Here is a 124,264-nt window from a genome sequence, read left to right on the forward strand (position 1 = left end):
TTTCTTTGCATTGTTATTTTCTAATGGCTATTCATTATATTGATAATCCAGTCGGAGAGTGCACAAGGAGATGCTACTACTAGAGCGATGGGTTGAGGGCGTGGCGGGGCAGGTTTCTGTGGCCGTGGAAGGGGAATGCGAAGGCGTTGAGCTTTTTGGGTTTGAAGATGCCAAGGACTTCCTAGAGTGAAAGGAAGATTTTGAAAGCAAGGGTGGTTTGTTTGGTAGAAAGTTTGTTTTTTGTCCTTAATTTTGTTTGCTTCAGTTTGGAGTGAGTTTGTAGCTATATATATATATTTGTCTAAACCATTCTTGTATTCATTGGATTCTTGTATTCATTGATTATTGTAGGTTTAGCTGGTCTCACTACAAAATATTAGATTTTTTTTTTATTAGCAACCCATTAGCAACGGTTTATAACCGTTACAAATGAATTTTAAATTATTTTTTTTTTAAATTAACTAACAACTTTGCAACGGTTACAAACCATTGGTAAAAATTTTAACAAATTACCAACGCTTAATTTCTGTTTGCAACGCTTTGAATTTCTGTTTGCAACGCTTTGAATTTCTGTTTGCAACGCTTTTTAAGCGTTGGAAATTTCTATTTGCAACGCTTTTTAAGCGTTACAAATATTTCCAACACTTTACCGATGTCATATTTGCAACGCTTAAAAAGCGTTGCAAAAATTATTAACAACGTTTTTTTGCCGTTGCAAATAGCCTGTTATGGTGTAGTGTAAACTCTAAACACTAAATACTAAACCCTAAGCATGAACCATTGAACCCTAAATCTTAAAACAATAAACCATAAACCTATATTAACTTGACCCTAAGCATAAACCCTAAATCTCTAAACGCTGAAACATAAATCAGCTCGTTGCATTTCATAGTAGTTTAATTTGGCGCATAATAAAATGCATTTTGTACCTACATTTTAAAATGCATTGCGCTCCTATATTTTAAAATATATTGTGCATCTTCATTTTAAAATGCATATGCAACATATAAATATATACGTTTATTATGGGGGTGATTTTTATTTTGTGATACACAATATGCATTTAAAATGCAAAGTAGGTGGTTATTAGTACTCGGTGGTTATAAGTGAATTATATTATTTTTAGTGAAAATATTTGGTAGTTATTTATGAGTAAAAAAATAATAATTATTACAAAACCCAATAACTAAATTGTGCATTTCCACAAAAAAACATGGGTAGTTATAGTCAAAGCCTTTTAATCTAATTTTTCTCCTTGTACTAGTAATTTTCACTATTTATAAAAAGTATGTAAATAGTAGTAAATCTATAAAATAATATTTCTCAATCTTTTTAAGTGTGAACTGTTCTAAAAGAGGCTCTCTTACCCAATTTATATTGATTTTATTGGTGCCTAGTCATCTTGTCATCCAGTGTGGGCTCATCCATAAAGCGACTTAGGTGGCTGCCTAAGGCCTCAGATTTAGAAGGCCTCAAAATTTCTTTATTTCTCCTTACATAAATTTGATATTACCATATTTTATAAAGAAAAAAAGCACAAAAATAAATATTATGAGTCGATTTGTTTTCTCCCCACACACTAACTTTGAGAAGTGAATTGGTTTGAAGAAAATTTAATGCAATAGACCACTACAAGATTTGCATCTCGGAGTTATATGATGAATTTAATGATTGTCAGTGTATAGTTATCTTAATTTTTGTGGGAGTGTCCTCATTTAGTTAGATATCTTAATTAGAAATAATCAAATAAACTATAAAATCCCACAATATATGTTATAATCTCCACATTTTATGGGGCGCATTTTCCAATGCTTCTTCTCAACTTAACTAATTAAAGACATATATATTAAATGCATATTGACCCACATCTCTCCTTCTCATCGTCTCTAGTCTCTGTCACACACATTGCTTTAAATTTTTCAATAAATTTTTAAAAGAAAAAAAAAATGCCTCACTTATCGGTCGTCTAAGGCTACATCTAAGGATGTCAACGGGCCAGACTTAAACATGACTCACCTATGTCCAAGTCCCGTCCAAATTATATTTACATTTAGAAGGTCCAAGTCCCGGCCTAGGTCCGTTGGACATGATGGATTCGGGCAGGACCTAGGTCTACTAAAGTTACATGGAAATAGTGTATTTTTTTATTATTTATCTAAAAAAAATTGAAATAGAGTGTCGTAAAACCCGAACCCAAGCCTTATATGTGTCACTACAACACTAATTCATCAAGCCTCTTAACATTTTGTGTATACTAGTAGTTACAAATTTAATAGTACTTATTTGAAAAACTAAAAAAATAACTTTAGTTTTTGGATTGGAGGTATGTCCACAATTAGCCCGATAGTCTTATCGGACAACATTTAAATTCTAACTCCCTATCTTATTGGTTCGGATTCAATCGGATTTTGGGTTTGGCCCGGCCCATTGACAACCCTAACCACATCTAAGCTTGGGCGGCCCTGTTGTCAACATATCTACACAAGACAAGTGGACACCACCACCAAAAAACTCACGTGCGAAGTTTAGAGAGTCAATTATTTTCTTATACGTACCACGAAAGTAACATTTCCATCACACTGATGTTTACGTGTGTTAGGACCAGTGAACTGTTCTTAGCCATTCAAGCAGTATAACACGACAAACATGTCAACTCTGGGGGTCCTCTGAAATACTGATTTCTCTTTCCAGAATCATTTCACGACCAAGTCTGTGCCGCTCTACATCTCCCGTAACCTAAGACATTGCTCAACAGTACATGTGGACGTTTCTTATTCAAAGATGACTGTTTCCACTTCTTCCGTGGTACAATATGTTATCATGGAACGTGAGCTTTTATGTTTAAAGTTTGAGGCCGGTTACTCTATAACGGGGTACAGAAATCTCTATACCACACATACATTTTGTATCTCGGTGCACACATACATTTTGGATTCGGATCAACAACAAGATAACACGGTTACAGAAATAATCTCTGTACCCCCGGTTGTAGAGATCTCAAGTCCTTAAAGTTTAGTCCATTTTATTTCAAGAATCATTCTTAGTCAACTTGAGACCTGTTCTTTTTGTTTGAGTCACATATAACTTGTTTTACTAACTTGTCCGCATTCATAAGTAGACTCAACTTATTTGAACTCAGAGCCAAATTCATAGATCTTAATTATTGATACTGTACTTTTAAGAATTATATTATACTGGAGTACAGGACTAATGAATATTCTAATTTGTTTATATTAGCCTCGTTTATTTTAATTTTAATTTTTTAATGCCCTCTTTGGCTCTTTCTAATGTTAAGTTTGTGAGTTGTGACGAAGAACATTTTTTTGAGTGACGACTCGCACCTATTTAAATTAGCCTCTGAAGTCTGTATCAAGAGCTGACAAAAGTCTTATGGTTTCATTCAAGATTATATTTGTTTGACAGAGGGAGTCCAAAACATAAATGGCCGGACACTTGATGTAGTAATTTGCTATTACACCGTGAATTTGTTAATTTTTTGTCTAAAATTTAAAAAATTAGCTCAATTACATTTTCTAATGTAGTAATTAGCTATTACACCCTGAATAAAAACTATAGAGTTGATTTTAATCATCACTGTAGGCACGTCTCTGTTGCTAATAAGGATGGTAGTTGTATAAAATTGTTGATATATCTGACAAGGACAATATAACCAGACGACATTCCACCACGTCCTTGATAAAATTTCCGTACGTACACAAAACAACAAAAATACATATAGACATACAAGTGGAGCAAAATGGATAAGGGTGGAATTTGAGTTGAGGGCTCAGAGCTTGGCTCGTTTAGCTCGGTTCGAACTCGCTCGTTTAACTATATGAGCCGAGTTCAAGTTCAAATTAAAGTTTGTGTAACAAATGGGCTTGATGAAGCTCGGCTCGTTTAGCTCGAATCTCTACATTATATGATAGCCGGGTTTTGAGAAACCCACTTTTCACTATCCAGTAGGCAAATTGAAATTTCTCTATTTGCTCAATTTATAAACACCTCTCTCACAAAAATTAGAAACCCCCTTTTATTAATAATTTAGAATAACCCCTTAATGTAACTTAAATTATATAATTATTCTCTATTTTTCTCCCTGAATTTAGAACAAGCTTTCTTTTATTAATAATTTAGAAAAAAAAAATTCCCGAATGTCAATTAAATAATATAATTATCCCTTATATTAAATTAGATGTGCCTCCTCTATGTAATTACAATTAGAATCCAAAAAAACCATACTAATTATCGATCTCGAATAACACGTTTCAAGACTTCAATAAAAAAAAAACATCGATGCGTAGCACAGTTTGCATATTTGTAGCATATTTATAGTGTATAATAACCGAGCAGCTCGGGCTCGACTTGGGCTTAGCTCGTTTAACTATATGAACTGAGCTCGAGCTCAATTTAAAACTCGTATAATTAGCAAGCTAAGAGCATCTCTAGGTGGACGTATCCGTAGTCGCATTCTTCAAATTTGAAGAAATGCGTCGGAATTTTCCGGAATTTCAACTCTAGGTGGTCGATTAGGTCGTGATCACTTGCTTGTTAAAGATTCTTGTTCGCAAAATTTGGCAATTTAGATTTAGATCTTGGGCGACATTAGTAATGTCGCGCCATTTCAAAATGTCAGCCCCCCAGCTTTTTTTTGACTTTGACTAGCACCCGAGCCCGATGCTTGGCGCCACCACTACTAATGTCGTATGCTAAAGTTATTTTTTTTAATTTTTTCAATTTGGTCGCGACATTAGTCTTGTGGCGTGAGTTTTTGAATTTGGGGGCGACGGTGGTAATGTCAATGCAGTGGGTCCCCAATGAATTTTGCGACCGATTTAATTTAATGCACCACCTGTAGAGTTGGTCGAAATTTCTTTATCGGATTCTCAGAAGTAAGATTCTTCAATTTGAAGAGTATCTACCACCACCTGTAGATGCTTCTAAGCGGCTTGTTTAGCTTGAATTCCACCCTTAAAAATGGATCCACAAATAACCCAATACCCACTCCCACTAACCCAAGCCGTGTCCGTGTCCGTGTCCGTATCCGTGTGCGAACCGTGTTCGGGTATACAAAAGTTTAAGGTCCATGTTTTTTCTCCCAAAACGATAGTAATTAATTAATTAATTAATTAAAGGTGAATTAAATTAGAAATTAATGATGACTTTTTCCATATTTAGATTTTACATATTTTTTTGGGTTATTTTTCTGGTCTCTCCTTTAACTCAGGACGCGGTGCACATTCCTTCTCTTAAAGAGCCCCGGGTTTTCAAGATCCATCCTCACTTTCTCATCTTGAAATCTTGAAACTTTATTTAATCTTGTTTTTAAATATATAATTTATGTTACATTTGATTGAGAATTGAGGATTGTTTGTGGGTTTTTTTAGTGATTTTGAGGACGGGGCTGATGTGACGATGCCTGCTACGGAATACCAAGGTTCAATTGCATCATTGGGGCGTTCAATTTTGAGTATAAGGCGTGATCAGGTACATAACATGGATGGAAATAATGAGGCTTCAGCTCAAGAAGCGGAATTGGAACAATTTCAGAAACAGGTAGCTGATAGGTTCAATGATCTATCTGCGGTTTCGAATGAAGATCTGCTTTCGTTGGGGTGGATAAGACGTCTTCTTGATGAATTCATTTGTTGTCAAGAGGAGTTTAGGGGTATTTTGTTTAATAACAAGGGGCATTTGTGTAGACAGCCTATGGATCGATTTATTGCAGAGTATTTTGAAAGGAGTGTGAAGGCTTTGGATGTTTGTAATGCAATTAGAGATGGGGTGGAATTGATTAGACAGTGGCAGAGATATTTGGAAATTGTTCTTACTGCTTTGGATTCGAGTTCGAGTCAGAGGACACTTGGGGAAGGCCAGTTTCGCAGGGCGAAGAAGGCTTTGACTGATTTAACAATTGCGATGCTGGATGAGAAAGATTCTGGAGGGGTTCTTGCACATAGGAATCGATCTTTTGGGCGTAATACTACTCATAAGGACCCTCGTCCTCATGGGCATTTCCGCTCGCTGTCATGGAGCGTTTCACGCTCTTGGTCAGCTGCAAAGCAGCTTCAAGCAATATCAAACAACTTGGTTCCGCCAAGAGGGAATGAGATTATGGCTACCAATGGACTTGTTGTGGCTGTTTTCACTATGAGTTCAATTCTCTTGTTTGTAATGTGGGCTCTTGTTGCTGCAATTCCATGCCAGGATAGGGGGCTTCAGGTGCATTTTGCAGTACCTCGTCATTTCTCTTGGGGACCTTCGATAATGTCCCTTCATGATAAAATTCTGGAGGAATCAAAAAAACGAGAGCGGAAAAATGCTAGCGGGTTAATGAAGGAGATTTATCAGATTGAGAAGTGTGCCCGCCACATGAATGAATTGGCTGATTCTGTTCAATTCCCATTGACAGAAGATCGAGAGGCGGAGGTGATGCAAGGTGTGCAGGAGTTGGCAGGGATATGTGAAGCAATGAAGGAAGGATTGGATCCACTTGAACGCCGAGTAAGAGAACTGTTCCATAGGATCCTGCGTAATCGAACTGAAGGTCTTGATTGCTTGAGCAAGCCAAACCATCCCGAGTGATATGACTTGGTCCATAGCTCATGGGCAATGTACAATTTTGGTACGATGCTATGATTTTGGTTTCCTGGGATGCAACTCGTGGCGCAGAAGAGGAAAAATGAAGTCTCCACCATCAATAATAGTTAAGCAGGTAGCGTTCATGTATCTACCGTCATATATTTTGTAAAGAAAATGATTTGGATTGGATGTTTCTGTTCCATTAAGGTGTTAAATGCTTGTGTCTTTATTGTATAATTTTCAGCATTTCCTTGATTAAGTTGCAACTGAATGTGTTTTTCTTTGTTCTCAATGGTATATAGAATTCCCCTTTTGATACGCAGTTGTCTTGATATCAAAAATGATTTCCTTTGTTTCGCATCTCTTTTTTAGTGCTAACCATTAGTCATTACATTGGTGTCACAACTCTTTGTCAGAGTTTTTGAAATGCTTGGTTGAATTCCAATGTTAGTGAAATTGCCATGAATTTTTTGAGTTTGTATAAGAATTTTAAGCTTGTGGTTCTGTTTAGAGATCTACGCAACCGGATCAATGCGTTTTGATCCAAGTTGTGGCCTATGGTGGTAACTAGTATGGTGTACGTTACTAACTTACATATATATATAGCTACAATATGGTCTTGTTTTAAGGCCTTTGCTCAAATACTCAGTAATAATTGTAGTCGAGAGGAACATTTTAAGTAAATCGACCATGGTTAGGTAGGGTCTGTGTTCGAAATCTAATGTTATGAAGAAAGCTTGCTTAGGTATCATTAAGTAAAATTACAGATATGGAAGAGAGTAGAAGAAATGGTGGAAGGGAACTCAATGTGATAATTGGTAACATGTGTGGCAATCCAAAAAACAGAAAAAAGGGCAAGTAATCTGTGTCTTCTGGACTGAGTTATTTGAACTTTAAACATTTGAAGTGTCACATACTCACGTATTCTAGACTTTGCTTAATTCCTGGATCAGAACATATTCCACTGCAGATAGAAAAATGTAACTGAACGCTTACCAAGAAAAGCTGAATATTTCAATCTAGAAGGTGCATTTACAAAACCATTCAGATGGGCTGTGTGTGGGTTGGCACTTGGCAATCAGTTTGGCACTTGTCGGTTAAACCGTTTTATTATATTATTGAGGTTAAATATCTCAAGTGGTAGAAGTTCCAATAGAATATTTCATTTCCAATGAAACCCTCTTAATTAGTGCTGCTTTAGTGTTTTATTATACTATTAGAGGTTTGTTAAGGTCCAGTTAAGTATTGTTTTCCTTTATACGTGCTGCTGTGTCTCATGGATATTTGTTTTTCATGTCAACATGTTGTTCTCCAAAACGTTCAAGTCCTGAAAATCCTTAATTCCTGTCAGCATACTGTCAGTCATACGCCACGAAAAATGCTCCTTGACTATGTCCAAGTGTCTAACACTCTCAACAGAAATAGCTTTTTTACTTCACAGCCATTGTGGTCCAAAACGTATATAGATGCTTAAACTAGCAGTCGTTGGTCATATGAATTGAAATAATGAATAGCTGACCTCGCGTTCTTTTAAATTCGTCAAGTGATTTGGTCAATTGGTCAAGTTCAGTCACAACCAGAATATATCATTTGAACAGGTAAATGTTAATATCATTATATGTGAAATTCCATCACCCAAAAGAAATTTAGTGCTTGTAAATAGTTTGGAATAGTTTTTGGTGATTATATATGGTCTCTTAAAGCATAATTCAGTCGGAGTTTACCAAGGGCCTGATCAACTTAAGGTGGCAATTGGCATATACAACCTGGAGACTGGACCACAACTGGCTAACTGGGTTTGTCCGTGTGAACGAGAGAAACAATGTTAACTGAATGAAACTTTGTCAAAAGCCTTGCAGAGCCAGAACGATGCTGAGTTGGACTCTTTCCACAGCTGCCAAGGCAAAAGGCCATATTGGGTTCACTTCCTTGTCACCAACAACTTGCTAGCTGTTTCGAGAGCTTGCTATAAAGATCGACTCAAAAAGGTTTTGCATGGTTTTTCTTTGTTGGATGCATTACATCAACTTTTATTATTTATGGAGACTGATAAAGACATGCCTCACTGGCGAATTTTCGCTAGTTTTGGACATGGTGAGATCAATGCGTGATGAATTTCTAGTGCAAAATTGCTTAGCACTCAAGATTCCAAACGACTGCAGGGTGGGGCACGGTCGGTCCATAAGCTGCATACACAATGATGTTGCACATGCATACTATCTAGCAACTCAATAAGCCTGCTTTTCATTACCTACACTGGGTCCAAAGGCCAGGGTCCAATTTAATGGCCTATAACAATTTCCTGCTGACATGATAGATGTGTCAATTTTCGCCTTCTAGACGAGAATAACTACTTCTGCCATGCTTAGTGGTTTTTCTTGAGTATAGAATAGACAGATTAAAAAAGCACTTAAAGCTTTTGGTGTAACAGGGAAGATCACATCAAATCAAAGAGTGAAAGAATGGAAAAATGGTTAAGAAGGTTGGCAGCAGGGAAAAGGATATAAGCTGAACAAGGGAACTTGGACTCAAGAAGAAGATACGAAAAACCACTAAAAATGGTATCGAACTTTACAAGTTTTGACAATATGGAGACTAAACTTTTTTTTTTGGTTAATTTGGGGACCAAATTTTTTAATTTTTGCAATGTAGGAACTAGTTACACATGTAGTATAAATTTCTCACACGGTGTTTCATAATTCACAAGTTACATACATTGTTATACACTGTGCTAACATTCTACAACCTTACGACCATGCTATAACCTCATGACCATAGAAATTAATTCGAATTGTGAAACGCCGTGTGAGAAATTTAGATGTCATGTTACATATGTCACCACATTGCAAAAATTAAAAAGTTTGGTCCTCAAATTGACCGAAAAAAAAAATTTAGTCCCCATATTGTAAAAACTTGTAAAGTTCAATACCTTTTTTAATCGTTTTTCGAAGAAGATAAGAGGCTCAAGGACTACATTACAGTCCATCGTGATGAGAAATGGAAATGGGGATATATCCCTACGTTAGCTGTACTTTATTCCAGCTATAACATATGAAATGAAATTGTTTGAGAAGCTCACATAGAGTGATTAGAAACATTAGACTAAATCGACGCCAATGGGAACTTTCTTTCCTGTGTGGCTATGTGTATGTAATTTGCTACGTAGCCGCATACAGTTACCATGTTTCATGATGAATGTGGTATTCGTATTTGTTGATACTTGTAAGTAGCTATTTGTTTTCACTCTCTTCTTTATTGTTCATTTTGTGGTGGAATGCCATGGCAGGACTGAATAGGTATCCAAATAGCTACAGTCCAAGGTGGATGAACTATCTAAGGCCTGACATCAAAGTAGTAAATATAACTGAAGAAGAAGAGGACCTCATTATGAGACTTCATTACTTACTTTGCAATAGGTACTGTAATCAACTATTTTGTGGTGTTCAACACTTCAATTACACTTTCAAATAGTGACACATTATGCATGACCAATTTGTTTCCTGGTGGACTAAATTAACATATGTCAGTAGCCTGAAAGTAAATGGCCATTTTCTGGTGCTAGTAGCCTAAAAGTTTTGATATGAAATTGAAGTCTTTGACACTATAATGTATACTAATTAGTGTAACAGTGTAAAGTTGAGAGTTACCAGCTTATATATTTAGTCTTATTCTCAGATTTATTTCATGCTTTGTGTAGGTGGGTATTGATTATATTGCGAGGAGCGACGTTACCTGGTAGAACAAATAATGTACTAAGAGTCATTGGAGTTCATCACAGTTATGTAAAAGGGCGCTAACCATAATCGAACTTAATGAGAAACAAAACCAATGTACTCTTCAAAATATGATTCATGAATTGGGTAAGTACTTGGAAATTGAGTAAGTTTCAAGTTATTTTGAAGAACAAAGATGAACTCGATCTTTTGCATTACATGAAAAATAAGGTTCTAGTTACCTCTAATTGAACTCATCTGTGATTATTTTATTTTATTTTATTTTTTTCTTCTATTCTAAGTTCTTGGAATATTATTATCCTGCTGTATATAGCACACACAAGTAGCAAATTTTTTTTTGCAATTGTTGCGTATTCACGCATTCAATCTCATAATGTGATGTAATACGTATAAATGGTACGGTGAGGATATCACCAACGAATACAATTGCTTATATCTTCGATCTAGTTTGTGTTACTAAGTAGATAAATGTACTTTCTAGTTTCTACAAACAACTTGATGGATGAACTACGCCATAAGTAGATCCATCTGCACTTGTACACGAGGATTGCGCAGCTTTGTTTTGATAAGTTAGATCCACGTTTTCCAATATGATTCCACGGCATGGCTGCTGGACACTGCAATGAAATTCTACCGCAACTTGTGTAGCTGATGTTCCATGGATCCCTTTGTATGTAACATCACTAATTTTCACACCGGAAACCTACATTAAGAAGAACAGAACATATATACAGAAGTAAAACTACAATATCAGAATCAATTGAAAAAATGTTGTTTCATTGAAAACCAAAATTCGTACATGTTCTAGTATTATACCAATATACCTTATTGGGGCAATCGTCATTGTGAGGGCAATAGTTTTGGTTGATGATGATAGGGTTCTCAACGTTGTTCATTATGGCATCTTGGAAAAGTACATCTTTTACAAATCCGTTGCTTGGTTTTGGCCATGTCTTTATCCTCAGTCCATTTTGAGAACCTGTGAAAACAACAGTTTTGACGGTCACGTTTTGCACTCCTTGTTCATTAAACTCCTTGCCTAGACTTCCAATGCTGCAATATAAGAATCAATAATTCGCACATTAGTACCGGCCACTGCATTAATTTCAAAAAGAAAGTAAATGAACTCGAACTGGAATTTGACAAGGATAGATATTTTCTCATATTAGAGCAGTCTGAATATTGTCATTTAAACGAACTTTCTTTCAGGATTGCAGCTGTTGCACAAACACACACCTGATACCGTGTCCAGGGCCACATGCAACATTTTCGATCCATAAGTTCGTAGTCCCAGGGCCAATGGAGATGCAATCATCTCCTGTCTTAATGCTAGTCCTCGTGATTGTTACACCACTTGATGATTCCACATGTATGCCGTCTGTGTTAGGGCTATGGCCTGAGGCTGTGACGACCACTTCTTGCACCTTGACATTTTCGCAATCACTTATGACAATATGAAACATCTGGCTGTTTGTCGATGCTAATCCCTGGATCACAATGTCTCTGGAACCAATAAACTTGAGTGACTGCAACACAATAACAAGCTAGTCAGTTTACACATCTTATGATCGAGCAGATTCAGAAACAATAGTTTAGCTTAGCATCTACTCATGAAGTACGCGTGTTCAGCCCATTGTTCAAGTCCTTCAGGATTCAGGACTCGACTCATTCAAGTCAATGAAGTCAACTAAGTAATGCTCTTTTGTAAAACCAATGGAAATAGAAGACAAGCTACGCATGTTTAGATTGTTAGTTCATCAAAAATCAAAAGTTGTAATAGTAGTATAGTGATGAAGAAGTTTTGGCAGGAAGGAGATGGCTTTTATTTTTTTTTCGTCAAGGAAGAAGATTTGTTTAGATTATATACTTACTAAAATAAAATATTTTGACAGTAAAACCGGTGTCAAATCGTTCTAGAATAAAGAGTTGTATAATGCATCGAAAATTGATTCGAATTTTCACAAGAAGATCATTCATAAACTTAATTAATGCAAGAAAAATCATAGTGATAGAAATAGAAGTACCCTAGAAGTAATTGTTTATAGTGAGCACAAAGTTTGTTTAAGGATTTCTGTTCAGATTTTGTCCTAGAAGTGGGTTAATTAAGTTGCATTTACATACGTACCGTTGCTCCATCAGGACACTTCCCATCACCGGACTTACAAGCCCACAAAGCAGTCCCTTGTGCATCGAGAGTTCCACCATATATGGAAACACCATTGACCTTCTCAAACTTAATCCAAGCCTCACTTTTGCCAAGGACATTGTAATCTGATGGTGCTACTAACGTCGCTTCATTATTAATATATATGGTGGTATCTGAATTCTTACACTCTCCACCAAAGACGATTTCTTTTAGCAAATATCGTCCGGGTGGAACAGTGATTGTTGCCGAGCCAACCGTGTTACAAGCCAGTGTCCATGCTTTGAGGTAGGCATTGGTGCAGTCTGTTTTACCATCAGATATAGCACCTAGTTGAACCACATCATACACCGTATTTGCTGTTGATAATGAGAACAACATGACGAAAAGAAGTGAGAGAAAGGAGAACATGTCATAGGGTTTCATACTTGATCGAAAACTGATGAGAATGCTATATTACTATGAGCGAATGAAACAATTTGAATCGAACCGCCTAGCACTTTTATAGATATTGAAGTTGGAAGTTTCTTTTTCGGTTAACTGTTGAAGTTATTGTAAGTTGATATAAAACCATAGAGCTCGTAGTTAGACTCTTATATAGGGTTTGGTTGCCATTTAAAAATTTAGGCATGTAGCAAATTGCGGCGAGATTTAGAGCCATGCACTTACGTGACATGTTGGAACTTCAGAACCTGTTTATTACAAAATGCCTTAACGCGCGGAACAAAGACAAATTGAAAATGGTAATTTTTGTTTCACAAGCTAGCCTAGAAAATGTACTAGATGATTTTGGACTACAATTTTCTTGGCACCTTATAAACACACACACCATTGAAATTAAACGTACTGCAATACAAATATATATACCACATCCTTGATTTCTAGAACTTTCAGTGTTAATACGACGTTTCATTTTGTAGTTATTGTATGTGATCATTTCCCATTGTTCTTACAAATCGCATGATCTTACTTTGATGTACTCTAATAATGACATATAAAATATCTCATGGTAGAGGTCGAATTGAAGCAAAAGGAACTATGGAGTACTGACATCAGAGTATGAGATTTCGTACAAACAAAACCAATGTTGGAAAAAACATATAACTAATTCAACAGAAAGCTATATTTTTTGTTGAAATGAGTGTTGGCCAAAAGATAGAAAATCTTATTTTCACAGGCGTTACGGCTTGTTTTCGTCAAAGGATCATTCAATCCAATTTATTTCATTGTTTAAATATAACAAAATATACATAAGTCGTCCAATAGAATTACATCTATTTTATTCCACATACCTCTTCTTTTTCTAGATAAGAACATTCTCTGTGATTTAGTTAACTCCCCTGATACAGGGACTTCGATTTTCTTTGTTCCAATTCACCTAAGCATGCTTTCTTGACACGCTTGCTTGGCCGGGTGTATATTGCTTCTAGTCCTAGTGTCCCACCTCCTCATTGGAGTGGTCGTGTCGTGCATATAACTCCCTTTCATCTAGTTCACCTGACTTTCAGCAGTAAATTCTTGCGCTTCTTTAGTTCTATCCCATATATTTTTGTGTTTCTAACAAGTATCATTTTGATTGATAACTTAATTAGGATTTTGGAGGTGTTCCAAATTTCCCATATGCAAAATACAAGTTACATTGATGAGAAAAATTGTTAAGAGCAGTCGGGATAAATATGTGGCCCAAAGCCCGAATCAAACTGAGGCCAAATGCCCTTTGGTCAGTTTGGGTTTAGGAGAAACCCAGTTGGGGCAAGCCCAATGAATCCTGAACCAGACGCCCAGACAAAGGTATGACTGAATAAAGTAAAAACCTTATGAGTTCCAGCCTCCAGGAGTAGGCGTGTAAAACGGGCCGGGCCGGCCCTCAAAGCATAAAACATGTATGACTTGAAGGCCCGGCCCTCTCATGTAGTGAGGGGCAATGTTAAAATTGTGAAGTCCTAGCCTTCGCTTCAGCCCTCTCTTTAGAGAATTGAGGGCCAGGCTAAAGGGCCGGGTTTGATTACTCTCTTAAACTTTTTATTTACAGTATAATCTTGCTAAATTAATTATCACGCTTAAATAATAGGTTTTTTTAATCTTGACTTTGGTTAATGTACTTAATTAATAAATTAGCTAAAATTTGTAAGATAATAAAATTCAAAAGTTTCGTTCTTAGGTTTTATTATCACATATCACTTTGATTTATATTTTATTCTTGTTTATATATGGAGAAATGACTTGGGTTCATATACCGACTATGGAACAATTTGTTATTTTGAACTAGAATTTTTTCTGTAACGTTGGAGGAGCCTACACAAAACACTAACTTATGTAAAACATACTTTTCATTTTGCTATTTATACAATTATATATTTTTTAACAAAATATAAATAAAATTACATATAAAAGTTGTGAAGGCCTTAATGCGGGCCTTTGAGGGTCACTCTCACACTTTCACATCTAGACCCTTATCTTCCCCTCAAAATGTGAGGATTGGCCCAACCCTCAAATTGTAGGACTAAAATTTAAAGGCTTTTTCGGCCCATGAGTCGGGCCTGGTCGAGCTGGCCGACAGCTTGAAGGCCTCTTTTACACCCCTATCGACCAGGACAGCTCCATCACTGAATTGTAACTTGGCTCAAGCTGAATAAATAAGATACACCTCCAACTCTCCTACCATGTAAATCAAAATCCATCCATTCCAACATGGTATGACGATTTTGTGTTCAACGATTGATTATATCAGAAAAGTAACATATTGCAAGAATGATCTCACATCATGAAAATCATTAAACCAATGAACATTTTGACTTCAAAATTTTAACAACACTAATAAGTAATAATGGTTGGACATATTATGAAGATCATTAATGCACCTGGTGAGATGCATACATAAACCTACAAAAATACACATTATAACTATGCTTTAGATGCCAAAACAAACTGTGAACTGCGTGGCTTTCAAACTTGCAATAAGGTTACCCAACACGTTTAACCACCTAACATAAGTACTAATTTTTTTTGAAAAAAAATCGTCTAAAACCTGAGAAACTAGAGAGGAGTTTTATATCTATTAAAACTAAAACCCGTTTTAAACGTTTTAAATGCGTTTAATACAATATTTTCAAAATATCCTATTTTAATTTTTTATATTTCTATTTTTAAAATTAACTTATTTTATTTCCAAAACTTCCATATTCCTATTGTTCACATTCTTATGAAATTTCAACATTTAAAATTATTCTCATTGTCGCCCGAAATTGAAAAAGTAACAAAAATAAAATAAATAAATAAATAATGTGACACTTTTATTGTCGTGCGGTTGTATTCACAAACGAACTAGCAAATTTGCAAACACGAATGCAAATAGACAGTTGTTGTGACCACATTTGAGTTCATATAGAGATGGTTTCCACCGAAATTCCGAATTGGTAGTAGCATCCGACAATTTATGCTACCACCTAGAGATGCTCTAATATCTTACTAGTGTAAACATTTTTGTTTTATGAAAATTAGCGCACAGCCGTCATATTTAGTCTAATTCAAAGCAAACATTGTAAAAAACATTGATTTTTACAGGTTTGGGTCGACATTGATTCTAATGTCATTGAAAAAAAATATATATATCCTCTCTAGGTAGGGCTGGAAATGGTACGGGTTTGGGTCAACATTGATTTGGTAAAACTAGGATTGGAAAGTGGAGATTGAGAAAGGAAGGTAAGTGGAGATTTTTCAAATTGAGAGAGTAAATTTGTTTTGGTACATCTCTTAGTTCTTTTGTCCATAATTCTAATTAACCATCTCTAATCAATTAAAACAAATTTTGGTTTAAGCAAAAATGTTATTTATCTCTAACCAACAAGTTTCTAAATTTGATATATACAGTAACTATAAATACTGATCTCATTTAAAACAGGTTTGCCAATAAATAAAAATATATATATATATATATATATATATATATATATATATATATATATATATATAGTTTTAGTAAATTTTGTAGGGTTTAAGAAAGGTTGTGGAACCCTCTCTCCTTTTCATTCCTAAAATAAAGCCTTTCTCCAACCTTATTTAATTCTCTATCCTTAAAACCCCTTAAACCCTAAACCCTCACTCTCTCTCTCACTCACTTCACACACCAAATGAATTCCATAACCTCAAAAACCATTTCTTTCCGTTCTTCTTCATCAACAACTTCACTCTACTCTCATTTCTTCCTCTTCTATTCAACTTCTACCAAAAGCACCACAAATTCACATTCTTTCTCTTCTTCTTCTTCTTCTTCTTCTTCAGATGAATATAATAGAAATGTTTGTAATGATGAACAGAATAGGAATGTTAAAGTTTCAGTGTGGTGGGATTTTGAGAATTGTAATGTGCCTTGTGGTGTGAATGCTATGAAAGTTGCACAGAGGATTACTTCTGCACTTAGAGTTAATGGGATTAAAGGGCCTGTTAGTATTACGGCGTTTGGCGATTTTATTCAGCTTTCGAGGAATACTCAGGAAATTCTTTCTTTGACTGGTGTTTCGCTTAATCATGTTCCTCGCGGTTAGTTTCTGTGATTTTGTTTAAATTGTTTTGGTGTTTAGGCTTTGTGGAATTTGGAAATGGTCCTAAAAAATGCTTGTAATTGATTGGATTAGAATTTGCTGTTGAAAGTTTATACATGAGTAGTTTATCCTTTTGTTTTGTGAATTTAAAATTTTTCCGCGCATGATTCAGCCAGAATCTTCGTGGTAAGGTTTTAAAGACAAGAAACAAGATTATTTGTGTGTATTTTGGGGGTATGAGTTTTGGTTTGGCCGTTTGATATCCAAAATTGTTGACGGATTCAATCATGACTGGGAGTAGCGATGGCTCGTGCTTGAAGTTTGTCTTATAGATCTTGGGTCCACAAGGTGGGTTTTGTGTTGCAGGGTTTGTTTCTTTGAGCTTCTCATTTATTGATTTGAAGTTCTTTAAGAAATTACAGTTTCCTATTTGTGATTGTAAAGAGCTTTGAGTCTTGGTATGTGCTGAATGTAAATTCATATTGTATTTTCCTCATAAGGTTATGTCTTCCTATGTAACATTTGGTTTCACTTTCATTGGTTTTTTGCACCTGGGCGGCATTGGAAATGCTTTGTAACCTTGGATATGCCAAATGATGAAATGAACGGGATAGGCAATGGGATCTGTCCCTTTGAATTCAGAAGGCATTTTCATATAGTTGACCTTGATGCGCTACATACCACGGGATTTTTTTCCCACAAAGCCCTCAAAGTAGCTCCTTAATGATTTACCTGTGCTATTTGTTTCAAGTTTAAACTATGTTGTCCTCCAATATATTTGGAGTTTGTTTAGTTGGATAACCTTGTATGTATTGGAAAATCAAATTAAAGTATAAACATTCATCTGAGGTTTTTAAGTGTTTCTTTCTTTGCAGCCACAATTGTTTAAATTTTTTTGTACCCGGACCTTTTATTTATTTGGACTGTTCCTTGTGTGCACTGGTTACATGAATTTAGCTATTGTGTTTCCTTACGTGTTACATTAGAATATAATAATAACCGTTATGGATTCGTGCATTCGGGTTGTTTGCCAATCTGAACATGAAGTTTATAAATCACCATTTGGTGCCAAACATACTTACACTATTCTGGAATCAGTATGTTCCCAGTTCCTTTTTCGTTGTTAACTTGCCAGCGATAATCACACTTATTTTGATGCAGGTGGAAAGAACAGTGCTGACAGGGCTCTTCTTGCTGATCTTGTGTTTTGGGTATCTCAAAATCCTCCACCAGCACATCTTTTCATAATTTCTGGGGACACAGACTTTGCAAACATTTTACATCGTTTGAGGATGAATAACTACAATATATTACTTGCCAGTGGTGAATCTGCTCCTGGTGTACTTTGCAGTGCTGCAAGTATCATGTGGCATTGGAACCATCTGGTTAGAGGGGAAAATTATAATGGAAAGCATTTTAACCAGCCCCCAGATGGCCCATGGGAGTCTTGGTATGGCCAGTATAAAGGGCCTCTAGAAGACCCCTTCCCAGAAACGGGGCAGCCAGCTTGTGTGCAAGCTGAACATTCTTCAGATGCTACCACAGATGCTAAAATTCGGCCAATTCCAACCGCTACTGTGAATCGGATTCGTCAAGTAGTGAGTTTATATCCCAAAGGAATTTTGATTACAGAGCTCCGCAGTGAATTAATGAAAAACAAGGTGCAGATGGATAAAGACTTCTTTGGACATAAAAAATTCTCTCACTTGCTTAGGTCAATACCCAATGTGTTGAAGCTTGATATGGCTGAGGAGGGTCAGATACTTGTCCATGGTATTCAGCCGAAGTTAGCCGAAAATGTTAATCTGCCAAAAGATCTCAAGCCTGTTAATCAGCTAAAAGTTGATGAGCCAGTTGATCGACAAACGGTTGTTGAGCCAGTTGATCAGCTTAAAGTTGCTGAGCCAATTGATCGGCAAAAGGTTGTTAGGCCAGTTGATCGACAAACGGTTGTTGCGCCAATTGATCAGCTTAAAGTTGCTGAGCCAATTGATCGACAAAAGGTCGTTAGGCCAGTTGATCAGCCAAAAGTTGCTGAGCCAGTTGATGGACAAAAGGTCGTTGGGCCAGTTGATCAGCCAAAAGTTGCCAAACCAGTTAATTCTAAATTGAGACAGTCCACAGGTTTGGAAGCTAATGATAGTGGCAGGAGCAAAATGGTAACTGCTGAACTAAAAGGCAAAAAATGTGTTTCAAGGACAGATGTGAAAGAAAAATCATCATCACCAGCACATGCCCCAACCACAGAAGCTCCTCCTCCAGTTGACCACAAAGAAAACGATGTAGATCTTAAGGAGGTTGATTCCAATCCTACGGAGCAAAGTGACTCCATTCCTAAGGTGGGACTTTTTCGAAGAATGTGGAGAACTTTTTTTGGCCGTAATGTTGACGCTTCTGTTAAGGATACTACTTCTCTTGAACTTTGTTCTGCTAGTGCTGATAATGTTGAGAAGGGAGAGTCTGAGGAGAAATCAGTTTCTACAGAAAAAGATATAACGGATTCTGAAGGGAGAAATAAATCAAGCCGGAGAGTAGGTATGTTTGGTAGGACTGTGAACTGGTGGAGATCTGGGAAATCCAAGGCAAATCGTGATAATACAAGTGAACAAGGTGGGGAAGAATTGAATCAAACAAACAATAAAACTGACAATAGTGAGTTATTCTCAAAGGTTTCTTTTTGGGAGAATACGCAGTTATTCTTACACACTCCAAAAGGTGCAGCCTTGATCTCCCAATCGAAAACCAGGTTTCCCTCCAACTCTGTATAAATCCTTCTCATTATTTGTGTTCCTGTTTTGTTGGTGATTAATTCTTGGCCATCCAGCCCCTCACATTGAATGGTGATTAATTCTTTTGGTTTGTTTCTTTTAACTTTTGTCTTGGGCATTTTCCCTTTCTTGAGAGTCATTAGCTTCCCAATTATAGTGTGACTCCAAAGTTCACAATTGGCCATTTATGTTTTTTGGCAATATTTTTTTTTTCCTGTAGCTTGAAGTAATTTTAAAAATTACTCTTCAGATTTGGCACGATGTTTACCCAACTCTAAGTATAGAACTTCTTAACATACATTGTTTCTTCTTCTTTTTTCCCTCTTTTTTTATAGTGAAATTTCAGTTTACCAATCTAAAAAGATGGTATGTAAGTCTCTCAGGATCCGATAAACTGGAACAATGTGAGTGTCATATTGAGGCAGCTTATTGCTGTGTAAGGAAAACAACACTTTACTCCACCGGATCTGTCAAATAATATGTTGGTGACACTCCTGCATATTAGATTTCCAGTGTTGTGATCTACGTCAGCCTTATAGAAAATGTTTACTTTAATTTCTGAATTTAATATATTTTCGTTTAAAATGTGAATTTGTATGTGAAGAATCGATTCCTTTTGCCGTGCCATGTCCCTACATCTCTTATAGACGCCGGCACGCCGCCACCTTCTCCCATATATTTATTTGATAGTATCTACATTTTTGCAAAACTTTGAGAACACCATTCCCTGACAGTATAGTTTTAATCAGAGTTCTTATTGATCTGGATTTCTGCAGGGAACAGCTTGCACAGCAGTTGCAGAAGGTCTATGCTCCACATCTTAACACTCTTTCCATTGATGATCTCAATCACTTAATAGATGTAATAATTTCTGAGAAGAAATGGGTAGAAGAAAACATCTCCAGAACTTTCCCTTTTGCACTAATTCATCCTTTGTCTACATCAACCTCTGCATCTAAGCCTCACATTTCAAATGGATTGAGTTCTTTGTTTTCATCAGATTTGTCAAACTCTAACTTGCAGAGATCAGTTAATCATGGGAGTGGAAATGGAAACAAAAGCGACAGTTGGACTGTAGCAGGTTCTAATGAAAGGAACAAAGTTGCTTGTGGGAAGTCCAAAAGTGAGATATTAGCAGATTGTCAGAAACTTGTGCTGGAAACTTTAAAGAACCAACCAGCAGGGTTCGGTATGAGCTGCTTCAAAACTATGTTTCTTGAAAAATATGGGTACGCTTTGGATTATCAGAAGCTTGGTTACCCGAAACTGTCAGGCCTATTGGAAACAATCCCCGGGATAGCCGTAGAGTTCAATTTTGTTTTATCTTCAGCAAAATCATCAAAAGCTGTTATCCCCAAGAGTGTATGGGAGAATGATGGTGCCAAAAAGGCAAGTGACTCGGATTCTGATAGTGCGTGGAAGGACAATGATCCTGATAGTGCGTGGAAGGAACTTGGGCCTATCTCTAAGCCCAAGAACTGCATGAGGTCAGAGAATAATGCAGAAACAAAGGAAGGAAAGGAAAATTTAGATTTTGATGACAATTCTTATTTGTCAGATGAGTTTTCAGATTCCGATGGAGAGTCTCCCGTCAGAGATGGATTGGATGGAAAAAGGGTGACCAGGAAGAGTGAGGAAGACAGCTCGCTCCTACAGCTTCTTGATTCATGGCACAAGGATGACAATGGAAAAAAGAGTAGGTTAGATGACAGTGACAATCTTGTGGATTCTTGTAGGAACAAGTCTAAGCTTTCGTCTGAGGTTTGGGTGGATAAAACCCGAGAGATTCTCATTGGAGGACGACGGAAGAAACCTTCTAAGACCTTCTCCTTCATTCCGGATGAAGTCGGACCAGTTGTGGATGATAAGGGGAAGCTTCTAAATAACATACTGGGAAGTTTGAACAATTCATCTGACTTGAAAATCCAGACTTGAAGACTGTTGAAAGCCCTCTTAGGTTGAGTTTAATATGAACATCATGAAGAAAGATTCAGACACATCATGATTAGGATTATTTGCTTTATGTACTTCATAGGGCCCTTTTGATACTTTGAGTTGAAGATTAGCACTGGAAGGTGAGTCTCGATTTGCTTCCATCGTCTCATTAACTGGATTGGATTGTATTTTTAACTTTAAGGTTCCTTCCTCCTCTTCTTCTTTTGAAATTGTTGGCATTGATATTCCTGCAAGCTATGAACTTTTGGATAACTTCTGGATAATTAAAACCCTAATGGTGCAGACCTATTATATTAACAATAAGATATTGTAATTTTTTGCTCTATTCAAATGATTGTTTTGCTGCTTCTAGTAGACACAGATTATTGTGAAGCAAGATAATACTGTTAGTGATTTGAGACAGAAGCCTAACATTTTTTTGATTATTTATAATAACAAGCCCAAACAAATTGTCAAATGATCAGTAATCATTTTTTGGACTTATTACTGCTTCTTATCAATTGAATTACAAGTACTATAAGAAACCCAATAAAAGCAGATCCCGCGAAAATGCAAGGCCCACAAAACCGCCTCTCCTCTTTCTTATTTTCTTCCCTCCCATTTTCCTCATCTTTAAAACTTTCTTCTTGTCGATCTTCAGCCCGTTCTTCTTTCAACTGATCTTCGGGTTCTGGAATATGAGTTGGCAAGTTTTCTGATTCTTCTTTCACTTGTTCTTTGATTGCTTCTTCTTCTTTTTGAATATCTTCATTTCGAATCTCTTTAACTTGATCCTCAAGTAAAGGTTTCGGATGCTGAAGTTCTTGATCTTCTTCAACTTTCACTGGTTCTTCAATGTTCTCTTCATTCTTCATTTGTTCTGGTAATGAAGAATCTTCTTCTTCTTGGGCTTCAAGGACCTGTTCTGGTTCCGGCTCTGTAACTTGTTCAACTTGATCTTTTGCTATTGTTTCAGGAACTTCTATCACGTCGGTTGGAGAAACTGTTTCTTTTGCTTCTTCGTATTCGGTTTCAGGTAACTTTTTCAACGTCGTTTCTTCAACTACATCTCTAATTTCTGGTTGAATTGTTTCTTGTACTTCATTTGCTTGAACTGGATTTGTTTGAGAACTCTCACCTTCTATTACTTCTTCTATTTTAATTCCTTGGATTCCTTTGCTTGCTTTCGGCATGAAAATGGATAAGATTGTGTCTTCTTTGTTGAACTTGGCTTGGATTTTATCAACATTCACGTTATTAGGAATCCGAAAAACCTTTTTGAAGCCTTTCAACTCTACTTCTTTCTTGTGCATTATCCATCTCTTCATCACCATCTCTTGAACTGGTTTCTCTCCACTTATTGAAATTTGTGACTTATCTTTGCTTATATTAATTTTGATTTTCTTCCTTTTGAAACCTGCAGTAATGCGAGACATTCACAATCTCACAAACATAGCACAATAACCAAAAAGAAAAATGATAACATGGAGAACAAAAAGAAGTAGGTTACCTTTAAGATGAGCAGTGAGAACAAACATGTTTTCATCTTCTCTGGAGAGGAAGAGAATGCCAGAGTGATCTTTAGCTATGCGGAGATCAGTAGTCGTAAGATCATCTTTGGTTTTCGTGATTTTGAGTCCTAATTCTAACTCCATTATCGCTTGCAATTCACCTTCTTGATTTTCTGGGATTGTAAGTAGAAGAATAATATATGAAATGTTGCAATCTAAATAGGATTAGGAGGTAGGTACTGTAGGAGTCTAAACTCTAGAGCACGTATCCATTGATTCTTAATTTGAGATTGGTATCACAGATGGAATAAGGGAGGCAATGGGTGCTTTATTATTATTTTGCTTTGGAGGGAAGAATGGTAGCTACACTTTAGTTTACAGCTTTGTGAGTTTGACAAATTTCAGAAGTACTTGTGTTGCACTTATCCCATGGCATGTTCTACAAGGCATTTGAGTCAGCCGAAAGTTGCCAAAAACGAAGGTTTGTTCTTAACTACTCATACGTCGAGGTTGGTTTCACACTAGACCTGATCATGAATCACCCAGATCTTGGTACTGTATTATTGAAGCCACCTTTAGTTAGCTAATTAGGTTGCAATATTGCTGAAACCTCTAGTTTGTTTTTTCCCTTCAATTTCTGAGCTAGAACCAAACTTTAGACTATCTCCAATATTGAATTAGACAATCTTTAGGGGTGCAAGATACAGATGTTAAGAAAGAACTTATAAAGGTGGTTGCGAGGAGATGATCAACCTTAAGGAGTTAAGGTTATTGACACTTGACAGACATCAAAGACAATAAGATGATCACCTACTAATTGCCAGTACCTAATAAAAATCCAGCATTCAGCATATAACTCGCGTGCATGTGATTTCAAATTTTCAATATTTTCATAATACCTCATTCTACTCTAGGTACTGAGCTCGTGCTCTTGTATACTTCACTTCATTTGTCTTTGACAGTTCGCATGCTTTACCTCATTCTATAAATGTGAAAGTTAGTTGTCCAGCCCACTGTGAGACACAGACACTATGATCCCGTGGCCTTAGCACAATAACACTAAACATTATTAAAAACTACGAGAGCATTAGACATTCCTATCATGTTAAAACTTTAGCCAGAGGTTCCTTTTTGACAACCTAATCACTTCAAATAGGCTCACTCCCAATTACTTCGAAGCCAGAATAACCAGTACATACATACAAATATGGAATGATTCCCACTGCCAAGAGAAATGATGGACGCAACTAACTTGTGAGGTGTGTACCCCCTCATTGACTTGCATTAGCATTACTATACTCTTAGCATTATAGCAATGAATCAACCATAATCATTCTATCTACGTAAGGTTTTGACGATGAGAATCATACAACTTGATACGAAATGAAGAACTCAAATAATGACCCTATTAAGAAATGGCTACATTATTACATCATTACAAATATAGCTATAAAATTATACTGTGTACAAATAAAGGAAGAAATGGCTATGAAATGACTCCAGACAAATGTAATATATAAATATAGTTCATAAAAATGCCTATAACAACTATTCTTTGGAGGGTCTACCGTCTACCAACAAAAAAGACATTCTCTACAAATAGTTACCAGTAAAGCTAGATTAGTCCTAGAGGTTTTTCAAGCCAACAGATTGATGGGAAAGAGGGAAAGAAAAAAATGGCCAAGGATAATTGATGGGATGTGAAAAGCATACTAAAGATGCTCATGAAATGATTACAAAGTAAAAACAAGACTAATTTTAGTTATGATCTAAGCACATACTACACTATACTAGATACAAGGCAAAGTTGAAGGAATTCATGAGTTCTCACTCTAAAAGTTGAATGGATTACAAAATCACTTCTAAGTTCTAACTAGCTAGCTTTGTCACATAAAAACATATTCCAAGTTTCCAACTGAACCCAGCCCATCATATACAATTTTTAGTAAAGCATCATCCATACCATAAAACAGAGAAGAATTTGAAGTGAACACAGCCCCACCATCTGCACAACCACCGAACAAAGAATCCAATGAAACTCCATTAATTCAAAATTTTCATAACATTTCCCCAAAAGAGGGACAAAGAGAGAGACAAAGACCATCTAAAACATAAAAGTGAAAAAAACAAAGCAAACTAGCACATGGATACCTGTACTACACCACTAGAAATGGGTAATGGGCGAATTGTGGCAGCATCAGTTTCACCAGTAGGCAGAGGAACAGCTGGATTACTGTTGATAAAAGGTATTCCACCACCTTTATCTGGCAATACAGGTTTAGTACTTGTTGGTGCTGGACTTGAACTTGGTTGAGGTGAAAGGAAACGCCACTGAGTTGCCGGAGTAGATGACACAAGCCCACCAGAGCTTGGTGATGGAGCTTCCTGAGGTGCTAATTCTGGTGGTGTTAGAGATACCCTTATTGGAAGCTTGTCACCATCTCGGCACGCTTTTAGAGAACCATTGTTGAATAAGAAGTAGAAGTAACCAGGGCGTGAGGGGTGCCACTAAACACACAGACACAGAGAAAAATGCTAGTTCAGCTAATATTTGAAAATACTCAATTAAAGAAAAGGGGAAGAAATGATACCGTGAAGGAGTTGGAGTTGGGTTTAGTGAGAAGGATAGCTTGAGTGAAGTTGCAGACTTTGAAGGCTCTTTTGTTCTGGAAAATGTAGAGGTTGTAGTGTAGTTTGTGTCTGAAAACTGAAAGAGAGAACAAGAGACATGTCAGTTTTATTTTATAAGTGTGATAAGAAAAAGAAAAAAAAAAAAAAAAAATGTTGTTTAACTTACTGATAGTGTCACCAACAAGTACACTGGGATTTTTCCACTCTGCAAGTCCATCTACAAGTATAGTTGTAGAAATAGAGGGTTTTAGAAGTAATGTGAAGAGAGAAAGGAGGAAGAGCATGGAGGATGAGGTCTCCATTGTTTTTCTCTTGTATTCTAATTAAGCTGTTGCTGTTTTAAAATTTGTACTTTTATGTTTGAGTGAGATAGACTGCAGTAGGCCAACAGTGTCGGGTGTGTTTGGCTACTAGGGAATGGGATAAATGCAGGACACAGGGAAAGATGGTCCTTGAAGCTTTTTGGAGACTGTGTTTTACAGTAAGAAAAGTGAAGTGATTTTGCTTTGCACAAGTTATTATATGAAATTAAATGTAAAAAGAGAACACATGGGTTGGGAAAGAAGGAAAAAGGATGGTAGGCAGTGATTATGGTTATTATTCTAAAATGATTAGGGAGATAATTGTTTAATCACAATTCACAACTGCAGATTTTTTTATCCTTTCTTTTTCTTTTGTGAACTTTATTGGTTCTGTGAGAGAGGGATCTTTAATAATTAATTATGTAACATAAATAACTCCAACAAGTATGTATATGTATGTGGCCTGGGGTTATCTAAAAAATACAAAAAAAAAGTATGTGGCCTAAATTTTACTGAAAGCATAGTTTGCACATCAGTAATACTACACCAACACACTTATTTGACCTACTATTTAAACTTATTGATGTATCAAAAGTCATAACCATTGATTTAAGTCCTAATCATTAATTTACAGAGAGATTCATTGATTTACATAGAAATACGTGTTGGTATGTAGAGAGTAGAGACCCAGTCGCCCAAAGACCGCTGGTTACACCAACATCCGAGCACTATCGACACAAACTTGATCGTGGAGCCTGAAATCTCAAAGAATCCACATTGCTTGAGAAATGGACTAAGATTTACCAAGTACAAGGCGAGAAATGGACCGCTGGGGTTACCCAGCATACATTAGTAATCTACACCAAACATCAAAAGTCATAACCATTAATTTAAGTCCTCGTCATTGATTTACATAGAAATACATATCCGTACCATCGACACAAACTTGATCGTGGAGACTGAAATCTCAATATCGTTTCTTCACATCCACATTGCTTGCTCTATGAGAGAGAAATGTGCTAAGAATAATATTTACTACAATCTACAAGGCGGGGCACGCAAGCATGCACCCTTCGGGTAGATTTTCCCAGAAAAGAAAAACGCCTCAACAGACTTGTGGAGTAATTCATTCTCTTGCAACAGAGAGGAGTGGCACAACTGCCTAATTTCTAAGTGCGTTTCCAAGTTGAAAGTCGTGATAGCAGCATTAGTCATTCACGAGCATAATTCAGTAACAAAACTTTCCCTATTTCTCATAGAGCCGAAATAAAATAAATTGCAGAAACAAGACCATCAGCTATATATTGAGTTGATATACACAAAGTACTACAATATAGCATTACTATTCTATCAGGGCTACTCTAGTATATAAATCACATTAGTTCAAGCTTCTCCCCCTAATTGCAGCAGATGGGGTAACAGCTTTATGTAAGTGATAATGTTCTTTGTTTTTCTCTTTTCTATTTCTATTTCTTCTTCATTCTTCACCAACTAGCATCAATAAAGCCTCATAAACTTGTCTGAGTACTATTTGAAGTGGGCTCCCAACAGCTTGTATAAAAGAAACCATATAAATTATCAGTTTCTTTCTTGCTAGTTTTTGTACTGGAAGCTCTCTCGAAATAGTGTCTCCACTAAATCAAATTTCCAACTACAAGATTTTGCCATCTGCTTGTGCTGAATCGTGAGCTTTGAAGAATAACACTCCTTCCATCTCAAACTATTGGGGGATAAAACAGAAGCTCTACCAATGTGCTGAGCAAGCTCTCCTAAGAACTTGTCGAGGTAGTGATTTTTGCTTTTCTTCAACTGGAATCAAACTTTCCATGAGCTGCAATGCGAAAGAAGTCGATAGTTATCACAGAAAATTCAAGCATAATATTAGCTCATCTTCATACATTATATAACCTTTCAAACAATTGGTTTAGCAAATGCAATTAGGAAGGAGCCAGGTCAAACCGCTATAACACAACTTCATAGGCAAAACACAAAAAGTATAGCAACAAAGTAACACCAAAGAAGAGGGGCACAAGAATTCCAGAAAATGATTGACATAACACACAATGACAACATACTTGAAAACGGAACTAAGCATCTACATCATTTCTAGTGTGACAAGATCATAATGGCAAACTGATGTGAATCTAAAGAAACCCCACTCGAGAAATGATCAACATACAGAAAAAAATAGTACTACAACAAGAAATTCATTTCAATCCAATTGAATAAAACTTACACCATAGATCAACATACAAATACACAATCATATTCCCTGTTAAGTAGGTACAGAGAAACACCGTATGTTGCTATTTCACAACCTAGGTTAAAAATGATCATATATATAACAAAATAATGGCATCACAAGTAAAGACAGATGCATCCCCAATTTGCTACAACTGAATATAAGCAGGACACGAGCAAAACACCCTATTCTACAGAAAAAAGAAACTTTGACGAATCACAAAATAACCATCAAGACAGATGTAAAGAGGCGCTATGCAAGCTGGATGAGATATCTTACAGTAAAATAACAACCAATACAACAAAGAAATACAAAGGGAAATGGCATTTCAAACCTCGAATCTATCTATGACCATCACGTGAATTATATCCTCCACGTAAACTAAAATTGGTCAAGAAAGTCATAATTGTTAACCATCAATGAGAACTCTGCTGTCACTAACAAAGGAGTTTTTTAAACTTAAACAACTTCTTACGCAATTCGAACCATGGTATATTCTTATATAATGAGCCCCTTCCCAATAAAGAATCATTAAGCTCCAGAAATTTTCCAAGGCTACCCCTTGTAATCCTCAAAACAGCCTGCTTACATAAATGTGTAAAACCCGAAGCAACTCCCATAACTCCTTGTTTTCACTAGCATTACTGGTAGTCTGGTATGCAAAAAAAAAAAAAAAAAAAAGGACAGGGACAGTATATAACCCTATATTAACTAATAATTCTTGTACGAATTTTTTTTCCATATTCCAACGCCCAATTCATACTTCTTCTATTATGAGACAGCATGATCCCATTATTCACTACTAATAACCTTGGAGGAAACCCAAGTTTTGGTGAGATTCAACTCAATGCCACCCAAGACCCAACTCAATTTGGGCTTCAAAATGCAAGGGTCACATTTGTCAATTTTAAGAATCCACCCAACATACTATTGACTGGATGCACCATCCTTGAGATATTTATAACAAAATCACACTCTAATTAGAACATAATACTAATCCTCTGAGAATCAATGGGGGCTATCCCTCCGAGAAAATAACAAAAAGTGCTTGAAGTTTTCAAAACTCCTGCAAAACCATTCTAGTCAAAATTTGTCGGTCTAGCAGCCAATCACAAATCACCGGCTAAACCGTAAACCCCACATTTCTCTGATATGCATCAAGGAATCTTATTAGGTGGAGGAAGATTGGTCAAGCTAAGTGGAGATGCTGTAGATGCAGCCATGTATACAAGTGATGTATATAAGCACACGAGAAACCAGAACAAGAAACTCCAGAGCATAGAAAGAAAAGTATCAACTAACTTTGTATAACCAATATTAAGAAGACAGAGACCATCAAACACTATGGTCAGTGTTAAACCGGCAAGATATAAAATATAAAGTCTATTAAATCATAAACAACGAATCACCAGTACTGAGTAGTATCACAAATACAAGTGGTATTGAATGGATCATCGAGAAATCAAAAGGGACGGGATGCGATAAAGATGCGCTGAAGCTGATGTTCAATGGCTTTGTGTATGAGATCTGGCAAGAAAGGAATCGAAGGGTGTTTCAGAATAAGCAGGCAGCAGCAGAGCACATAATACAAGTGGTATTGAATGATACGAAGACAAAGCTTCGAGCATGTCAGTATAAGATGAGTGAGGGGCCGAGTAGAACGCGACTGGAACAGATGTGGAGATTAGATATTGAAGTCGAGAGGAGGCAGGTCAGGTGGTGCAAATGGGAGAGAGATGGAGAAGATGTAAGTATCTTGAATACCGATGGGACATTGCAAGGTACGCGTGGAGGATGGTCAGCAGTGATAAGGAATCACAGTGGAGAAGTTTTGGCGGCAGCAAAGGGAAGTACAGAGTTTAAAAGCATCGCAATAATCGAGCTACAAGGATTAATGCACGGACTCAAGTTGGCTGAAGCCCACAATGTAATGAGAATTAAAGCCCAGACGGACTCAAGTAATGTGGTCTCATTTCTGAAGGCCCAAAATCAATACCCATGGCAGGCAAAGAACATAATGGATGATATACACCACTATATAGGGAAATTGGAAGCATTTTCTATTGTCCATGTATATAGGGAAGCTAATAAGTTGGCAGACGCACTAGCTGCCAATATTCCTACTCTCAGCTTCATAGAGATAGTACCTAGTTCATTTTCTGAAGATGTTAAGAAAATTGTATATGAAGATGCTACAGGCAAGGAATATGCAAGAATGTAAAAGCTCTTATTATTTTATTTATGAAAAGGGGTAAGGGACCTCTCTAAAAACCCTGCTTACCTACCAAAAAAAAAAAGTAGTATCACAAATCAAAGCATTCAAGAGAACTCTTCAGAATGGCCTATTAAACGTCTTCACTAAACTGAAATCTAGTCTACCACTTCAGCTTAATAGAAATGTAATTCAAAAACAAATTTCCAAAAAATATTCTTCAGCCTTTGAATCCTGTCGTGTAATTAAATCAGTCATAAACAGTGTAAAATAAAACATACAATTGGAATACACAACACTTACCTGGTTGTACCTCTCCCTGCTTCGCTCTGCCTGCAATTTAACACTTTTATTAGTTGACTATCTTCTCAAAAGCTCAAGATCCAGAACTGGATACATACACAAACAATTTGACAAAACATATCAAAGCACAAGTTGATGGAAATGTCAACAGCAATATGCATTACTGAATATCCAAATAAAAATATCACATAATGTAATCCATTGGTGACAAAACAAACAGCAACAATGCATTTAGAAACGACTCCAGGAATCAGTTACAGCAGAAGACCATTGAAGGACAAAAATGAATAATTTCTAAAGAAATATCATCACTACTGCGTGTCCTAGCATCCAGCCCACAGTGATTTCGGCATGTGCTTGCATTGATTCAACCCCAAAATAACTTGGACAGTTGGGTGCGTGTGTGTGTGTGTGGGGTGGGGACTGCTCTTCCATGTATAGTAGATGTCACATACACAATAGCCAACACATTCAAAATCCCTTTTTTCGTGTGAGTGTGTGTAGGGTAGGGCCGTAGGGGAGTTGTCTGTAGTATTAGAACTCATTTATAATACATAAAAACGACTGTTCTCAACAAATAAGAAAATCATAAACATATGCACTTTGTACTGTGTTTGATTAAGTGTGTGTACCTAGTGTTCTAATTATAGCTAATCGTTGGGAACAATAGAAAGCAAAGATGTGAAAACAGATGCGATGAGTACTATTACAAAAATATTAGACCTACTAAAAAGTAGAAACAACAAAACTGAAGTTTTGAAACTTGAGAGACCCAAAGAAGAAAGATGACATAGTCATATGGGGAAATAAGATGTCCACCAATTAAATTGCTAAATGATCCCCGTTTTTCTGGTGAGAGTTGATCTTAAGACTCTTTTGTATCTCATAAAAAACATTTCTCTCGTCCACTTATCTGCCTATCTTATGAAACAGTATAAAAACTCGTTCAAATATTACTATGAAGTTTTCCCATCCTCACAATAAACAAGGAATTTTTTCCAAAATACATTCTAATTTTGAATTCCCAAAAATGTTCCTGAGTGGAATCACAGACACAATTGATGCATATAAGAAATTGCTTAACTCTAGTGAAAGACAAGACTTAGTTATCACGCATAGATGAAAGTCAATCACAGTAAACTTTTTTAACTTCCACTCATAACCAGAAAGGATAATGCAAAAATAAAGTGAAAATTTCCTGAAAATCTAATGTTCAATTCACTTAGAAGGGATCAAACTGGACAGTAAATGACCCAATTTCTCTTGTTAACACTACTTCCACAGGGTTACATTACTTGTTTACTAAAATTCACACGCTAAATCCCAGTTCATAACTTATAAAACACAGTAATTGGTTTAAACTACAACTACCATAATAAAAAAAATCCAAAACTAGTTTCACCTGTTCTTTTTGAAGTCGTGCATTTTCCTCCTCCAATTGTGTCACTAAGGATTCCAACTCCACCGTGTACGCCTAAACGCATAATAATAACAAAAAAAAAAAAAAAATCAACTCAACTCTAAACAAACTAGTCCAATAAAAATCAATAAACAAATCATCCAAACTAGACCTGTTTCCTCTCCCTAGACCTAGCAGCAGACTCTCGATTCTTAATCATCCTTCTCTGTCTCTGTTGCGCAACTTTATCAATAGGTTCCAAAACCGCTCTTCTCTTCCCTCTTCCACCACCAGCTCTATCCCCACCATTTCCTAACCAAAGAATCGATCCCGAACCAGACCCACCACCTTCACCACCACCACCACCACCTCCTCCTTGTTGTGCAGCAGCATATCTAGTAGAATCCAAAACCGGATCCACAACAAATCCATGTACCGGTCCAACCATTTGCGGTATCTTCATATCCTCCTCTCTAACCGCTCCAGCTTTAGTCAAAAACTCTTCTAAAGTCATTTCTCCTGGATCTCCTCTAACCTTCCTATCTTCTTCTTCCTCTTCTTCTTCTTCTTCAATTCCATCCTCATTATTATTATTATTACCACCACCTGAAATCTCTTTCCACACTTCTTCAGCAGTCTTTGTACCAGTTTGTTGCAATTGTGATTCAAGTACTCCGTCAATAACTATGTCAGGTGGTGGTGGAGTTGACGGAGGTGGTGGATTTTCACCGTAAATGTTTCTAATTAATTCATCCATACTCATTGATCCGTAGTTTTTAGTATCATTTGTTAGATCAATTGATGAATATGTACTCGTTGTTTTTCTAGGTAGATCCGAATTGTTAGTCGATGATGTTGAAGACGCCATCACTTTTGATGACGCCATTTTTATCTCCTCTTTTCTAGGGTTAGGTTTTGAAATTTATTTAATTTTCAACACTTTCAATTCGAGTGCAGAGATTTTTTTTTTTTTTTTTTTTTTTTTTTTTGCTATAAATGGAAACCAGTTGCCGCTTATAAAGGGCCGGGTTGAGTCGGTAGAAATTTCTTACTGTGCTCTTAACTGGAGTAGATCGTCCTCAAGTGTATGTTTGATCTCTAGAATATTGGAGGGTTTGTTAGGTATGGTGGATGTATGCGTGTTGATTTTAGTTATGCCTGTCCTACTTTCGTGAAACAATTTAATCATGTAGACTAAATGTATAGAAATTTGTGCTAGTTGTCATGAGTCATGAGTGCACCACTCAAACTGCTCCAAAGCAACTCTTGAAACGACGTGCTCAGGTACAGTCGGTGAACATATTGGTGTACTAAAAAATCGATATATTTTGGATATATCAGAAATATCGGATATATCCAGCTTTTTTGTGACCCGTCAAAATTTTGTTTTTTATATCGATATATCGAAAATATTGTATCTAAGTATACTGTTAAGCAGTGGGGGTGAGCGGAGTGGGAGAGAAAGATGGAGGAGTGGAGATGGAAAAAGAGGAGTGGAGATTTAGAATGTCTGGAAAGGTAGAGGAAAAGAAAGAGTGAGAGCGAAGCGAAGAAAAAAAAAGGGAAAGAGATGAGATGAAACCAACCAAGTTGGTTTTTGTCCGCATAACCCCCCTTTCTCCCAAAATGTTCGCTCGCTCACGAATTATATCAAAAATATCAATAATATGTTGACCAAAATCAACATTATTTAGTCACAGTCAACAATATCGGTCACAGTCAACAATTTATATCAGATATATCAGTCGATATATATTATTATATCGAAATTTTGATATATATCAAAAAATATATATATTCAATATTTGGTGGATATATATCAAATATATCAATATCGGTATACCCAAAAACGATATAATTGGCGATTTTTGTTCCTTGCCCTCGAGACTCGAGTGGGTAATCCTACTGCACAAGGTTCCTGTTTGTTGCTTCTAAACCTGACTGAGTCAATCACAGATGAGTTAGATCCGAATCATCTTAGTGCAAAGGAAAGTGTTTTGGTGGGCCATGTGATAATATCAACCATGTCAAAGTTTGGTGGACTGTTACGATTTGAAGTGGAGTGTTGAATGTGGCATTGTACATTAAAGTAAGTTTGAGGAGTTCTCTGGCAAAAGAGCATAATAATAATGGTTATTTCCTATATATTTTTATACACCCTATATAGGGGTGATAATTTGGCCCTCGTGCCTTCAACCCGGCCCGACCCGGCTTTCAAAAATGCGCGTCAAAACCCTCAAAAGTTGGCCCTCACAGATTTGAGTTCATGCTTTATTAGGGGGGCGAAATTGGGTCTAGGTTCGGAGCGTAGGCGTCCCCAAGATTTGGCCTTCCAAGCCCCTCCTTGGCCCTCGATTATTTTTTTTCGATAAGATATATTTTATTTTTTTACATTATATATGTAAGGTACCACAATTATCCCTATTTGAACTAAATATTTTCACTACAAATAATGTTTAATAATAGTAGTTTACCACATATCATATGAGGTATTTTGTAATTTGAGTAAAATAGTTCAAAATAAAAAAAAAAATGAATTATGATTATTTTGTGTAAACCCAAAATAGAGGTGATAATTTATGTATTATACTATATATTTGTGTAAACCCTAAAAAAACCATATTTTTCTTGTTATTTTACATTATATTTATGTATTATACTATAATTATCTAAATTGTATAAAAATTTATTAAATTAGTTTTCAATAGGGGATAAATTATAACATAATATAATATATGCACTTTTGTAATTGATTTAATGATATGTATATAAGTCATACATAAAGCAAATCCAACCTAACAACATAGTTAAGTATTAAAAATGTAGATATTTTAAGAATATCATCTCTTCCACCATCTATATCTATTTTTTTCTAAAGATATAAGAATTAGTTTTGTATACTTATATACATATCATTAAATCAATTACAAAAAATAAAAATAAAAATACAAAAAAAAATTACAAAAAAAATAGTAAACTAGTGAAGTATAATTAGATTAGGCCCTGGGCTCATTCATTGGCCCTAAAAATGATAGGGGGTTAAGGGCTTGAGTTTTCATGCTTGACCCCTACTCGACCCGCCCTCAATATCAAATAGGGCGGGGGCTGACCCGCCCTCAATCATGAGGGCTTTTTAGGATTTGAGGTAGGGGCTAGCTGCCCCGCCCTTTTATCACCCCTAACCCTACACATGCGCGATAGTCTCCGGCAGCAAGTTGGCACGAGTTTCCCTATTTCACAACAGCAAATTGTTGTGAGTTCTAACATTCAACGACAATGGGTTATCTTGAGTTTCCACATCCCACTGTAGAGCTTGACCACGAAGCATTTTTTTTTTTTTTTTTTTTTTTTAATCTTAAATTTTGAACACTTACAACATTTGGATACTGTAATATCCCAAAACTCACGGCAAGCAAATGTTGGGATGTCTCCAAAACTGTCCTGAGTATATAAAGACTGCGAAAGTTTGTTGCCGTGAAAATAGAAGAATGTAGGAACTTATATAATTAATGGAGTAATGTCAATGCTTGAGAATTTGTCAAAAGGGTGCCAATCTAATTAGTTGGGATGTAAATACCTTTAGCGAATTATGGATAAGATGAGTGAAAATTAAGTAGGAGCTTTAAAGACTACCGACAACAATTGCAATGACACCTTTGCTTAGATCCGCTTTAAATCTTTATTGAAGGAGTCTTCTTTGCTTTTCTACTATTTTATATTTTGAGCTTCAACTCTAATGTCGAATTGTCAGCTATCAAAAATTTTATACATTTTCAATCTCATCATATAGTTCTGAATTTCCGAGGAGAGTACTAATTGTCCACAACTAACATTTTGAATTTGATTAATGGAAAAGTGTCAATGCTTGAGAATTTGTCAAAGGGGTGCCAATCTAGTTGGGATGTAAATACCTTTAGCGAATTATGGATAAGACGAGTGAAAATTAAGTAGGAGCTTTAAGGACTACCGACAACAATTGCAATGACACCTTTGCTTAGATCCGCTTTAAATATTTCTAGCTTGAATGAATCTTCTTTGCTTTTCTACTATTTTATATTTTGAGCTTCAACTCTGATGTCGAATTGTCAGCTATCAAAATTTTTATACATTTTCAATCTCATCATATAGTTCTGAATTTCCGAGGAGAGTACTAATTGTCCACAACTAACATTTTGAATTTGGTTTTTCAACCATGGGCTTTAAGCCTTCAACTAAGTCACGGTACCATTGCCTACAATTTGTGTCATGTTACTCACTAACTCACACGTAAACCATTGCCTACATTGTCGATGTAGTATTGTTGTTTTGGACATTTTACTTGGACTGTTGTATGTAAGGGTGTCGATGGGTGCCCATTTAATCGGAATCGGAACCGAAACCAAAATCGTAAAAAAAAAATCATGGTTCCAGTTTTTATTCTTAGGAACTATTTAAAAATGGGTACTAAAAAAACCGGACCATATAGAATCGGAACCATATTTTTAATATAAAAAATATCAAAATAAATAATATAAAAACTCAAAACATTCATTTATATATTACTAAATTTTATTTATTAATGTAATATGTAGGGGTGTTCATAGGTCGGTTCTTACCGATTTCGGTTCTGGGTCTATTTTTAGCGGTTTCTATTGGGTTTGGTTCTTTCGGGTTTTTTCTTATATTTTGAAAACCCGGATCCATACCCATTAATTAAGTCGGTTCCGGTTCCGGTTTCAGTTCCTTTTCGGGTTATACATTTTTATTGCTAAAATTATTTTTTTTAGTTATATAACCGATATAAAAGTTGGTTTACGACGACTATAACACTTGTCATCGATATTTTTGTCCTCTCATAAGAAGTAATGGTCCTAAATTCAATAATAATATGTGAAAGTTATCTAAAAAATTTAAATACATTCTCATACATTATATGTATATGTATATTTTAAATCGAACATATGTATATTATACTATACGTAATGCGTTATATATAGAATAAATACCACATGTACTACAATTGTTAGTTAGCATTACACGTATTCGTTATTTAATATATATACATGTAATATATCAAGCACTTACACATTCATGCATTAGTTAATATAGACAGTGCATAAGTTAATTCATAGTATACGACTATACGTATAGACGTAGACACGTAAACATTATTATTAATATTTATAATACACATATTTAATGTAATATTATAAAAGATACATTTAATAACACACATTCACTATTATGCTAAATGTTATATATATTTAGTATAATTTTACACCTAACAAATATATACTATATATAATATTATATATAATAATAATGTTTGGGTTTGTTTTTATTTAGTGTAATATAATACTAAATTCTATATATCAAAATCAAACTAATCGGTTCTCGGGTTTGGTTCGGGTACCCATCGATCTGTTACTATTCAGTTTTAACGGTTTTGGTTCTTTATCATGTCGGTTCTTGAAGACCCACTTTAAATGGGTCTAACATTTTAGGATCTAGACCCGCTATAAATAGTTCCAATTCCGGTTCCGGTTCGGGTAATTGGGTACCCATGCACACCCCTAACAATATGTAGTTTTCATATTATTTAATGTTATAAATAATATAGTCGCGATAAAAACATATCAGTCTATTGCTAATACAACACACTCTAAAACTGAACTGCAAGATCTGTTTGAGATATCCACTCCATGGGGGCCACCACCTTCTCTCACTTGGCGAAAAGATATGCCACCCAAAGTACTCTCATCACCTTTTTGACTCGACAAAAAATATAATAACAATAATAATAGCTAAACAGCAAACAAACATTATAATAAAATAATTCTCAAAAGTGAAAAATAATAAACCCTAATAAGCGTACAAAATCTCAATGAAGTATCCTTTGACGAAAACGAATAAATGGAGTTGAATTAATTTGGAAAAGCCATAGAGCTTTGCCCAAAACTCATCCAAAGCTACACCGTTTAATATAATATTTCCCAAATAACACGAATAACCTGTTTTGAAACCGCCGAACTCAAGGTCTTGAGTGTCGGAAGTTCAAATACCTGGATTTGAATACCCATTTGAATGAAATCCATAAATCACAACACCATAATCCGATTGCCCAGAAGAAAAATACTGCTTTGATCAATCTAAACTAGTGCTTAATACCCAAAATGAAAAAGAGGAAAAAATAATCAACTACTAATTGGAAGATTTCAAATTCGATCTAACATGCAACTATATTTAAGTAGAAAATTATAACAATCTAGTTAAGAATCACAAAACTGATCATAGATAAAAATAGATAAAACGGTGAAAAATGTAAAGAGAGTGCTCAGTTGTTCGAGATGCATGTTTATCTTTGTATTTTTCATTATTAGTTTATTTAATTATTATTATGTATTTATCGAGTCAAAGAGGTGACGAAAACACTTGGGGTGCATATCTTTTCACCAAGTGACAAAAGGTGGTGTCCCCATAGAGTTGATATCTCAAACAAATATTGCCGTTCAATTTTAGAGTGTGTTGTATTAACAATAGATCGATTTGTTGATATCACGACTCTAAATAATATAAAAATAAAGCTTACAACCTTAAATATGATCTTGGATACACCCATAAAACCACTCCTATACCCCATAACTAACAAAAGTTTTTGTCATGCCCCAATAACCGCTTGAATCAAATAATATATCCCAAATTCATTTGGAGTATTTCAAAAAAAAAAAAAAAACAAACAACAACAACACACGACCTTGTAATCTTGCACTTCAGAATTCAAAATAATTAGTTGTTGATTTGTAATCATGCTTATTGGTGAGAGAAATGTTGTTAGAGAGCGAGGTAAATTATTGGAGAAAATTCAATAATATTTTTTATTTTTTTTAAAAGAAAGAAGAATAAATAAATGACTTGTTTTGTCTTGGGCACGCTTAATAAAAAAAATGGTAATTTAGGAACGTAAATATGTCTTAAATAATTTTATTTATTTATTTTAAAGTTGGGGGTACGTGAGTGTTTTTATGAGTGTGTCCAAAATCACCCTAAATATATTATTATATTTAATTTATTATTGAATGACATAATTATTTATATAAATATTTAAAAAAACAACTCGTTCGTGCCGTATTTTTGTGTTGTTAGTACACATTTGTTAATAAAATCAATAAAAAATGTGTGTAAGTAGTGAATATTAAAAAAACTGAACCGGAAATACCCACTATGAAATGGTTTCACAATTTTAAAAACCGCAAAAAATCAAAACCAGAACCGAAACCGTAAAATTAAATAGCTCTTAGTTCTTACAACACTAAAAACCGGACCAGAACTGAACTGTTTTTCTTACTACACTAAGAACCAGACCAGAACCAGACCTTTGACACCCCTAGTTGTAGTAAAAGTCGTAAAACGTTGATAGGCGAATTTATCGGAGCAAGTAGCAACAACCAATATATGGCACAAAACGATTAAAATAGCTTTTGAACATCACATGTTTCAAGTGGTTGGATTGGTCCATGGGTGAACGGTGTGGCTGTAAAAATGTACGCAAGTATAGCTAATAAGTTTCCACATCCGCAACCTTGGTTTACGGAGAGTAGTTTTTAATGATTCCTACTTCTTCTGCCAGGCATTCAATTGCATGGCATTCAACCACCCACTCTTCTGCTCTCTTTTATAATCGAGAAGTGATCACAGATTCCTCAAGTGAGTTACATTTCTATATATATCTATATATCTTCAACCCAAAAGAAACTAAAAATAATAATAATGTCGAAATCTCCAGAACAAGAACACCCTGTGAAGGCATTTGGATGGGCTGCAAAAGATAACTCTGGTGTCCTTTCCCCTTCCATTTCTCTAGAAGGTCTAAATACTTCTTTCTCTTTGGTTGTTTGTTTGTTTGTGCTTTAGATTCTGTTTACATTTTGTCACGTTGTTTTTGTGTATTATTTTATTATTAATTTACGTAATTATATGATTTATATCATTAAACATTATCAACGTGGGATTTTCTTAATGCTCTAGCTACCCGAGGATATTTTCATAGGGATGAGAGTATAGGGACTGTTGGATGTGTGATCCAATAGTCTGAAAATCAAGAACAAAAAAGATGAGAGAGAAGATGAGAGGATGTTATATTTCTAAACTGTTGGATCACACATCCAATGGTCGCTATTGTTAGCATAGTTTGGAATTTCGGAATTTTTGGAATTTCGACAAATTCAAAAACCGAAATTCATTAAATTTCAATGTGGGATTTTCTTAAAGATGGCAGAAATAAATTGTATTGTTAGTAGACACACTGGAATTGTTTGGTACAAATGATTGTTAGAAACCTGTGAGGCTGTGACCATGCCTGGATCAACATTTGAGAGTCATGAAACACTACCATGTGTCCAACTTTTTACTTATGATTTATTTTGGGTTAAGAGTTAACCCCTACTAGAGATGAGCCAATTAGGATATGTTCCCGTTGGATGGGAAATTAGGATCTCTCTCTAAAAATACACAATTTTTTTTTTTTGGGGAAACTCTAATTTGCCAGAGAGGAAATCTACTTGGCTCATGTGTTAATACTAGTTAACCCTTTATTTTTCTCAAAAACGAAAATGTCAAAGAGAATCAACATTACCGGATTTAATGGACATTAATTAGTGTATATGTTTTTTAATTGATAAATCTAGTAGGTGAGAACTGTGAGATTACTAATAATCCAGTTAATGGCGAGGGGCAAATGTGCAAGCTCAACTAATAAAAGTCAAACCATATCTACCAATATGTCGTATTTACACTTTTGTAATAGTCCTATGAAATCTTGTGATCATACTGTATTTGTTACTTACAGGGAAAATGGTGAGGAAGATGTGACAATAAAAATACTTTTCTGCGGGATTTGCCACTCTGATCTTCATACCATTAAAAATGAATGGGGAAATGCCCAGTATCCAATTGTTCCAGGGTAAGGCTATCTTTTCTCAAATCATTCCTGAGAAGTCAACGTTATTTGTTCATACCAAGTACATATGTAAGTCCACTTGATATTTGTTCCACGGGTTTACTTGTAAATTAGCATCCACTTTGGTAAAATGAAGAAACCTTGTGTTTAGGAATCTAGATTGACAACAATATATGTAACAAAACGAGGACTCTTGTCATACCTGGTGAACTTTATGTTGGAGCAAGAACATAATTAGTAGTTGTGTGGCAAATATATCAGTGTGCTTTTGTACTAAATCAATATATAAAAAGATGCTAGATGGTTTTAACGAACGGGTTATGGTATCCTATTTGAAAAAAAATGCAGTATCGGTGTTTTTCAAATTTTATTATGACAATAATTTTTTGTCATTCTAAAAAATAATATTTAGTGAATATAAAGTCGTGAAAATTTTTAAATTATTTTTTATTTTCAATAAAGTGAGAGAGTTTTTTATTTGAATAATTTTGTTCACAGTTCCTAAAGATCTGGTATAGTTTGCAGTAGCTAGTTTTATTGCAATTGTCATTCTTTAGTAAGTCGTGTAAATTATTTTTATTTTTATTTCTTTATTTGTTTTGTTCCCTCTCTGTGTATTTCCTCAACAACGGCACAGAATTTATCAGGATTTCCACTTGTGAATGATTGCTTTGTCTCAAATTGTTCAAAGTAGGGATGTACACGTATTTACTTTGTTTTTCTCTCTACAGTCATGAAATCGCAGGTACTGTGACCAGTGTGGGCAATGGGGTGACAAAATTCAAGGTTGGTGACAATGTTGGTGTTGGTGTCCAAGTGAGCTCTTGCAGAAATTGTGACAACTGCAAACAAGACGAGGAAAGCTACTGCCCTAAGATGATACTTACCTATAACTCCACCTATTATGATGGCACCCGGACCTATGGTGGATATTCAGACTCAGTGGTGGTGGACCAGAACTATGTCCTCCGTTTTCCCGATAACCTGCCTCTTGATGCAGGTGCACCACTATTGTGTGCAGGGATTACAGTGTACAGCCCAATGAAATATTATGGAATGACAGAACCTGGCAAGGTTTTGGGTGTGGTTGGACTTGGTGGACTTGGTCACGTTGCTGTAAAGTTGGGCAAGGCCTTTGGTCTGAAAGTTGTTGTTATTAGTACCTCTCCTAAGAAAGAGAAGGAAGCAATTGAAAGACTAGGCGCTGACGCTTTCCTTGTTAGTCGGGATCCAGAACAAATGAAGGTAAAAAACTAGTAAGCTCAAATGCTTAAAACAACATTGATACAGATTACACTAATCATAAACTTTCCTGCTTCTGCACTGTAGGCGGCTATAGGTAGTATGAACTACATTATTGACACAGTGTCTGCGGTTCATCCCTTGGCTCCACTTCTCAGTCTTTTGAAGACAAACGGGAAGCTAGCTTCAGTAGGGTTGCCAGAAAAGCCCTTGCAGCTACCAATGTTTGCATTGACTATGGGTAGGTTGAAATTATGATATATTGATCGTAGTTAATTACTTGATTGAAAGTTCACGTTATTGTAACATCCACTCTCTTCTGCACACCATTTTCATTGCCCCATTGCGCACAATTCATGAGGAAATATGGCAGTAGTTCTTAGCTTCTGCACCATAAACAACACCCACAAAATCAGTTTTAAGAGCATTTCGTAATAGACTTTTCTTTTGTTTGTGTTATAGGTAGGAAGCTAGTTGGAGGAAGCAACTTTGGAGGGATAAAAGAAACCCAGGAAATGTTGGACTTCTGCGCAAAACACAGCATTACAGCTGACATTGAGCTGATAAAGTTTGACTACCTCAACACAGCTATCGAACGACTTTCAAAAGCTGATGTCCATTACCGATTTGTGATTGACGTTGCCAATTCTTTAGGCACTGCTACCAAACTATGAGTTGCCTCATCTGTGGTCCGGCTGAACCAAGTAGAAGCGTCTTGCTGTTGTGGTGCTACTTAAGCTGCTGGTACTTGTTTTTACCATTCATGTAATATGTAGACCAGTCATGACCTGATCAGAATGTTGAATATTTCTATAATGGGCTATAATAAACATCTAGTACTTCAGTTATATCTTTTGTTTAGTAGTGCTCTTTTCATGTCCATCACTGCTGTAAACCTTTAGTTCATGTTTTTTAGGTAATTTAAGGAAAACAAATATCCCTCCAGTTTTTATTGATCCCTGAGGATGCTTTGGGTTCCTAAACAGCTAAACTGTTCCTCAAATGCCCACTTTTCTCTCATGGTGCCTTTTCACTGAACTCTGTGTTGCAACTAGCAACTCACAACAACTTTCCCCCCAGTGTGTACATCCATAATACATTCCCTTGGCAAGTTGGCAACTATAAAAACTTGTACCTAACGTACCTAACTTCCCTTAAAAATGAAAGAAAAGAAAGTTGCAGTTCATAAAGTTCCAGAGGGTTGCCACCATACCATACGTCCATACACCCTGTATAGGTGATCTCATCATTACCACTTTTGTATTCATAAAACAATGTACGCAATGTATTTTGGCAATGTTTAGCTTGCAATTCACATCAGATATAACTATATATGCCTCGACATGCCTTGTTTTTGAGAGACTAGAATGTAGAATAAGCTGATTCAGTATACGTCTCCTTTTACCCCACCAAATTTTCGCCAATGTGGTCTGTGGCGTGTTGAATAGTGGACGGACGGCCTGCAGTATGCTGGAATGGATCAACTAATTAAGGGTGGAATTTGAGCTAAACGAGCCGAGTTTTACCATGCTCAAGCTCAGCTCGTTAATTACATGAGCTTTCAATTGAGCTCTAGCTCGGCTTATATAGTTAAACGAGCAAGTTCGAGCCGAGCTTAAATGAGCCAAGTCCGAGTGACTCGGTCATTTTACACTACAAATTAGGGCTGTCAATGGGCCGGGACAAGTCCCGAAGCCCGATTGAATCCGAACCGATAAGATAAGATAAGGAATTAGACTTTAAATTTAGCCCGATAAGATTATTAGCCAAGTCTGGACATACCTATATCCGATCCGATAATAGCCCGCCCAAAATTTATAATAGTTTATGTGTTTTATATTTAATATTATTAATATATATATTATATTTACTGAAAGTTGACATAGAAAATTGGAAGCCATATTGGTTAGTATTGTATTTGCCACACAAGAGTTGTGGACAAAAATAATAGTTTTCATGTATTGCTAACGGATCTAGGCTTGACCCGAATCCGAACTTGCCCAATAAGACCTAGGCTGGGTTTAAACTCAAAATATCAAATATGATTTGGACCGGGCCTGGACTTAAGTGTGTCCTATTCAGGTCCGACCCGTTGACAGGCCTACTACAAATATACTATTTGAGTTAAACCAACCGAGTTTCATCAAATTCATTTGTTACACCAACTTTAATTTGAGCTCGAGTTTGGCTCAAATTCCACCCTTACAACTAAATGAATGAATGCCAACATGTAATCCAGTTTTCGTGCCTAAAATAAAAATTTCAACAAAAATACTCTTTGTCCAGCATCTCAAAAAGTATATTCCAGATGTATACATACTCACATACCACTATACCAGTACAACATTATATGAGTTTATGACATGTCCTATTTATGATTCAGCAACTTATATATTAATAAAGTCTGTAATAATAAGAGCCGCCGTATTAGTTCCGCACTATAATACCCAAAAAAACACAAAAAAGAGTTTCAATTTAATTTTTTTCCATAACTGGAAACTTTTGAATTAGGTGATGAGCTCGAATTGGGTTGTACACGTGCGCTACTTTTGAACTGTGTTTCATTCTTGATTGACTGTTAGTTTAGACACTGACAAAAAGAGCTTGTGTCTCAAACTCTCATGCAGTCATCATGCTATATATTTTCATAGTCCATTTTTAACTGGTTTTTATTTATAGAGCAGAGCCTGAAATGGAGAGCAGTGAAGTTGCCAATTCCGTCGTCGGCACGTCGACTAGTCAAGCAGGTTCGTAACTAGTTATGAAACACTTTCTTTGTGATTTCATGTAATTAAATGTACGTACTTGTATCAAACTTATGCTGATTGTGAAACTTTTTTTTTTTTTTTTTTTTTTTTTTTGTGAAGCTTTGGAGTATTGTTATAATGCACCAGTGCACACTTGTAAAGATATGCTAGTAGAGGGGAGTGATGGTATCGTTTCCAGGTTGAAGTTGGATAAATTGTCGGATCGTGAAAAGGTAAACATCAGTGTCTGATTGTTTAGTGGTTTTCATGCTTACTTGTATTTATTTATACTAGATAACTGCTAAGCAGTGGGGGCGTGAGCGGAGGGTGGAGAAGAGAGAGGGAGAGATGGGTTTTTGGTTGGGGAGAGGGAAGGAAGGAGGGAGAGGAAGAGAGTGAGAGAGGCATAGGTGAGGACAGACATACAGAAACCTACCAAACTACCTTTTGTCCCACGTACCCCCAACCCTCCCAAAAACATTCGCTCCGCTCACTTGATTAGTTTTCTAGAGTATTTGAAAGTGTATGGTACGAGGACATACATGTGGAACTTCAAATGTACTTCCATGTGAAACATGTCCAATTTTGCAAAGCGCCCGTAATGGGGTTTTTTTTTTTTTTTTTTTTTTATCAGTATGTTTTCTGTAAAGAGTACTTACATACATTTTTTTTATATGCTTACATTTGTTATCATTTTCTTTTTGTTCTCATTTGCTATTGCGGTGTCCACTTGGTGGCCTCATACGGTTCCGCTTCCTTCATGTAAATTGTTAAGTAGAGTGTTGATCTCCTTATTTCCATCAATATTTAACTCAAACACTCATTTTGGGTCTCAGAAACAGATTATTGTGAACCTTGTTAAAATCCAGAATGATGGGACGGTGGAGGTTGATGTAGCTCAAAGTGCACCCGTTGCATCAGAATTGTTAGAAATAGATGCTGTTAATGTGACACACGAGGATACTCAAGGCACCAAAATTGAGTCAAGCAGGGCAATTCCAAGATTGAAAATAGCAATTCTAGTAGTTGGAACTAGAGGGGATGTTCAGCCTTTTTTAGCTATAGCGAAGAGACTTCAGGCATGTCACTCATGAAACTTTTCTTAAATAATTTAATCTTTCTTATTTGAGTGATTTCCTCTTGTTTTTGGTGCTAGGATATGGCTTTTAAGTAAATATAGTGCCAAAATCACAGCAATGACCTTTAAGTTAATCCTCTTTCTCCTATTCACATGACAGAATACTCATATGTTGGTTGTTCCTGTCCCAAACTTGTTCTTATAAAGAAGTACATAATACATATGGTAATTGAGGAAGTAGAGGGGGTTCCTTCTTTAGGTTCTATTGTCATTTTGTATAAATGAAATTTCATATAACCAATAGTAATTTTTTTAAAAAGGTTTCCTCAAGAATTTAGTTTTTTGACCTCAGTGTTGTCCAATCCCAATATTGGATTTGTAGTCAGGGTATCTATACTTTCAGGGAAATGTTTTTGGATCAGCACGTACCCATTTTTTTTCAAGCAATCTAGTGCTTTTGTGACATGTGAACACATACTCGCTTTCCCTCATTCTGTCATTTTTCTCGTTGTCTTCTTTGCTTGATTTTAAGAGTATGAAACCTCGATAACCAACTCTGAACCCAAGTATTTCAACTTGGTGGCAGAGTGGGTGAACCGAGCAGCAAGAGGGATCAAGAACATTGTAAGAAATCTGCTGCCATCATTGTCAGAAATTAGTGATTTCATCTCTGGTGGTTTAGCATGAAGTCGAATCACCAGGTGGAGGCATTCCTGTAATTTTCAGTTTGCTGTATTTTTTCGTTGGTTTTGGTTTATTATGAAGTCTAGTATGTATTTTGATCTGGCATCTGTGTAAACTGTTGTTTTGCTCCAATTCTGTTTGGCAGTTGCTATAGCTTTTCTAGACTGAATTTCTTGTCTTGCAGTATGCAAATCTTGTAAGGTCTTGATCACTGCATATTGCTCCTCTATCCAGTTTGTTACTGACACTGTTTTTTTATTTTTTTTGGGAGCAGGAATTTGGACATTATGTTAGATTGGCAACTCATTCTAACTTTCGCACATTTGTGAAGTCGGCTGGTATAGAATTTTACCCTCTCGGTGGCGATCCTCGAATTTTAGCAGGATGTAAGAGGTCCCTAGCATTGCACTTTTTTTTCCTCCGCTTCCAACTTTGTATTGTTCTAATTGATTTAAGACGGAAATCTAGTCAACATATCATAAACAAATGCTGAATGAACACAATAATTTCCTAGTATGATCTTTTTTTGGTAGATTTTCAAGTTTAACAAGAAGTATATAACGATCAAAGCTATAAGATAGATTATTAAAGATTAAAAGCAAAACAGGGAAAGACAATTGTGATAGGTGTCTTGACTCTTGAAGGACCATGAATAGGAGAGATACAGTTTTCATAACTTAATCTTGACACAAACCATGACCATAATTCTTCTCACGGGGACTGGTATTACAGTCTAGAGTCTAATACCATTGCCGTTGAGACATATACATTAACATATTTGGCACATCTATTTGATGGAATATGAAGGAAAAGATTTTAGCAGTGTTGTCAAGACTGATGCTTATTGAAGAAGTGAAGCTTTAATATTCTGTATCAATTGAAGTTGCTCCAGTTGTGGAAACTTCCCCTTTGTCATTTCTCAAGTCCAATTTTATATTGCAGATATGGCAAGAAATAAGGGATTTCTTCCATCTGCTCCTGGTGAAATATCTGTACAGAGAAAACAGCTGAAAACCATTATTGATTCTCTGCTTCCAGCATGCACAGAACCTGATATGGACACTGGCGCTCCTTTTAGGGCTCAGGCAATTATTGCAAACCCTCCATCATATGGTGAGTTGTGTACCTTGGAACTTATATATTACTGTATAGTTCCAAAAGTCCCTTCCCTTGCTGCATGCCCTCCTTAAAACTGCCGCCCCCAACAACAACAACACACACACACACACACACATTAATGTTGTTAAATTTCATTTTTATTGTGTTTTATTTCATTTTGAAAAAGCACTATTGTTTCTCTATTAATTAATTTACTTGTCTAGGTTTATTTAGGGTTTTGTGTTACAGGTCTTTTGATCAAATCCTTTTGAACCTCTTAGCTGGAACTCTTCCTGTCTCAAGTATGACTTCCATTTTCGGTATTAGGTTCTGACACCTACACATAGATTCACAATTTCTGATGATGCTAACTTGCTAATTGATCTGTGTTGGAATCATTCTAGATCCAAAACAGTCGTCAGAAACTGACTTTTACTGTTCTGTGCACTGCTCTTTACAATGGATATTCACACTTCGACCTCTACAAATGATTTGTTGGTGGTCCTTGCATAATTTAATTTATAGAGCAGAAGAGCATACATAAAAACATGTTATTGGTGGTCTGATTTAACCTCGTGTGCTTATAACTGTAGGGCATGCACATGTTGCCGAAGCTCTTGGTGTTCCTCTTCACATCTTCTTCACAATGCCCTGGACGTGAGTAATGATTTCAACTTCAAGCATTACAGCAATAGATTTTTTTAATTTCAATGTGTATTTTGTCAAACTTCACTTTTAGTTTAATTTTTGATATCTACAAGAGAAATCACGATATGGATTTATGCACGGCTATAAATAGTCTCTAGCATGGCAAGTTTTAAAATGTAGTCTCTTCTGAGTGAAGACCATCTGACGAGGGTCAGGAGGTTTGGTTGTAGTCACAGTTTGTTATGCTTCATTAACAGTATACTTTTTTGTCTCTATCCCAAATTTGATTTGGCATTTAACAATCACAAGGAATCCTGTGATTCTGGCCAAGTACAGTGATGAATTGATTGTTCTGATGTTGGTTTAAAAGAAAACGGTTATGCTCTAGAAGCATATCTAGTTTTTTTAAGATCTTTCCTGTTGGTCATTTAAGTATCAACTAGTTAACCTATGCAACATTTGTTCATCAAATTTCATTATGTGCCATAAAATGTTAGTGTAGTATCTCAAAACATTTGGGGTTAAAAGTGAAGAAGATGTCTGTGCTGCAGTTGTCGTTGAAATTTGCCAAAACTTGATCTCAGATTATTCGCTGGTTAATTCTCACACTTTCATAGTTCTTACATCTGTTACTAATAGGCAGGCCGACTCATGAATTTCCTCATCCTTTGGCACGCGTACCTCAGAGTGCTGGCTATCGGGTATAATTTTGGTGAACTTTTTTGTTATACTTATGTAGATCTGATCTTTGTTTCACCTCTAAATTAAATCAACTTATACATGGTGGTTTCAGCTTTCCTATCTTATTGTGGACTTGATGATATGGTGGGGCATAAGGACATTCATCAATGATTTTAGGAAAAGGAAATTGAAGCTTCCCCCTATTGCATACTTTAGTACATACCATGGGTCCATATCTCATCTTCCAACTGGGTATATGTGGAGTCCCCATCTCGTGCCAAAGCCAAGTGGTAAGGATGGTGTCCTCAAGCAGCTTTTTTCCCCTCTCATGATGATTGCTTTTTATTGCTAGACTACTTTAAACTGGTAAGACTATAGCATCGTTCCTAGTGACAGATGAGGATGAATCCCATGCTTGATACACTGAATGATTTGCAAATTTATATAGCTTCAACTGAAAAGTTTTTACATAAACTATTTCCTTCAAAAGATTCTTATGTTGGCTCTGGTGAAAATGAGAAAACTATGTTCTCAATTAGTGAAAAATTTTTTAGTCAAAAGTCAAAACTTATTCAGTTATGGAGCCTATTGCACCGTTGGCTTTAATTTTGTTCAATGTTCACCATTTTGTGTATTGTTAGTCAATCTCAGTTTTGCAAAATAAAAGGTTCTATACTGCAAATTATTCTGCACATTCTTAAGTGTAATATGGAAATTCAGGAATGAGATTTGCTAGAAGTTAATTCTCTCTACGCTAACCTAGCATTTGTAATGATTGTAACCAGTATTATGTAGCACCACTAATTGCTTGATAACCTGGATTTGTATTCACATCAAATGAGCCTGATCTAGCTCTTTATTTTCTTTTCTCTTATATCAGAGGCTTCAGTTGTTAGCTGGTATACACACTTAATTTTGACCGATTGAGACTTTTACTGTTTGATTTTTCATGTCGCTGACATTGTGAAGGGACTGAGTACCATTACGTGATGTGCAGATTGGGGTGTCACGGTAGATGTTGTTGGTTTTTGTTTCTTGAACCTTGGAGCGAAGCATCTACCAGATACGCAGTTTTTGGAATGGATTCAAGGAGGATCAATGCCTATATATATAGGGTTTGGAAGCATGGTATGTTGAATGCTTTAGCAGCCATTAGCTTTAGTTAAGTGCATCTCTCATTTCCTTGTATATGTTCATTGGTAAAGATTTTAAGTCAGTACTTGAGAGATGATTGCATTAATGGTAAACTAGAAGGTTAGCCTGGTGTTTGTGGTTGAAGTTTTCAAAAGACACTTTTCACTTAAAGGCTGAAACTCTTGTTCTCTCTTAACTTTGTTAGTGAATGTCACATTACTTGATTTTTTTATTTTATTTTATTTTATTTTATTTTTGTAAGAGCTGCTTTCTATCTGATTAAGGGTTTGAGTCAGTTAATTTGTTTGGGCCTTTGTGGTTTTGAGCCATCTTTTAAGTGAAGAAGTACCTCTTTTTTATTGTTCAGCCCCTTGAAGATGCCAAGAAGATTACACTTGTTATTTTGGAGGCCTTGAAAGATACAGGACAAAGAGGGATAATTGACCGAGGTTGGGGAGATCTAGGCATATGTAAGTATTTATCCATACTTTTCTTTTGATGTGTGTGTATTGTGTAACTAGGTACCAAGCTTTCCCACATGCGCCATGATCGTTAAATGTCCATTTTAAGCAAATCAAGTAACAACTTAGCGGCACCATATTATAGACTATTGTGCTTTTTGTTTTATCGTGCAACATGGCTCTGCTCACAATAACTACGTCTCTAACAAAAATGTGTACTGCAGTTCTAGAAGTTCCTGACAACGTTTTCCTTCTCGAAGATTGTCCTCATGACTGGTTGTTTCCTCAATGTGCAGCGGTGGTGAGTTCTGTTTTCTTCCATTGTTATGGTCGATTGTCAATTTTGAAACTTTTATGCTTTCGTAGTAAACGAGATCCACTAATCCGGCCCATTGACGCAGTCTTGCTGTTTGTTTTCTTTATTGTGAAACTGTATGTCAATGATGATTTATATGAAATGATTCAACAATGATGACATAAGGTCGATTTTACACAACTTCAACACCCCCCCCTCCGTCCTCCTAACTAGATTCTCTTCCTTTATTAAATATATGCAGGTCCATCATGGTGGTGCTGGTACAACTGCCACAGGACTTCGGGCTGGGGTAATGTTTTCTTCTTTACATCTTTACTCTCTTCTTATTTCTATAGGTCATTATTTTAATTTTTTGAGTTCCTTTCTTTTTCTGACACCCGTCTTTAATATCAGTGTCCAACTACCGTTGTACCTTTCTTTGGCGACCAATTTTTCTGGGGTGATAGAGTTCATCAAATAGGACTTGGACCTGCACCAATACCCATATATGAGCTCAATGTTGAAAATCTTTCAAATGCTATAAGATTTATGCTCCAGCCTGAGGTAAATTCACTTTATTACTCTTTGGGCGATTGATTCATGTATAGCTATTAGCTTGTAATTGACAAGTGGATGCTAGTAAGCATTTTTTTCTAAAAAATAACATTCTAATTATACTTTATTTGTTTCTTTCAAAATATAATAAGTTACTATTGCACATGGCATATTGGTGAAGAAAACAATACAAACTTTCTTCCCTTCAGTGCATGGGTAGCCATTCTGTGATAGGGGCAAGAGACGCGTGCTTAAAGTTCTGAGTGGACTTATATGGTATAGATTTATAGATTGCAGCAGTTCTGTGTGTAATGGACTTCGTCATTTAACTGTATCTTTTTTGCTGTATTACGTTTTGGTTTCTACACCAGTTCTGGACAGGCTTTGATAGAAATTTCATGATTTTCTCAATTTAAAACCGTCAAAGTTTGAAAAGGTATTGGATAACATAATGATATTACGCAATGTATGTAACAGATTTTCTATTTAGAACGACAGAGTCAGATAACTCAGGTGGGTGCACATTTAAATTGAATCACTTTTGTACTGGCTTGGAGTTTATTCTCCAAACACTTTCAAGTTATTGATGTTTCGAAGTTCAATTTCCATAAATAGAAAGTGAAAAACAAATTCTTGATTTTAGAAGAAAACCTGATTTGTTATTTTGAGAACAAAATTCAATCTTTTGTGGTTCAACAAAGGCAACATGTATTTGATCAACTTTTTCAAAAAAAAAAAAAATTCCTTGGTTCCAACTTCGAGCAGTTCATAATTTTTATCATCGGGCAGTTAGTAGTCTGATGCTCAAATTTGATGTAATGTTTACAAGGCTTGGGATTCATGTCTTCACTTAATTTTCCGAAGATTTAAAGTTCCCAGGAGGTCTCTTTGCATACCCCCAAGACCCGAGATTGGGCTAGGACGAGTTTGTATATTAAAATACATCCAAAGGAAAATGATATTATTACCCTAATTGTTGGAGTATTAACAATCACTAATGTACATATATTAGTGTTTTTTTGGTGAGAGAATGATTTGTTGGTCTTTCAAGGTCAAGGAACAAGCAAATCAATTAGCGCAGAAGATAGAGAATGAAGACGGTGTTGCAGCGGCGGTGGATGCTTTTCATCGGCATTTGCCCCAAGAGCTTCCAGTGCCTACTGCATCTACAGAAGAAGAAGACCCTCCAAACCCTTTCCAGTGGCTGTTTCAGATGATTGAGAAATGGTGTTGTCTTCCTTGTACCTAGAAATCTTCATGGTATTTGTAACATACTGTATAGATACACTGTGTCATTTTTTTTTTGCCAGCTGGTCTGGCCTCCCATAGTCCCATTCTTTTATTTATTGTTCCTTAATGTATTATGTGGTTGGTAGAGAAAACACTGCACAAAATTTGATTCACATTTTTCCTTGATAGTGTATCAACAAATAAACCCTGTGCAAAATTCCTGTACAATTTTAGCATTAGATGATTTGAATCTTTTGATTACTGTTTCTTATCTACGCTAAAGCTATCAATTCTGTTTTGCAGCATTTGTATAGCGAATGTATGTCCTGGTCGCCACACCTCTTATTACATGCATCAGGATTCATATTTTTCATGAAAATGTACGTTTTTGGATTTAGGGGTGTTTGCGAGACTATGGAATACTATTGGCAAAAATATATCATAAAAAAGGTCAACTATTTTTTTCAACATGAGACTATGGAATACTTTGACTAATTTCACATCGTGGTGATCTAACACAATTTTTTAATTTACGCTTAGACAATATATAAGTTGTGCAAGACTTACACTATATATAAAACTGCTCGTTATGAGAAAGACTGTGATCCAACATTCAAAAATGATAAAATATATTATCTAAGTATCTAACAAGTAACAACAACAAAGTTACTAAACATCAAACTCAATAGCTACTTAGAAAACAATACTCTAAGTCAGATCGAAATGGCAACATCTCATCTTGAGGGCAAATATAGTCCTTAACTGCGACTTCTGTTCGGCTATGGTTATTTAAGTTGTACCACATTGCCTTGTCGAAACCTGTTGTGAATGCAACATCTGATGTGTAGAGATCAGAAAAATTAATGCATTGGTCAGGATTATTTACGACTACTGTTTTTCTCTTGTTCCAGAATCCAGTTGCATCCAAAACCCAAAGATCAATCCATTCATCTCCTACAGAGAAGAGCGCAAGATGGCCTTCATACTTCACAAGTTCTTTTTGATTTTTCTCACCCATTACTACTACTTCTTCTGGTAGTAAAATAGTTCTCCAGTTCTCTTCATTCAGATCAAATGCAAATACGTAATCATCATTTGTGAGCCAATGAAAAGCTCCATTGGAGAAAATGGCAGAACCACACAATATCAATGTGGGATGAGGTAACTTTATGTCCTTGGATCTTCTCCATCGGTTATACTTCGAATCAAAAATTTCAATACGGAGAGTGTTGTTGCTGCATTGCAAAAACGTAGAGTGTTAGAGATGGGCTTTGTGTTGAGGGCCATGTAAGTTCCATCACTTCCATGCCACATTAAAATTTCAACTATGAAAACAAAGAATACAATCAAGATTGAGTAAAATTATCATACCAGAAGTTGGGCCTGAGACTGGAGAAACGAACAATGATGAAGCGAACAGGATTGGATACAGCCACCATCACAATTTTTTCTGTGAAGTATGATGTTTTCGGATTCGGAATTGTTCTCCATTCTTTTGTAGTAGGCTTGCATACATAGTATTGTGGAATTCGCATGTCCTGGCCACTCACACAGCATAACAATCCTTCACTTGAACTCGCTACAATATTTGGAAAACGAGTAGGTAAAAATTTCAAAGACATACTAGAAATTGTGGACGGCAATGGATTTGGTGACACAAAGGTGGCGGAAGAACGTATTTTGTTGTTTTGTATGTAGTAACCTAATATAATTCTCTTCTTTTCACAATGCATACTAGTGAAGTATGACTCGTGAGTAAGCGTACACCACTCTCGACATACTTGTCTGCATGCACTAAGAGTGTCTATAGAAACTCCAGTCAAAATATTTAAAGAATCAAACAAAGAAAGTGGTGAAGAAGAAGAAGAATTATTATCTTTACATGTCTCCATTAGATTATCATGAACGTTAGTTTCTTCCATAACAATTTTCACGTCCAAATATATATATATATATATAAATAGTAGATGTCCAAATATTGTTAGATTCGTACTCTAAAACAGAATTGAAATAGCAGTATAAAACTGAAAATCAGTGGGCTTCAAGTCCAACAACCAAAGCCCAATTCAAGTTGGACTTAGATAAAGCCCATTCCAACATAAACCCTAAACCCTAAACCCTAAACCCCAGAATTTTATTATATAAATACCCCAAACTAGCCCTCTTCTCTTCCAAGTTCCAACTGAAAAAATTTCTGTTCACTCTGGTTTTCAATGTAATAAAATAATAATAATTAAGTTAAATTCATAGACAAATTAATTAGTGTGCATTGTATGGGACTAAATATATATCTCTTTGGCTTTCAGTGCCTTTGTGATGAATGAGTCCCTTATATTGAGCCCATCCATTTCACTTTGTCTGCAATTCTTCTAGTCAATTGCTGATCATTAGAGGATGGCACATTTTTTTTTTTAGTTCTTTAGTGTTTGAGAAATGTGAATTATGGCCCCGGGCTTCTTTTGATGTTTTGGATCTAATGTTGCCCCATACACTGTAAGTAGTTGTTGCAGAGTCTACGATGATATTAACAATCAGTATAAGATTGTGATTTGGAGTTGTTCTGATAGTTTTCCCAATGGAGACTTGAATCTTTGTTGGTATGAAATGTCATTAGGTGGCTGGAATAGGAATACTGGACATTGGAAGACGTATCTGATTCCAAATGTTGTGTCTTTAGGTGTTGTTGGGAGAATGCTTGCCCTGGCTTGTTAATGATTATCGGAGAATTGACTGTATCAGAGAAGTTGAAGTGCCAGACCAGGCAAATAAGGATAGAAAGGGGAACAATTCCAATATTACAAACTCAACGAACGTGAAAGTAGCCCCACCCTCAAATCATCAACAAAAACTCTCCTCAGTGCTCTAGATGGAGCTAGAGGTGCTATAAATGAACTCATAAAGTTGTTGTGAGTAGTTTTTATTTGTGTGTTTCAGTTCCATCTCTCTCTCTTGATTTGGTTTGAATTCAATGCCCATGTTTAACCACTGTTTTGATTAAATTGTTAGGTGTTTATAATTTAATAGCATGTATCTACTAATTTTTAATTCAAACTCTAGTTGTTAATTAATAATTCAACAGAACACTAGTAAGAATTGAACATATTAGTTCATCTGTCTTGACTTCGAAAGTATGTTAGTTTAGCTGTTGGTACTACTAATTCAGTCTTTTATATGAAAATGATAATATGATATTCTAGAACGAATTCGTTTACATTCTTGAAAGACTGTGGAAGCTCATGTGACTTCCCAGACTTTTCTTTTATTATGTTTTTCTTTGATTTTATTTGATTCACATTCGTTGAGTTTATTTGTCGCTAAATTTTATCATAGAAATTGTATGGTTTGGTGTAAATAACTTAAATGGTAGTCTCATGGTTTAAAGAAGAAGAAGAGAGTGTGATTTGTGAACATAATGGTGGGAGGCAGACATACCGTGTTTTGAGATGCAGTTATGGATTTATCTAATAGCAATTGTTGGGTTAGTCTGTGTGTTTTTGTACTTAACATAGAAAATACATAATGGATCTTTAGCTCAAATGGGAGAGCTCTTGGGAGTTGGAGTGCCATCTTCATGCATCCCAGGTGATGGTGGTTCAAATCCACCGGGATCCTTTTTCTTTCTTATCATAGGTTTGTTTATGGTAGTGTGATTGTGTATGGTTGTATGCGTGCATGTGGTTCTGCATTTTGCATGATTATGGGAGTGTGGACTGTGGACTGTGGACTCTTGTGGGTGTTGTGTGGACTGGTGTGTGTGTATGTGGTGAATGGTGTGTGTGTGTGTAGACGTGTAGTGACTGTGTGTGTGTGTGTGTGTGGACTGGTGGTGACTGTTGTGTGTGTGGTGGTGGTGGTGGTGTGTGTGTGTGGTGGTGACTGCTGTGTGTGTGTGGTGATGACTGCTGTGTGTGGTGGTGACTGGTGGTGGTGTGTGTTAACTGGTGTGTGTGTGGTGGTGGTGTGTGTAGTGACTGGCGGTGGTGTGTGTGGACTGGTAGTGACTTGTGTGTGTCAAGTGACTGGTGGTGTGTAATGCTGCTGCTGTTGGGTGTTGCTGCTCTGTTGCTGATGTTACTGCTGGGTGCTGCTGCTGCATTGTTGTTGCTGCTGCTCCAGCTAGGGTAAACTTTTGTATTGTCCTTTATGTATTATAGCCGCATGCAGTAACATGTTTGCTTTCATTTCAGAATGTTTCATTCTCATAGTAATAGTGCTTTCAATTGTTTCAGCTCTCTCGGTAAGATGTAGCATAATGGTGAATGCCTAACTGAAATGGCACAAAGAGTTTTGTTCACTGTGATTTACCAGCACATTGCCCTACATCCCTTTCGCGGTGAGCTGAAGAAGGGTTGGCCACTGTCTTTGATGTACTGACATGAACACACTGACACTACACTCACGCAAGTTGATGTATATACGTCTGTTCATTTTTATTTATTTTGGTATGGTTACTTATATAAAATTGGAAGATGGATGAAAGGATTCTACAAATTGTTTCTAGGAACAATTCTTCTGTATTGAAGCAAGGCCCATAGTACGGGTTAAAAATAAAGATATATTGCGTCCACCAGTCCAAACTATTTAAAAAATATCCATATATATTGGAAATATCGGATTTATATTTAAAATGGGGTCAATATATATCGATTATCCGAAATATCAATTATAAAGATATATAAAGTTTATATCGGAAATTCGATATATCTGAAAAAAGGGGTTCAATATTCGGTGGATATATCGAAAATATCAATATTGGTGTACCAAATATGAGATATCGGATATCTCGGCGATGATGAATTTTGATGATATTTGTGATATTTTGAGATATCTATTCGGATAAAGATATTTTGTGTATATAACAATTTTATTTAATATTTATCATTATATTTTAAATAAATATAAATAATGTATCATAATATATCAAAAAATATCCACAATATTCATGATATTTATCGATATTTTGGATATATCTATAATATTTGCATGTGAAACAATGTTAAATATCTCCAAAAAGAAGAATATATCCACGATACATATCTAGAAATTGAATATCGATAAATACCAATATCCTTATATTTTGTACTATGAATACGTCTATATCTTTTAACTTGAGAATCATGTCGATTATATATGGTATACTCTCATATATAAGTTTACTCCCTCCCTAGTCCTTCAACTCCACTAATGGTATGCTAAAAATCAATGAAGAAATAATAACTTTAATTTAATTCTTGAGATTTTTCATGCACAATTGAGTTTTAAAACTAAACAAAAAACATTTTCAAGATAAAAAACCATGCAAACAAACACTGGTAATACACAAGTTGGTGAAATTAGCCATGATCTGTCAAACAAAAGTTGCATTGGCTGTGTTAAAGTAAGTCTGAAACCCAAATCCAGTCAACTAATAACCAACATAAATGGTAAGTTCCCTATTAAATGCACGCAAAACACTAGATTTTTCTTACCCAATTTAACCGAGTTTGAAAGTGTCAAACTCTAGTTAGTTAGTTAGTTAGTTAGTTAGTTACATTCATTGAAAATTACTATTTCCCCTTCACTGATACCTTACTTTGTCAGAGTGTCAGACACCTCCTCATTTCTGAGAAAAACACAAAGAAACAAAAAAAAAAGCCATGAAACCACCACCACCTTGGAACAGTGGTCTTGGTTTAGCAGCAGTTTTATACATCTCAATTGATTATTTAAGACATGTTTCACCTTCTTGGCACCAAACACTACAACCCATTCTATGGATTGCACTTGCTTTAGCTGCTATTGTTCGTGTTCCTTATTATAAACATTGGTCTTCTGAGTTTCGTTCTGCAATACCTTTTATTGCTTCTATGCTCTTTATGCTCTTCACTCTTCTTGTTGAATCTATTGCTGTTTGTTTCACTACTTCTGTTGTTGGCCTCAGCTGGCACAGGTAACAACTCAAAACTTCATCTGTTTTAAATCTTTGTTAAAATGCCCTTGTGCTGTTATTTTATCATCTGGGAATATTAAATTTTGGATCTTTACTTGGAATTAGCTATGTTTTGTTGTGGGCTTTTTTTTTTTTTTTTTTTATAATGATTTGGTTTGTTTACTTTTTTAATCTCTGCTGAATAAGTGGTGTGGGTGGGAACTGATGGATCTGAGTGCTATGAATTTTTCACAAGGTAGGTATTATTAAAAATTACTTCATGGATCTTAAGCTGAAAACGGAAGTGGGATATATACTTATTGAAGAACAATGCACCCTAATTTATAAGTATCATACAGCCATATTATACTGTGGTATTTAAGGGTAATGGTAGGGGGCTAGATAACCTTTCATATCACAAATAAATGAAACAGGAAAGACATGTCATACAACTTGCAATGATCTATATACTACATTGACTAAGGTGAGACGAATCCATACAAGTTCACAAACTGAGTAGAGACTAAAATCATATTTGGTATACTAGTGATGATAAACAGTGCTTAGTACAACGTGAAAAGATTAAGGAGACGTGTTCTGATATATTTTGAAAGGAAGATCACACTAGAACATTGGAAGCTAAACCTATAAAAGTAAGGACTGGAGAGGATGTGAAATAGACCTCAATCTTGCTTGTAGACTTTGCTTCAATAGGTACATAAGACTTTTATAGTTGCGTGTTTTCATAAGATATTCTCTGTGAACAATGAGAGGGCATACTTACATGTAATGATTAAGTTTTTCTCTTGCACCACAGTTATTTTAGCTAGTGGCCTACTGGTCAGGCCTTTGGAGGTTGAGAGCATACTTTATTTTTCCTTTTTCTTTCTGGGAAGCTGAGAGCATACTTCACCTAATTTTGAACTATGTATGTCAAGTAAATATTCGAGTTTTCAAGTTAAATGACTGGACTTTCCTGTTGTGACAGAGAAATACCTACTCTTCCAGACACTGGCCAGTGGTTACTGCTAGCAGCAAATGAGAAACTACCTTCTTTGTTTGTGGAGATACTAAGAGCCCACATTATTGGGCTGCACCATTATTTGATGTTATTTATGATGTTGGCCTTCTCAGTTTTATTTGACTCTGTCAAAGCTCCTGGTCTTGGGCTAGGTGCAAGGTATATGTTCACCATGGCAGTGGGTCGAATACTTCGGACCATAACATTTGTATCTACAATTCTCCCATCGTTACGACCCTGGTGTGCTTCAGTTCGATTTAGAGTTCCAGAATATCCTCATCCTTGGGCGCAGAAATATCATGTGCCATATGCTTCAGATGCTGGTGCTATTCACCTTCTACTGCAGCGTGATGAAGCTTACGGTTTGTCTTATTTCCAACTAGAGATTGATTATTTCGTGATCTATTTTGATTCTTGTTGATCTCATGTGTTTCTTAATAAATGAATGCAACAACACTTGTAGTATGTGCTGTACGGATCAGCTAATTGGTGTCTTTATACTTTGATCCTTCAACAGAAACCAATATCATCATAGGATAATGTCAGGCCCCAAATGACTCTCAAATGTTGCTAAAGTGTTTTAAGAGGTTAATCTGTAAAATGACAAGATAAAATACAATAAAAGGATTAAATAAATAAATGGGGGAAGTCAAAATCTTCTTAATAGTATTGGTGTTAAATTTTAGTGTAAACTGTCTCCTTTTTGAGTGGTGGTTACTTGTGTCTTTCTTTGCATTAATAAGCTTTACTCCTGGTTAACATACGTTCTTCTCTAGTATTTAGTGTAACTATCCCTGATTCTTTTTCCTTGCACAGCTGATGTGGGGAACTATCCTAATGAGTACCGACCAAATTGGGGGTCAATGAGCTTCCTAATTGATTTCATACGGCCTACGGAATCTGAAAGTTCATGGCATAGTCTGCTAACTAAATCAGGTGGTGGGTGCAATGATCTTGTATATAGTGGGCACATGTTTGTTGCAGTATTAACAGCTATGGCTTGGACGGTATAAGGACATCTTTTTATTTCTATACATTTTGTGCATAAAAGATAAAAACAAGCTATTTTTCCTGATATGTACATGGTCTTTACAAGCCTTTCTACAACTAATGGTGGCAGGAAGCCTATGGAGGTTGGACTTCAAGTATGATATGGCTGCTTGTGTTGCACAGTGCCCAGAGAGAGATACGAGAACACCATCATTACAGTGTCGACTGTGTTGTGGCCATATATGTGGGCATACTGTTATGGAGAACATCCAAGTTTCTATGGTCTTCTAAGGACACATTGATGAAGAGAAGACTCATTAAGCTTGAAAAAATTCAAGGCCGGCTAGTCCAAGCTGCAAAAGACTCGGACATGGACGAAATAAGAGATCTACTGAAAGGGGTTGATTTGGGCAATCAGGATAGTGAAGAATCTAGTCAGAGGACTGTGCTAATTTTTGGCGGCATCACCATCCTTTTCTCCCTCATCATTGTTCTTCTAGCCCTAACATGCACAACGGACGGGTGATTTTCATGGAGTTTTAGAGACCACGATTGTACTTTAGGATAGTGATGACTTTGTTTGTAGGTGTAGTTTTGCACCAATTGTTTTTGACTTGTTTTACATTTTGTCATGTACCACGATGTATCTAGATAGTAAAGTAGACACAAATAGGTGTTGGCGGCGGTGGTTGTTGTTGTTGTTGTTATAAAAGGATCAATTTACTAATTCCAACATTTTCTTATTGAAGCCTGTTGAAGTACGTACAGGCACCACTTCAATCAAACTGCAATGTAATTAACAAGGGAACATTTCAAATAACTATAATTAAATCATTTACAACTAGGGAGTGTTCATAGTAGTCGTCTGTAAAGTAGATACAGTTCGCCTTGCATCCAGGAAAGTCTGACGAGGACATAGACATGGAAGAATTGTCTCCTAAGAAATGGTTTGGAATTCAATTCCTATCTCCTATTGCCTCAAAGGGGTTGATATCAATCAAAGGCAATGCATATAGATTATAGACAAGTTCATGGGCTTTTACTAAATGAAAATTCAATTGTTTCTCTTAACTGTGGCCTGTAACCAAACTTCATTAAAGCCCAATAGAGTATTGGCCTTTCAAACTGCATCAAGTAACTTTCAAGTTTCAACCATTTTAGCCCAAACTACTAACAAAAATGTGAGCTTTCTGCTTTCATGTGTGTGTTTTTCCAAAATTCACGCTCACAAAATTAAACACTCAATATGTTGCAATTCGTTCTTAACTTCTTATAGTTGCACCAATGGATTATTTGAGGACTCCTCTTCCCTTTCTGCAAAGTCCAAAAGTCTCAGTAACGCAACAATTTGCCATACAAAACCTTCACATGGAAAACTGAAATGTAGTTACTCCTTGACTACCAAGACAGGACAAATTCTCTTAATTACCTGGCCGGTGGGAGTTTATATCATCTAGATCTGACTGAATGCCAAACAATTCTAAATACCCCATGGCCCATGGCCCATGCTGCTTGAAATTCTTGTTTTCTTTAACAAAAACCACCTTAGGAGTAGCAATATAATAAACCCAAAAAAGATTATTATGGTTACTCATTTTAATTTTACTTTAGCAAAATCATATTCTTATTTAGGATTAATTAAGGGAGATAAGCTAGAGGACACGTTATGATTACTGATTAGAGTTAATATGATGCTTTACAAGCATGAACTGTTGAAAGCCTCATGAAATTCCAAAACTACGTAACAGCAACACAAAAATGCAATATTTCTGTCTCTTTACCTTCCCTGAACATCTTCTATATAAAGCAAAAGCTTCCCCACTCATTTCACTCACATAGTCACACTAGCTCCTCTCCAAGCCAATCTAATTAAACAAGTCAATGGCATTCTCTTCCAAGCAAGTGAATTTCTTCTTTGCAGCAGTGTTACTAACATGGACTATTGTAGTGTCCATGACTGTGCAAGCACGACCATTGGCCTCCGGTTCAACTCTAGCTGCTCGACTAGAACTCGAGGAACAAAACCAGTGTTGGAAATCTTTAATGGAGCTTCGAGCATGCACTGGTGAGGTAGTTCTGTTCTTTCTGAATGGTGAAACATACTTAGGACCAAGTTGCTGTCGAGCCATTCTGGTCATTGAGCACAAATGCTGGGTATGGACTGCCATGCTTAAGTCACTTGGCTTCACAGACAAGGAAAGCGCTGTACTCCGAGACTATTGCGACTCCACAGACTCTAGTACTCCTCCTCCATCGCCACCATCACCATCGACTGTTGAACCCACTGAAACAGTGTCGGAGTCGCCATTACCCTGATTACTTAGTCCAAAATGCATGATTAATCACACTGTTTAATTTCCTTCTAGTATTATTCCAAGTGTTTTAACTAGGTACTTTTGGTTATAGTCCAAATAAAGGTCTTATGAGTCTCATGTTTTTTCTGTCAATGTTAAAGTCTAGCTGTCTGCTAGCTAGGTTTTTGCAGAGTATATTAAGTCCCTAAGTTTTGGTGTATTAATGTAAGTCATGCTGGACCGTTCTACATATATATATAATATTGCTTCCATGGTAAATTTAGTATTTTGAATCATGATTCATGAAATGTGTGGAGTGTGCGCGCAGCTTGCATGGAATACTATTTCCACTGACGATGCAGATTGTTATTATTGTAAGTAAACGTTTTTTCTGTCAACAAAGGCAACAAGCTTGCCAAACTAATTAAAGGTACTCTAGATCCTAAAACAAAATAATAGTTTGATGTGAATGTGATGAATTGCTAAGCATCACTACATCTATTAATTCTGAACCATGCAATGGCACTGTAACTACTAACAAAGGTGTGCAGTGGTCCATAGACACTAGAAATAAATAATGTCTTCCTGCAATTCTATGCCTTGTATCGTTTTAAAATCTTTTATTGGAGTACATTTTCCTGTTCATCACCAAAATAATTCACCTACATTTTGATTCTGAACAGAGTGTTCTTCTGTTAAGAACAAACATTTATCCTTTACATTTGTTGCTGTAGCTGTTACATACTTACATAGTTTAATAGATTCAACACCACACACCAAAACCGTGGTTCAGTTTAGCATAAAACAAGGGAAAGAAAATGAAAACATTAAAAAACACAACAAAAGAACATTAAATCCGAAATCCCCAATCTACCCTTATCTTGTCCTCTTCTCAATAAAAAAAAACATTAAGATTTTACTTAGATCTCCGGTGGGGTCACAACAACCTTAAAAAGGGTCCCACCACTCGTGTCACTAGATTTTTTTACGGCTGCATGTTACAGAATATTTGTCTCATATCCAGCCCCAAGATTTTTTTTGAAAAACTTGTCATCATCATTTTTTGAACCTTTTTTTTTGTGGCTTATTGAAGAAGATGTTATAGAGGAGGAAGGAGGAAGGTGAAGATGATGGATACAAGAGGAAGGCTTGTTGCTGGTTCTCATAACAGAAATGAGTTCATTGTCATCAATGCTGATGATATTGGAAGAGTAAGATGATCATATTCACCTTTTTTTTTATCTGATTTGGTTTTTTCTAGTGTTGGTACGTTGAATATATTGTTATGTTGATCTTTCATATTTATTTGTGTTTATTCTGTTGTTGTTAGGATTATAATATGATTTATGTTGAAGCTGCATGCCCATTTTGTGTTTCTGTACATTGAAATTATCATGGCAATTTTTGTTGATTTTTAAGAATGCTCACCTTGCTTATTCATTTGCATATTTGATTTTATTATAGCTTGTTTTTTTTTCACTTTGTGTAGTCAGTTTTCTACTTTTCTGCATAGTATTAGAGTTTAGAAACAAAAATTCCACTGTTCATGCAAAGTTGATGAGTATGTGGGCTCAAGATGACGTTATGTTATTTCATCATGTACAAACTGTTGTTCGGTCTTTGTTTATTACTTGATCTTGAAACTGGAATAGAAATACCTATTAAGACAAATATTTTATTGCTCTTGTTCTGTTGCTATCATAATGTGTGTTGGCTTATAATTTTATAAATACTTCACTTTTAAATCCTTGGTAATTTTGCTTTTAATCTTGATTTTTCGGGTAAAATAGTGGTTATGAATAATTGGTTTTATAGGTGAAGTCTCTGCGAGAGTCGAGTGGGGAGAGCTGCAAAATCTGTGGAGATGAGGTTGAGATTACTGCTGAAAGGGAGCCCTTTGTTGCATGCAATGAGTGTGGTTTCCCTGTATGCCGAAATTGCTATGAATATGAGAGACAGGAGGGTGATCAGAGTTGTCCTCAATGCAAAACCAGATACAAGCGTATTAAAGGTGAGATTTATCTATCCTTTAACTCTCTTCTCAACAGTTTAGTATTTTTATAACACGACGATAATTGTTACAGGCAGTCCCAGGGTTCAAGGTGACGAGGAAGAAGAGGAGGCTGATGATATCGAGTATGAGTTCAATTTTGGCAACATTGGCAGGAATGACCCACAACAGATTGTTGATGCTGCAGTATCTGACCGCCTTAATTCTAGCTTTGGATCCCATGGCGACATGCCTTCAACATCTTATAGTTCCGAAATCCCTCTCCTCACTTATGGTCATGTGGTGAGTTGATCGAATATCATTTGATGCACATTGTGAAAACTGAAAATTCAGAGTATGACTGATTATGCTGTTCATCCTTTTGTTCTAGGATGCTGTGATTTCTCCTGATCGACACGCATTAATTATACCGTCATTCGTAGATCATGGGAAGCGCTTACATCCTATGCTGTTTCCTGATTCATATATGTCTTGTGAGTTATTTGTATCTTACAATTCTATATGCGTTAATTCTGTCTTATTACTGTACTTAGTGATGTTAGCTTTGTAGTGCACCCCAGACCATTAGATCCTAAAAAAGACTTGGCTGTATATGGTTATGGGAGTGTTGCGTGGAAAGAGAGAATTGAAGAATGGAAGAAGAAACAGAAGCATAAGCTAGAAGATATTAGTTATCAAGGAGGGGATGGTGGCAGTAGCTCTCATAGCGATGAACTCGATGATCCCGATCTTCCAAAGTAAGTGTTCTGCCCTCTTGGATATCTCTACTTGTTAAAATTAAAGCTAATTGGATTTTAAACTGGATATTGTTTCAACTCTTGTATTGATTTGTTCAAAACGCTAACAGTGGAAAATATGTCGACTTTTAAGAGTTTATAGAATTCCAAGTTTATGGATCGAAAATAAATAAATATGTGGTGAATATATTTATTTGATTGCTACATAGTCAAATAATTTTTATGGTGAACTGTGTCTTCATTTCCTTTATAAAGGTTCAAATTTGTCACCTGATCTAATGTAGCACTTGGTTAACTGTTTTTATTGGTATGGCGTCTTTGAATATGGGTCACAAGACTTTGGCCAGTAAAAATTAGTTCCCTCCACCTAATAATTAATAAGTAATCAAACAATATCATTTTTGCAATTTACAGCCAAACTTAAATTTTTTTGACATGGAAGTTACTATATCGTTACAGGCAGTGAAGTATGATTTACAGGTTATGAAAGTCATTTTGAGATCAATGAATATTTATTTTTATGGCAAACTGTGCTATGAGTGATTTTCTGACAAGCTGTCTGAACTTCAATGTTTTCAGGATGGATGAAGGAAGACAACCACTATCAAGGAAGATACCAATTCCATCCAGCAAAATAAATCCATATAGACTGATAATCCTTCTCCGGATTGTGATTCTTGGCTTCTTTTTCCATTATAGACTTCTCCACCCAGTCCAAGATGCATATGGGTTGTGGCTGACATCAGTTATCTGTGAAATATGGTTTGCTGTCTCATGGATTCTTGATCAGTTCCCTAAATGGTCCCCAATTGAGCGTGAAACTTACCTTGATCGCCTATCTCTAAGGTATTTTAGGACCTCAGATGTTTTACATTATTGACTGCCTTTATGGTTAAGGTTGGCTTATTTCTGAACTTCGCTTGGTTATAGATATGAGAAAGAAGGAAATCCATCTGAATTAGCAGAGATAGACATCTTTGTGAGTACGGTTGATCCTCTGAAGGAGCCTCCACTTATCACTGCAAATACTGTTTTATCGATCCTTGCTGTGGATTATCCAGTCGACAAGGTAGTGTGCTATGTCTCAGATGATGGTGCTGCTATGCTTACTTTTGAAGCTCTTTCTGAGACGTCTGAATTTGCAAGGAAGTGGGTTCCATTCTGCAAAAAGTTCAATATAGAGCCCCGAGCCCCTGAGTGGTACTTTTCTCAGAAGATTGACTATCTAAAAGACAAAGTCCATCCAAACTTTGTGAGAGAACGACGTGCAATGAAGGTTTTAATCTTTTGTCCATATTTGGTTTATTTTTTTCTAGTATGTCTGCTTTCAGTTCCCAGACACAGCACACACACACGCACCCTGTTAGAAGAAATTATGTTGTTGGTCTTAGACAAATTAGTTGGATGTGTTGTCTGATCTTATCTTAGTGTTATCTACGTAAACTATGTTTTCCTGATGGTTATGAAACCATTCAAGTTCAAATTAAGTGTTTGATTGCATCATTCCGTTTTCAGAGAGAGTACGAAGGCTTTAAGGTTCGGATAAATAGTTTGGTTGACATGGCAAAGAAGGTTCCCGAGGAGGGTTGGACAATGCAAGATGGAACACCATGGCCTGGGAACAATGTCCGGGATCATCCTGGAATGATACAGGTAATTCGTCATGTATATTATCAGTGTTTCCTACTATTCTTAAAACCTTAGTCCTTGCATCATCCGCTTTATCAATGTTATTTAACGTGCCCGTTTCCCTCTCTATCTTTTATCTTTTGGTAGGAGACTATAGACTAATCGATATAAAAGATGATGCGAGGTAAAGCAAATAACAAACTTTGAAGACTAATTATGTCAAACAAAAAAAGCTTGCATTTGATGGGCATTGTAGTGTGGTCTGTTAAGTAGTATACTAGTTTAGCTGGTGTTTTGTCTATTTATTGTATTTTTTCCCAAGTTTTGTTTGTTTCTCTCTCTATGTTTGGAGTTCTCATCATGCGATCTCTTATGGAATGGTAGTTCTACTTGATCAAATCTTTCAGCTAAATTACTCCATTGATCAAATCTTTCAGCTCCCTCTTATCTTTTATGATTGTTGGAACTACAGGTTTTCCTTGGTCAAGATAGCGTCTGTGATGTTGAAGGAAATGAGTTACCTCGTCTGGTGTATGTTTCTCGTGAGAAAAGACCAGGCTTTGATCACCATAAGAAAGCAGGGGCAATGAATGCTCTGGTAAGAACGAGTTTTAATCAGTAAAAATTTTCTGATGTTTGTATTTGCACTTCTTTTTATTATTTATTTCAGCTTTATTTCTACTTACTTCTTTGCCCGGTTGCTCAAGGTGAGAGTCTCAGCAATCATCTCCAATGCTCCATACTTTCTGAATGTAGACTGTGATCACTATATAAACAACAGTAAGGCACTCAGAGAGGCCATGTGCTTTATGATGGACCCAATTTCAGGGAAGAAGATCTGCTACGTGCAATTCCCTCAAAGGTTTGATGGAATTGATCGTAATGATAGATATTCAAATCGTAACATTGTATTCTTTGATGTGCGTAATGCTGCTTGCTTCATCCACATTTTGGTGTTTTTGTTTTTCTCCTGATCTTGTAGAATGGATAACTTGTTTTTTACTGTACGCAGATCAACATGAAAGGGCTTGATGGCATACAGGGACCTATTTATGTTGGAACAGGTTGTGTTTTCAGAAGGCAAGCTTTGTATGGATTTGATTCCCCCACCAAGAAGAAACCCCCTGCAAAGACCTGCAACTGTTGGCCAAAATGGTGCTGCTGCCTGTGTTGTAGATCTAGAAAGAAGAACAGGAAAATGACACCAAAGAAGGAGAAGAGGAAGAAGCCAAAGTCGAGAGGAGCGTCTAAGCAAATTCATGCTCTGGAAAATATTGACGAGGGAAATGAAGGTAAAAAGTTGCTTCCTATTGGAGGTGTTTCATGAGTTATATTTATTCATATCTTACTAGTTACACTTCTGATTCTACAGCAGAAATAGATGGCGAGAGATCACTTTTGATGCCTGAGATAAAGTATGAGAAAAAGTACGGGCAATCTCCAGTGTTCATAGCATCCACTCTCCTAGAAGATGGTGGAATTCCTCAGGATGTGAATTCAGCTTCACTGCTAAAAGAAGCCATTCATGTTATTAGCTGTGGTTATGAAGATAAAACAGTCTGGGGAAAAGAGGTAACCTACTCTCCATCTGTCCTGCCATGCCACGTTGGATGGCTCAGATTAGAAAAAGCATTCATTACTAACAAAATAAAGCATGAAGATGTTTAACACTTTGCATTCGCATCAAAATTGTTTCAGATTGGCTGGATATATGGGTCTGTTACAGAGGATATTTTGACTGGCTTCAAGATGCACTGCCATGGCTGGCGTTCGGTCTACTGCATGCCAAAAAGACCTGCTTTTATAGGTTCAGCTCCCATCAACCTTTCAGACCGGCTACACCAGGTTCTCCGTTGGGCCCTTGGGTCCGTTGAGATTTTCTTGAGCAAGCACTGCCCTATCTGGTACGGCTATGGGTGTGGCTTGAAATGGTTGGAACGGTTGTCATATATAAACTCAGTTGTGTATCCTTGGACTTCCATTCCCTTGATTGCTTACTGTACTTTGCCAGCAGTCTGTCTTCTTACAAATAAGTTTATCATACCTGAGGTACATCCTACTTCATTTGTTTCTTAAATTTAACTTTTTATGTAAGAAAATTGTCACAGTTTTAGACTAATTTGCAGCAGCACCTAAACTTACCTGTCTAAAAACACTAGTTAACCCAAATTTTAATACGAGAATGTGCAATGTGTTGTAAAAATTGAGTCAACTTGTTATGATTTGTTTCATGATTCTAAACATTTGGGATAGGAAGCGCACAGTCTATCTGTGGGAGACTTCTGCTAAACTAAAGAAATTTGCAGTTTTAAGACTATCTGCCACAGATTTCCATTTGGACTTCTTGTCTCATGTTAATGCTCTTTGTATGCAGATAAGCAACCACGCTAGCATTGTCTTTATTGCACTCTTCGTATCCATAGCCTTAACGGGAATTCTTGAGATGCGATGGGGTCGGGTTCAGATGGATGACTGGTGGAGAAATGAGCAATTTTGGGTAATTGGTGGTGTTTCGTCGCACTTTTATGCTCTTTGCCAGGGTCTGCTCAAGGTCTTGTTAGGTGTCAATACAAACTTCACTGTGACTTCCAAAGTAGCTGATGATGGTGAATTCTCGGATCTATACTTAATAAAATGGACGTGGTTGTTGGTGCCTCCAATGACATTGTTGATCTTTAACATAATAGGATTGGTGGCTGGCATCGCAAATGCCATCAACACCGGATACGAGTCATGGGGACCGCTATTTGGTCGATTGTTCTTTGCCTTTTGGGTCATTGTCCATCTGAATCCCTTCCTAAGGGGATTAATGGGCAAACAGGATAGGGTACCTAGTATTGTTCTTGTCTGGTCGATTCTCCTCGCCTCAATTGCCTCACTTATGTGGGCTAGGATCAACCCATTCTTGGCCAAAAGTGATATCATCTTAGAGGAATGTGGCTTAGATTGTGACTGACATTCCTGATGGTTTTTAGAATTGAGCTTTATGCTCAAAAGGCTAGCTGGGAAATCCAAAAGAATGATATGTGTGCAATACTCATTGCACAAAATTTTGCTAGATGCAATTATCAGACGAGTTGGGAAGAAAGCTTGGTTGGTGGTTGGTGTATATAGTAAGGGCTGATACATGACCGATAAACGTCTAACAATGTGTTCGTTGATTTATGTTTTGATACACTTAAGTATCTGTGGGTCGAAAAAGGTGTATTTCAGTTGGAGGTCTTGTCTGTAATCCCAACTTTTAAGTTATTGATTAGTCATGCTAGGAGATAGAAATTATTTTGTTTCTCCAAATAAATAGACTGGATTAAATTAGTGTAGTTCCTCCTGTGCAATTAGCCCCGGCAATGAAATTTCACATTTTATACGAATTGGGCCGAGTGAGATTCAGTGATCCATGAAAGCTATATATATCTCTTGAACTTTTTACCGAACTCCAACATCTATCTAGTTTTGTTCTTAGCTGTATGCCTGTATCATCACATGGATAGAGTTTCTCCAGCAGATGTTTCTGCTACTAAGCAGGGGTGAACATTTGGAATTCCCAGTGTAATAACATCAAAAAATAGTTATAACAGCTGAGGAGAAGAAAATTTTGGATAAATACAACATGGGACGAATAAAAAAGCAATGCATCATTTTAGATATGCACCAACCATTGGAATTTTGGAACCATGACATGGAAAACATTGCGGAAAGATAATATGTTCCACAACCCCCCAATGTTTTTCCATTACCTGTCACAAGTCATATGATACATGCATGGACTGTAAAAGTTAAATTGCAATCATCGGACTCTCAACAACAAATCAATGTCATTCTGAGCATCTCAGTCCATTGTGCATTAGTTGAACAGTTCAATAGACCAAATTTGGTAAATAAAAGCCATCACGCAGGAAGAATCAAATGGTATGAAATCTTACTACGTCACTCTATAATCCAAACCATGTATTTATAAAGTTGGGTACAGATATCACAGTTTTGCTCAAATCTAAACTTTTTTCACTCACATCTTTACACCAAAATCGGCCTAAACAGCCCCATACTACTAGAACTCCATGAGTTGAGATCAATGCTCAAGGTGAAACACATATTCAGTCAAGCGCTGCAGTTTACTAGGATCTAGTTTCTGTTCAGTCACAATAGGCTGCTTCTTCACAGTCAGCATTCTGGAAACAGAATCCACAGTCCAACCTCGCTGTAGTGCATCTGCATAAGAAACTCTTTATCAGCTCGAGTTACCAAAAATGTCAAAAGCATGAGATCATATATGCATGGAAACCAATTAGTTAAACTATCAAATACTGGACCATGCTTTACATCAGTTGTGTACTGATGCCTGGTGTAGCTGGAAAAAGAGAGAGAATGTGGGTTAAGTATAATTACAGTTGCTGGCATCTTCTTCATTCATTCCAAGAAATAGAGCAGTGTCCCCGACGCTTATGGTTGAATAGCCAGACAATAGTAACTGGAACATCTTCTTGGTATACAGCTCTGTAAAATGTAATGACATACAATATGGAGTAATGAGATGAATGCAGCTTATGTAGAACATCAAATGTGAAAATACAACTTGATAGTTGAAAAAATTGTTGGCAGTAGTCAGCCTTTATCAAGCAAGGCCTGAAAGATTTTGAAACAATGACAGATGATTCAAAGGGGATTAAAACGAATGGTGTTTGTTCTTTGAACTATTCATCTCGCCTGGTGCCATTAGTTCTTAGTAGTACATAATGTCCACCAAAATGCTGCCTTACTAAGAATAAGTACTCGAGCACAGCAGAATAAGCAACATAACCAAACTAGCACATTAAACCACCAAACAAGACTACAAACCCCTCGTATCAGTGTCTATTAATCAATCCCAACAATTCTGAAACAGTTTCTTCTGTTTGGGCCGCAAAATGGGTGAGAATGTGAGAACAATGTCTCAAGACACAGAGAAGTGAAAAAAGTACGTTTATATGATGCGGAAACAGAAAAAAGAGAGCAGATAAGTAGGTTAAGGAAGCAGGAAAAAGGAGACAAATGCATGAGATAAGACTCCAAACTTCAAAAACTAAGTTTGGTTGGTTCAATCTAGTCGTGAATGGAATAACAGTCTTGACGATATTTGATTGAATGCTACAAACCAATAATAATGAGTCATTAGTCGAACGCACCAATTTGACAAAGGTAGTTCAGGATATTTTCATGTCCAGTTTGCCCTTTCACAGGTTTTTTTCAAATATGACTTCTAATAGAGCTTGTACATAACAATCATATAATAGAAAGAATGGAAAACCAAAAGATTAAAGAATTTAGTCAATGATATATCTGGTGGGGCGAAACAAAACTCCTCGACCATAATCCAATAGCTACAACAATTGGATGAAAAGACCTTTTACTCTCTTTGATAAAGAGAGATGTCAGGTATTTGTCAACTCTATAATCTAAACCTCTATACCGAATCATGACAGGTGGTGAATCATAAATATGCTGTCAAAGGCATACCTTGCCTTATGTTATATTATGTTTTTTTTTTCTTGAAATGTTAAATCCCACTTCAAAAATGAGAAAAAAAAAACATGAAATCTAATTATTACAGTAAGACTTAATGAAATCACTATATGCTATGTTGTTTTTCCGAGTTAAAAAAACACAGGAACCGCTTAAAAACCATTGTGGCATGAGTGCCTAGGCGTTTGTGGGCAGCTCACCGCCTTTTAATGGTGTATTGTATGTGTGTGCCCAATTCTATTCCTAGGTGTCACTGATACACAACAGTAATTAATCCGTGAGCGGAGTGAACATTTTGGGAGAAGGGGGAGTTATGCGGACAAAAACCAACTTGGTTGGTTTCTGTCTGTCTGTCCTCATCTCTTCCCTTCTGTTTTTTCTCTTCGTCTCTCTCACTCTCTCTTTTCCTCTCCCTCTCCAGACACTCTAAATCTCCACTCCTCCTTCTCCATCTCCACTCCTCCATCTTCCTCTCCCACTCCGCCACCCCCACTGCTTAGCAGTATACTAGTAAAAGTAATTAAGTGAGCAGAGCGAACCATCTGGCAGAAGGGGGGGTTATGCGGGCAAAAACTAAGTTGGTTGGTTTCTGTCTGTCTGTCCTCATCTATCTCTCTCCCTCTCCCTCCTTTCCTCTTCCTCTCCCTCTCAACCAAACCCTAACTCTCTCTCTCTCTCCCCACCCACAAACCCATCTCTCCCTCTCTCTTCTCCACCCTCCGCTCACGCCCCACTGCTTAGCAGTTATCTAGTATAATTTACACTAAGACAAACAAACAAACACTTGCCTGAGAATGCAGTGACTAAACCTTTAACCTCCGAAGTCCAATTAAAGCCGCGAATGGCCTCATGAACCCCAGCATAGTTCCTAACCCATAGCTCCTGTCCTATTTTCCAAGCAGCTGCCACTTCAGGTTGATTATCCTTCACCACTGGTGGTATTGTCTTCCACAGAAAACGAGCACTATTACTGCAAAAAATATATAAACATTCAAATCTCATCATAAACCTTAAACCCTAAACCCTACATCACAAAAATCAAATAAATAAACAGTACAATAGTAAACTTACATATCATTAACATAAATATGGCCTAGAATATGAATAGTGTAAGGCCACTCATCTTGAAACTCAACTCCCTGTGCAGAAACCTGAAACACAAGTATTAGTGTTACAATATATAGAACAAAAGCTTGGAAAGTGAAAAAGATTATTACTTTAAGCATGAGTTCATCGCAGATATCGGCAATGTTTTGGTATGCTTTTGATTCCAATGCAGATTTGAGAGGTGTGAAATCCATGGTGATGTTTTGTTTCAAATTCAAGGCTTTGTTTTTTCTCTGGGGACAAAAAGGGAGTGAAGAAGAGGTGGAGGCTGTTAATGGGCTGGGCTGGGATAAACCCGAATTTAAAAACTTTGGGTTTTAACCGAATTCATGTCTTGGACCCCATTTATACTAAATATTCAACGAGATTACGAAACTAGACTAGTATACTGGTGCGGCAAAACACCAAATATCACAAATTTTTTGATCCAGTTACGCGGCAAAACACCAAATATCACAGAAATTTTGATCAAGTGGTGCGTCAAAACGCTAATCCGCCAACGCTATCGGCATAAGTTTACTTATATATAGCGCCAGTTTTAACAAGATAGCGTCAAGTCTACACCGCCAGTATGAGTGGCGGGTAGAATAAATCTAAGCCATATGCTACACTGTGTGGCAGCTAGAATTTATTTTTTTAATTTTTTTTCCCACACGCCTTTGATAATTGCAGCTGGATAGTCTAAAAAAAACCTCTTTTTTTATTTATTTTTTCTCACGCGACTGTGAAAATGGTGGCTGGAGAGTCCCAAAAAAAAAAAAAAAAATCCTATACGCCGTAGGCATTAGCGGTTTTGAAAATAACTATTGGCTTGGGAAACACTAACCCGCTAACTGTATACACTATGCTATTGTGGTTTTGCGGGATGGCGCACCATCGTAAGTGAAAAATGAAGACAGACAGAAACCAACCAATTGACATTTTGTCCACATATCCTCCCCTTCTGCCTATAACGTTCGCTCCGATCACTTGACTAGCTAACCGACTATTTAAATAGGATTTCTTTGTTACATTGCAGCTACAAGAGCGAAGGAGGCATTGATTTTACTCTCAGATAAATGTGAAATGGCCAAAATTTAGATCAAGGGATTAGATTCATTGGTTGAAAGCAAACATTTATGGGGCTTTTGGTGGATTTCGTACCATTGTTTCATGCGAACGTTCAGGAGAATATGGATTTGTTCAGTTCTCTGAGGAGAAAGCTGCACTACAGGCTATCCATGCTATGTCTGGGGTGTTTTTTAATGATGAACCAATAACTATTGTCCCATATATTAGCAAGTAGATTACAAATTCTTCCTACTCTTTATGTAAAGTTTAAGCCAGAAGATACTTCTCCCTCGTATGTTTGGAAAGTTTTTGAGGCGTATGGTACCGTAGCAGCTGTACCGTTTGTGAGGTGCGATAATGAATGCGCCACTGGTACTTGTTATGTTAAGTTCAAGAGAGAAGATGTTGCTGCTTTTGCGCTTCAGGAACTGAATAAATTTTGTTATGAAGGTCAGCAGTGGTATGCTGAGTGGTCTGTGAAGTGTGAACAATAAATAATGTACTGGCATCATCATCAGAAGAAGAAATTCAAGTTAACAATGCTGCTGTACCAGGGGAAGCATTAATCAATGCAACTCGTTATATTCATAATTTTGATCCTTCGGTAACAGAAGAACAACTTTTCCATCTTTTCAGTTATTATGGTGAACTTATATCCATTGAGATGCACAGATGTTCTGCTTGTGTGTTATGTCAATTACAATAGATTAGAAGATGGTATGTTGTCCAATCTGCCTGTTTATTTTACAAGTTAGTTTGCCTACAGGTTTTCAATTATGCTCTTCTTCTTTCTTTCTTTTGGAGAATCTGGATTTATTTTTGCACTTCTATGATTTGTAATTGTTTTATGATCGTCAGAATATGCTATTGTCATTGTATTTGTATGGTACTATTATGGTAGATATAGTATTTTTTTAAGGATGGACATGATCGGCTTTTTTCTTAGTTTAGATTATTTATACTAGTACGGGTTTTCTGAAAAGTTATATGTCCAAATACATATTTGTTATTTTGTGTTATTTTGAATTCAAGATGATCTTGTTGTATATATTTTGGCTTGAATCTCATCATATAAGATGTACATTGCAGCTACAATTAATGATGTTTTGGCAAACTTTCAAGTGTATTGTAGTTGATCATTTTCTTTTGAGTTCAGATGTTAGTGTAATAGGAAGGCCAGATCTTATACAGTATTTGATCATAATGTAGTCATTCAATATAACTGAACTGAGCTACATTTTTTCTATATTAAGAAAATTCATAAATTTTATAGCCTAACCAAACTGAAGGATATATTATTGTAGAAAATCGGGATATGCATGGATCCGCACTAAAGTAAGCCAGACCAAGAGATAAATCCTCCATGTAGGGCTGGAAATGGAGCGGGTTCGGGTCGGATCAGACTATATCCATGCCCAGATCCATTTTTTCAATACAAAACCAGATCCGGATCCATGACCCGAATGGATCCAAAATAGCATACCATATCCGAACCATTTTTGTAAATGGGATAATCGGATCCGACCCGACCCGACCCGACCCAAATTGCGAACCACAAGTTCTCAATCACCCACGTGTCTACAACACAAGAGAGACCTATTATTATTTGGAAGATATATTGACAAAATTTTATATTTTGGATTCGGATCTAGGAGGATCCGAACCGTTTAGAGTAAAACCATATTTGAATCCGAATTAAAAATGGATAATCCATATCCGACCCATTTTCTTATTCGGACTCATTATTAAGGTCCAAACCCGTTGAAATGGGTTTGGATCGGGTCGGATTCGGGTCAAAACCCGCACCATTTCCAGCCCTACCTCCATGCAGTCCAGCATGTAGATCCTAATTACCAGTCCAACGTTTACGCAATGCTGGAATTGTTTCCTCACGTAGAAATATTTATCTAGGGAGTTTTTGGGAAGTAGCTGATGTACAATTTTTGCTGGACGTTTTTTTTTTTTTTTTTTTTGATGAGATTGCTGGATGTTTATGACGAGCTTAGTGGTGTTTGTAATGTTACTTCTAAGGCACAAGCTGCTGCTGCTGCGGTTGAGGAACTTGATATGATGGACATTGGTATTGGAGGTGTCTGCTGGTCTGTTGTGTGGCTTGAGAACAGGTCTGAGGTAAATTGCTGAGCTGATGTTTACTGTTTAAGTATATACAAAGAAGAAAGAGGCCAGAGAATCTTCTGTGATATTTAGGAGTCTAGTAGTTAAGATGACAAATTTGTGGTCGACTTGTATTGATAGGTGTCCATACCTTTTGGCAAGGCAAGCAAGCTGCTGATGATTTATCTAAAATGTGTGCAAATGCTGATAAGCATATTTCGTATACCATCATCCCTTCTCTCGACTCTAAAAGCCTGAAGCTATTACTAATGAAAATTAGTAAGGGCAATAGTACTTTATTCACTTTGCAATTGTGTTATTAACTTATTATACAATTGACTCATTGAGTCAACTCAATTATAAATTGAAGATGACGAGTCGACTCACTCATAAATTGAAGATACCGAATCGACTCACTAAGTCAACCCAATTATGTAGTTGTTACAATTTTGGGTTATTTAGCTTTAGGTACTTCTAATAATTAGGTTATTTGTGTTGTGTCTAGACTATGCAAAGGTAATTACAGTAATATTGACTCGGCAGTTAAATTGTTGAGTACTCGCCGAGTAATCAATGAGTACTCACTACTCGTTGCTTAACCAATTGACTAACAATTTAATTCTCGATCATGATCGGGTTTGAAAACTCTCTGTGCTCGGCCGATTAGCTGATTTATACATGCCAATTAACTGAGTAATTGTAATATATAACTATTTTACTATTAAACATCGAATTAAACATTTCGCTGAATCGATCAACCCTCAATTATTTAAAGATTATTTAAAGTTCTAAACTTTAATCATATTTATTTTAGTTGATTGAGTGTTTTGTTCTAAAAAGAAAAATAAATATTTTCGTTCCTCGGTTTGTTTTTTCAATCAAAGAAAGAAGCATATGAAAGTTATAACTCCTACTACTCTCGCAAAGTGGGTTTTAACGTTGGGAAAGATATGAAAGTTATAACTCCTACTACTCTCGCAAAGTGGGTCTTAACCGAGAGAGGTTCTAAGATTTTCTTTTTCTTTTTCTTTTTTAAGCAAATATAAAATGTTTATTATTATTATTTTTCTAAAAAAAACCCCATTATTAATTTTTTCTAAAAAAAAACCCCATTCTGTTAAAGAAGACAGTGTTTACAAAAAGAAAGAGAGTGAGATTGTGCCACAAACATAATCTTTCCTTTATTTTTATTATTTTATTTTTGTGATTTGTTATGATTTTTCATTTTGAGGTTTTGTAACACCGTTACTATTCATCTCATTAGATAAATACAAGTATGTGAAGTTGTGAACCGTGCTGCACATTTTTTTTTTCAAGTCTTTAAACCCATCTCTCATACATCTATCATCTATTAGAGAGGTAGTTTGGTTCTTTAAATTCTAATTCTAATTCTAATTAGAAAAAAACAATATTAAAATGTTAGGAGGGGCTACTAAATTATATAATTATATTATTTTAGTGACATGAAGGAGGTTTTGGACCCACAATTTTTTCTTTTTTTACTTTTAAGAAATATTAATAAAAAAGACTCACTAATGTATTGCAAAAAAGAAAAATCAAAATTACCTGCCACAGTTTGGTATCTCTGTAATCTTTGTTGGCTGGTAGGTGTGTATTCACAACACACAGTTTTGATGTCCAACATTGAAGTACAGTAACTAAAGCAACGTTTCCCGACAAAACCAATACACACAAAACATTTATCTCTAGACACGATACGTGTATGTTTGTAGTGTTGTTCCATTACAATGAATAATTGGACAACAAAATATGCACTAACCTTATTCAAATGTTCTTTACCCGCAATCTTATTCGACTCTGGTAAGGTATCAACTGCAGCTTTGATAAGTGCCGTGAAATCAACCTACAACAACAAAAAAAGGTTAAACAAACCGTATCGAAATATCATAATTAAATTCATTTAAAGGTACGGTACCTTATACTCGTGCACAAGTTGCAACTTTCCGCTACGAAAAAATGTGGCACACCCTTGAGCTTGATCGGACTGGAAAATGTACAATTCAAGTAGTAAGTCAAACAAAATAAACACTAACAAACCAATATGAAGTTTAGAATCAATGTCAGATTGCTTTCACTATTGTAGGCATGTAGTGTACGTATGTGCAATAAAAGAGAGTATAATGTCTGAAGTTATTGAAATGTGGTCTTGGTGTTGACCATTGCATCAGTATAAGAGTCGCCACTCAAAACAAAATATTTGGAGTTCTTCTTGACAAAGACTCTAAATAATTCATTTAGGCAACTTGGGATATCGAAGTGCTGAAAATTGAACTCTTGATCTTTAAATAAAACGTTGATGAGAAAAACAAAACTTAAATGAATATCGGATACAATCAGCACACCCACAATGAAAGCGTAAAGAAGATTGATAATAGCACTGCCTAACCCCATCAACTTTTCTCAAGAAAAAAATAGATTGATAGGGGATTATCTTTTTTATTTACCTTTTTTAAGCAAACATAAAATGTTTTTGTTTTTTTTTGTTGTGATTTGTTATGTTATGATTTTTCATAACAAATCAGCACACCCACAAAAATAATCTTTGCTTTCTTTCTTTTTTGTTGTGATTTGTTATGATTTTTCATTTTGAGGTTTTGTAACACCGTTACTATATATCTCATTAGATAAATACAAGTATGCGAACCGTGCTACACATTTTTTTTTTCAAGTCTTTAAATCCGTCCCTCAGACATCTATCATCTATTAAAAGAGGTAGTTTGGTTCTTTAAATTTTAATTTTAATTCTAATTCTAATTAGAAAAAGCAATATAAAAATGTTAGGAGGCCCCCTACTAAATTATATAATTATATTATTTTAATGACCGTGAGGGAAGTTCTTCTTAAATGGTAAGATATAGGAAATAAAAAATCGGTAAATATTCAATGAGATTACAAAACTTGGAAAAAAATCAAAGCTTATAAATTGAATAGACTAACCGAGTAAAATGAAACCACATTTGAGAGTAGTAGAGATATAAGGTCATGGGTTCAAACCCATGGGACACAATTTCATTCAAGTTTCCAACAACGACAAGGTTCTTTTGTCAATGGCAGACAAAGCCTTGTTGTGGTTTTATTGTTAAGAGTAGTTACTTTCTGGTGTCAAACTGTTGTTTCAGCTTTTCTCTTAGTGAGATTAGAATGGTTTTTCTGGGAAGTGTTATGTGCAAATACTTATATGTTATTTATGTGAACTGAAGATGATTTTTTTGTAATATATTGGCTTGAATCTTGATCATTTGAGATGTTCATTGCAGCTACCAAGACCATGGAGTCATTGAAGTTTGAACATATCAATGGGAGACCAATCAGGATTTGTAAGTTCTCTCATCAACGTGAAAAGGCCAAAATTCTTATCCCGAGGGTACATTCATCGATTGAAAACGCTGCACTGGCAATGTTGTTTGGAGATTTTGGTGATATCGTCTCATATAAGGGTGACACAGATTATAAGGTTGACATTCATAGTTGCGGGCTTCCAGAAGATTCTGGATTTGTTGCTGAGTTCAAGGAGGAGGGATCTACGCAAAAGACTATCTATGCTCTCAAGGGGTACGTGTTGGTGGATAAATTAATGGATATTGTCCCTTTCATTTGGAAAAGGGAGAGAGAAAAAACTGCAAGTAGAGTACAAAATCTGTATACTCTTATCTCTAGGGTATAAGCTGAAATTGGATCCTCCTGTAGCATTGGAAGTGTATATTTGGAGTGTTTTCGGGAAGTACGGTACCATCGCAGATGTACATTTTGTGATGACCCAGTATGGCGCGCATACTGGTTTTTGTAATGGTACTTATAAGCATAGTACAAAATATCCTGATATATCGTGATATTTGGGGATATCTATCCATATTTCAGAAAAAGATATATAAATATCACGATGTGTTTAGAGATATATACGACTGCAAATATCAATGATATTTCGATAATATTTGCGATATTTGTGATATTTGGGGATATTTGGCGATATTTTGTATATATAACAATTTTATTTAATATTTACCATTATATTTCAAATAAATATAAATAATGTATCATGATATATCAAGAAATATCCACAATATCCATGATATTTGTCGATATTTTGGATATATCCATGATATTTGCATGTGAAACAATGTTAAATATCCCCAAAGAGGGGGATATATCCACGATACATATCCAGAAATTAAATATCGATAAATACTCATATCCTGATATTTTGTACTATGCTTACAAGACAACCTCCTGCTGTTGTTGCTGCTGCGCTTGAGGGACTGAATGGACATTGGTATAAAGGTGTATGTGAGATCAACATAGCACCTAAATCCCAATTCTTTATATGTGAGATCTAAATGTTCCATTTTCTATTTATTTCTAAGAACCCAAATAAATCCTAAAAGTTCAATTCTATAAAAATCCAATCAATTCCAATTAAAAAAACACTTTGGTGAAGCTGGAGAATGTGAATACCCTGATTAAACATGTTGGTTTAATTACAAAACATAAATTTTAGAGAGAAAGAAGAAAATGCATACCTTGATTTGGAACAATAGTGAGAAATGCTCCAAATAGATACACATCAGTATGTGTACTTACTTTGCTAGTTCTAGCAAGTTCTTGTGCAATATAGTTGAGAGTACCTGCATGGCGAGAAGTTTGAGGATCAACTCCATGATCACATAATTTAGCAAGGTCGAAGTCCCTTTACTTTGGGTTCGTTTCACCATCTAGTAGTGTATTGCAAGCTTTTAGAGGCTTAAGTTAAAGTGTTCAAATTTCAATGACTAATGTGCAATTAAGTAATGACACAATTATTTAGTGATGCAAGTTCAAACTTGTCAACAAATGCAATCATGACAACTAAAAAAAAAACTGTCAAAGAAGATAAAACCCACAACCAAAAACGCAAAGTTGGGAAAATAAAGTCCCCTGATTTCTCATGTGCGCAAAAGGAAATTTCAACACCTCCCTCCTACATGAGAATTGATAGAACATAATTAAAACCCATTCAATTATGAGAATTAAAATTAGTAGGAAAGCAACCACTGATTGAAAAGAAAAATACCAACATTTATAATAAGGATAAATTGTTACCTGAGTTGCGAATGTCAACAGTGTTGGCTATGTTAAGTTACCGCTACTTGATCTGTTGTTAGATAGCTTAGTGAAACCCTTGAAGGTCATCGCGCAGTCTAACTTGGGATCTAACTTGGGATCGTTAGGTAACCTTATTGCAATTATATAACCTTGTAGTTTATATTTTTAGAATGGTGCACTTGTTTGGTGATAGGCATAAAGTCATCTTGTAACTGAGACAGGGATATTACAATTGTTGTCTAGATTTTCCAACACTTTTAAAGAAAGAAATAACAGAATCAGAAATAAGCCAAATTGAAAAGCTCAGATATAGATTTAAAATATATCTATAATTGAAAAGCTTTATACACAATTTGGAAAGCTCAGATATGAGTTGCATGAGATCATGACGACCATCACATCCAACTTTTTTAAAATTAATATTAGTATCCATTACCTAGTGTAATCTTCTGAGAAGTTATACAAACTCTAATGGCAGAAAACCAAAAGTGTCAAAGGCGAATGCAATAATAAACTGGTGTTGATTTGCCATGCACGCCGCTTCATGTTTCTACCGCTTTTATTATTCGTTGTGGCTTCGGTTGCGTTGGATTGGTGTGTTCCATCGCCTTTTGAGGCAGAACAGTTTTCCTATACTATTTGATTGAAAGTATTGTTCTTTATTGGGTACGGCGAGTTTTTAAGATTTTAATGGCAGGTAGAGGTCGACCATAACCTCAAATCTATTAAAAAAAAAACACCCATCTGCACCATAAAACGCTAATTGCAAAGTAAAAATCTTATAGGCGTAAGTTCAAACTAATTACAAAGTTGTATTATACTAAATGGATTAGGTAATACAGTTTTTCTTCTCACACAACGTTGTTCTTCATTGCAATCAATCAATCACGGCAAGTTGTTGGTATTCTGGACCACTTAGAGCCAATTCCATCACACTCTCCGAGTCTGGCATATCTTCCCCACCGAGGAACAATTTGATCCCTTCTGATGACTACTCACCGGCGTGGCCATTGAGTCTCTAAGGTTCCAAAATACCATCTCTGGAACTGTGTATCCCCTCTCCTCAAACTTCTTTTTTATCACATTATAATATGTATCCCAATTGGTTTCTTGCACCACTGTATTGTATCCATAGCCCAGGGGAAATCCACCATATAGGTACCCAGGTTACCCACCACGGCCACCATATGAACGTCTGGTATTATCGAACTCCATATCACTGAAAACAAAACTTTCTCAATCATCTTATCTTTATCCAAGTTTCCAGCAACTGCGACTTGTAAAAGCGAGTCAAAAACTTTTCGAAAATTGTGTTATATCCCGCTTCCATCCTTCGAATAAATTGAGTCTTGGAACGCAGATTGCCTCCTTCAATCTTGTCAAGCTTTGGATTCTCACTAAAGGTTATTACCTGTCCATTCCATGGGTGTTCACTCATTTCGAGAGAGCAAAAGACCGAGAGTCGCATTGCACCTCCATTGCCTCACCACTCATGCTTCCGGATACATCACAAACAAAGCAATACTGATTCGCAATTTACCTTTTTTCGAGAGGTCATCTACCATTCTCTTCCACCAGCAGCTCAAGAACACCCACCACCATCATTCTCCCCATCGTTTTAAGCTTTATGATGTCATGAGGAAACAAAGGTGCTCTAGCCGCTAATCTTTGCTTCTCCACGCTCAACCTTGCCTAAGAACTCATTGAAGCGGTTTTCATCGTGTTTCAAAAGTGCTTCTTGTAATTGGAAATTGCGATTAAGGCAACTCGATTATAAGGAAGGGAGTCCCACTTCTTAGAACTCATGTAAATCTCTCGGTAATTCCAAGATTTTGACGAAGTGGAGCAAGAATTTCTTTTCGAGTGCGTTACAAACTCGTAAGCATAATGTGCATCTTCTACTCCTTCATATCCCGAATAGGACTCGCGTGGAAAGTCTTTTCTTGCAATGCTCTCACAAAGAAGAGTGGCCTTATCGAAAGAAGAATCTAAAGAGGGACACCACTTTGAAGCCAAACTGATAGTACCAAACTCACCAGATTTCAAAGACTTGATCCATCCCAGTCGAAGAAAATATTGCCATAGCTCTGGATATTATATCATTGATAACTTGATGCAAGTGTCGCGATGAGTAACGCCTTTGAGATGAATATTGGGATATAATATGCCGCCCAAGTGTTATGACATATTTCTAGCCTATTGAGCCTAATGGTCCATGGTGTATGGTATGGGGGTGAAGTGACTTGGCCCAAAGTAGTCCGCGGATCTGGAGTTGGCAAACCTAATAGTCCATGATATGGGAGTGAAGTAATTAACTTGGCCCAAGGGAGTCTGTGGACCTGGAGTAGGCAAAGTGTGTTATGGTCAAGAGAAGTCCACGGACCAGGAGTACGCAAAGGGTAAAAAACATATATGCACGGAATGATTAAGAGTGGTAGTGATTTGTATGTGGCACGTCCATGATATAAGAGTGGACTGACTGTGGGTGTACATGATAAAAGGTTAAAGGCGGTTGATTGATTGGTGAGCAAAGTGACACGTGGGTATAACAGGATGGATGGATAAGAAAACAAATCAAGGGCTGAGCATATACCGCGGAGTGAGCCAATTATTATAAATAGGTGAGAACAACACTAAAAGAAAGAGGGGAGTCACAAAGAATACTAGAGAAATTTAGGTCATAACACGAAGCATTACTGATCATGAATGTAATCACGCTTTCCACAAACTAGGACTTTTATGCTAATGAAATTTCAACTAGTAATGCATTCTTCTTTTCTTTTTGGCTAATTACACACCATCGTATTACGTAATTCATAATAGGAACCAGGTATAGATCCATCATACACTCCGGAAGAGGTCCTATACATTGACTGTGGCTAACCACTAAGCCAGGTCACGGGCCTCCCCATTGCTAACAAACTTAAACTTTCAAAAGGAAAACACCATAGAGGTCCTTAATCCTTAATACATAAATTCTGAGTTTTCTAGCTCCAAATACATGGGCTATTAGTACTATCTAGCGACCTTATAATACTGTTGTTATACTTCTTACTGAATAGTACAAAAAGGGTTACAAAAGTTGGTCTCATAGTATCCTTAGCTATATATATACATCTAGGCCAGGCCCTAACACCAGGGAAGCTGGAGATGAAGATGATGACAAAATTTCAATGGCACTCCCAAGTGGCCAAGCAGCTCCAATTTGAGAACCCAGGTAGTTAAATCTCGTCACCAACGTAATCTCTTTCTGAGGATCTAGGCCTGATCAGTGTAAACAGATTTCCCAGTTAATACAGAGGCATTAAGACAGTGCGGATTCAAGTTGTCTTTATCTTTATGAATATAACATACCGAAACCATCTACAAGCAATGTGAACTGATAGACAAGATCCATGCATATATAGGGCAAGTCATCGACTCCAACACCAGGGAAAACATATTTGGCAGTCTCGAATTTCACTATGCAAGCACGCTTAGCTGCACGTTCAAAGTCAACAGGCCGTACTGTGGCAGCAGGCAGCTTAGGATCTATAAATCCAACCTGTATTGAAAAGATAACAGATTAATCAGTATAAATCATCGGACTCTAAACGACTAAACCAGAAATATAAGGAAAGAAAAAGGAAGAGAGGATGACTCTTTAATTTCAAAAGTTGATTGGAGTCTAAATGCAATGATTAATAATACCTGGGAAGCCCTGTCGAAGAAAAACGAAGCGACAAAAAGATTTTTCTGTCCGGGACCACCCCCTCCATTCCATATTCCACCAAATGTGCAGTTCAAGTTTGGGCAAGTTGATTCATTAACTTTAAGAGCCTTCAAGGCCGCTCTCCTGCACCGATACAGGTTTGACCCAGATGGAGATGCCGATACTTCATATGTTTCTCCACCATATTTGTAAAACCCTGGAGGAGAAACAGTAATAGTTATTAAAACTATAAGCAACTACAACTAGGGTCTCAAAAGAATAAGGCTCAAATACAATCATTATTATTGGACACAATAACTTTCTAATTTCTAGCACACAGAAGCTAAAACCAAAGCTAGTTTTAAATAAAATAGTCCTAGTCTCTTAATCTCTTTATAAAGAGGGGCATTTGAAACACAAAATGTAAACAACCTGCATATGTACGATTACAGTTAGAAGTTAGAACACTCTTCGAGACGTTCGAGTCTTCGTTAAGTTACACCTAAACAAGACGTACTTAGAACCATACTATTTGGGCGCCATAAGCAGAGAACTGCCTTAAAATATAGGACAGTGCAATGGATTCCTACTTGATAACAGGGCCGGTTCTACGTTTGAATGGCCCAATGCAAAGTAAGCAAAATGAGGTCTTTATTTCTTTTTCTTTTTCAGATAATGAGCTTTATGTGTGGGTTTTTAACATTATAGTGGGATTTTTCAAGTTTATTGGGGCTTTTTGTTTGGGTTTATATTGGGGCCCTATGTAAGACCTTAGACAACATTGGCCTAGGGCAGGCCCTGCTTGATAATGATCACAATTATATTCTAGACTAGTCCTTGGCGTGTTACTGGGTAGCTGAGAGCCTAAGACTAGAAATCTTAAAATAGTGAATTTGTGATGTCATTTTTAAATTTTGCATAAGAAAGCATTTGTTAAACTAGCACTTCATACGTACATAACTAAGAACTCAGCCGAAATATTAGTCCTGTTAACAGAGATTTCTAACATACCGTGGTAGTCCTTCAAGATGCATGGATTACCATAGCCTTTCACAGCCTTTAAAATCTCTGCCCGAGCTGCTAGTAAGCCGTAATGCAAGTAGCTGATACAAGATAGAAGAACCGCGTTTGTAATGATGACAACTAGAGATGAGCATAAATGTTTTTACTATTAAAACAATGTGAAGGAACTCTGGATGACGAAAAACAATTGTTGTCTTGCGCATCTACTAGATTATCAAATGTACATACTAGATTTATCAACTTTTCCCAAAACAAAATATATTGTGCGACAATCAAGCGAGATGAAAACCTATGAACGTAAAGGTAATATTTGGATCCTTTGAAAAACAACTCCTTCACGTATGGTTCCTCCCCATCTGATGGCTTTGGAGCTTTTGCAGCATGCTCCTCTGAAATAGCATAAGCCATCTGGACAGATCCACCACCAAGATCAACTACTCCAGCCGATTCTGAGTACTTCTTTCCCAAATTTCCTTCAAGATAGTTTGCTGTTTCCTGAAAAAAAAAGAAGAAGAAACATTTTGTATGATCAGTGGAGTTGAAGATGCAAGTGTTACAAGTATTCATCAAAATGAAAAAAATGTGAACCACATAACAGGATATTTTAAATGAGTTATACTTAAGTAAGGGTACCGGAGTATGATGTCACGATATATTCAGCCATTCGATAATATTAAAAAAAAAAGGTTTATGTTTTTCAAGCAGGGAAAGTTTTTGTCAAAGCTGACACTTTTGAAGTGTGATTTAAGGCCGACTCCAATGGTTTCTTCTGCTGCAAGACTGCAACCTTATCCCCAATTGACAGACGCCACTAGGAACTGTGCCTAGAAAAGTCAACAAATTCCACACGCCACTTTGACTGGCCTGTGAGAAAATTTACCAATTTGGAGACGTGTACATCCACAAATATACACCACGCACAGTCCACAGCCACTGGCAATGGTGTGTAGAAATTTGGGGTATAACGATTGGCAGTGGTGTGTAGGAGAAAATTTTGTACTAGCTAGGCCAGTGGGAGTGGTGTGCCATATTCGGAGTCTATTAATTGCATCCTCTCAACTTTCAACATATGTATCAGGTGAAATATGAGGACGCCAGTTGAGGGAATGGTGCACACCATTGGACCCTATAGTACCTTATATGCAGTGGAACCCGGTTCCATTGGAGTTAGTCCAAGTGATCATACAAGCATAGCTAAACTTCACTAGTGGTTGATTAGTGGCTTTTCAAAAATAAATATATCCATTGGAGATCATATGTAGGCTGTAGGCATAAAACTGAATGTGGAATTCTTCGACTAAAATTCTGAAACTACGGGGAATTGTTACTATATACATACCCATAGATATGAACCTTCTTCACTTCCCTTCAAGACAGTGACCCATTCTGGTTTATATTTAAACGGACTCTTCTCTTTTAGAAAATTCCTAACCTGTACAATAGACGGTTCACAAATCACAATAATTAAGTGTCCAGGTCATACTAGCAAGGAAAGTGCATACTAACAATTGCAAGTGAAAGAAAGTTACCGCTTCCAAAATCCTTTCAGGCGCATCACCTTTCAGTAGCCTTAAACCTGCTGTAGCCTAATTAAAACATCATAACAATAACTTAACCATCATTGCATCAAACATTTTATAACAAAAAACATAATGTAGTAACATAAAAGTTCAAAAGTTTACCCCAAGTCTCACTGGTGTCTCACTATGCAACTCCTTAGGCACAAAACCTTCTGCTTGCTGCAACATAGACGAAAGCGATTCTGCAGCTAATTCTGGATTGCTTTCGTATGCACTCAAACCTGGTTTTGTCTATGCACACAGTTTGTATAATTAGGATCATATAAACAAATTAACAACAAAATGTATGGTTAGGTGAGTGGAAGTAAAATTGTATATATAAGACTAGTATACTGCTAAGCAGTGGGGGTGAGCGGAGTGGGAGAGGAAGATGGAGGAGTGGAGATGGAGAAGGAGCTGTGGAGATTTAGAGTGTCTGGAGAGGGAGAGGAAAAGGGAGAGTGAGAGAGACGAAAAGAAAAAACAGAAAGAAAGAGATGAGGATAGACAGAAACCAACCAAGTTGGTTTTTGTCCGCATAACCCCTCATTCTCCCAAAATGTTCGCTCCGCTCACAGATTATAAATACCTGAACATAGAACTCAACCTCATTTCCAGTTTTTACAAGATTCATATTCTGGTCAAAGCAGTAAACATGAATTCTACTTCCAGAACTACCCGCATCAATTATAACAGCATAAGACCTATCATTTCCTGGACTGACAAGAATTTCAGACCTCGGCGAAAAAGAAGAACCCGAACCCGAATGAGGAAGTAGGAAAAGAACAAATGAGATGATAATAAAAATTGGAATCGAAACTTGTCTGTTAAGTTTCATCATCGTGACTGATCTGAGGGTGAGGATTGAGTTCGGGTAATGTGGGTGATATTTACCGGATCTATCTGTTTCCAGGTAGTGGTTTAAAGTGTGGGTGCACTTGGGAGTAACCGGAGTGACCGGACTTGAAATAACAATGTTTTTTGTTATTGAAGTTTTGAAGTTGGCCTCACTATTTATTGATTTAAAAAAACAAATGTATATTCTTTCTAAAAGCAGGGTAGCCACATTTTAGGCACATGTTTAAATCATTAGGCTACGGGCTGGTTGATAAGAATGTCTTATCCTACAGATTCCACAACACGTGTTAGTATGTGATTCGAGAAATCGAGATTATTGTATGGACTGGTGATCTTTACACTGTTACACGAATTTGCGGGACCGGGTTTTCCCTCAGCCCAACCCAACTACTAGTCTGGATCCTAGCCCACTCGGTATTGGGTTTCGTTGGAAGCTTTGAGATTGTAAAATCATATCGACTCCTGTGAAGGTTAAGCAATATGAAATTGATTAAGACTCCATCTACTTTGAAGACTAAGAAGGCCAAGAAGGTTTGATAGGAGTTGAATCAAAGACGTGGGTTTTATATTAGAAACTGTGTAAAGAAACTTAGATTGTGCCTTTTGTCTTTTTGTTTCGGAAATTCTTTTACCCCCAACTAGATGAGCCAATTAGGATTAGGATCCCCAACACACACACAAAAAAAAAAACAAAAAAAACAACGGTCAACCCAATTTGATTTTTTTTTTTTTTTTAGGAAAGAGGATTTAATACTAGTTAACCCTTTTATTAATGGATAGTTTCTTTGTAATCTTTAGTTAAGCATTATAAGAGTGAAATCATATATCAAGAAATTGGTATATAGACCACTTATACCATTCTATTATATAAACAAGTATACAAATCTTGCTACGAATCGGTTTTTTTAAGTCTTGAAACCCGCCCTTCGAGATCGATAGTTAGCATGGTTTCTTTGGATTCTAATTGTAAATGGTAATTGTAATTATATAGGAGAGACTCATCTATTTATTTATTTTAAACAAAATGGGATATAATTATATTTTTTAAGTGATATTAGGGCATCTCCAATGGGAGGTGTAAACCGTATAGAGTGGAAATTTTACACTCTAAATATCAAAAAACTCTCTCCAATGGGGGTGTTATACCGTAGGTAATAGTGTATTAATAATAGAGGGAGGGGGAATTCCCCCTCGCCTATTAGTTAATAAAAAGCCCCGGACGTCACTTAAAATAACGCCTCGTTTAACTTAAAAACTTCGGACGTCCACTTCAACACACGTTTGAAGCTTTATTTTTTCTTCGGACGCCATTTCAGTGGCGCCCCAGCTTTAAATTTAAAGGGACGTCCACTTGGAGTGGCGTTCGAGTTTAAAATCTATTTTTTACACTCTTCCATCGGAGAAGTATAGAGTGTGGATATTAATGAGTTATACAATACTATACAATTAGAGGTGTAAAATCCTAATGGCACCTACGTGGAGCCTAGGTGGAGGTGTAATTTTACACCCCCCATTGGAGATGCCCTTAGGGAGGTTTTTTTAAATTATCAATAATAAAATAGAGTTTGTTTTAATTTCAATGTGAAAAATGGGGATAATTATTTAATTTAAGTGACATTAGATAGGTATTTCTAAATTATTAATAATAAAAAAATCTTATTTAAATTATATTAATAAAAGTGGGACTTATTCTAAATTTTATTCTAAATTTCGTGACAGAGGTTTTTCTAAATTAAGTAATTAAGAAAATCTTAAATTGCCTACTCGATATTGGGAATGGTTTTCCCCGAGACCCGGCTATCATATACAGTGTAGATAAATATAAATACGGCTTCTCCTTTCCGAGTTTATATTCAATAAATTTTGGACTCCAACTCCATAATCTAATCGTGAGAGGATGACCCTATTTTTTTCGAACATGTGTTATCTGATTAATTCAATGTTTCCTTTCTTTAACATACTTTGATATTTCTTGTGTTGCAGCTTCTTTTATTGTTGTCAATGCATGGCGTGCTTATCGAATAATAATGCTGCACCACGAGGATCATTAATCAATGCAACTCTTTACGTTCGTGATTTTGATAATGGGGTAACGGAAAAACAAATGTCAGAACTTTTCAGTAAATATGGTGAAGTTATATCCGTTGAAATGCACAAAGGTTATGAAGATAGCGGTTATGCCTATGTCAATTTCAAGAGATTAGAAGATGGTATTTTTCATTATGCTGTTCTTTCTTTGATTGTCTGATATTGGAGTCTTCTTCCTTTTCTGTTTTCTTCCATTTTTAGGACAATGTGGATGCATGCAGTTAGTCCCCTTAGAGCATCTCTAGGTGGATGTATCCGTGGTCGCATTCTTTAAATTTGAAGAAATGCGTCGGAATTTCCCGGAATTCCAACTCTAGGTGGTCGCATTCGTGGTCGCATAACCTGTCTGTTCGCATTCTTGTTCGCAAATCTGGAGGTTTGGATGCGGATGCGGAGCGACAATAGTAATGTCGCGCGCCAGTACTAATGTCGCCCCAAGTTTTTTTTTTGACTTTGACCAACACCACGCGCCAGTACTGGTGCGCGCCACTACTAATGTCGCACAAGTTATTTTTTTTTACTTTTTCAATTTGGTGCGACAGTGGGAATGTCGCGTGAGTTTTTTTTTTAACTTGGGGGCGACAGTTGTAATGTCGATAGCGGCGATGATATCGGGCGCCGATTACTAATGTCGCAAGCAGGTCATCTCCAATGAATTTTGCGACCACGAATTTGCGACCACCTAGAGTTGGTCGAAATTTGCTATCAGATTTTGTGGTAGCATTCTTCAAATTTGAAGAGTATGCTACCACCACCTAGAGATGCTCTTAGTTCTACCAGAGTGCCTGTTGGCCATTGTCTATGATACTCTTTCTTGATAATGTAAAAGAGAAATTGTCCAATCTCCTCTATCGGCTTTATTGCTAAAGTTAGAGTCTGACTGATGATTGAGAAACAAAGGGAATGTTTTTAACCATGGAACTTTCTGTCACACATAGTAATAAGTGGAAAACTAGATTCATAATAAGTGTTGTCAAACTTTTGGAAGTGAACATATTTTGTGTGTGTGTAACGTGGAATGCGGTAGTTAAACTGCAGTTGCTTCTTGTACTTTCAGCTTTTTTCTTAGTTTAGATTCTTTATACTTGTACAGGCTTTTCTGAAAAAGTTATATATGCAAATACGTATTTGTTAATTTGAATTCAAGATGATCCCGTTGTGTATATTTTGGCTGGAATCTCATCATATAACATGTACATTGCAGCTAAAACTGCAAAGGAGGTGTTGATGTATGAGCTTATCAATCGGAATCCTAATCCTCTCAGGATCGTTATGCTCTCAGATCAGTGTGAAAAAGCTAAAATTTGGATCAAGGATTTAGATTCAGCGGTTGATTGCGAAAACTTGGGGTTGATTTTTCATCAATATGGTACTGTAGTTTCTTGCGAGCGTTCAGGAGAATTTGGATTTGTTCAGTTCTCGGAGAAAAAAGCTGCACTAGATGCTATTGCTGCTCTGAATGGGGCGTTTATTAATGGGATAAGTGTAGATATTGTCCCTTTTATTTCCGAAGAAGAGAGAGAAGAAGAAGCAAGTCGATTACGAAGTCTTCCTACTCTTTATGTAAAGTATATGCCGGTTGGTGCTTCCCCCTATGATATTTGTGTTGTTTTTGCAGCCCACGGTACTGTAGCAGATGTACATTTTGTGGTGAATGATAATGAATGCCGTACTGGTGCTTGTTATGTTAAGTACAAGAGAGAAGATGCTGCTGCTGTGGCGCTTGTGGAACTGAATAAGTTATGCTATGAAGGTCAGAATTGGTTTGCTGAGCTGATGTCCAACTCTGAACAGGAAAGAAAGAGGCCCTACATCTAAGAGTCCCTTATGCCACAGAAGAAGACAAGGATGGTCTCAAGTTAGCTGTCGCAATCTGAAGCTGCAGAAAATCTACTGAGTGTGCAGCCGAATACTGTGGGCTAAATTGTAGACAGTTTGGATTTGGGGGTAGATTGTCCAAGGTTAGTTATGGACTCTTTATTTTCTGGTTTGTGAACAATTAATATTGATTTCTTGCAAACTTTCTACTGTATTGTCGTTTGTCATTTTGTTTTCATTTCTGATGTTTCTTTAGGAGGGAAGGATATATTTTTGTTAAAAAAATCTGGATATGCATGGATATGCGCTTAGAGAATAATATGCTACAGTATTCCTTACACCTGCTTCTTCATCAACCGCCCACCACCAACAAATAAACCTGGAAATTAGGAAAATTGAAGAACAGACCTCTCTCATAGCAGTTTCAGATTGCTCAGTGGATTTGTGAGGCTACATTTGGCCTGTGGTGTCGCTACAAACACGAGATGCTCATCTTGATTTGGGTGTATCTTAGTATGTAGTTTGAATTACTTATGAGAAGGTCGGAGTGTTTACGTTGGTTTGCCATTGGAGCTATATAAGATTTCTAAATAAGTTACTATTTGAATTGGCTTTAAAAGAAACGGATAGTGTAATAGATTGAAGTGGGTGTATTACTTGTATTACTAACAGTAACATCACCCATGCATCTTTCGACTGGTACAGAGAACAATGCCTAACTAACATCTTATTTTTGTCGAGGGATTCCTTTGAGCCCGTAAGTATGGAACACGACTACAGAAAGCAATTGCATGGGATGGGATGTGGTGTCCAAAAATCTTTTGCTTAATCCTTGTTGAGCTAGTGAAATCGACTTAATTATTAGTCATTGAGCTAGGCTCTAGTTCATAATCAAAGACAAATGCATCTCTCCTTTTTCTTTGAACTTAATCATTTATACAAGAAAATTTTACAAACTACTGAAAAAATTGCCGAAAAAAAGAAAGAAAAGAATATCCCAATTTACAAGAAAGATTGAACTTAATTATTACTCTCGATTCATCCATGTTGAAATTGATTCCTAATTGTTCGATAATTACTTTATTTTCATGTCGATAATAACTTGAATTGTTATCCATGTTTGGTTGATAAAATGTTTAACTTATATAGGGTGTGGTAATAATTGAACCTAATTTCTTGTGTTATCCGATTAATTCAAGGATTCCTTTCTTTAACATACTTTGATATTTCTTGTGTTGCGACTTCTTTTATTGTTGTCAATGGCGTGCTTATCGAATAATAATGCGGCACCGGGAGGATCATTAATCAATGCAACTCTTTACGTTCGTGGTTTTGATAGTGGGGTAACGGAAAAACAAGCTGTCGAACTTTTCAAGAAATATGGTGAAGTTATATCCGTTGAATTGCAAGAAGGCAGGACGTTATGCCTATGTCAATTTCAAGAGATTAGAAGATGGTATGTTTACAACTCACGGTTTCTTTTTATTGTATTCTTGTCCAATCTGCATATTTATTTTTACTTGATTGATTGCGATATTGGAGTTTTCTTCCTTTTCATTTTCTTCTATTTTTAGACAATGTGATTTTTTTTTTTTTTTTTTTTTTTTGCAATTCGATGTTGGTAATTGTCTCTTGTTGGATTAATCCGTGGCCGGAGCTTTAACATTTTGGGAGAAGGGGGTTATGGCGGACAAAAAACCAACTTGGTTGGTTTACTGTCATCTGTCATCCTCATCTCTTCATTCCGTTTTTCTCTTTTTGTCTCTCTCACTCTCCCTTTTCCTCTCCCTCTCCTTCTCCATCTCCACTTCTCCATCTTCCTCTCCCACTCCGCTCCTTGCTTTGCTTTAGCAAGATATACTAGTATAATCTTTGTTGTCATTGTATTTTACTCTTACGGTCTATATATATATATAGAGAGAGAGAGAGAAATAATCTTTGGGGATAGATTCAATCTCATGAATTTTTCTAGAATCATATCAAAGCAAGTAATGTTTTGAAAATTTGTATAAGTTAGCATTATGTTCTTAAATGGCAAAATGGGGAATTTTCATTGTGAAATTATGCTACTAATTATAGTATGGAGACTTGAGTACTGAGATAATTTCATGAATTTAATATGCTGCTGGTCCTAAAAGGTAAATATGGCATTTACTTATGTAATTAAAAACGCGGAAAAATAGGAGAGAATTGTGGCGAGAAAAAGACAGACAGACATGTTTAATGTCGTCAAGGTGCTTCAAATCGGCAGAGCCTCATTAGTAAGTAGAATAGATATGGACCCATTTCTAGGCTTAATCTCATTTAGTTAGACAGAATTTTATGGCTTCTGATGTTCAAATAATGTTGGATTCTTGTGCGGGTTACTATTAGATGCGATTAGTCCCCTTAGTTCTGCCAGAGTGCCTGTTGGCCATTGTCTATGATACTCTTTCTTGGTATAATGTAAATGAGAAATCGCCCAATATCCTCTATCGGCTTTATTGCTAAAGTTAGAGTCCGACTGATGATTGAGAAGCAAGGGGAACTTTCTGACTGATTATTGCTAAAGTTAGAGACAGACGTGTTTTTAACCATGGAACTGATGATTGAGAAGCAAGGGGTTAGTTTCAAGTGGAAAACTAGATTCGTAAGTGCTAAAGTTGTCAAACTATATGATGGTCTGGCCTTCTTTTCAATTTCCCCTTTTGGAAGTGAACATATTTTGTGTGTGTAACGTGAAATGCGGTAGTTAAATTGCAGTTGCTTCCAATGGTGACTGGCATTTTGTACTTTCGGCTTTTTTCTTAGTTTAGATTCTTTATACTTGTACAGGCTTTCTGAAAAGTTATATATGCAAATACGTATTTGTTAATTTGAATTCAAGATGATCCCGTTGTGTATATTTTGGCTGGAATCTCATCATATAACATGTACATTGCAGCTAAAACTGCAAAGGAGGTGTTGATGTATGAGCCTATTAATCGGAATCCTAATCCTCTCAGGATCGTTATGCTCTCAGAACAGTGTGAAAAAGCTAAAATTTGGATCAAGGATTTAGATTCAGCGGTTGATTGCGAAAACTTGGGGTTGATTTTTCATCAATATGGTACTGTCGTTTTTCTTTGGCGAAAGCGCTCAGGAGAATTTGGATTTGTTCAGTTCTCGGAGAAAAAAGCTGCGCTAGATGCTATTGCTGCTCTGAATGGGCGTTTATTAATGGGATAAGTGTAGATATTGTCCCTTATATTTCGAAGAAGAGAGAGAAGAAGAAGCAAGTCGATTCTGAAGTCTTCCTACTCTTTATGTAAAGTATATGCCGGTTGGTGCTTCCCCTATGATATTTGTGTTGTTTTGCAGCCTACGGTACTGTAGCAGATGTACATTTTGTGCTGAATGATGATGAATGCTGTACTGGTGCTTGTTATGTTAAGTACAAGAGAGAAGATGCTGCTGTGGCTTGTGGAACTGAATAAGTTATGCTATGAAGGTCAGAATTGGTTTGCTGAGCTGATGTCCAACTCTGAACAGGAAAGAAAGAGGCCCTACATCTAAGAGTCCCTTATGCCACAGAAGAAGACAAGGATGGTCTTCAGTTAGCTGTCATAATCTGAAGCTGCAGAAAATCTACTGAGTGTGCAGCCGAATACTGTGGGCTAAATTGTAGACAGTTTGGATTTGGGGGGGTAGATTGTCCAAGGTTAGTTATGGACTCTTTATTTTCTGGTTTGTGAACAATTAATATTGATTTCTTGCAAACTTTCTCTCTTGTATTGTCGTTTGTCATTTTGTTTTCATTTCGATGTTTCTTTAGGAGGGAAGGATATATTTTTGTTAAAAAAATCTGGATATGCATGGATATGCGCTAGAGAATAATATGCTACAGTATTCCTTACACCTCGCTTCTTCATCAACCGTCCACCACCAACAAATAAAACCTGGAAATTAGGAAAATTGAAGAAACGGACCTCTCTCATAGCAGTTTCAGATTGCTTCAGTGGATTTGTGAGGCTACATTTGGCCTGTGGTGTATGCTGCTACAACACGAGATGCTCATCTTGATTTGGGTGTATCTTAGTATGTAGTTTGAATTACTTATGAGAAGGTGCGGAGTGTTTACGTTGGTTTGCCCTTTGGAGCTATATAAGATTTCTAAATAAGTTACTATTTGAATTGGCTTTAAAAGAAACGGATAGTGTAATAGATTGAAGTGGGTGTATTACTTGTATTACTAACAGGTAACATCACCCATGCATCTTCCGACCGTACAGAGAACAATGCCTAACTAACATCTTATTTTTGTCGAGGGGATTCCTTTGAGCCCGGAAGTATGGAACACGACTACTGAGAGCACTGCATGGGATGGGATGTGGTGTCCAAAAATCTTTTGCTTAATCCTTGTTGAGCTAGTGAAATCGACTTAATTATTAGTCATTGAGCTAGGCTCTAGTTCATAATGCACAAATGCATCTCTCCTTTTTCTTTGAACTTAATCATTTATACAAGAAAATTTTACAAACTCTGAAAAAATTGCAAGAAAAAAAGAAAGAAAAGAATATCCCAATTTACAAGAAAGATTGAACTTAATTATTACTCTCGATTCATCCATGTTGAAATTGATTCCTAATTGTTCGATAATTACTTTATTTTCATGTCGATAATAACTTGAATTGTTATCCATGTTTGGTTGATAAAATGTTTAACTTATATAGGGTGTGGTAATAATTGAACCTAATTTCTTGTGTTATCCGATTAATTCAAGGATTCCTTTCTTTAACATACTTTGATATTTCTTGTGTTGCGGCTTCTTTTATTGTTGTCAATGGCGTGCTTATCGAATAATAATGCGGCACCAGGAGGATCATTAATCAATGCAACTCTTTACGTTCGTGGTTTTGATAGTGGGTAAACGGAAAAACAACTGTCGAACTTTTCAGTAAATATGGTGAAGTTATATCCGTTGAATTGCAAGAAGCGGACGTTATGCCTATGTCAATTTCAAGAGATTAGAAGATGGTATGTTTACAACTCACGGTTTCTTTTTATTGTATTCTTGTCCAATCTGCATATTTATTTTTTACTTGATTGATTGCCGATATTGGAGTTTTCTTCCTTTTCTGTTTTCTTCTATTTTTAGACAATGTGATTTTTTTTTTTTTTTTCGATGTTGGTAATTGTTCATCGTTCGTTAATCCGTGGCCGGAGCCAACATTTTGGGAGAAGGGGGGGTTATGCGGACAAAAACCAACTTGGTTGGTTTAAATGCAATCTGTCCTCATCTCTTCATTCTGTTTTTTCTCTTTTTGTCTCTCTCACTCTCCCTTTTCCTCTCCCTCTCCTTCTCCATCTCCACTTCTCCATCTTCCTCTCCCCTCCGCTCACCCTTGGCTGCTTAGCGGTATACTAGTATAATCTTTGTTGTCATTGTATTTTACTCTTCTACGGTCTATATATATATAGAGAGAGAGAGAGAAATAATCTTTGGGGATAGATTCAATCTCATGAATTTTTCTAGAATCATATCAAAGCAGTAATGTTTTGAAAATTTGTATAAGTTAGCATTATGTTCTTAAATGGCAATAACAGGAATTTTACTGTGAAATTATGCTACTAATTATAGTATGGAGACTTGAGTACTGAGATAATTTCATGAATTTAATATGCTGCTGGTCCTAAAAGGTAAATATGGCATTTACTTATGTAATTAAAAACGCGGAAAAAATAGGAGAGAATTGTGGCGAGAAAAGACAGACAGACATGTTTAATGTCGTCGGCGTGCTTCGAAATCGGCAGAGCCTCATTAGTAAGTAGAATAGATATGGACCCATTTCTAGGCTTAATCTCATTTAGTTAGACAGAATTTTATGGCTTCTGATGTTCAAATAATGTTGGATTCTTGTCTGGGTTACTATTAGATGCGATTAGTCCCCTTAGTTCGCCAGAGTGCCTGTTGGCCATTGTCTATGATACTCTTTCTTGGTATAATGTAAATGAGAAATCGTCCAATATCCTCTATCGGCTTTATTGCTAAAGTTAGAGTCCGACTGATGATTGAGAAGCAAAGGGAACTTTCTGATTGATTATTGCTAAAGTTAGAGGCAGGGCGTGTTTTTAACCATGGAACTGATGATTGAGAAGCAAGGGGTTAGTTTCAAGTGGAAAACTAGATTAAGTAAGTGCTAAAGTTGTCAAACTATATGATGGTCTGGCCTTCTTTTCAATTTCCCTTTTGGAAGTGAACATATTTTGTGTGTGTAACGTGAAATGCGGTAGTTAAATTGCAGTTGCTTCCAATGGTGGTGGCATTTTGTACTTTCGGCTTTTTCTTAGTTTAGATTCTTTATACTTGTGCGGGCTTTCTGAAAAGTTATATATGCAAATACGTATTTGTTAATTTGAATTCAAGATGATCCCGTTGTGTATATTTTGGCTGGAATCTCATCATATAACATGTACATTGCAGCTAAAACTGCAAAGGAGGTGTTGATGTATGAGCCTATTAATCGGAATCCTAATCCTCTCAGGATCGTTATGCTCTCAGAACAGTGTGAAAAAGCTAAAATTTGGATCAAGGATTTAGATTCAGCGGTTGATTGCGAAAACTTGGGGTTGATTTTTCATCAATATGGTAATGCTGCGTTTCTTCGCAGCCGTTCAGGGAGAATTTGGATTTGTTCAGTTCTCGGAGAAAAAAGCTGCGCTAGATGCTATTGCTGCTCTGAATGGGGCGTTTATTAATGGGATAAGTGTAGATATTGTCCCTTATATTTCGAAGAAGAGAGAAGAAGAAGCAAGTCGATTCTGAAGTCTTCCTACTCTTTATGTAAAGTATATGCGGTTGGTGCTTCCCCTATGATATTTGTGTTGTTTTGCAGCCCTACGGTACTGTAGCAGATGTACATTTTGTGCTGAATGATGATGAATGCTGTACTGGTGCTTGTTATGTTAAGTACAAGAGAGAAGATGCTGCTGCTGTGGCGTTTGTGGAACTGAATAAGTTATGCTATGAAGGTCAGAATTGGTTTGCTGAGCTGATGTCCAACTCTGAACAGGAAAGAAAGAGGCCCTACATCTAAGAGTCCCTTATGCCACAGAAGAAGACAAGGATGGTCTTCAGTTAGCTGTCGCAATCTGAAGCTGCAGAAAATCTACTGAGTGTGCAGCCCGAATACTGTGGGCTAAATTGTAGACAGTTTGGATTTGGGGGTAGATTGTCCAAGGTTAGTTATGGACTCTTTATTTTCTGGTTTGTGAACAATTAATATTGATTTCTTGCAAACTTTCTCTGTATTGTCGTTTGTCATTTTGTTTTCATTTCTGATGTTTCTTTAGGAGGGAAGGATATATTTTTTGTTAAAAAAATCTGGATATGCATGGATATGCGCTAGAGAATAATATGCTACAGTATTCCTTACACCTGCTTCTTCATCAACCGCCCACCACCAACAAATAAACCCTGGAAATTAGGAAAATTGAAGAACAGACCTCTCTCATAGCAGTTTCAGATTGCTCAGTGGATTTGTGAGGCTACATTTGGCCTGTGGTGTCTGCGCTACAAACACGAGATGCTCATCTTGATTTGGGTGTATCTTAGTATGTAGTTTGAATTACTTATGAGAAGGTCTGGAGTGTTTCTGTTGGTTTGCCACTGGAGCTATATAAGATTTCTAAATAAGTTACTATTTGAATTGGCTTTAAAAGAAACGGATAGTGTAATAGATTGAAGTGGGTGTATTACTTGTATTACTAACAGGTAACATCACCCATGCATCTTCTGACTGGTACAGAGAACAATGCCTAACTAACATCTTATTTTTGTCAGAGGGATTCCTTTGAGCCCAGAAGTATGGAACACGACTACAGAGCACTGCATGGGATGGGATGTGGTGTCCAAAAATCTTTTGCTTAATCCTTGTTGAGCTAGTGAAATCGACTTAATTATTAGTCATTGAGCTAGGCTCTAGTTCATAATGCAGCAAATGCATCTCTCCTTTTTTCTTTGAACTTAATCATTTATACAAGAAAATTTTACAAACTACGAAAAAATTGCCGAAGAAAAAGAAAGAAAAGAATATCCCAATTTACAAGAAAGATTGAACTTAATTATTACTCTCGATTCATCCATGTTGAAATTGATTCCTAATTGTTCGATAATTACTTTATTTTCATGTCGATAATAACTTGAATTGTTATCCATGTTTGGTTGATAAAATGTTTAACTTATATAGGGTGTGGTAATAATTGAACCTAATTTCTTGTGTTATCTGATTAATTCAAGGATTCCTTTCTTTAACATACTTTGATATTTCTTGTGTTGCAGCTTCTTTTATTGTTGTCAATGGCGTGCTTATCGAATAATAATGCGGCACCAGGAGGATCATTAATCAATGCAACTCTTTACGTTCGTGGTTTTGATAGTGGGGTAACGGAAAAACAACTGTCAGAACTTTTCAGTAAATATGGTGAAGTTATATCCGTTGAATTGCAAGAAGGCAGACGTTATGCCTATGTCAATTTCAAGAGATTAGAAGATGGTATGTTTACAACTCACAGTTTCTTTTTTATTGTATTCTTGTCCAATCTGCATATTTATTTTTTACTTCAGTGATTGCCTGATATTGGAGTTTTCTTCCTTTTCTGTTTTCTTCTATTTTAGACAATGTGTTTTTTTTTTTTTTTTTTTGCAATTCCGATGTTGGTAATTGTCTACTGTTCGTTAATCCGTGAGCGGAGCGAACATTTTGGGAGAAGGGGGGGGGGTTATGCAGACAAAAACCAACTTGGTTGGTTTCTGTCTGTCTGTCCTCATCTCTTCATTCTGTTTTTTCTCTTTTTGTCTCTCTCACTCTCCCTTTTCCTCTCCCTCTCCTTCTCCATCTCCACTTCTCCATCTTCCTCTCCCACTCCGCTCACCCCCACTGCTTAGCAGTATACTAGTATAATGCTGTTGTCATTGTATTTTACTCTTACGGTCTATATATATATAGAGAGAGAGAGAGAAATAATGCTGGGGATAGATTCAATCTCATGAATTTTTCTAGAATCATATCAAAGCAGTAATGTTTTGAAAATTTGTATAAGTTAGCATTATGTTCTTAAATGGCAATAACAGGAATTTTACTGTGAAATTATGCTACTAATTATAGTATGGAGACTTGAGTACTGAGATAATTTCATGAATTTAATATGCTGCTGGTCCTAAAAGGTAAATATGGCATTTACTTATGTAATTAAAAACGCGGAAAAAATAGGAGAGAATTGTGGCGAGAAAAGACAGACAGACATGTTTAATGTCGTCGGCGTGCTTCGAAATCGGCAGAGCCTCATTAGTAAGTAGAATAGATATGGACCCATTTCTAGGCTTAATCTCATTTAGTTAGACAGAATTTTATGGCTTCTGATGTTCAAATAATGTTGGATTCTTGTCTGGGTTACTATTAGATGCGATTAGTCCCCTTAGTTCTGCCAGAGTGCCTGTTGGCCATTGTCTATGATACTCTTTCTTGGTATAATGTAAATGAGAAATCGTCCAATATCCTCTATCGGCTTTATTGCTAAAGTTAGAGTCCGACTGATGATTGAGAAGCAAGGGGAACTTTCTGACTGATTATTGCTAAAGTTAGAGACAGACGTGTTTTTAACCATGGAACTGATGATTGAGAAGCAAGGGGTTAGTTTCAAGTGGAAAACTAGATTCGTAAGTGCTAAAGTTGTCAAACTATATGATGGTCTGGCCTTCTTTTCAATTTCCCCTTTTGGAAGTGAACATATTTTGTGTGTGTAACGTGAAATGCGGTAGTTAAATTGCAGTTGCTTCCAATGGTGACTGGCATTTTGTACTTTCGGCTTTTTTCTTAGTTTAGATTCTTTATACTTGTACAGGCTTTCTGAAAAGTTATATATGCAAATACGTATTTGTTAATTTGAATTCAAGATGATCCCGTTGTGTATATTTTGGCTGGAATCTCATCATATAACATGTACATTGCAGCTAAAACTGCAAAGGAGGTGTTGATGTATGAGCCTATTAATCGGAATCCTAATCCTCTCAGGATCGTTATGCTCTCAGAACAGTGTGAAAAAGCTAAAATTTGGATCAAGGATTTAGATTCAGCGGTTGATTGCGAAAACTTGGGGTTGATTTTTCATCAATATGGTACTGTCGTTTCTTGCGAGCGTTCAGGAGAATTTGGATTTGTTCAGTTCTCGGAGAAAAAAGCTGCGCTAGATGCTATTGCTGCTCTGAATGGGGCGTTTATTAATGGGATAAGTGTAGATATTGTCCCTTATATTTTCAAGAAGAGAGAGAAGAAGAAGCAAGTCGATTCTTTAAGTCTTCCTACTCTTTATGTAAAGTATATGCCGGTTGGTGCTTCCCCCTATGATATTTGTGTTGTTTTTGCAGCCTACGGTACTGTAGCAGATGTACATTTTGTGCTGAATGATGATGAATGCTGTACTGGTGCTTGTTATGTTAAGTACAAGAGAGAAGATGCTGCTGCTGTGGCGCTTGTGGAACTGAATAAGTTATGCTATGAAGGTCAGAATTGGTTTGCTGAGCTGATGTCCAACTCTGAACAGGAAAGAAAGAGGCCCTACATCTAAGAGTCCCTTATGCCACAGAAGAAGACAAGGATGGTCTTCAGTTAGCTGTCGCAATCTGAAGCTGCAGAAAATCTACTGAGTGTGCAGCCGAATACTGTGGGCTAAATTGTAGACAGTTTGGATTGGGGGGTAGATTGTCCAAGGTTAGTTATGGACTCTTTATTTTCTGGTTTGTGAACAATTAATATTGATTTCTTGCAAACTTTCTACTGTATTGTCGTTTGTCATTTTGTTTTCATTTCTGATGTTTCTTTAGGAGGGAAGGATATATTTTTGTTAAAAAAAAATCTGGATATGCATGGATATGCGCTAGAGAATAATATGCTACAGTATTCCTTACACCTGCTTCTTCATCAACCGTCCACCACCAACAAATAAACCTGGAAATTAGGAAAATTGAAGAACAGACCTCTCTCATAGCAGTTTCAGATTGCTCAGTGGATTTGTGAGGCTACATTTGGCCTGTGGTGTCTGCTACAACACGAGATGCTCATCTTGATTTGGGTGTATCTTAGTATGTAGTTTGAATTACTTATGAGAAGGTCTGGAGTGTTTCTGTTGGTTTGCCACTGGAGCTATATAAGATTTCTAAATAAGTTACTATTTGAATTGGCTTTAAAAGAAACGGATAGTGTAATAGATTGAAGTGGGTGTATTACTTGTATTACTAACAGGTAACATCACCCATGCATCTTCTGACTGGTACAGAGAACAATGCCTAACTAACATCTTATTTTTGTCAGAGGGATTCCTTTGAGCCCAGAAGTATGGAACACGACTACAGAGCACTGCATGGGATGGGATGTGGTGTCCAAAAATCTTTTGCTTAATCCTTATTGAGCTAGTGAAATCGACTTAATTATTAGTCATTGAGCTAGGCTCTAGTTCATAATGCAGCAAATGCATCTCTCCTTTTTTCTTTGAACTTAATCATTTATACAAGAAAATTTTACAAACTACGAAAAAATTGCCGAAGAAAAAGAAAGAAAAGAATATCCCAATTTACAATCACAGCATGCACTGACGGATGAGATCCCAACTAGTATGGCATGCCAAATATCATGTATATAACTTCCCTCACAAACCTAGAACAGATAAGGATATCCGACACTTGGCTACCGTTGATAATTGGGAATCCGGATAATTTTAGGCTACGGCTTTCCAATTCTATATTCTATCTATAAATACAAGTCTACAATTACTTCCGCCTTCTGGTAATTTTTGTAGACTATCTCTACTTTGATATTTCTTGTGTTGCAGCTTCTTTTATTGTTGTCAATGGCGTGCTTATCGAATAATAATGCGGCACCAGGAGGATCATTAATCAATGCAACTCTTTACGTTCGTGGTTTTGATAGTGGGGTAACGGAAAAACAACTGTCAGAACTTTTCAGTAAATATGGTGAAGTTATATCCGTTGAATTGCAAGAAGGCAGACGTTATGCCTATGTCAATTTCAAGAGATTAGAAGATGGTATGTTTACAACTCACAGTTTCTTTTTTATTGTATTCTTGTCCAATCTGCATATTTATTTTTTACTTCAGTGATTGCCTGATATTGGAGTTTTCTTCCTTTTCTGTTTTCTTCTATTTTAGACAATGTGATTTTTTTTTTTTTTTTTTTGCAATTCCGATGTTGGTAATTGTCTACTGTTCGTTAATATAATGCTGTTGTCATTGTATTTTACTCTTACGGTCTATATATATATATAGAGAGAGAGAGAGAGAAATAATGCTGGGGATAGATTCAATCTCATATCAAAGCAGTAATGTTTTGAAAATTTGTATAAGTTAGCATTATGTTCTTAAATGGCAATAACAGGAATTTTACTGTGAAATTATGTTACTAATTATAGTAGGCTAAATCTACCGTGCGCGAGATGTATGGTGCGCCATTACATCTCGGCCACTCATCAAGGGGGTGCGTGTGTATTTCGAGGCAGAAGTACTGAATCCAAAGGCGCTGAGGACCTGCACACCTTACGACCTGCGCACTGAAGAAGTGCTCATTATAGTATGGAGACTTGAGTACTGAGATAATTTCATGAATTTAATATGCTGCTGGTCCTAAAAGGTAAATATGGCATTTACTTCTGCAATTAAAAACGCGGAAAAAATAGGAGAGAATTGTGGCGAGAAAAGACAGACAGACATGTTTAATGTCGTCGGCGTGCTTCGAAATCGGCAGAGCCTCATTAGTAAGTAGAATAGATATGGACCCATTTCTAGGCTTAATCTCATTTAGTTAGACAGAATTTTATGGCTTCTGATGTTCAAATAATGTTGGATTCTTGTCTGGGTTACTATTAGATGCGATTAGTCCCCTTAGTTCTGCCAGAGTGCCTGTTGGCCATTGTCTATGATACTCTTTCTTGGTATAATGTAAATGAGAAATCGTCCAATATCCTCTATCGGCTTTATTGCTAAAGTTAGAGTCCAGACTGTTGATTGAGAAGCAAGGGGAACTTTCTGACTGATTATTGCTAAAGTTAGAGACAGACGTGTTTTTAACCATGGAACTGATGATTGAGAAGCAAGGGGTTAGTTTCAAGTGGAAAACTAGATTCGTAAGTGCTAAAGTTGTCAAACTATATGATGGTCTGGCCTTCTTTTCAATTTCCCCTTTTGGAAGTGAACATATTTTGTGTGTGTAACGTGAAATGCGGTAGTTAAATTGCAGTTGCTTCCAATGGTGACTGGCATTTTGTACTTTCGGCTTTTTTCTTAGTTTAGATTCTTTATACTTGTACAGGCTTTCTGAAAAGTTATATATGCAAATCATTATTTGTTAATTTGAATTCAAGATGATCCCGTTGTGTATATTTTGGCTGGAATCTCATCATATAACATGTACATTGCAGCTAAAACTGCAAAGGAGGTGTTGATGTATGAGCTTATCAATCGGAATCCTAATCCTCTCAGGATCGTTATGCTCTCAGATCAGTGTGAAAAAGCTAAAATTTGGATCAAGGATTTAGATTCAGCGGTTGATTAAGTAAAACTTGGGGTTGATTTTTCATCAATATGGTACTGTCGTTTCTTTGCTTGGCGTGCAGGAGAATTTGGATTTGTTCAGTTCTCGGAGAAAAAGCTGCGCTAGATGCTATTGCTGCTCTGAATGGGGCGTTTATTAATGGGATAAGTGTAGATATTGTCCCTTTTATTTCGAAGAAGAGAGAGAGAAGAAGAAGCAAGTCGATTCTTAAGTCTTCCTACTCTTTATGTAAAGTATATGCCGGTTGGTGCTTCCCCCTATGATATTTGTGTTGTTTTTGCATCCCACGGTACTGTAGCAGATGTACATTTTGTGCTGAATGATGATGAATGCTGTACTGGTGCTTGTTATGTTAAGTACAAGAGAGAAGATGCTGCTGCTGTGGCGCTTGTGGAACTGAATAAGTTATGCCATGAAGGTCAGAATTGGTTTGCTGAGCTGATGTCCAACTCTGAACAGGAAAGAAAGAGTCCCTACATCTAAGAGTCCCTTATGCCACAGAAGAAGACAAGGATGGTCTTCAGTTAGCTGTCGCAATCTGAAGCTGCAGAAAATCTACTGAGTGTGCAGCCGAATACTGTGTGCTAAATTGTAGACAGTTTGGGGTAAATTGTCCAAGGTTAGTTATCGACTCTTTATTTTCTGGTGAACAATTAATATTGATTTCTTGCAAACTTTCTACTGTATTGTCGTTTGTCATTTTGTTTTCATTTCTGATGTTTCTGTATGAGGGAAGGATATGTTTTTTTTGTTAAAAAATCTGGATATGCGCTAGAGAAAGCTAGTGCATGAGATAAATTCTCCATGCAGCCCAGAATCTGCGTCCTAATCTCCTGTCAAATGTTTATGCAAGGACTGCCCTGAAACCAGAAATTTGTGATAAATTATGAACGAAAGATTTCTAAGTAGGCCACAATGTGAATCTTGGATGTAGCTCTTAAATTAGTGAAAGGTTCTATAATCCATACTAGAGGCGCCATATTATATGAAGTGATTAAAAACGTGAACACATACAGGAAAAAGAATAACGAAGGGGTGTTTGAACTGGGATGGGCAGTAAATTTTGGAATGGGTATTTCATAAATGAGTTTAATGGCTTTAGAGCAAGTCAATGGGGGAGCTGCTAGAAGGTGCCCTATAGTCATTTTAGCTTGCCCAACCAAATCACAAAACTATTCCAATCACATTTTTTTAATAGCTGTTAAGTGCGGGATACGGACGGCATGTAGAAATTCTGCCGTCTGTATAGTCCGGACCATTCCAACGGCTAGCTTTTATGAAATTACATATTTATACATAACGACTTCACACAACTCTATTACCGCTCACGATTTTCATAAAAATTGTATTTACTCCAACTACAACAATCACTACTACAACTACAATAATAGATCCAAATGAACAAACAACCACATCAAAAATGAAATAAATCTACTATAACAAGGTCCGCAAATTTCTCAATTCAAGAAGACGAGGCTCTTTGCAAAGCGTGTATATATGTTAATTAACATCCAATTGTTAGTGCGGGGGAAAAAGACACACTATTGGGAGAGAATATATGAGAAATTTTGAGAGAGAACTGGCGAAAACAATGACCAGTTGTTAGTTGATTTTCATTGTGTTAGTTGATTTTATTGAATTGAGGATATGAACAGTAATAGTGGAGTCGATTTCGATTGTTGTACGTCGATGAATTTTAAATCATCTTTATAATCGTAGAGTGTAGTTTAGGGTTTGGTATTACGGTTAGACACTAGAGAATTCTCGTTGGTTTAGAGTATGACTAAATGATTAATATAAATTACCAATATTTATTTTCAGTGGTTTGGAATGGAAGAGATCTAGTGGTTGCGAGTTAACCGAGGTTTGGTTTTTTGGTTGCGAGTAGAATCCAGGTCGATATTACTTATCTTAGTCATTTATGAAAAATATATATTGTATGATATTTTGATGTGATGTGTGTGATAAGCTTGGTTGTGTTGTAGAATGACTGGCTATGGTATTGGTTTTAGAGATGGAAGTTTAGTTGATTGTGTAGCTTGCTATATTATTGAGTTATTATTACAGGATTGAAGCCAGGTAAGTAGTGATTAATGGTGTAGGTAATTTAAATTAGCCGCGGGCTTGTCTTTTAAATGGGCCGTGGGCTTTGTCATTTAAATTAGTTGCGGTTATGGGGTTTCTAAGAGATGAATGCTTCCTTGGTGAAATCCGGGAAATCCCACATACTTTTCTGGGCATCCATTTATCTCTATTAATTATTTAGAATGTGGTTTGATTTGTGGAATGTACTCAGGTTGTGGTAGATATTGCTATGATGGTTAGATTGGTGGTTTAAATGTTTAGGTTTATATACTAGTCTATTATATTTATGCGTGAAATGTTTTTATGATAATTAATAGCAGTTGTATCTTTCTGTTGGACTTTTGTTCACCCCCTTATATCCCTTATTCCCTTTTCAAATATAACTGTCGAAGATTGCAGTACGAGTTTAGTGGAGTACATAGAGCAGCACGAGGAGTAGAAGCTTTGGAGTGAAATTGTTTATAGTTAATATTTTATTTTCATGTATGTATATGTTTGTAGTGTAGTCACTATTTTATCTTTTGGAAGGTGTTGTGTATATTTTTTGGATTTTTGATGGTGTTGTATATATTTGGTTGGCGTTGTATATAGATATGTTTTGGTTTTCAAACTATATAAAGTTATATATAACTTGGAAGGGTCGATATATGAATATTAGGTTATTTTGATTTTCAAGTTATGACAGCTTTTGGTATTTGAAATGTTGAAAATACAAAGGAAATTTTGCCGGATTTTTTGTAGAAAAAAAGAATGATGGTTGCTGAGTTGATTTTAAATAATTAAAATTGAACGTAGTCTTATTAACGTCTCGTAATCTTTATTTGAAGTAATGTCTATGTCATTACCTTGAAGAAATTTTTTTTTTATTACCTTGATAAAGTTTTTGTTTTTTGTTTTTTTTAATCTATGTAGGGACTCAGTAAATACCAACCATGAAGAACATTTTTTTATACTTGTTGCATATTTGATTATTAACTTCATCTGATGCTAGTGTATCTCGTCAGTTCTTACTGGACTTTGATTTACCTCCACCCCCATCTTCTTTAAGCTTGATTATTAGTGTAAATATGCACCATATGTTTAGGTGCAACTAGAGAGTGAGAGCTTTGTAATGAAACAATTTGTTGAGTCTTACGTATATTTTGTTGTATGTATTAAATTTATAGCCAAAAAATTGCATACCAAACTACCAGTACAATGACCACATATATTAGTAATTGCTGAGACTGTTAAAGGGATTTGTGACATGATAAAATAAAAACTTCTCATTGTGTAGAGCTGGGTTTAATTAATTATGCCAAAGTGGTACTCATGACTTATGATTTCCTAACTTCAAAACATTTGAGTAATAGGGTTACATGGTTAATTTTAACTGAACATAGTATTTTAATCTTTTAACTTAACATGGTTACGTGCGTGGGAACATGGTTACGTGCGTGGTTTGATTAATCTTTTATCTTAACATTTTGAATTTTTTTTCAATGTGTTTAAATTTTAGTCCAAGGTGTGGTGGTCAATTTTTTTTTTAGAAGAAAATTTATAATTAAATAATAATAATTAAAAAAGTACATAATTATAAATTATTACCGAAATGACATACTCCGTGCACGCCCCCACTGCAATGCAGTATACTAGTAAAACTTACCGATTTAAAGAACACTAAAATTCAGAACTCACTAAAATACTCTGATAGTTCCTCAAAGCCCAGTCAGCTCATTCTTTACCCGATTCCAACAGAGCCAACTCATTTAAAGCTTGTAATAACCGATTCATGTCACGAACCATTCCAATTGAAGAACTCATATCTCTCCAAGCGTAATTTTTTAAATAATCTCACCCAATTGAAAACATTTCTTTATAAAGACTTAATCCACCATCTAACTTTTCACCTATGTTTTGTGCCCGTTTCGAGCCTTCGTAACGAAGGTATGCTACTTGAGTTATGACTGAGTGGGTTAATTAGTGATAATAGGGCTCGGCATTGTTGGGGCTTTTAAGGGATTTGGTGTTGTCATTACAAAGAGACGCGGAAGGAGATTTGTTGAGAGATTGTCTTGACTTAGGGTTAAATGACTTAAAGATACATACTGTTCTTTCAAATGTCATTACCAACTCCTCACCGTGATATGCTACCGTTTCTAGGAGACGTGCCATTAGCGTCAGATCAAAAGTTCACACTTTTCTATTATAATGTATTATCCGCTGCGTGTTATCGCAAAGACGAATCAGCGGAAGTTAATGACATCAACGATTAGAAGGTCAGGAGTCAAAGAATTATTGTTGAGATACTGTCCCACAGTTCAGACCAGTGCCGGCCCTGAGGCAAAGCAACCCAAGTGGTTGCTTCGGGACACCAAACCAAAACAAAAAATAGGGGTCACTATTATCATGAACACAAAACAAACGGTGTTTGGATCCTATTAATTTATCGTCAATAAACATTTATTAGTGAAAAAATGTTTTTTTGAAAATAAACATGTTTGGTCTCTATTTGTGTAGAAAGTAGTTTTTCATGATAAATAACAAAAACTTGTTTTTCACAATAAATAGCAAAAACTTGTTTTCCAAGTTAAAAAACAGTTTTTTCTTCTCACTTTCTCATCACGCTCCAAAGGTATATGGATTGCCCATTAGTGAAAAATGGAGAGATATGCTAAGATATTTTGAGAAATATCATGAAATTTACTAGTCTGATAAAATAGTTTTTAAGAAAAAATCTCAACAAAACATATTTATTTACAAATTGTTTTTAGAATAAATATTTTGTTAGAAAAAATACTTTTTGAGAAAAACTAATTTAAAAAAAAAATGAGATCCAAACACCCACTAAACTTTATAATAAATAGTTCAGTTAGTTGTCACTTATTTATGACAAAAAAATAAACAACCATATTTAAGAGAAAAATAAACATACGATTTCAATTAATCCCTCAATGCCCGAGAACCCACCTTATTAAACTCTTTGGCAATACTAACTCACTCGTTACAAACAATTTAAAAAAAACAAAAAACATTAAACCAACTCACAATTAAAAAACCGAAACTTTTATCTATATCTAACAAATAACTCCTCTGTCAAATAACAAAATCACATCACTCACTCTCTCTTGGATTATATTGAGTAACACAAGTAAAAAAAATTGATAGCAGTAACGCATATAGAGCCACATTCTATTGTCTTGTTTTAGGCCACCAAAATGTCAAAACCGGCACTGGTTCAGACATACTTTGTTTACAAGAGGTAGTATATTTTAATTTCTTCTTACTTCTTTAAATTGATAAAGACTGGGATTTTGTGTTGTTAAACCAGGTCCAGTTTGATCACTATGAACAGTTTTTTAAAGTCCCCTTGCAAAGGGAAGGATATGTTGGAAGCTACGCCGCCAAAAGTTCTAATGTAAAGTATATTCTACCTTATTGTCTTTTGGTATCTGTAAATTGTTGCCCCAATTATTAACTAGTCTTTTTTCAATTAATTTTTGCAACCAAGACTCGTTAGGGTCTCCGTATCTAGTTTCTATTTCAACCTCGTTTTTGTTTTTTTTGTTTGTTTGTTTTTTTTTTTTTTTTTTTTTTGGGCAAACCTCATTTCTTATTTGTCAAGGAATCTTCTTAATTTTTCAACCATATTTTTTACTTTGTTGATTATGGTGACGAGGCTTTTGTTAGTTTTTGGTTTGTTTGATTGGGGTTTGTTAATTAATTTTTTTTATAGCTCTATTAATATATGGTTTAATATTTTATGAAACAACTGATCTCTTGCAATTAATAGCCCATTTGGATGTGCGTGATGACATAAGGAAGAGAGCTGCTGATCCTAAACTTCTATCGGCGGAATGGCCATCGGACCATTATTCGATTAAGGCTGAATTTGCTTTAAGGCCTAACCCAGCTTCCGATTCTGTTTTACCATGTTCTTTGTATAGTAGTTGAACCATCATACCATATATTATACTAGGGTATGCCCGTGCCTATAGCCCGCAAGACTTCGACGCGCCTGCGGTACTATCTCGACAACTCATCGCCGCAAGTCATACACGCATCTTAGGCGCAAAATATTCGGCGCAAGACCAGCAAAACAATTCAATTTATAAGTCCAGCCGCAAGTCCATCCCAATTACCCATTATCTATAAACTCAAATCAATTGGAGGCCTAACAATTTATAGGCTAGCCCAACAATTTATAAGTCCAGCCGTAATTGTTGACTTTTGGTTGATTTTTAGACAGATCTCATGGTATTAATTACACTTAACAAAATTACACAAACTCTTCAAACACTTGGATCTGCCATGTCACAACTTACTAAAAAACAATGACAACCACTGGATGGAGACCCTACGGGCTCCACACCATTACTTTTTATTATATAGAAGTCTTTTTTCAATTAATTTTTGCAACCAAGACTCGTTAGGGTCTCCGTATCTAGTTTCTATTTCAACCTCGTTTTTTTTTTTTTTTTGTTTTTTTTTGTTTTTTTTTTTTGGGCAAACCTCATTTCTTATTTGTCAAGGAATCTTCTTAATTTTTCAACCATATTTTTTACTTTGTTGATTATGGTGATGAGGCTTTTGTTAGTTTTTGGTTTGTTTGATTGGGGTTTGTTAGTTTTTTTACGGTGTTAAAGAGAATACATGGGTGGTAGAGGTAGCTAGTAGTTATGGAGAGCTGGGCTATTAAATCGTTGAGTACTTGTCGAGTAATTGGTGAGTACTCGCTACTCGCTGCTCAGCCGACCCGACTAACAATTTAATCCCGATCACAATCGGGCTCAAATACTCCCCGAGTACTCAGCTGATTAGGCCTGATTAGCCGAGTAAATGTACGTGTTCACTATTTCAACTATTTCAATGTTAAACATTGAACTCGACATTTCGCCGATTCGACCAACCCTCGATTATGTAAAGTTATACACTTTAAATTGACTTTAATCATATTTATTTTAGTTGATTGAGTGTTTTAATTGTTTATTGATTAATTGGGTTCTTAATTTGCTTCATTATGTTGGTATTTCAGAGTTAAATATATTTCCCCGACCGACTACACTTACTCGCTCTTCAAACGAGTAGCGATGGAGTAGTGATTTAACTCACAGATGGAGTCACGGAAGAAGATAAACAAAACCGCCGGGCAAGGCGGAGCGAGGGGCCTGTGGTACACCTGGCTCACCCTCAACTTTTAAAAAGTTTTTTTTTGGATAATACTAATAAAAAAAGTAACTACCATATATATGAATACAGGTTTGTTACTAAAACCTCACAAGAATTGACCAAAAAAAAAAAATCTATTTCCCCTAACTAACATGAGAAAGCTCATGATCTCTAATTTTATGTATTTTGGGAAACAACACTTTTGGCAAGTGTTTTTCTTTGTTTGGAAAAACAAAAGAGATGAAAGAGAAAAAAAGAGTAATAACACTCTCAACTCTCCGTCCCAATAACTCATATGTATATTTATTGGTATGTTTTCTAAACCTTAATTCCCCAATCTCTTATTCTTTTAGTTTTTTGTTAATGAATTTTATTAATTATAATTCAATTTTGTATGTAATGAATTGATCTATCGAAATGTTACTCGAGTCCATTACAATTTTAATTTGTTGCATAAATTTTTTTGATTGTCAATTGTAGTGAATTTATTACTTTTGAATCTACTTAAGGTAGTGATTGGAATTTTGGAATTGAATGAAAATGAAAACAATTAAAATAAACGCTAAAGTGACGACAAAAAAAATGTACTAGCGATTGTCTAAACATATACTGCTTTAAAACAATGGTGGGATCATAAACCATGTTGGCTACAACAAACTAGCTTGAAAATCCAAATTTTGCTTACCCACTATAGATTTTTTGACAAAGCGGAAACATGGGGATTATATTCCCAATCTAGAATTTGTAAACGCTTTGTAAGTCTCAGTAACACTATTTTTTGCTATTAATATTAATTACTTTTTAGCCAAAAAAATGTCTAAACATTGTACAATATTCTTTATTGTGCCCTAAGTGCTTATGTTTTTCCTAATGCCTTTTGGACTATTTTCCTTACAATTCCAAAGAATTCATTGCTTTTTTTTCATTTGTGGAATTTTAAAGTGGTTTCCATAAGCATATATATTTGTAAGAAGCATATATTTGTAGGCACTTTTTTCCCAAGTTCTTAATTTTCCAAAGCTAAATGTTTGTGTATTTATTTATTTTCTCCTAAATCATTTCATTAAGCAATCTAGTCTTTTGTAATTCCAAAATTTACATATCTTTTGTGATGGGATTCGAATTGTGTGTTTTTTTTTATTTTTAAAAAATATGCAAGGGAAAACAAAAATTCTACAAATTGGGTGTTATTTTATTTTAGTTTTTTTTTATAGTGACTAGTTGTGGCTCACCCTCACCCAATTTTCTGGCTCCGCCACTGACCGTCGGGTTCACAGAATTAGGACGGCCTAGATGATGACACATCACACATAGGTACCAACTTAAGTATGATAGATTGATAGGTCGAGTTTTTGGAAAGTCAAGGGTTGTTTTGGTAATTTGGGGTTGCAAGGGGCAGTTGAATCATTTTATGAACATTGACTGCATGGTTAACTGTCAACCCAATTTTATGAAAAATGCCGGGTACTAACGAAGGAACTCTATGGTAAAGACTAAAGAGTGCTTCCCAGACCCACAAGTGTAAAAAAAGTTGACAACAATTTCCATGGAGAGGATTTAGCCAGACTACAGAGAAGAAACCCTTTGTAAATATGATGAAAACCTAGACTGTTTTTTTCTCTTTCTATAAGGTCCTCTTCTCAATGGTTGCAACATCTAAAAGACTTTTCAACATCTGCTAAGAAAAGAGGGGATTGAAAACTTAAAAAGTACAAAACATGAAGCTTATAGATGAAGTTTTGGGGGAGTCAGCGTGATATTGAAAGAAAAAGAGCTTCAGCATTGTAACTTACGAGGTTCCTATATATTTCGATAAGTTTTGAGGTTCCCACATGTTAGTAATCAGTACGTAAAGTAATTCCATTTCGATAACCACAGCCGACATGCTTCCTCGCGAGTATATTGGCAGTGGAAAAAAGAGAGAAACCACATTACAGAGAACCGATTTTGCTTTAAAGATAAGATTAGTGAGAAAAAGAGAAACAAAGAGGATGGCGGGAGAATTTATAGAGAACGTTAGAAAAAAATGTCAAATTTGAAACTTGTTGAGATGTTTGTTACAGTCTCACAAGGGATGTTTAAAGCCTTACAAATTGGTATAAAGGCTTCTGGGCTTCTCCATTTATCATCATTTGGTTTAAGTGATACCCACAATCAAAGCCAGTTATTGTGTTTGGTCCAAAATGCCTGTGTAACAGTACAACAACAATAGTTTAGCTTTTTTACTGTACTTCTCCATTAGTTGAATCACGTTTAGGACCATCTAACAAGCTTGCCGTAAAGACCACCAGCAAACAGTCAAGCTGTCAGTCCACCAAGGCCGCCTTTTGTTTCAAAAGGCCTGAGGCAAAGTCTGAAAAATTGGGTTTTTGTCTGGATTTCTAACAACTTTAGTTGGTTTTTAAGAGCTTCCCAAGGCCTTTTTCTTTTGTTTATATTGGAGGCCCTGTGCAAAGCCTTAGATAGGCTTAGGGCCAGCCCTGCAGTCCACTGTCACTACTCACTAAGAGTGTGCACGGGTCGGGTTTGGAACTAAATCGACAACCGAATCAATTCTATCTGTTTATACTTTTTTAGAATCGAATCAATTGGGTTATGGTTTAACTGATCCAAACCGACCGGTTTTCACATATTTTTAAATTAAATTAATTAAATATATATTTTTTAATATATATTATATATGGCGGGTTGGTTCGGATTTGATTTGGGACTAAACCGATGACCAAACCGATCCTATTGGTTTTCACAAATACTTAACTGAACGGACTAATTAGCATAACCAATCCGAAACCGACCAGTTCGTTCGGTTTTGTTGGTTCCGCCGGTTTTATGCACACCCCTAGTTGTCACGGCGAAGTCGTAGAGAGTATTGAGAAAAAGGTGTGGATATTCCTATTATGTGGAAAAGAGAAATGCAAAGGAGGAAGAAGTTGAAATATAGATCACGAAGAAGATTGAATAGCAAAAAGTAATACGCAAGATAGTCAAAATTTAGTAACCAATTCATATGATTTTGTTCTCTAGTCGTGAAGTGTAATTTCTTTTATAGAACAAGAAACTTGAACAACATGCAATTTATTCTGAAAACAGTAGGACTTCGAAATAGTGACTATTGGATATTCTCTTACTAGCATTTAGAAACTCAAAACCCTTGAACAACTAATTAAGGACATCCCAAACGACTGGTCTTGGGTGGGGAGAGGGGTTCTTAAACAGAGGAAATAAATTAACTTTCAAGTATATAATACATCAAATAGAAAAGGGCGGGCATACCTACATGTGGCATGATCCCTGGTGCTCGGATTTCCTATTGTTAAACAATGATCTAGCCAGAAATCTTCTGAAACTCCCTATGGATGCCTAAGTACTGATTTGTTGGGGAACGGAAGGTGGATGTGGAAGTTTGGATCAATGCAGTAAATTGCCTACCTGAAGGTGCATTGAAACATGAACACTGTGATCAAGAGCTACGTATAGTGATCGGGTGGTCTTGTCACAATCTCAATCAGGGAAGTTTACTTCCAAGTCAGCCTACATTGCTTTGGAAAACATCAAGAGAAAGGTGAGATGGAGTAACCTGCTGTGGAATAAATTTTTACCGTCAGAACACTCCTTTTGCAGCTGGCAATTACTCTACGGGTATGGTTAACAGGAAGGTACCGTCACACTCTTCATGTTGTTTCCGTGGCAGTAGATCTGTGGAAAACTATGGACATATGTTTTCGAGTGTCATTGTACCAAGTTTGTATGGAAAGCAGTCAAGAAGGAGCTGGGACCTGGAACTACAGTTGGGAATGCAAATGAAAAACAGGCTATGATTCTGAGAAGTTGCAAGAACAGGATTAGGTATGTGTTGTTGCTGCCATTTGGAAGGAGAGAACATAGGCGATTCAGGGATAAGAGCAAACCTGCTCCTTCGGTTTCAGCTAAAGTGAATGAATCTATATTTGCAAGCACAAATAAAGGAAATGAAAGATCATATAGGGCTAGAGTTATCTTGCACAACATGGGCATATATACAAGCTACAGGAGGAGATCAACAACACCTGCATCTGAGGAAAGCATATAGCAGGAGTTGCAATGGTCAATGGATCTGTAAAGGTTAGCTGTAGTTATGGTGGACTGGCCGGAGACCACAATGGAAGAGCTGAATTCATTTATGCTGGATGTAGTAAAAAAGATCAATCCTAGTCTAGGAGCTTATGGCCAATAATGCAGGCGTAGAGGGGTGGATTAAGCTTATGAAATTCAGAGTGCAAGTTCACTCTGATTCTTTCATTCTACGGATGACACCCAGATAGCGAATGGTACCATTGCCCCTCCCTGGTACTTGCAAAAACTAGCTGAAGCTATATGAGGAAAAGACAGAAACTAATGGAGCAGTGTGGAGCATTGTTGCAGAGAAACTAATAGAGTGACAGACTATTTAGCCAATCAGGCTAATGTAAGTGACTAAGTGTGCTAGAATCGCTTCTCTATACCCCTCCCCCTCGGACTCTAATTTGTCGTGTATAGTCGAGGAGGATGCTACTAGGGTCTGGGGGTATCTTCAGAAATTGATTCGCAGTGCAGTCTGGATCTGCCTGACTCTATAACATCCTTTCTAAGGAAAATAAAAAAGGTAATCCCCTAGCAATCTATTAATTTTTTCTTGAGAAAAGTTGATTAGGCAGTGTCCAATGTATTTTTTCTAATTGTTTCTCAATGTAATCATTTCTAAATATAAAAACCAAAATGACATTTGTTAACTAGCTGCAATTTCTTTCTATGTCCAAGCTACCTGTTTATTTAAGCCGACAAAAAAAAAAAAAACGAATGGGTTCGCTCGATCATATTGAAAACAATGATAAAAAAAAGTTTTTATTATTGCATTTTTATAAGATATTTTATTTTCCAATGTAGAATACCAAATATGTTGCACACCATGATATAATATTCTTATATCTTATAGGTAGTACACTCATATGAATCCAGCAAAGTTACTCAATCACATATAAATGCTTGACAAGATAATTACACAACCAGCAGCACAAATGTAAACTTCATCAACATATTACATATTTTTTTGGTAAATTAGTTTGTGGCATATGCACTAATAATTATATATTGATTATATTACACACGGTTAAATACCTCTTTGAATATATTTATTAAGAACATGGAAAAACAACAAAAAAATTGAATTGAACTAAGAACACAACTAGCGTATTGAAGTGTTTATTAATCTTAACATGTTACATAATCCATTCAAATAGATGCAATATGTTAATATTCTAATTTACATGTGTTCATTCCTTTAATTTTCTCCACCCCCATTTTCTTTCCTAGTACGTGCTCGTTTACTAGTTAACTTGATATCAAGTTGACTAACACATTATATAATATATATAAGATACATGATTTTTTAAACAGTTATAGCTTTTCACCGAACACAATCATCTTAGATGCAATATTTACACTGCAGATATTCTATGTCTTCAACAATTGTTGGGTATAGCCGTCTAGACTACATTACTATAAGAGAGTTTTGTTTGAAAGAGGCTAATAAGTTGTAGTTTCGTAGTGACGAAATATATGTTACCAAAAAAACAATAATAATGATGAAATGTAGGGTTGTGTACTTGTGTATAGAGTATGGACATCCATAGAGTAACAATAATGATTAAATGTATAGGCTGCACGCTTGATCCATGGAGTGGACAAGATATGACAGCTGCAGATCCCAGTGGTAATTTGCGGGACTTCAATTCATCTCCTGGTTCGTAAGTTTTCTAAACTAACTTTTCTATATTTTACTTTTATTCGGTTTTTTACAACGTTAATACACATTACTAAACATTATAGTGACATTGTAGAGTTGATTACGGGAAATCAACTTGTTCAAAATGCGGAATATCTCATAAGAGATAAAATTGGTATCATAAAGCAACTGAACTTGACTCATAGTATGACATTGGTCAGTCTCTTTCTCACACACACACACACATTAAACTGAACACAAGCATACTGTAAATTTCGAAGGTAAGGCTATAAGGAAAGATTGGGTTCCATTTCCTTTCCTTTGTTGGGAGGTTTAATGGTGTTATGATCAAGTAATGAGCGATTGTCAATTTCTAATATTTTGGTGGCCTAAAGCAAGACAATAGAATGTGTGGCTCTATATGTGTTAATGTTATCAATTTTTTTTTAACTTGTTATTCAATATAATCCAAGAGAGAGCGAGTGAAGTGATTTTGTTATTTGACATAAGGGTTTTATTTGTTTTTTTAGATATAGATAAAAGTTTAGGTTTTTTATTGTGAGTTGGTTTAATGTTTTTTTTTTTTTTTAATTGTTTGTAACGAGTGGGGTAAGTATGGCCAATGAGTTTAATAAGGAGTTTGATTTTGTTATTTGGTAGAGAAGCTTTATTTGTCTTTTTAGATATAGATAAAAATTTGGATTTTTTAATTGTAAGTTGGTTTAGTGTTTTTTGTTTTTTTTTAATTGTTTGTAATGAGTGTGAGTGGGGTAAGTATTGTCAAAGAGTTTAATAAAGAGTTGGGTTCTTGGGATTGTGAGTAATTTTGTTATTGGTATAAGAGTTTTATTTGTTTTTTTAGATATAGATAAAAGTTTGGGTTTTTTAATTGTGAGTTGGTTTAGTATTTTTTAATTGTTTGTAACGAGTGAGGTAAGTATTGTCAAAGAGTTTAATAAGGAGTTGGGTTCTCTGGGATTGTGAGTGATTTTGTTATTTGGCAAGGAATTTTATTTGTTTTTTTATATATAGATAAAAGTTTGGATTTTTAAATTGTGAGTTGGTTTAGTGTTTTTTGTTTTTTTTAATTGTTTGTAACGAATGAGAGTGGGGTAAGTATTGCCAAAGAGTTTAATAAGGAATTGGGTTCTCGGGGATTGTGAGTGATTTTGTTATTTGGCAGATGAGTTTTATTTGTTTTTTTAGATAAAGATAAAATTTTGAGTTTTTTAATTGTGAGTTGGCTTAGTATTTTTTTGTTTTTTTCAATTGTTAATTGTGAGTTTTATTTATTGTTTTAGATATAGATAAAAATTTGGATTTTTTAATTATGAGTTGGTTTAGTGTTTTTTGTTTTTTTCAATTGTTTGTAACGAGTGGGGTAAGTATTGTCAAAGAGTTTAATAAAGAGTTTGATAGAAGAGTTTTATTTGTTTTTTTTATATAGAGATAAAAATTTGGGTTTTTTAATTGTGAATTGGTTTAGTGTTTTTTGTTTTTTTTTTAATTGTTTGTAAGGGTAAATATTGCCAAAGAGTTTAATATAAAGAGTTGGGTTCTTGAGGGATTAATTGAAATCCCAAAGAGTTTAATATAAGGGAGGGGTTCTACGGACATATTTTATCTTGACACGTAAACAAATTCAAAATCGTTAGGGCATTTATAAGTTTTGTAATAGGCTAATATTTTGTAGATATGATCTCCTAACTATTCTAAACATTGTCACAAATAATCAAAAAAATTAAAAAATTAAAAAATTAAAAAATTCTAAACTTGCCAAATATAATATAAAAAATGGTGAAAATGAACGGTCTACAATTAGCCAAATTTTATAAATTGTTAACTACAAAATTAACAATATCAAAACACAACATTGTTTAATCATCTGGCTTGTGCTTATTAGCCTGTCCAAGTCTTTCTCATCTCCTGTACCTGATTTGTCAAATTCCTGATTTAAGGTGATTATTCTGTTTCTATTAGTGTTCTCAAATAGATACCCTAGAATTGGAACTGATAGTTGTTCCGTTTCTTAGGATCTTTGACAAAACTAATGGGGACACCAATTTGGTGTTTTCATCAAACTTACTGATTCAAAAGCATTTCTAGTCATTCTGACTGCAGAAAAACTATTTTTACGCATTTAACACTAAAAAGTCCTTTATTGTTATTGTGGAACTAAATTTTCTAAAGTTTCTGTTTGATTCATAAACTCCAACACATTTGCTTCTTTTCCAAAGCCTCTCTTAAATCCACGAATATATCTTTTTCGGATCCTCCTTGAAACATTGACGGAAATTGACATAATTTTGAAACAAAGAGAGCAAACGGTCCTTTATTACTATTGTATTACTTGGTTCAAAGGGACTGAACATCACACAGCATTTTGACTCTACCAAAGTCGAGCATATTTAAGGATTATGAATTTGCCACACAACATAATTAGAGATGTGTGGAAGGGATGAACAAGAGGTGGCTTTGCACAGCAGAGTTTCCAATCTATGTTGTTCAGGTCCTGTGTACCTGGCATGGATTGAAGTACACGGATTGAGTACACTGAATTAACTTCGTATGCCCACCAGTTATTGTGTGATTCTTTAAATAGTAACGGATGATTTCCCTGCAATTTTGTCACAACTGTATCGGTCAGTCACAGTTGGAGAACACCTTGATTGGAGCCCATCTCACATATGAAAGCAAAATTAATTTGTTTTCCACCTAATACAAATGGTGACAAAATAAATCGTAAACTTGGAGTGAACTTTTAAACGAAAATGTTTAATGCATACAACTGCCAGGTTTTATCTGGAACAAGATTCAATTTGATACTACCAATATGCACTGGTCACCAGCAGGAATGCAGTGCGTAGTCTATTTAGCATTGCCGATTTCCTGCTGGTCTTGAAGTAGAACTTTTATGATTTTTCTTCATCATTTACTAGTGCTATTTTTATTTTATTGTGTATGCCTACATACTGTTATAATCTTCTTGGAGATAGTAAATTTGAAAGGGTGAACTAGTGTTACCCCCACTAGATGAGCCAATTAGGATTTCCCCCACTAGATGGGAAATTAAGGTCACCCCCTTAAACACACGGTCAATTTGGTTTGACCGTTAACTTTCAAGTCAAACAACTAAAAATGAAATAAATGTCCCCACCTAATTAAAATTGAACATTTTCTTTTTGAAAACAATGAAGGCATTTGTGTAATTTTTAATTATTTGACTTGAAAGTTAACGGTCAAACCAAGTTAACCGTATGTTTAGGGGGAGACCCTAATTTCCCATCTAGTGGGGGAAATCCTAATTGGCTCATTTAGTGGGGGGTAATACTAGTTAACCCAAGTTGAAATGTTTTTTCTGCTGATAAGATAACACAATAAGATTGAGTTGATAGACAGCTCGTATTTTGAAGCATATGTTCCATAGACAATCCTTTCAAGTTTATGCATGGCAAGTTTGAAACCAAAGTCATGAACTTGATATTTATTTCATGGATTTCGTTGTGCCATTGAAATCGTACAGTCACATTCTAAATTTCTAATGTGATGTACACAAAACATGAACTTGAAGCAAACCAAGGTCTATTACTTTTTATTGGTTCATGGACAAGCACTGATTCTTCTTTGATAATTTGGTAATAATTCGTACAAACTTTATTGCTTTTGATTAAGTTATGGTATTAAGGAAGACTTGTAAATTGATCCAAAGCATATAGCGCACATTTCTCCCTAAGAGTATGATCAATGAAGGATCAGATACCAAAAACAGATAAGCATCATTAAAAAAAAAAAAAGTGTAGACACTTGACTGCTCTATTTGTTTCTTCCTTCTTTTTCTTTCATGATAATTTTGTATGTTTCTTGTAAATTTGCTAAAACTTAAAGCATTTCCTTCTCACTGAAGATGATTCTCTAAACTCTACATTTTTAATTGATAGATTTTTTTGGGAAGTTCTTCAAGGGACATATTTTAAATTTGGTTAATGGATGATGCTTGATTACGAAACTCATACCTAGTGGAAAAGTGTTTGGCGGAATTGGCGCACTTCTGTAAGCATAAGACTGGATTTTAGATTCATAGGGAACAAACTTTCACATTTTTTTTCATATAGGATAACTTTGA

The 124,264-nt window shown here is 36.0% G+C and overlaps 15 protein-coding genes, 1 non-coding gene and 1 pseudogene across 21 annotated transcripts; 10 read left to right on the forward strand and 7 right to left on the reverse strand.

Annotated features, from left to right (window-relative positions):
- Window positions 1–5,060: 5,060 nt before the first annotated feature.
- On the forward strand, window positions 5,061–6,900 carry LOC147490591 (protein BYPASS1-LIKE-like). Its single transcript, XM_086565176.1, has one exon. The coding sequence runs from the start codon at window positions 5,416–5,418 to the stop codon at window positions 6,583–6,585; it is 1,170 nt and encodes a 389-aa protein (XP_086421302.1). The 5' UTR covers window positions 5,061–5,415; the 3' UTR covers window positions 6,586–6,900.
- A 3,737-nt stretch (window positions 6,901–10,637) lies between these two features.
- Window positions 10,638–13,025, reverse strand: LOC147490592 (polygalacturonase-like). The gene is made up of 4 exons (XM_086565985.1): window positions 12,442–13,025; window positions 11,553–11,842; window positions 11,141–11,369; window positions 10,638–11,019 (listed from the first exon to the last, which is right to left on the reverse strand). Exons 1-4 carry the CDS (start codon window positions 12,883–12,885, stop codon window positions 10,801–10,803), a joined length of 1,182 nt encoding a protein of 393 aa, XP_086422111.1. The 5' UTR covers window positions 12,886–13,025; the 3' UTR covers window positions 10,638–10,800.
- A 3,438-nt stretch (window positions 13,026–16,463) lies between these two features.
- LOC147490593 (uncharacterized) lies at window positions 16,464–22,055 on the forward strand. The gene is made up of 3 exons (XM_086563796.1): window positions 16,464–16,998; window positions 18,162–19,746; window positions 20,545–22,055. Exons 1-3 carry the CDS (start codon window positions 16,590–16,592, stop codon window positions 21,701–21,703), a joined length of 3,153 nt encoding a protein of 1,050 aa, XP_086419922.1. The 5' UTR covers window positions 16,464–16,589; the 3' UTR covers window positions 21,704–22,055.
- Window positions 22,056–22,126: 71 nt separating this feature from the next.
- On the reverse strand, window positions 22,127–23,486 carry LOC147490594 (uncharacterized). Its single transcript, XM_086563797.1, has 2 exons — window positions 23,214–23,486; window positions 22,127–23,120 (listed from the first exon to the last, which is right to left on the reverse strand). Exons 1-2 carry the CDS (start codon window positions 23,356–23,358, stop codon window positions 22,192–22,194), a joined length of 1,074 nt encoding a protein of 357 aa, XP_086419923.1. The 5' UTR covers window positions 23,359–23,486; the 3' UTR covers window positions 22,127–22,191.
- A 1,535-nt stretch (window positions 23,487–25,021) lies between these two features.
- LOC147490595 (uncharacterized) lies at window positions 25,022–26,292 on the reverse strand. Its single transcript, XM_086563799.1, has 4 exons — window positions 26,012–26,292; window positions 25,806–25,921; window positions 25,366–25,722; window positions 25,022–25,219 (listed from the first exon to the last, which is right to left on the reverse strand). Exons 1-4 carry the CDS (start codon window positions 26,145–26,147, stop codon window positions 25,157–25,159), a joined length of 672 nt encoding a protein of 223 aa, XP_086419925.1. The 5' UTR covers window positions 26,148–26,292; the 3' UTR covers window positions 25,022–25,156.
- A 1,131-nt stretch (window positions 26,293–27,423) lies between these two features.
- On the reverse strand, window positions 27,424–33,368 carry LOC147490596 (bZIP transcription factor 12-like). Its single transcript, XM_086563798.1, has 4 exons — window positions 32,476–33,368; window positions 32,307–32,378; window positions 30,905–30,934; window positions 27,424–27,978 (listed from the first exon to the last, which is right to left on the reverse strand). Exons 1-4 carry the CDS (start codon window positions 33,187–33,189, stop codon window positions 27,892–27,894), a joined length of 903 nt encoding a protein of 300 aa, XP_086419924.1. The 5' UTR covers window positions 33,190–33,368; the 3' UTR covers window positions 27,424–27,891.
- Window positions 33,369–40,008: 6,640 nt separating this feature from the next.
- LOC147490597 (putative mannitol dehydrogenase) lies at window positions 40,009–43,328 on the forward strand. The gene is given in 6 exon segments (XM_086565245.1): window positions 40,009–40,122; window positions 40,125–40,146; window positions 41,128–41,241; window positions 41,970–42,483; window positions 42,568–42,721; window positions 42,943–43,328. Coding segments are annotated over 6 exon segments (1,089 nt in total). The 5' UTR covers window positions 40,009–40,049; the 3' UTR covers window positions 43,155–43,328.
- Window positions 43,329–44,791: 1,463 nt separating this feature from the next.
- On the forward strand, window positions 44,792–53,308 carry UGT80B1 (UDP-Glycosyltransferase superfamily protein). Of its 4 annotated transcripts, none has more exons than XM_086566435.1 (14): window positions 44,792–45,227; window positions 45,348–45,460; window positions 46,064–46,306; window positions 47,264–47,375; window positions 47,932–48,102; window positions 48,681–48,744; window positions 49,379–49,436; window positions 49,529–49,706; window positions 50,414–50,544; window positions 50,918–51,020; window positions 51,236–51,312; window positions 51,569–51,616; window positions 51,721–51,870; window positions 52,339–52,900. In XM_086566435.1, the coding sequence occupies exons 1-14, from the start codon at window positions 45,173–45,175 to the stop codon at window positions 52,393–52,395; spliced, it is 1,560 nt and encodes a 519-aa protein (XP_086422561.1). In that variant the 5' UTR covers window positions 44,792–45,172; the 3' UTR covers window positions 52,396–52,900. The 4 variants fall into 4 exon arrangements, with proteins under 4 accessions (XP_086422561.1, XP_086422560.1, XP_086422562.1 ...); XM_086566434.1 differs by lacking the exon at window positions 52,339–52,900 and adding an exon at window positions 52,913–53,308 and having other exon boundaries at window positions 44,803–45,227; XM_086566436.1 differs by lacking the exons at window positions 44,792–45,227; window positions 45,348–45,460; window positions 46,064–46,306; window positions 52,339–52,900 and adding exons at window positions 46,900–47,006; window positions 52,913–53,308.
- A 465-nt stretch (window positions 53,309–53,773) lies between these two features.
- Window positions 53,774–54,626, reverse strand: LOC147490599 (F-box protein At5g49610-like). The gene is made up of 2 exons (XM_086565392.1): window positions 54,463–54,626; window positions 53,774–54,326 (listed from the first exon to the last, which is right to left on the reverse strand). The coding sequence occupies exons 1-2, from the start codon at window positions 54,624–54,626 to the stop codon at window positions 53,774–53,776; spliced, it is 717 nt and encodes a 238-aa protein (XP_086421518.1).
- Window positions 54,627–55,396: 770 nt separating this feature from the next.
- LOC147490600 (small nucleolar RNA snoR99) lies at window positions 55,397–55,496 on the forward strand. Its single transcript, XR_015200494.1, has one exon. It is a non-coding gene; the product is annotated as a small nucleolar RNA snoR99 (small nucleolar RNA).
- Window positions 55,497–58,625: 3,129 nt separating this feature from the next.
- On the forward strand, window positions 58,626–61,758 carry LOC147490601 (protein PHLOEM UNLOADING MODULATOR-like). Its single transcript, XM_086568920.1, has 4 exons — window positions 58,626–59,020; window positions 59,988–60,382; window positions 60,837–61,027; window positions 61,141–61,758. The coding sequence occupies exons 1-4, from the start codon at window positions 58,728–58,730 to the stop codon at window positions 61,534–61,536; spliced, it is 1,275 nt and encodes a 424-aa protein (XP_086425046.1). The 5' UTR covers window positions 58,626–58,727; the 3' UTR covers window positions 61,537–61,758.
- A 1,133-nt stretch (window positions 61,759–62,891) lies between these two features.
- LOC147490602 (egg cell-secreted protein 1.4 pseudogene) lies at window positions 62,892–63,326 on the forward strand (annotated as a pseudogene).
- A 1,077-nt stretch (window positions 63,327–64,403) lies between these two features.
- On the forward strand, window positions 64,404–70,950 carry LOC147490603 (cellulose synthase A catalytic subunit 2 [UDP-forming]-like). 2 transcript variants are annotated; one of them, XM_086565528.1, is made up of 14 exons: window positions 64,404–64,515; window positions 65,120–65,315; window positions 65,389–65,597; window positions 65,686–65,788; window positions 65,866–66,052; window positions 66,632–66,898; window positions 66,983–67,328; window positions 67,568–67,705; window positions 68,154–68,279; window positions 68,389–68,601; window positions 68,694–68,973; window positions 69,054–69,253; window positions 69,380–69,730; window positions 70,056–70,950. In XM_086565528.1, exons 1-14 carry the CDS (start codon window positions 64,432–64,434, stop codon window positions 70,635–70,637), a joined length of 3,282 nt encoding a protein of 1,093 aa, XP_086421654.1. In that variant the 5' UTR covers window positions 64,404–64,431; the 3' UTR covers window positions 70,638–70,950. The 2 variants fall into 2 exon arrangements, with proteins under 2 accessions (XP_086421654.1, XP_086421655.1); XM_086565529.1 differs by having other exon boundaries at window positions 69,057–69,253.
- Window positions 70,951–71,588: 638 nt separating this feature from the next.
- LOC147490604 (COP9 signalosome complex subunit 8-like) lies at window positions 71,589–74,588 on the reverse strand. Its single transcript, XM_086568131.1, has 5 exons — window positions 74,398–74,588; window positions 74,252–74,331; window positions 73,969–74,150; window positions 72,068–72,175; window positions 71,589–71,890 (listed from the first exon to the last, which is right to left on the reverse strand). The coding sequence occupies exons 1-5, from the start codon at window positions 74,479–74,481 to the stop codon at window positions 71,751–71,753; spliced, it is 594 nt and encodes a 197-aa protein (XP_086424257.1). The 5' UTR covers window positions 74,482–74,588; the 3' UTR covers window positions 71,589–71,750.
- A 10,699-nt stretch (window positions 74,589–85,287) lies between these two features.
- On the reverse strand, window positions 85,288–89,775 carry LOC147490605 (apyrase 2-like). Its single transcript, XM_086568536.1, has 9 exons — window positions 89,415–89,775; window positions 88,949–89,077; window positions 88,796–88,852; window positions 88,606–88,698; window positions 87,556–87,761; window positions 87,255–87,346; window positions 86,243–86,460; window positions 85,907–86,096; window positions 85,288–85,816 (listed from the first exon to the last, which is right to left on the reverse strand). The coding sequence occupies exons 1-9, from the start codon at window positions 89,664–89,666 to the stop codon at window positions 85,656–85,658; spliced, it is 1,398 nt and encodes a 465-aa protein (XP_086424662.1). The 5' UTR covers window positions 89,667–89,775; the 3' UTR covers window positions 85,288–85,655.
- A 1,660-nt stretch (window positions 89,776–91,435) lies between these two features.
- LOC147490606 (polyadenylate-binding protein, cytoplasmic and nuclear-like) lies at window positions 91,436–93,801 on the forward strand. Of its 2 annotated transcripts, XM_086566924.1 has the most exons (3): window positions 91,436–91,572; window positions 91,667–91,893; window positions 92,976–93,675. In XM_086566924.1, exons 2-3 carry the CDS (start codon window positions 91,689–91,691, stop codon window positions 93,587–93,589), a joined length of 819 nt encoding a protein of 272 aa, XP_086423050.1. In that variant the 5' UTR covers window positions 91,436–91,572; window positions 91,667–91,688; the 3' UTR covers window positions 93,590–93,675. The 2 variants fall into 2 exon arrangements, with proteins under 2 accessions (XP_086423050.1, XP_086423051.1); XM_086566925.1 differs by lacking the exon at window positions 91,436–91,572 and having other exon boundaries at window positions 91,643–91,893; window positions 92,976–93,801.
- An 8,044-nt stretch (window positions 93,802–101,845) lies between these two features.
- On the forward strand, window positions 101,846–104,232 carry LOC147490607 (polyadenylate-binding protein, cytoplasmic and nuclear-like). The gene is made up of 3 exons (XM_086565396.1): window positions 101,846–102,102; window positions 103,560–104,108; window positions 104,150–104,232. The coding sequence occupies exons 1-3, from the start codon at window positions 101,907–101,909 to the stop codon at window positions 104,230–104,232; spliced, it is 828 nt and encodes a 275-aa protein (XP_086421522.1). The 5' UTR covers window positions 101,846–101,906.
- The last annotated feature ends 20,032 nt before the right edge of the window (window positions 104,233–124,264 follow it).

The sequence above is a fragment of the Coptis chinensis genome, chromosome 6 (assembly GCF_015680905.1).
Source record: "Coptis chinensis isolate HL-2020 chromosome 6, ASM1568090v1, whole genome shotgun sequence".
NCBI classification, from domain to species: domain Eukaryota; kingdom Viridiplantae; phylum Streptophyta; class Magnoliopsida; order Ranunculales; family Ranunculaceae; genus Coptis; species Coptis chinensis.

Bases quoted from the DNA above. Each gene is read 5' to 3' on its own strand.
- LOC147490591 (XM_086565176.1), top strand. From the start codon at position 5,416: ATGCCTGCTACGGAATACCAAGGTTCAATTGCATCATTGGGGCGTTCA.
- LOC147490592 (XM_086565985.1), bottom strand. From the start codon at position 12,885: ATGAAACCCTATGACATGTTCTCCTTTCTCTCACTTCTTTTCGTCATG. The intron at 11,370-11,552 runs GTGTGTGTTTGT...CTTATATTGCAG, and splicing joins GGCCCTGGACACGGTATCAG to CATTGGAAGTCTAGGCAAGG. The intron at 11,020-11,140 runs GTATATTGGTAT...TTCTTAATGTAG, and splicing joins ATGACGATTGCCCCAATAAG to GTTTCCGGTGTGAAAATTAG.
- LOC147490593 (XM_086563796.1), top strand. From the start codon at position 16,590: ATGAATTCCATAACCTCAAAAACCATTTCTTTCCGTTCTTCTTCATCA. The intron at 16,999-18,161 runs GTTAGTTTCTGT...ATTTTGATGCAG, and splicing joins GCTTAATCATGTTCCTCGCG to GTGGAAAGAACAGTGCTGAC. The intron at 19,747-20,544 runs GTTTCCCTCCAA...GGATTTCTGCAG, and splicing joins ATCTCCCAATCGAAAACCAG to GGAACAGCTTGCACAGCAGT.
- LOC147490594 (XM_086563797.1), bottom strand. From the start codon at position 23,358: ATGGAGTTAGAATTAGGACTCAAAATCACGAAAACCAAAGATGATCTT. The intron at 23,121-23,213 runs GTAACCTACTTC...GCATTACTGCAG, and splicing joins TCTCACTGCTCATCTTAAAG to GTTTCAAAAGGAAGAAAATC.
- LOC147490595 (XM_086563799.1), bottom strand. From the start codon at position 26,147: ATGGAGACCTCATCCTCCATGCTCTTCCTCCTTTCTCTCTTCACATTA. The intron at 25,723-25,805 runs GTATCATTTCTT...CTGTGTGTTTAG, and splicing joins CCAACTCCAACTCCTTCACG to TGGCACCCCTCACGCCCTGG. The intron at 25,220-25,365 runs GTATCCATGTGC...GTGGTTGTGCAG, and splicing joins TTTCTAGTGGTGTAGTACAG to ATGGTGGGGCTGTGTTCACT.
- LOC147490596 (XM_086563798.1), bottom strand. From the start codon at position 33,189: ATGGCGTCATCAAAAGTGATGGCGTCTTCAACATCATCGACTAACAAT. The intron at 32,379-32,475 runs GTCTAGTTTGGA...TTATGCGTTTAG, and splicing joins GGTCTAGGGAGAGGAAACAG to GCGTACACGGTGGAGTTGGA. The intron at 27,979-30,904 runs GTAAGTGTTGTG...TTCGCATTGCAG, and splicing joins GCAGGGAGAGGTACAACCAG to CTCATGGAAAGTTTGATTCC.
- UGT80B1 (XM_086566434.1), top strand. From the start codon at position 45,173: ATGGAGAGCAGTGAAGTTGCCAATTCCGTCGTCGGCACGTCGACTAGT. The intron at 45,461-46,063 runs GTAAACATCAGT...TTTGGGTCTCAG, and splicing joins AATTGTCGGATCGTGAAAAG to AAACAGATTATTGTGAACCT. The intron at 47,376-47,931 runs GTAAGAGGTCCC...TTTATATTGCAG, and splicing joins TCCTCGAATTTTAGCAGGAT to ATATGGCAAGAAATAAGGGA.
- LOC147490599 (XM_086565392.1), bottom strand. From the start codon at position 54,626: ATGCGAATTCCACAATACTATGTATGCAAGCCTACTACAAAAGAATGG. The intron at 54,327-54,462 runs GTATGATAATTT...TTTGCAATGCAG, and splicing joins AGTCTCAGGCCCAACTTCTG to CAACAACACTCTCCGTATTG.
- LOC147490601 (XM_086568920.1), top strand. From the start codon at position 58,728: ATGAAACCACCACCACCTTGGAACAGTGGTCTTGGTTTAGCAGCAGTT. The intron at 60,383-60,836 runs GTTTGTCTTATT...TTCCTTGCACAG, and splicing joins GCAGCGTGATGAAGCTTACG to CTGATGTGGGGAACTATCCT. The intron at 61,028-61,140 runs GTATAAGGACAT...TAATGGTGGCAG, and splicing joins TAACAGCTATGGCTTGGACG to GAAGCCTATGGAGGTTGGAC.
- LOC147490603 (XM_086565528.1), top strand. From the start codon at position 64,432: ATGATGGATACAAGAGGAAGGCTTGTTGCTGGTTCTCATAACAGAAAT. The intron at 65,789-65,865 runs GTGAGTTATTTG...TTAGCTTTGTAG, and splicing joins TCCTGATTCATATATGTCTT to TGCACCCCAGACCATTAGAT. The intron at 68,974-69,053 runs GTAAAAAGTTGC...CTGATTCTACAG, and splicing joins TATTGACGAGGGAAATGAAG to CAGAAATAGATGGCGAGAGA.
- LOC147490604 (XM_086568131.1), bottom strand. From the start codon at position 74,481: ATGGATTTCACACCTCTCAAATCTGCATTGGAATCAAAAGCATACCAA. The intron at 74,332-74,397 runs GTAATAATCTTT...CTTGTGTTTCAG, and splicing joins GCGATGAACTCATGCTTAAA to GTTTCTGCACAGGGAGTTGA. The intron at 72,176-73,968 runs GCAAGTGTTTGT...TACATTTTACAG, and splicing joins TTTAGTCACTGCATTCTCAG to AGCTGTATACCAAGAAGATG.
- LOC147490605 (XM_086568536.1), bottom strand. From the start codon at position 89,666: ATGATGAAACTTAACAGACAAGTTTCGATTCCAATTTTTATTATCATC. The intron at 88,699-88,795 runs GTAACTTTCTTT...TCTATTGTACAG, and splicing joins CTGAAAGGATTTTGGAAGCG to GTTAGGAATTTTCTAAAAGA. The intron at 86,461-87,254 runs GTATGTTAGAAA...TTTCTCCTCCAG, and splicing joins CATCTTGAAGGACTACCACG to GGTTTTACAAATATGGTGGA.
- LOC147490606 (XM_086566924.1), top strand. From the start codon at position 91,689: ATGGCGTGCTTATCGAATAATAATGCTGCACCACGAGGATCATTAATC. The intron at 91,894-92,975 runs GTATTTTTCATT...TGTACATTGCAG, and splicing joins TTTCAAGAGATTAGAAGATG to CTAAAACTGCAAAGGAGGTG.
- LOC147490607 (XM_086565396.1), top strand. From the start codon at position 101,907: ATGGCGTGCTTATCGAATAATAATGCGGCACCAGGAGGATCATTAATC. The intron at 102,103-103,559 runs GTATGTTTACAA...TGTACATTGCAG, and splicing joins TTTCAAGAGATTAGAAGATG to CTAAAACTGCAAAGGAGGTG. The intron at 104,109-104,149 runs GTCAGAATTGGT...AACTCTGAACAG, and splicing joins GAATAAGTTATGCTATGAAG to GAAAGAAAGAGGCCCTACAT.